General features: G+C 46.0%; 7 protein-coding genes, 1 long non-coding RNA gene and 2 pseudogenes across 15 annotated transcripts in view; 8 read left to right on the top strand and 2 right to left on the bottom strand.

The window, feature by feature from the left end:
* The first annotated feature begins 28,521 nt into the window (after positions 1 to 28,521).
* On the top strand, positions 28,522 to 31,084 carry RTH (RTE1-homolog). 2 transcript variants are annotated; one of them, XM_048695529.2, is made up of 3 exons: positions 28,522 to 28,676; positions 30,011 to 30,288; positions 30,385 to 31,084. In XM_048695529.2, exons 2-3 carry the CDS (start codon positions 30,055 to 30,057, stop codon positions 30,763 to 30,765), a joined length of 615 nt encoding a protein of 204 aa, XP_048551486.1. In that variant the 5' UTR covers positions 28,522 to 28,676; positions 30,011 to 30,054; the 3' UTR covers positions 30,766 to 31,084. The 2 variants fall into 2 exon arrangements, with proteins under 2 accessions (XP_048551486.1, XP_048551487.1); XM_048695530.2 differs by having other exon boundaries at positions 28,523 to 28,676; positions 29,954 to 30,288.
* Positions 31,085 to 33,225: 2,141 nt separating this feature from the next.
* On the top strand, positions 33,226 to 37,067 carry LOC125531122 (chromatin remodeling protein SHL). Of its 2 annotated transcripts, none has more exons than XM_048695528.1 (5): positions 33,226 to 33,461; positions 34,200 to 34,548; positions 35,265 to 35,333; positions 36,055 to 36,202; positions 36,761 to 37,067. In XM_048695528.1, the coding sequence occupies exons 1-5, from the start codon at positions 33,374 to 33,376 to the stop codon at positions 36,785 to 36,787; spliced, it is 681 nt and encodes a 226-aa protein (XP_048551485.1). In that variant the 5' UTR covers positions 33,226 to 33,373; the 3' UTR covers positions 36,788 to 37,067. The 2 variants fall into 2 exon arrangements, with proteins under 2 accessions (XP_048551485.1, XP_048551484.1); XM_048695527.1 differs by having other exon boundaries at positions 36,758 to 37,067.
* A 115-nt stretch (positions 37,068 to 37,182) lies between these two features.
* LOC125531124 (putative GTP-binding protein OBGC2) lies at positions 37,183 to 42,831 on the top strand. The gene is made up of 9 exons (XM_048695531.2): positions 37,183 to 38,023; positions 38,128 to 38,219; positions 39,079 to 39,162; positions 40,368 to 40,445; positions 40,695 to 40,895; positions 41,005 to 41,112; positions 41,570 to 41,644; positions 41,760 to 41,944; positions 42,343 to 42,831. The coding sequence occupies exons 1-9, from the start codon at positions 37,405 to 37,407 to the stop codon at positions 42,425 to 42,427; spliced, it is 1,527 nt and encodes a 508-aa protein (XP_048551488.2). The 5' UTR covers positions 37,183 to 37,404; the 3' UTR covers positions 42,428 to 42,831.
* A 139-nt stretch (positions 42,832 to 42,970) lies between these two features.
* Positions 42,971 to 92,274, top strand: LOC125526528 (uncharacterized; annotated as a pseudogene). The gene is made up of 18 exons (XR_015602868.1): positions 42,971 to 43,204; positions 67,290 to 67,357; positions 68,602 to 68,771; positions 68,921 to 69,184; positions 69,315 to 69,524; positions 70,386 to 70,634; positions 73,185 to 73,247; positions 73,758 to 73,967; positions 86,461 to 86,727; positions 86,820 to 87,029; positions 87,233 to 87,493; positions 87,620 to 87,684; positions 88,116 to 88,272; positions 88,375 to 88,645; positions 88,737 to 88,948; positions 89,046 to 89,186; positions 91,416 to 91,628; positions 91,712 to 92,274. The product of XR_015602868.1 is annotated as an uncharacterized LOC125526528 (transcript).
* A 3,299-nt stretch (positions 92,275 to 95,573) lies between these two features.
* LOC147973263 (protein neprosin-like) lies at positions 95,574 to 97,821 on the top strand. Of its 4 annotated transcripts, none has more exons than XM_087524874.1 (6): positions 95,574 to 95,731; positions 96,413 to 96,463; positions 96,549 to 96,713; positions 96,833 to 96,886; positions 96,981 to 97,094; positions 97,248 to 97,821. In XM_087524874.1, exons 1-6 carry the CDS (start codon positions 95,633 to 95,635, stop codon positions 97,269 to 97,271), a joined length of 507 nt encoding a protein of 168 aa, XP_087381000.1. In that variant the 5' UTR covers positions 95,574 to 95,632; the 3' UTR covers positions 97,272 to 97,821. The 4 variants fall into 4 exon arrangements, with proteins under 4 accessions (XP_087381000.1, XP_087380999.1, XP_087380998.1 ...); XM_087524873.1 differs by having other exon boundaries at positions 96,981 to 97,127; XM_087524872.1 differs by having other exon boundaries at positions 96,822 to 96,886.
* Positions 97,822 to 102,978: 5,157 nt separating this feature from the next.
* Positions 102,979 to 109,647, top strand: LOC125510923 (wall-associated receptor kinase-like 1). Its single transcript, XM_048676212.2, has 5 exons — positions 102,979 to 104,803; positions 104,898 to 106,333; positions 106,425 to 106,889; positions 107,560 to 107,709; positions 107,784 to 109,647. The coding sequence occupies exons 2-5, from the start codon at positions 105,430 to 105,432 to the stop codon at positions 109,019 to 109,021; spliced, it is 2,757 nt and encodes a 918-aa protein (XP_048532169.2). The 5' UTR covers positions 102,979 to 104,803; positions 104,898 to 105,429; the 3' UTR covers positions 109,022 to 109,647.
* A 282-nt stretch (positions 109,648 to 109,929) lies between these two features.
* On the bottom strand, positions 109,930 to 115,968 carry LOC125510924 (uncharacterized). Its single transcript, XR_007284806.2, has 2 exons — positions 115,672 to 115,968; positions 109,930 to 110,204 (listed from the first exon to the last, which is right to left on the bottom strand). It is a non-coding gene; the product is annotated as an uncharacterized LOC125510924 (long non-coding RNA).
* A 5,753-nt stretch (positions 115,969 to 121,721) lies between these two features.
* LOC125510922 (wall-associated receptor kinase 3-like) lies at positions 121,722 to 125,441 on the top strand. Its single transcript, XM_087522005.1, has 4 exons — positions 121,722 to 122,756; positions 122,851 to 123,333; positions 123,658 to 123,807; positions 123,880 to 125,441. The coding sequence occupies exons 1-4, from the start codon at positions 121,868 to 121,870 to the stop codon at positions 125,139 to 125,141; spliced, it is 2,784 nt and encodes a 927-aa protein (XP_087378131.1). The 5' UTR covers positions 121,722 to 121,867; the 3' UTR covers positions 125,142 to 125,441.
* A 1,880-nt stretch (positions 125,442 to 127,321) lies between these two features.
* On the top strand, positions 127,322 to 129,209 carry LOC125510921 (UDP-glycosyltransferase 73E1 pseudogene; annotated as a pseudogene).
* Positions 129,210 to 142,109: 12,900 nt separating this feature from the next.
* The window catches only part of LOC125510919 (uncharacterized), a 3,479-nt gene continuing 2,605 nt past the window's right edge, over positions 142,110 to 142,983 (bottom strand). The window contains exons 7-8 of one of the 2 annotated variants that reach the window (XM_087522003.1): positions 142,959 to 142,983; positions 142,110 to 142,354 (exon numbers count right to left, since the gene is read on the bottom strand). The exon at positions 142,959 to 142,983 is cut by the window's right edge and continues 171 nt beyond it. The gene's annotated coding sequence lies outside the window, so the exon portion shown is untranslated. The remainder of the gene's footprint in view (positions 142,355 to 142,958) is intronic. The other variant, XM_087522004.1, reaches the window with a different exon arrangement.

Here is a 142,983-nt window from a genome sequence, read left to right as displayed (position 1 = left end):
GTTTGCTCTACCAAGAATTGATCAGGTGATAGACTCCACTGCCGAATGCGAGCTGTTGAGCTTTTTGGACGCATATTCAGGATATCACCAGATCAAGCTGAACCTGGCTGACAGACTGAAGACCGCCTTCATCACGCAGTTTGGAGCCTTCTGCTACCTCATCATGACGTTCGGCTTGAGGAATGTCGGCGCCACCTTTTAGCGTTGCATGCAGAAGTGCCTCCTCAAGCAACTCGGCAGAAACGCCCACGTCTACGTGGACGATGTGGTGGTGAAGACGGAAAAGCGTGGAACACTGCTGGAAGACCTCAAGGAGACCTTTGAGAACCTGCGCCAATTCCAGATCAAGCTCAACCCTGAGAAGTGCGTCTTCGGAGTACCAGCCGGCCAACTCCTTGGCTTCCTGGTCTCCGAACGCGGCATAGAGTGCAACCCTATAAAGATCAAGGCCATTGAGAGGATGGAGGTACCCAGCCGACTGCTGGACATGCAAAAGTTCACCGGCTGCTTGGCGTCCATCAGCCGATTCATCAGTCGGCTGGGCGAGAAAGCTCTCCCCTTATACCAGCTCATGAAGAAGACCACTTTTTTCGAGTGGAACCACAAGGCGGACGAAGCTTTTCTCCAGTTCAAGAAGATGCTGACTACTCCACCCGTTCTAGTGGCTCCAACTCCTAAGGAACCTATGCTCCTGTACAGCGCCGCCACCAGCCGAGTAGTCAGCACAGTCATTGTAGTGGAACGCAAGGAGGAAGGCAAGGCACTACCTGTCCAGAGACCGGTATATTACCTGAGCGAAGTACTGTCGGCCTCCAAGCAGAACTACCCCCACTACCAGAAGATGTGCTATGGCGTGCACTTTGCCGCCAAGAAATTGAAGCCTTACTTCCAAGAGCATCCAATCACTGTGGTCTACGTGGCCCCACTTGCCGAGATCATCGGAAGCCGAGATGCTTCTGGCCGAGTGGCCAAGTAGGCCATAGAGCTGGCTCCCTACACCATCCACTACCAGCCCCGCACCGCCATCAAGTCACAAGCACTGGCCGACTTTCTCATCGACTGGGCCGAGACCCAGTACCTACCTCCAGCGCCCGACTCCACCCATTGGCAGATGCATTTCGACGGCTCCAAGATGCGCACCGGCTTGGGAGCCGGCGTTGTCCTCACTTCTCCTAAAGGCGACAAGCTCAAATATGCACTGCAAATCCATTTTGCCGCCTCCAACAACGTCGCCGAGTACGAGGCGCTCATTCACGGGCTCCGGCTTGCCAAAGAACTTGGCATTCGCCGGATCCTGTGTTATGGCGACTCGGACTTAGTAGTCCAGCAGTCGTCTGGCGACTGGGACGCCAAAGATGCAAACATGGCGAGTTACCGTTTCCTCATGCCGCAACTCAGTGGGTATTTCGAGGGGTGCGAGTTCCTCCATGTGCCAAGAAATGACAACGACCAAGCAGACGCCTTGGCATGAATCGGCTCTACCCGCCAAGCAATACCATCCGGCGTCGCCCTTCAATGCCTCCTCAAGCCGTTTGTCAAGCCTTCACCAGAATCAGACTCCATTTTTGTGCCAGCTCCTCCCGAAGAAGTCGGATCCGACTCCAGAGCCCTGGCAGACGGTACGGGGATTTTGGCAGATGGCTCCAAAGCCACCACGATCGGGGCCGGCCCAGGGACTGCAAAACCCGGCCTGGGGACTGCGGTGGCCGGCCCGAAGACTCCGGAACTCATCCCAAGAGCTGAGCCAGTTGGCCCGGGGACTTCATTAACCCAGCAAGCGGTTGTTGACTCCAACCCGCCGCCTCCCAGCCCAGCCGCCCTCGTCCAAGTCGCGGTTCTGGCAGTCAAAGAAATAGCAGCACCCTCATGGGCTCAGCCCATCCTCAAATTTCTGGTGAGCAAAGAGCTGCCGACTGATGAGACCTTAGCTCGGCAAGTACAATGTCGAGCGACAGCCTACACCATAGTCAACAGAGAGCTGGTCAGGCGCAGCTTCACTGGTGTCTATCAGCGCTGCGTAGAGCCAGAGCAAGGCCAAGCAATTCTCAGAGACATCCATCAAGGCGAGTGCGGCCACCATGCGGCTTCAAGAGCACTCGTCGCCAAAGCTTTCCGACACGGTTTCTTTTGGCCAACGGCCTTAGAAGAGGCCAAGGAATTGGTCCAAAAATGCAAAGGGTGCCAGAAGTTCCGCTCCAAGCCGCATCAGCCGGCTTCTGCACTCAAGACCATCCCCATTGCCTGGCCTTTCGCAGTTTGGGGTCTAGACATGGTGGGACCATTCAAGACGGCACGAGGCGGCTTAACTCACTTACTTGTCGCGGTGGACAAGTTCACCAAGTGGATAGAAGCGAAGCCAATCAAGAAACTGAATGGTCCGACTGCCATGACTTTCATCTCTGACATCACAATTCGGTACGGCATACCACACAGCATCATCACCGACAACAGCACGAATTTTTCCAAAGGCGCCTTGGCCCGTTTCTGTGCGACACAGGGCATCCGACTGGACCTAGCATCCGTCGCCCATCCACAGTCAAACGGCCAGGTGGAGCGAGCAAACGGCCTCATCCTGTCCGGCATCAAGCCCTGACTGATCGAGCCTCTGGAGCGCTCGGCTGGCTGCTGGCTCGACGAGTTGCCAGCCGTCCTCTGGAGTCTGCGCACGACTCCAAACAAGTCAACCGGGTTCACGCCTTTCTTCCTCGTCTATGGTGCTGAAGCCGTCATCCCAGCGGACATAGAGTTCGATTCCCCGCGAGTCACCATGTATACCGAGGAAGAAGCAGAAGAAGCACGGCAAGACAGCGTCGACCTGCTGGAAGAGGTCCGGCTGTTGGCACTCAGCCGGTCCAGCATCTACCAGCAGAGCCTGCGCAGATACTACAACAGGAAGGTCAGGCCAAGATCTTTCCAGGAGGGCGACCTCGTGCTCCGATTAATCCAGCGAACAGCCGGCCAGCACAAGCTGTCGGCACCTTGGGAAGGCCCCTTCATCATCAGCAAAGTGCTGGGCAACGACTCCTACTACCTGATCGACGCTCAAAATCCCCGAGCACGCAAGAGGGACGACTCCGGCAAAGAGACAGAACGGCCATGGAATGCAAATCTCCTCCGAAAATTTTACAGTTAAACGCAGTATGTATCACGCTACCTTTTGTATTAAAAGTACCAAGACTTCGGGCCCCCCGAGAAGAGCTCGGGGACTGCCCTCTTTTATCTATATGATAAGAAATATGCCTTCGAGTATATTACTCTTTGTTATGCCGTTTGGCACCGGGTTCGACTAGTCGGCTCGGGGACTTGCCGACCTGTGCTATCAAATGCTTCCTGCAGCCGGACAAGTAGTGTGTGGCGTCTAAACCGTCTCCTGCCAGAAGCCGCAGCTCGCAGAGCGACTGTCTGGTGGGCAGGAGTGAGGAAGAATGGGCGTCCACATGAAAAATGGCTAAGGACTCAAAGCACAAACATAGCTTAAAGCCGGCTTCCAGCCTTTTTTCGCAAACCGACTCTTGAATAGTCGGCTTGCCGCCTTCTATCCGACTTGTTAAAACAACCCTAAAAATGGCTAAGTACTTGCCTTCCCAAAGTGACCAAGAATTTGATCCAGCAGCAGTCCGCGAAGCGGCTGTCTGACTGACAAAGACGACAACTGAGGGAAGGCGACAAAGGAAAAGGCCAAAAGAACAATGAGCAAGAAGGTTAGAAGTCGGATGAATATTACATAACAAAGGCCCTTGGCCGAATCTTCGAGCAGAATTTCAAAATACACCCCGTGGGTGGAATTGTGCAAATTAACAAGTTCTTCAAAAACTATGAGAACGGGTAAAACAAAGACAAGGTGGCAGCCTAGGGGGCGGCAGACGGGTTTGGAGGATCGGAGGAGACGGCGGTGTTGGACGTTGGGGCGGCCGGCTGGGCGGTCTCGGCTTGATCACCTCCGGCAGTAGTCGGCTCGGGCGGGCACGGCTCGTTGCTGGAGGCGCGGTCGAGCTGAGGCTGGCCGTCCGCTCCGTCTTCCGGTGCCTCCGTCTCGCTCCCGTCCTCCGCCTCGTCTTCCTCCTCGACACTGGAGTCGATCACCTCTGCCGAGTCCTCGCCGTAGTCGGGGTTCAGCCCAAACCACTCCGGCGGCACCTCCTCGCCGTCTTCAGCCCGCTCGGGGACAAAGATGCTGGTGTCGGTGTACTCGGCGATCGCCGCCGCACGCTTGACAAGGGCATCTTCCGCGGCTGCCAGCTCCGGCTAGGCCTCTGACCGGAGTGTGGCCAGCCGGTCTAGGTCCAGCCCCGGGTACCATCCCTTGACGAATTCCAAGGCTCGGCGCGCTCAGGCCCGGGCCGGGGAACCGTTCCAGGCCTCAAGACGGCCAGCCGCGACCTCCAGCCAGTCGGCAGTCCGACTGGGGGTGCACGGAGCCTGCACGTCTGGCCACAGGGCGGCGATCGCTTGGGCGCCGACACGTTGAAGCCGGCGCAGCATCTGGTGGGCCGGCCGCAGGCGAGCCCCAATGCTCAGAATATGCTCGTCAAGAGTCCGAGGGGCATCCGCGGCGATCTCCGTGCACCCGCCCTCCGCTCCTCGCGGTCGGCCTCGATAGCTTGAATGGCGGCCTGCGAGTGGCCGGGGAAGAAGTCTGCCAAGACGGAAAGAACGAAGAGCAAGTCAAAAAAACCAGAAGTCGGCTCGACCTATAGTCAGCGGTTCGAAGAAGGAAAGCAAAGAAGCTCACCGTCGACAAGGTCCTCGATCTCGTGGAAGCCGGAGACCAGCATTGCCTCCTTGTCGGTCTAGGAGGAGCGCTCGCTCGCGAACTCGGCCAGGAGGGCGGCTTCCGCCTCTTCCGCCTCCTTCTGCGTCTTCGTAAGCAGCTCCTTCTGCTCCGCCAATTGTGCGGCCAGCAGATCGCGCTCGGCGGCGAGTTTGCTGCACTCCTCCCCCTTGGCGCGCAACGCGGAGTTGGCTTCGCTCAGCTGCTGTTGAAGAGCGGCGTTGGCCTCTGAAGAGAAAGAAGAAAGAAGGCGTTAAGTCATCAACGAAGAAGGTCGCCGGGGAGATCCGGCCCGACTGCTCAGCAGTTGGCCCGAATCTCGGGGACTACAGCCCGCGGGTGCGCCAGCGCGCCCCCGCAAAGAAGAAAAAGGACTCACTCCGGCTCTCCGACAAGTCGGCAGTCCGCTTCCCCAGCTCTTCAACGTTGCGGTTGAAGGCGGTGACACGGAGGTTGTGATAGTCCTGCAGCAAGTATTTCAGAACAAAGGTTAGTACCCGGAACTTACCAATTGGAGTTCCGGGCCGCCTGCTCTGCAGCCGGCCCAGAAATCGGGGACTACACCCAGTGGGTGCGCTGGCACGCCCCCACAGAGAGAAACAAGAAAACAGGGACAAAGGAGAAAGCATACCCTGATGGCTGCCCGCGACGCCAGGTGCGCCTTGGTGCAGTTCTGGATGGCGTCGCTCTCGGCTCGCAGCTTCGTGTGGACATCCAGAAGCGCCTGGTTCAGCGGGCCCGTGCCGCCTCCTCGCACCCACCCAATGGGCGCGGCACTCGTCGCCTCGGCGTCTGGAATCATCAAGCTGGCGGTATCGGTCTCCAAGGGGCGTGGCGCCGAAGTCGCCTTCCCAAAACGGCAGCGCGTTGGCGAGCCGACTGGAAGGAGTAGCCTCGCCACGGCCTCGTCTTCAGTCGGCGGCAAGGGCGGATCCGCCAGCTGTTTGCCTGGCGCGCTTCTAGACGGCGGTAGGGGCGGCTGTGGCGGCGCGACCACGTCCGGCACGGGGGCGTCACCGCCGCCTCTCTCCACGATCAGGAACTCGCCACCGGCTTCCCCCGACTGCCCCCTGAACTCCGGGGGTGGCGGCGCGGAGTTCAAAGGGGTGACGAACACTGCCGACCGCCGGGGCGCGACTTCCTTAGCCGGCTGCTTTGCTGCAACGGCGGCCTCGGCTGCCTCCACCTTCTTTAGGGCGGAGGCCTCCGCTTTCTCCCGGCGGGCGGCCTCGTCCTCCTCGCGCTTCTCCCGCGCGTTCCGCTCCTTCGCCTCCCGAAGGTCGGCGGCGGGGTCAATCCGCCGAGTGGTGGCAGACGTCTCCACCGACCCCATGACGGAGGCGGCGGCAACCCTCTCAAGAGTGAGGGGATCCCTGAGGCGAGAAAAGCATATGAAAAACTCAGACAAGATTAACAAAGAGAAAATAAAGATAAGGGACGGAGGTGTTGGGTTTCGTAGTAATTTCAAAAAATTTCCTACGCACACGCAAGATCATGTGATGCATAGCAACGAGAAGGGGGAGTGTGATCTACATACCTAGTAGATCGACAACGGAAGCGTTTGGTTGATGTAGTCGTACGTCTTCACGCCCTGACCGATCAAGCACCGAAACTACGGCACCTCCGAGTTTTAGCACACGTTAAGCTCGATGACGATCCCCGGACTCCGATCCAGCAAAGTGTCGGGGAAGAGTTCCGTCAGCACGACGGCGTGGTGACGATCTTGATGTACTACTGCAGCAGGGCTTCGCCTAAACTCCGCTACAATATTATCGAGGACTATGGTGGCTGGGGGCGCCGCACACGGCTAAGGAAAAGATCACGTGGATCAACTTGTGTGTCTCTAGGGTGCCTCTGCCTCAGTATATAAAGGACCAAAGGGGGGAGGCCGGCCGGCCACATAGGGCGCGCCAGGAGAGTCCTACTCCCTCTGGGAGTAGGATTCCCCCCCCCCCAATCCTAGTTGGAATAGGACTCGCAGAGGGGGGAAAAGAGAGAGAGGGGCCGGCCCCTCTCCTTGTCCAATTCGGACCAAGGGAGGGGAGGGGCGCGCGTCCCACTATGGGCTGCCTCTTCTCTTTTCCACCAAGGCCCATAAAGGCCCATCTAGGTCCCCGGGGGGTTCCGGTAACCTCCCGGTACTCCGGTAAAATCCCGATTTCTCCCGGAACACTTCCGATATCCAAACATAGGCTTCCAATATATCAATCTTTATGTCTCGACCATTTCGAGACTCCTCGTCATGTCCGTGATCACATCCGGGACTCCGAACAACCTTCGGTACATCAAAATGCATAAACTCATAATATAACTGTCATCGTAACCTTAAGCGTACGGACCCTACGGGTTCGAGAACAATGTAGACATGACCGAAACATGTCTCCGGTCAATAACCAACAGCGGGACCTGGATGCCCATATTGGCTCCTACATATTCTACGAAGATCTTTATCGGTCAGACCGCATAACAACATACGTTGTTCCCTTTGTCATCGGTATGTTACTTGTCCGATATTCGATCGTCGGTATTCCAAATACCTAGTTCAATCTCGTTACTGGCAAGTCTCTTTACTCGTTCTGTAATACATCATCCCGCAACTAACTCATTAGTTGCAATGCTTGCAAGGCTTAAGGGTTTGGAGGATCGGAGGAGACGCGGTGTTGGACGTTGGGGCGGCCGGCTGGGCGGTCTCGGCTTGATCACCTCCGGCAGTAGTCGGCTCGGGCGGGCACTACTCGTTGCTGGAGGCGCGGTCGAGCAGAGGCTGGCCGTCCGCTCCGTCTTCCGGTGCCTCCGTCTCGCTCCCGTCCTCCGCCTCGTCTTCCTCCTCGATGCTGGAGTCGATCACCTCTGCCGAGTCCTCGCCGTAGTCGGGGTTCAGCCCAAACCACTCCGGCGGCACCTCCTCGCCGTCTTCAGCCCGCTCAGGGACAAAGATGCTGGTGTCGGTGTACTCGGCGATCGCCGCCGCACGCTTGACAAGGGCATCTTCCGCGGCTGCCAGCTCCGGCTAGGCCTCTGACCGGAGTGTGGCCAGCCGGTCTAGGTCCAGCCCCGGGTACCATCCCTTGACGAATTCCAAGGCTCGGCGCGCTCAGGCCCGGGCCGGGGAACCGTTCCAGGCCTCAAGACGGCCAGCCGCGACCTCCAGCCAGTCGGCAGTCCGACTGGGGGTGCACGGAGCCTGCACGTCTGGCCACAGGGCGGCGCTCGCTTGGGCGCCGACACGTTGAAGCCGGCGCAGCATCTGGTGGGCCGGCCGCAGGCGAGCCCCAATGCTCAGAATATGCTCGTCAAGAGTCCGAGGGGAATCCGCGGCGATCTCCGTGCCACCCGCCCTCCGCTCCTCGCGGTCGGCCTCGATAGCTTGAATGGCGGCCTGCGAGTGGCCGGGGAAGAAGTCTGCCAAGATGGAAAGAACGAAGATCAAGTCAAAAAAAACCAAAAGTCGGCTCGACCTATAGTCAGCGGTTCGAAGAAAGCAAAGAAGCTCACCGTCGACAAGGTCCTCGATCTCGTGGAAGCCGGAGACCAGCATTGCCTCCTTGTCGGTCCAGGAGGAGCGCTCGCTCGCGAACTCGGCCAGGAGGGTGGCTTCCGCCTCTTCCGCCTCCTTCTGCGTCTTCGTAAGCAGCTCCTTCTGCTCCGCCAATTGTGCGGCCAGCAGATCGCGCTCGGCGGCGAGTTTGCTGCACTCCTCCCCCTTGGCGCGCAACGCGGAGTTGGCTTCGCTCAGCTGCTGTTGAAGAGCGGCGTTGGCCTCTGAAGAGAAAGAAGAAAGAAGGCGTTAAGTCATCAACGAAGAAGGTCGCCGGGGAGATCCGGCCCGACTACTCAGCAGTCGGCCCGAATCTCAGGGACTACAGCCCGCGGGTGCGCCAGCGCGCCCCCGCAAAGAAGAAAAAGGACTCACTCCGGCTCTCCGACAAGTCGGCAGTCCGCTTCCCCAGCTCTTCAACATTGCGGTTGAAGGCGGTGACACGGAGGTTGTGATAGTCCTGCAACAAGTATTTCAGAACAAAGGTTAGTACCCGGAACTTACCAATTGGAGTTCCGGGCCGCCTGCTCTGCAGCCGGCCCAGAACTCGGGGACTACACCCAGTGGGTGCGCTGGCACGCCCCCACAGAGAGAAACAAGAAAACAGGGGCAAAGGAGAAAGCATACCCTGATGGCTGCCCGCGACGCCAGGTGCGCCTTGGTGCAGTTCTGGATGGCGTCGCTCTCGGCTCGCAGCTTCGTCTGGACATCCAGAAGCGCCTGGTTCAGCGGGCCCGTGCCGCCTCCTCGCACCCACCCAATGGACGCGGCACTCGTCGCCTCGGCGTCTGGAATCATTGAGCTGGCGGTACCGGTCTCCAAGGGGCGTGGCGCCGAAGTCGCCTTCCCAAGACGGCGGCGCGTTGGCGAGCCGACTAGAAGGAGTAGCCTCGCCACGGCCTCGTCTTCAGTCGGCGGCAAGGGCGGATCCGCCAGCTGTTTGCCTGGCGCGCTTCTAGACGGCGGTAGGGGCAGCTGTGGCGGCGCGACCACGTCCGGCACGGGGGCGTCACCGCCGCCTCTCTCCACGATCAGGAACTCGCCACCGGCTTCCCCCGACTGCCCCCTGAACTCCGGGGGTGGCGGCGCGGAGTTCAAAGGGGTGACGAACACTGCCGACTGCCGGGGCGCGACTTCCTTAGCCGGCTGCTTTGCTGCAACGGCGGCCTCGGCTGCCTCCAGCTTCTTCATGGCGGAGGCCTCCGCCTTCTCGGCCTCCGCTTTCTCCCGGCGGGCGGCCTCGTCCTCCTCGCGCTTCTCCCGCGCGTTCCGCTCCGTCGCCTCCCGAAGGTCGGCGGCGGGGTCAATCCGCCGAGTGGTGGCAGACGTCTCCACCGACCCCATGACGGAGGCGGCGGCAACCCTCTCAAGAGTGAGGGGATCCCTGAGGCGAGAAAAGCATATGAAAAACTCAGACAAGATTAACAAAGAGAAAATAAAGATAAGGGATGGAGGTGTTGGGTTTCGTAGTAATTTCAAAAAATTTCCTACGCACACGCAAGATCATGTGATGCATAGCAACGAGAAGGGGGAGTGTGATCTACATACCTAGTAGATCGACAACGGAAGCGTTTGGTTGATGTAGTCGTACGTCTTCACGGCCCGACCGATCAAGCACCGAAACTACGGCACCTCCGAGTTTTAGCACACGTTCAGCTCGATGACGATCCCCGGACTCCGATCCAGCAAAGTGTCGGGGAAGAGTTCCGTCAGCACGACGGCGTGGTGACGATCTTGATGTACTACTGCAGCAGGGCTTCGCCTAAACTCCGCTACAATATTATCGAGGACTATGGTGGCTGGGGGCGCCACACACGGCTAAGGAAAAGATCACGTGGATCAACTTGTGTGTCTGTAGGGTGCCTCTGCCTCAGTATATAAAGGACCAAAGGGGGGAGGCCGGCCGGCCACATAGGGCGCGCCAGGAGAGTCCTACTCCCTCTGGGAGTAGGATTCCCCCCCCCCCAATCCTAGTTGGAATAGGACTCGTGGAGGGGGGAAAAGAGAGAGAGGGGCCGGCCCCCTCTCCTTGTCCAATTCGGACCAAGGGAGGGGAGGGGCGCGCGGCCCACTATGGGCTGCCTCTTCTCTTTTCCACCAAGGCCCATAAAGGCCCATCTAGCTCCCCGGGGGGTTCCGGTAACCTCCCGGTACTCCGGTAAAATCCCGATTTCACCCGGAACACTTCCGATATCCAAACATAGGCTTCCAATATATCAATCTTTATGTCTCGACCATTTCGAGACTCCTCGTCATGTCCGTGGTCACATCCGGGACTCCGAACAACCTTCGGTACATCAAAATGCATAAACTCATAATATAACTGTCATCGTAACGTTAAGCGTGCGGACCCTACGGGTTCGAGAACAATGTAGACATGACCGAAACACGTCTCCGGTCAATAACCAATAGCGGAACCTGGATGTTCATATTGGCTCCTACATATTCTACGAAGATCTTTATCGGTCAGACCGCATAACAACATACGTTGTTCCCTTTGTCATCGGTATGTTACTTGTCCGAGATTCGATCGTCGGTATTCCAAATACCTAGTTCAATCTCGTTACTGGCAAGTCTCTTTACTCGTTCTGTAATACATCATCCCGCAACTAACTCATTAGTTGCAATGCTTGCAAGGCTTAAGTGATGTGCATTACCGAGAGGGCCCAGAGATACCTCTCCGACAATCGGAGTGACAAATCCTAATCTCGAAATACGCCAACCCAACATTTACCTTTGGAGACACCTGTAGAGCTCCTTTATAATCACCTAGTTACGTTGTGACGTTTGGTAGCACACAAAGTGTTCCTCCGGCAAACGGGAGTTGCATAATCTCATAGTTATAGGAACATGTATAAGTCATGAAGAAAGCAATAGCAACATACTAAACGATCGGGTGCTAAGCTAATGGAATGGGTCATGTCAATCAGATCATTCACTTAATGATGTGATCCCGTTAATCAAATAACAACCACTTGTTCATGGTTAGGAAACATAACCATCTTTGATTAACGAGCTAGTCAAGTAGAGGCATACTAGTGACACTTTGTTTGTCTATGTATTCACACATGTATTATGTTTCCGGTTAATACAATTCTAGCATGAATAATAAACATTTATCATGATTATAAGGAAATAAATAATAACTTTATTATTGCCTCTAGGGCATATTTCCTTCAGTCTCCCACTTGCGCTAGAGTCAATAATCTAGATTACACAGTAATGATTCTAACACCCATGGAGCCTTGGTGCTGATCATGTTTTGCTCGTGGAAGAGGCTTAGTCAACGGGTCTGCAATATTCAGATCCGTATGTATCTTGCAAATCTCTATGTCTCCCACCTGGACTAGATCCCGGATGGAATTGAAGTGTCTCTTGATGTGCTTGGTTCTCTTGTGAAATCTGGATTCCTTTGCCAAGGCAATTGCACCAGTATTGTCACAAAAGATTTTCATTGGACCCGATGCACTAGGTATGACACCTAGATCGGATATGAACTCCTTCATCCAGACTCCTTCGTTTGCTGCTTCCGAAGCAGCTATGTATTCCGCCTCACATGTAGATCCCGCCACAACGCTTTGTTTAGAACTGCACCAACTTACAGCCCCACCGTTTAATGTAAACATGTATCCGGTTTGCGATTTAGAATCGTCCGGATCAGTGTCAAAGCTTGCATCAACGTAACCTTTTACGATGAGCTCTTTGTCACCTCCATATACGAGAAACATATCCTTAGTCCTTTTCAGGTATTTCAGGATGTTCTTGACCGCTGTACAGTGATCCACTCCTGGATTACTTTGGTACCTCCCTGCTAGACTTATAGCAAGGCACACATCAGGTCTGGTACACAGCATTGCATACATGATAGATCCTATGGCTGATGCATAGGGAACATCTTTCATATTCTCTCTATCTTCTGAAGTGGTCGGGCATTGAGTCTTACTCAACTTCACACCATGTAACACAGGCAAGAACCCTTTCTTTGCTTGATCCATTTTGAACTTCTTCAAAACTTTTTCAAGGTATGTGGTTTGTGAAAGTCCAATTAAGCGTCTTGATCTATCTCTATAGATCTTAATGCCTAATATGTAAGCAGCTTCACCGAGGTCTTTCATTGAAAAAATCTTATTCAAGTATCCCTTTATGCTATCCAGAAATTCTACATCATTTCCAATTAGTAATATGTCATCCACATATAATATCAGAAATGCTACAGAGCTCCCACTCACTTTCTTGTAAATACAGGCTTCTCCAAAAGTCTGTATAAAACCAAATGCTTTGATCACACTATCAAAAGGTTTATTTCAACTCCGAGAGGCTTGCACCAGTCCATAAATGGATTGCTGGAGCTTGCACACTTTGTTAGCTCCCTTTGGATCGACAAAACCTTCTGGTTGCATCATATACAACTCTTCTTCCAGAAATCCATTCAGGAATGCAGTTTTGACATCCATCTGCCAAATTTCATAATCATAAAATGCGGCAATTGCTAACATGATTCGGACAGACTTAAGCATTGCTACGGGTGAGAAGGTCTCATCGTAGTCAATCCCTTGAACTTGCGAAAAACCTTTTGCGACAAGTCGAGCTTTGTAGACAGTAATATTACCGTCGGCGTCAGTCTTCTTCTTGAAGATCCATTTATTCTTAATTGCTTGCCGATCATCAAGCAAGTCAACCAAAGTCCAGACTTTGTTCTCATACATGGATCCCATCTCAGATTTCATGGCTTCAAGCCATTTTGTGGAATCTGGGCTCACCATCGCTTCTTCATAGTTCGTAGGTTCATCATGATCTAGTAGCATGACTTCCAGAATAGGATTACCGTACCACTCTGGTGTGGATCTTACTCTGGTTGATCTACGAGGTTTAGTAGTATCTTGTTCTGAAGTTTCATGATCATTATCATTAGCTTCCTCACTAATCGGTGTAGGTGTCGCAGAAACAGGTTTCTGTGATGTACTACTTTCCAATAAGGGAGCAGGTACAGTTACCTCGTCAAGTTCTACTTTCCTCCCACTCACTTCTTTCGAGAGAAACTCCTTCTCTAGAAAGGATCCATTCTTAGCAATGAATGTCTTGCCTTCGGATCTGTGATAGAAGGTGTACCCAACAGTCTCCTTTGGGTATCCTATGAAGACACATTTCTCCGATTTGGGTTCGAGCTTATCAGGTTGAAGTTTTTTCACATAAGCATCGCAGCCCCAAACTTTAAGAAACGACAACTTTGGTTTCTTTCCAAACCATAGTTCATAAGGCGTCGTCTCAACGGATTTTGATGCTGCCCTATTTAACGTGAATGCGGCCGTCTCTAAAGCATAACCCCAAAACGATAGCGGTAAATCAGTAAGAGACATCATAGATTGCACCATATCCAGTAAAGTACAATTACGACGTTCGGACACACCATTACGCTGTGGTGTTCCGGGTGGTGTGAGTTGCAAAACTATTCCGCATTGCTTCAAATGTACACCAAACTCGTAACTCAAATATTCTCCTCCACGATCAGATCGTAGAAACTTTATTTTCTTGTTACGACGATTTTCAACTTCACTCTGAAATTCTTTGAACTTTTCAAATGTTTCAGACTTGTGTTTCATTAAGTAGATATACCCATATCTTCTTAAGTCATCCGTGAAGGTGAGAAAATAACGATATCCGCCACGAGCCTCAATATTCATCGGACCACATACATCTATATGTATGATTTCCAACAAATCTGTTGCTCTCTCCATAGTACCGGAGAACGGTGTTTTAGTCATCTTGCCCAAGAGGCACGGTTCGCAAGTACCAAGTGATTCATAATCAAGTAGTTCCAAAAGTCCATCAGTATGGAGTTTCTTCATGCGCTTTATACCGATATGACCTAAACGGCAGTGCCACAAATAAGTTGCACTATCATTATCAACTCTGCATCTTTTGGCTTCAACATTATGAATATGTGTGTTACTACTATCGAGATTCATCAAAAATAGACCGCTCTTCAAAGGTGCATGACCATAAAAGATATTACTCATATAAATAGAACAACCATTATTCTCTGATTTAAATGAATAACCGTCTCGCATCAAACAAGATCCAGATATAATGTTCATGCTCAACGCTGGCACCAAATAACAATTATTTAGGTCTAATACTAATCCCGAAGGTAGATGTAGAGGTAGCGTGCCGACCGCGATCACATCGACTTTGGAACCATTTCCCACGCGCATCATCACCTCGTCCTTTGCCAGTGTTCGCTTAATCCGTAGTCCCTGTTTCGAGTTGCAAATATTAGCAACAGAACCAGTATCAAATACCCAGGTGCTACTGCGAGCTCTAGTAAGGTATACATCAATAACATGTATATCACATATACCTTTGTTCACCTTGCCATCCTTCTTATCCGCCAAATACTTGGGGCAGTTCCGCTTCCAGTGACCAGTCTGCTTGCAGTAGAAGCACTCAGTTTCAGGCTTAGGTCCAGACTTGGGTTTCTTCTCTTGAGTAGCAACTTGCTTGCCGTTCTTTTTGAAGTTCCCCTTCTTCTTCCCTTTGCCCTTTTTCTTGAAACTAGTGGTCTTGTTGACCATCAACACTTGATGCTCCTTCTTGATTTCTACCTCCGCGGCTTTCAGCATTGCGAAGAGCTCGGGAATAGTCTTATTCATCCCTTGCATATTATAGTTCATCATGAAGCTCTTGTAGCTTGGTGGCAGTGATTGGAGAATTCTGTCAATGACGCAATCATCTGGAAGATTAACTCCCAATTGAATCAAGTGATTATTATACCCAGACATTTTGAGTATATGCTCGCTGACAGAACTGTTCTCCTCCATCTTGCAGCTATAGAACTTATTGGAGACTTCATATCTCTCAATCCGGGCATTTGCTTGAAATATTAACTTCAACTCCTGGAACATCTCATATGCTCCATGACGTTCAAAACATCGTTGAAGTCCCGATTCTGAGCCGTAAAGCATGGCACACTGAACTATCGAGTAGTCATCAGCTTTGCTCTGCCAGACGTTCATAACATCCGGTGTTGCTCCAGCAGCAGGCCTGGCACCCAGCGGTGCTTCCAGGACGTAATTCTTCTGTGCAGCAATGAGGATAATCCTCAAGTTACGGACCCAGTCCGTGTAATTGCTACCATCATCTTTCAACTTTGCTTTCTCAAGGTACGCATTAAAATTCAACGGAACAACAGCACGGGCCATCTATCTACAATCAAACATACATAAGCAAGATACTATCAGGTACTAAGTTCATGATAAATTTAAGTTCAATTAGTCAAATTACTTAAAGAACTCCCACTTAGACAGACATCCCTCTAATCCTCTAAGTGATCACGTGATCCAAATCAACTAAACCATAACCGATCATCACATGATATGGAGTAGTTTTCAATGGTGAACATTGTTATGTTGATCATATCTACTATATGATTCACGCTCGACCTTTCGGTCTCCATGTTCCGAGGCCATATCTGCATATGCTAGGCTCGTCAAGTATAACCCGAGTATTCTGCGTGTGCAAAACTGGCTTGCACCCGTTGTAGATGGACGTAGAGCTTATCACATCCGATCATCATGTGGTGTCTGGGCACGACGAACTTTGGCAACGGTGCATACTCAGGGAGAACACTTCTTGATAATTTAGTGAGAGATCATCTTATAATGCTACCGTCAATCAAAGCAAGATAAGATGCATAAAAAGATAAACATCACATGCAATCAATATAAGTGATATGATATGGCCATCATCATCTTGTGCTTGTGATCTCCATCTCCGAAGCATCGTCGTGATCACCATCGTCACCGGCGTGACACCTTGATCTCCATCGTAGCGTCGTTATCGTCTCGCCAAGCTTGTGCCTGCACGACTATCGCTACCGTTTAGTGGTAAAGTAAAGCATTACATCGCGATTGCATTGCATACAATAAAGCGACAACCATATGGCTCCTGCCAGTTGCCGATAACTCGGTTACAAAACATGATCATCTCATACAATAAAAATCAGCATCATGTCTTGACCATATCACATCACAACATGCCCTGCAAAAACAAGTTAGACGTCCTCTACTTTGTTGTTGCAAGTTTTACGTGGCTGCTACGGGCTTAAGCAAGAACCAATCTTACCTACACATCAAAACCACAACGATAGTTTGTCAAGTTGGTGCTGTTTTAACCTTCGCAAGGACCGGGCGTAGCCACACTCAGTTCAACTAAAGTTGGAGAAACTGTCACCCACAAGCCACCTCTGTGCAAAGCACGTCGGGAGAACCGGTCTCGCGTAAGCGTACGCGTAATGTCGATCTGGGCCACTTCATCCAACAATACCGCCGAACCAAAGTATGACATGCTGGTAAGCAGTATGACTTATATCGCCCACAACTCACCTGTGTTCTACTCGTGCATATAACATCAACATATAAAACCTAGGCTCGGATGCCACTGTTGGGTTTCGTAGTAATTTCAAAAAATTTCCTATGCACACGCAAGATCATGTGATGCATAGCAACGAGAAGGGGGAGTGTGATCTACATACCTAGTAGATCGACAACGGAAGCGTCTGGTTGATGTAGTCGTACGTCTTCATGGCCCGACCGATCAAGCACCGAAACTACGGCACCTCCGAGTTTTAGCACACGTTCAGCTCGATGACGATCCCTGGACTCCGATCCAGCAAAGTGTCGGGGAAGAGTTCCGTCAGCACGACGGCATGGTGACGATCTTGATGTACTACTGCAGCAGGGCTTCGCCTAAACTCCGCTACAATATTATCGAGGACTATGGTGGCTGGGGGCGCCGCACACGGCTAAGGAAAAGATCACGTGGATCAACTTGTGTGTCTCTAGGGTGCCTCTGCCTCAGTATATAAAGGACCAAAGGGGGGAGGCCGGCCGGCCACATAGGGTGCGCCAGGAGAGTCCTACTCACTCTGGGAGTAGGATTCCCCCCCCCCCCCAATCCTAGTTGGAATAGGACTCGCGGAGGGGGGAAAAGAGAGAGAGGGGCCGGCCCCCTCTCCTTGTCCAATTCGGACCAAGGGAGGGGAGGGGCGCGCGGCCCACTATGGGCTGCCTCTTCTCTTTTCCACCAAGGCCCATAAAGGCCCATCTAGCTCCCCGGGGGGTTCCGGTAACCTCCCGGTACTCCGGTAAAATCCCGATTTCACCCGGAACACTTCCGATATCCAAACATAGGCTTCCAATATATCAATCTTTATGTCTCGACCATTTCGAGACTCCTCGTCATGTCCGTGATCACATCCGGGACTCCGAACAACCTTCGGTACATCAAAATGCATAAACTCATAATATAACTGTCATCGTAACCCTAAGCGTGCGGACCCTACGGGTTCGAGAACAATGTAGACATGACCGAAACATGTCTCCGGTCAATAACCAACAGCGGGACCTGGATGCCCATATTGGCTCCTACATATTCTACGAAGATCTTTATCGGTCAGACCGCATAACAACATGTGTTGTTCCCTTTGTCATCGGTATGTTACTTGTCCGAGATTCGATCGTCGGTATTCCAAATACCTAGTTCAATCTCGTTACTGGCAAGTCTCTTTACTCGTTCTGTAATACATCATCCCGCAACTAACTCATTAGTTGCAATGCTTGCAAGGCTTAAGTGATGTGCATTACCGAGAGGGCCCAGAGATACCTCTCCGACAATCGGAGTGACAAATCCTAATCTCGAAATACGCCAACCCAACATTTACCTTTGGAGACACCTGTAGAGCTCCTTTATAATCACCCAGTTACTTGTGACATTTGGTAGCACACAAAGTGTTCCTCCGGCAAACGGGAGTTGCATAATCTCATAGTTATAGGAACATGTATAAGTCATGAAAAGCAATAGCAACATACTAAACGATCGGGTGCTAAGCTAATGGAATGGGTCATGTCAATCAGATCATTCACTTAATGATGTGATCCCGTTAATCAAATAACAACCACTTATTCATGGTTAGGAAACATAACCAACTTTGATTAACGAGCTAGTCAAGTAGAGGCATACTAGTGACACTTTGTTTGTCTATGTATTCACACATGTATTATGTTTCCGGTTAATACAATTCTAGCATGAATAATAAACATTTATCATGATTATAAGGAAATAAATAATAACTTTCTTATTGCCTCTAGGGCATATTTCCTTCAGGAGGCGCTTACGCAGAGACCAGCGGTGGCTTCTTCACCTCCTTGCGGAAGCAGTTGGCTTTCGCGGCCGCCTCTTCCCGCTTGGTCGCGGTGGCCGCTCCCTTGAACTTCTTCGACCGGCCACCAAGCGTACTCGGCCTGGCCCGGCGCTTCTTCGCACCGCCTTGAGCGTCCAAGCCGGCGGAGGAACTCGCGCTCGGCTGGCCGGCTTTTGGCTGGCGACGCGGGGCGACTTCTCCCTCGGCCTCGTCGTCAGGCCAGTCGGCGAAAGTGGCCGAAGGCCTGGAGCCGCCTGCCTCTCCTCCTCCTCCCTCGGCATCGGCTTCCATGGCTGCCGCCCCCAAGTCGGGATCGTCAACATCGCTCTCCGCCCGATTGGGGACAAACTGTCGAGCCGGCCCCGCGGTGCCGGCCGAGGGAGGGACGAGAGGATTCTGATTCAAAACAAAAACGGTCAGACTTGACAAGTCGAACTCGGCAGCAAAAGAAACAGAAGAAGAAGGAAGACGACTTACAAGAGGCGGGGGTTGGCGCGCGAATACGGCTCCTTGCCGAACCGCCAGTCCACCGAGAGACCGCAGTTCGCAATGTAGTTCACCGTGTTCGCCACCTCCGCGTGAGGCATGTCCTTGGAGCACATCCGACTCGGGTCCCGATGACCGCTCATCTGACAGATCAGGTGAGGTTGGCCTTGGAGTGGGAGGACTCGGTGCGCCACGAAGGCGGCCAGCAAGTCGGCCCCGGTCAGGCCCTCCGACTGCGTCAGCACTCGGAGTCGCGCGACAGCGGCGGCACCAACGGGAGACAGCGTCCTGGCTCGGTGTGACCAGCTGGGGAGCCTTCCAGCCAGCGCTCCGGCTTCGTAAGCCGGTAGGTTGACCCAGTCGCCTTCTGGGGCGACGTTCTTCACATAAAAATATGACCGCTACCACATCTTCATCGACTTAATCAGTGCGATGGTGGGAAACGGATTGTCGGCCACTGATCTCCGCATCGCGATGAATGCACCGCACTGGACCGGCACGCCGGCAACGTGTGTGCCAAGCTTGGATTGGAAGAACTCCCCCCAGAGCTCGATGGTGGGGAGAACGCCGAGGAAGCCTTCGCACAGGGTGGCGAAGGCAGCCAGCAGCACCACCATGTTCGGAGTAAGGTGGTGCGGCTGGAGCCCGTGGAACAACAAGAAGGAGCGGAAGAAGCTGCTCGCCGGCAGTCCCAGGCCGCGCATGAGGTGCGAGCGGAATATGACCCGCTCGCCCTCCTCCGGCGCCAGCGATATCTCTCCCTCCGGCGCAAGGCGGACCCGCACTAAGTCCCTGCCAGGCAGCCGCCATGTCTGGCGGAGGATCTCAATGTCGTCGTCGTCAACCTCGGAGCCGTCCCACACTCCGGAGCGAACAGCAGGAGGCGCGGTGGCGGAGGAGGAGCTCATCGTTGCGGGCACGGTGTGGTTCGGAGCAGCAGCGGCAAGAAGAAGAAGAAGCAAGAAGGAGCGAAAGGAAGTGGGGAGAATGGGCGCGCGCGCTTCGCCGCCCCCTCCCTCCGCCTACTTGTAGGCTCGCGGGCTGAGAAGTCGAGGGGGCGGACGTGGGATTAACTGCGCCCGGGACCCACAACCCCCACGATTTACCACACAAAGTTACCACGTGCAATAACCGTGCGGGAACCCCAACCGTCCGCGCAGCCGCAACGGATCCGTTCGCATGCCGAGGCGCGGTAGTGGCGGGCCCCGCCTATAGGCCTGTCCTGTCGCATGCATGGGCGATCAGACTAGCTCCGCCACGTGGCGCCTCGCGATAGGTCAACCGCGGGTGGCAGCCCGGAAGCTTGTCAGGCACGCCACCTGAACTCCGTCACAGCGTTCAAACTTTTTTAGGGGCGGGTCGGCCTTGAGCAAGTCCGACTCCGACTAGTCGGCTTGACAGAAGACGGCTAGCGAAGCCCAGATCCGACCGCCGGAAAGAAGAAACTGTTGAGGCTCCATGACATGTCGCCCTCGGAGCCTCACCAGCTTCGGGGACTACTGTCGAAGTAATGGGCCACGGGTAGGAAACCCAGGCCCAGAACCTTTCAAGACATCGGGGCAGACTGCGCCCCTCGAGGCCCCAGGACGAAGAGCCACCTTCTAAGAGTCGGCGGCGAGGCGGCCGGCTGCTCACTCGTGGCCGAGTCCCAGGGACGACTTCAGGATAAGCCGACTCCTGACCGGCGACTTCCAGAGAAGCCAGTCTTGGGGAGTCGGCCTGCGACGCCAACAACCCCCATGCCCTCATAAAGAGGGACGGGACGGGGAGTGGCCACAGTGAGGACCACTCCCACCCCTTTTTCCAAGGGCATGCGTGGCTACAGTACGCCGTACCCACGAAGATTTCCACGCGGCGCGACACTGTTGCCATGTCGGCCCTAACATCAGCCCCAGGGGGCGGAGCCCTGTGCCCACGACAGCCTGCTGGTACGACCCAAGGATGATGGGTCCCACCAGTCGGTGGGCGTACGAAAGATGGCGAAAGCACCACCAGTCGGCGCGGATGGGAGTCGGCCACCAGAAGTCGGCCGGCCCCTCCCACGGGCCCCACGCGCCATTAATCAGACACGACAAGTAGTGGCCACAGTGATTGCCCGCCAGACGACGGGGCTGTCGCCACGACCTCATGCCCGAGCCTGCGTCATCAGAGGCACGGCTACAGTAATCTGCAGCCGGCAAAGACCCGCCCGTGGCGGACGCGGCCTGTCGGCCCCACACCAAGCCAGTCGGCGGGCCCCAGGAGTCGGCGGATAAGACGGCGGCCAGAGGGACTGACGGCTGGGCCCGCGCCCAGCCGGATTACCATTGTACCCCTGGGGGTAGGCCTATATAAACCCCCCAGGGCATCCATGCAAAGGGTTGGAATCCATTAGCACTAGACCAGATCATATAGGAAGGAGAGAGCTAGCCTTGCCTTCTCCTACCTCCAGGAAACAGCTCAAGGAGCAACTGTGTAAACACTTTACCATAGTGATCATGCGGAGACCCTGTAGAGCAGCAGTAGGGGTATTATCTCCCAGGAGAGCCCTGAAGCTGGGTAAGATTCGTCGGCGTGCATGTCTTCGCCTTATCCCGTTTCCAGGCACCGGCAACGTTCTACTCGCCCCCACCATGATAAGCCATCCTTTGGCATATGTCGCACCCAACCCCCGACAAAAGATCATGTTCTTTTCGTGCTTATCCATTTAAACGGAGTGTCATGCCCTCTTTTCAAGTTCTTCCCATTCTGTCAAGTTTTGGCTCCTTTCTCAACCGGAGTGCCATCTGAAATCGTTCTTACCCTTTGTGCCATTCTTTCAATAGTTCCGGAGGCAGTGTGTTGTTGATTTCATCAAGTATCCTCTCATCTTGTCAAGTTCTTGTTAATTCTTTCCATTTGCAGTTGGAGTGCTGTCCAAATTATATCATTCTTTTCCCTTCTCTATCTTGTTTCAACCGGAGTGTTATGTCTATCATTCCTCTTCTAACAGGACTCTCATCCAAGTGCTTTCATTTTGCCAAGTTCATATTCTTTGCCTTCCATTTCCAACCAGAGTGTTGTCGTAATTGATCTTTATCGTTCCTTGTACATCTCGTTTCAACCGGAGTGCTTACATGTACTTCTTTTCCATTGCAATCCTTGTCTTTTGTCTTTCAACCTCCAAGGTTCTCGTAATGTGCCTTGTTCCTCTTTTACAACGGAGTGTTTTCAACTTTGTTCATCTCCATTGTATTCTTTTCTTGAAGTTGTTCAACCTCTCAAGGTTCTTTGGTTTCACTCATTTGTCAAAGAAGCAACTTAGTTTTACCTCTCCTCTTCCTCTTTTGTTTTCCCTCCGGTGCCATTCTAGATCTCGGGACGAGATCCTCTCGTAGTGGTGGAGTGTTGTAACGCCCCAAGACTGTTGCGCCAAGTGTCTTCCAGTTATTCGCCGTCGTTGCCATGTCATTTGTCTGCATGTTGCATTTCATCATGTCATCATGTGCATTGGATCATCTTGTTTTCAAAACTTGCATCTGTCCGGGTCTCCCAGTTCCTTCCGTTATCCGTTCTGAGCCCAGACACACTTGCACGCGCTCGCGGCATATCCGAAATAGTATTTTATAAGTGGCCAGAAAATGTTCTCGGAATGGGATGAAAGTTGGCGTGCAGTGTTGTTTTATTGTCAGTAAGCCGCCTGCCAAGTTTCATCGCATTCGGAGTTCGTTTGATGCCCTAACGGATAACATAGCGACAATATAGTCGGTCTATCGTCGGACGTTTTCGGTCTCCGGAAACAGTCATCGGGCCTCTCTCTTTTCTCTTCTCTCAGCCTGAGGCCTTCTGCACGGCCCACTACCACTCACCGTCAGGCCCTACCTAAACTCTCTTGTCAACCCGTGACCCTCCTTGCGCATGTCCGAAAGCTGTCCCGGACCCGACCCGGGTAGTTGTCACTGTTGGATCCGGATCATCCCCAAACGTCTACAAAACATCTCTATTTTATTTTTTTGATCTCCCTAGCCTATTTATCTGAGACCGTGCGATTAAGATCGGATGGACCTTTTACCCCTAAACCTAATCGGCTTGCTATATATACAGGGCAAACCCTAAAATCTAGGGACATTGTCCCATCCACCAAATCCCTCCTCATTCCGCCGCCGCCACCCACTCAAAATCCATCGGGATCCATCCCCCAATCCCTTTGTCCCACCGATCCACCAGTCAGCGCGCCTCTCCTGTCCCTCGCTCTCCATCACCGCAGGCCACCCAGTGCCCGAGCGCCACCTGCTCTGCTCCCGCACCCGAGTCCCCGACCTCGCTCGTCGGTGGCCAGCCCGACCAGCATCCGGCCACCTGCAGGCCGACCCTGTCTCCCCTCTCCTTCCCTTCCTTGCCTCGTTTCTCCCTCACCCTGCTGCCGTGGCTACTTCGTAGATCCCAGCCATGGCCATCGGCTTGCCTCCGCCCGGAGCAGTCCGTCCCCGCGACGCTCCTGCTCGCCAAGTCCCTCTGCCGGAGCCCCGCGCATCGCCCTGCTTCCATCTCCTCGACGTCGGCTGCATCGAGCAGCAGCAGCTACCAGCGCCACCGGGCCTCTGCCTCCCCTACCGCCTGGACAAGTCCGGCCTCCCACAGCCCCTTTCTTCCCTGACCACGGCCACGCCGCCGATCGCCAGCAAACCCAGCAGGGAGCCGCCGCCGTGGAGGTTCACTGGCGCTCGAGGATGCAAGCCGCCGCCGTTTGCCTTGTCGCCGGCCTGCCCCTTGTTCGGATCTGGTTGACCTCTCTACGCCTTGCTGCCTCCTCTGCATCGGTCGCTGCTTCTCCTGCTTCTAGGTGCGAGCCCGCGTGGACGAGGACGACCAGCGACCAGCGCCCGCGTTGACTTCCCGGTCGCTAGCCGCCAGCCCGCTAGCGCCTCCCCAAGGCCCAGCGCCAGGCCTCCTCTATATTTTTTTGAACGGGCCAAGCCCATGGTAAGCCAGATCCAGTGCCCCGCCTTGCACTAATGGGCCAACCAGTTTTGTCCCAGATCATTTTTTTCCTGCCTGCGATTTTAGCCTTTATTCCAGAGACGACTGTTTTATAGAAACCCCCCCTGTTGTTCATGCATATTTTATCTCTCAAACGGTGCATCATATTAAAACAAGTTATATATGAAAAATGCTTAGAATTATGTGTAGATTAATAATATGCCACTTTCATCTATGTTTAAAATGCTTAAAATGTTGTTTGTTTAAATTTTTCCCTTGCCATGCTAAAATGCTTTTCATAACTAAATAACCGTAACTCGGAATTTAATAAACTTTATATGTAAATGGGGTAGAAAAATGCCTAGTTTAACATGGTGGCTTTACTTTGCATGTTTAATAACTCTAAAATATGGTTTAGGGCAGAACAGTACCAAATCCATAAGTATGCTTATGAGGATTTTCCGGACTTGTTGCTTGTTGTTCCGGCCTCATTTAAACTTGCCTAGATAGGTAGTTTTACTTTGCTTCACCTCTTGCCATGCTAACCAACATTTAATATTGTTGAGTACATAAACGAGAGAGAACTAAATAAGTCACGTGGTGTTTCGTCACTATGCAACGGAGTTGCATATTGAGCTCCACTTAATTTGTAGGATTGTTTGTGCACTTTGCCATGCCATGCTTCATTAAACCGGACATGCATCATACTTGGATGTGCATCATGCCATGTTTATGTGGTGGTTGTTTACTATGTTGTTTGCTTCTTTCCGGTGTTGCCTCTTCGGGTTAGTTCCGATAATGTCGCGTTTGTGAGGATCCGTTCGGCTTCATCCGTTTGTCTTCTTCATGGACTCGTTCTTCTTCCTTGCAGGATTTCAGGCAAGATGACCATACCCTCGAAATCACTTCTATCTTTGCTTGCTAGTTGCTCGCTCTTTTTCTATGCCTATGCTGCGATACCTACCACATGCTTTATCATGCCTCCCATATTGCCATGTCAAACCTCTAACCCACCTTGTCCTAGCAAACCATTGTTTGGCTATGTTACCGCTTTGCTCAGCCCCTCTTATATTGTGGTTAGTTGCAGGTGAAGATGAAGTTTGTTCCATGTGGGAACATGATTATTGTTGGGATATCACAATATCTCTTATTTAATTAATGCATCTATATACTTGGTAAAGGGTGGAAGGCTCGGCCTTATGCCTGGTGTTTTGTTCCACTCTTGCCGCCCTAGTTTCCGTCATACCGGTGTTATATTCCTTGATTTTGTGTTCCTTACGCGGTTGGGTTATAATGGGAACCCCTTGACAGTTCGCCTTGAATAAAACTCCTCCAGCAAGGCCCAACCTTGGTTTTACATTTGCACTAACAACCTAGCCTTTTTCCCTTGGGTTTCCGGAGCCCGAGGGTCATCTTTATTTTAACCCCCCCCCCCCCCCGGGGCCAGTGCTCCTCTAAGTGTTGGTCCAAACTAGAGTCCTTTGCAGCGCCCCCTCGGGGAAACTCGAGGTTTGGTTTTAGCTGTACGGAGCGCTCATCCGGTGTGCCCTGAGAACGAGATATGTGCAGCTCCTATCGGGATTTGTCGGCCCATCCGGGTGGCTTTGCTGGTCTTATTTTACCATTGTCGAAATGTCTTGTAACCGAGATTCCGAGCCTGATTGGGTCTTCCTGGGAGAAGGAATATCCTTCGTTAACCGTGAGAGCTTGTGATGGGCTAAGTTGGGACACCCCTGCAGGGATTTGAACTTTTGAAAGTCGTGCCCGCGGTTATGGGCAGATGGGAATTTGTTAATGTCCGGTTGTAGAGAACTTGACACTTAACTTAATTAAAATGCATCAACCGCGTGTGTAGCCGTGATGGTCTCTTCTCGGCGGAGTCCGGGAGGTGAACACGGTGTTGGAGTTATGCTTGAACGTAAGTAGTTTCAGGATCACTTCTTGATCACTTCTAGTTCACGACCATGCTTTGCTTCTCTTCTCGCTCTCTTTTGCGTATGTTAGCCACCATATATGCTAGTGCTTGCTGCAGCTCCACCTCACTACCTTTTCCCTTCCCATAAGCTTAAATAGTCTTGATCTCGCGGGTGTGAGATTGTTGAGTCCCTGTGACTCACAGATTACTTTAAAAACCAGTTTGCAGGTGCCGATGATATCGTGCAGATGGCGCAACCGAGCTCAAGGAGGAGCTCGATGAAGATCGCATTCTTTGTGTTGTTTCGTTTCCAGTTGATCAGTAGTGGAGCCCAGTCGGGGCGATCGGGGATCTGTTACATTAGGGGTTGTCTTTCTTTTTGGTTCCGTAGTCGGACCTTGGTTGTATTCTGGTTGTTGTAATGCTATTTATGTATTGTGTGAAGTGGCGATTGTAAGCCAACTCTGTACCTCTTTCTTATTCAGTACATGGGATGTGTAAAGATTACCCCTCTTACGACATTGCCTACAATGTGGTTATGCCTCTAAGTCGTGCTCCGACACGTGAGAGATATAGCCGCATCGTGGGTGTTACAATGTGCCCGAGGGACATGATTGAACATCCACACAATCCACTGCCAAATATACAAAGCATACCTTATAACTTTTGGTAAATTGCCAGTTTGCAACTTTGCATTATGACATGTCAGTCTCGCATCTCTTTTTGCGCGCGGAGGGGGGTGGGCATTTCTCACTGGCATAGATGAATTTTACAAAGCTACATATCACACTAGAAAGAAACCATTCAATTGCAAAGAAAACTTGTCAGCTTTCAAGAAAAGTGAGTAGCGTAAAGAAATGATTACTTCTACTTGTAATTGTCGAGCAGCTGGTATGTGTCAAACCTTACCTCCCTATTTAAAACCCCCTCCGTTCTGAAATGGATATTTTGGAATGAAAGGTATTTCAGAATGAAAGGGGGTAACAAATATAATTACTACCTGCATGTGGTAATTAACCCATACATCATTATCTAACATGTGGTAATTAATCCATACATCATTATCCAATAATATACAATCACCTTTTGCTACCTCAAATGTCTTCCATTGGAGCTGTAAGGAACAGAAAGAAACTAACAAAGCTCCAGGCAATATTAACCTACATCATAAACAAATGTTTGCATCTGGATTGTCTATCATACATGTATGAGCAACATTGTATTGTGCACTCTTAGATGTTAGTGGGTAAATCCTCGTAGCGAGGCGGCCGGCTGCGAGTAGCGCTGGCGACTCGTTCGATTGTGGGTGATCGAACGCTCCTCCCTTTGCCCATGTTTCATGAAACCGCTCCGGCACGTGTCACACGGTTGGTGGGTCCCAGCGACCACTTTTTGTTGATTCCTCCTCTCCTTTATCTCTATTCTTGGTCTTACATTTTCTTTTTTTCTTTTTTTGCGGGGTTGGTCTTACATTTTCATCTCTTCCCTTTCTTTCATCTCTCATTTATCTGAGAACGCCATGAACGCCCTTCCGTCTGAACGCGTACCTTTTACTCCCCATCCGCCCTCTTACCCCTCTCTCCATATCTGCGACCATGGCCGCAGTGAGTTGTAACGACGGTGCGATGAGCTGGAAAAGGAAAACATACCATAGGATGCTGCAACGGCGACCACAGCTTGCTGGACCAAACCCCGGCGAGTAGCGATGGTTGCCGCGGCGAGCTGAAACCACAGTCACAGTTTACAAGTTTTTTTTAGATTGAAATAGAAAGTGAGTTGATCCTATGGTTCCCACACATCGGACGCACCACGTTGTCTAGGAGCACGGTAGCATGCCATGGGTGGTATCACAGGTTAGAGCGACTCTAATAGACCCCGCAAAAACTTGACCTGTAAAACGCGTTTGCAGTTTCACAAAGATCACGTTAGCGGGTCGAAAACTAGCGTGGCCGAACAGATACTGTAAAACAAACTGTAAAACTGAAATAAAGAGCTCCTTCTTATAGTCCGGCCGTTGCCGCTCCTTCCTCGAGCCGGCCGCGCCCAACCCCGTCGGCCGCGCCCCGTCGCCCGCAGGCCATGCCCCGCCGCCCGTCGGCCGCGTCCCATCGCTCATCGGTCGCGCCCCATCCCTGCTGGTCGCGCCCCATCACCGCGCCGGTCGCGCCCAGCCTCGCCGGCCATGCCCCGTCGCCTCCGTCGTCTGCGCCAGCCTTGCCGGCCACGCCCCGTCGCCTTCGTCGTCCGCGCCTTGCTCTATTGCCATGCGAGCCGTGCCCCTTTGCCTGCCGCGTCGGGAGGATTCCGGCGGCCAGGCTGAGATCATGGGAGGCCACGACGATGTCGAGCTCGTCCAATTCGAACCGACGGCGATCAATTGCGGTGTCTAGCGGCCTTTTTTGATGTGCGGTGATGAATTCCGACGAGTTTAGGGCGGATTCCGGCAAACTCCGCGACGGCGTGTTTGCTCCGACGAGGCTTGACCGGTATACGGGGGCCCCTAAATTCGGCCTTCGAACCTCCAAAGATAAGGGTTTTGGATGTGCATTTGCGGTGGCCTTTAAAATTTTTACGGATTAGACCACTTTTATGGTTTTTGTTCTGAATATTTTATTTGCCTAAAACTGTAAAATGCAAAAAATTTACGGGTTTGACCACTTATGCAGGGTTACTAGAGATGCTCTTATTTTCCCCACCGCAGCCATCTCCAAGCACGAGCTGCATCTCCTAGCACTAGCAGGCCCCATCGCCGTCGCCGCCGCCGCCGCCGCCGCTGGTCCTCGCCGAGGAGAAGGCGTCAGGTCGATCTCCGCGAGGACTCCCTCTCTCGGTAAGTCCAATCTGCAGAAGATAGCGGAACCGGAATCATACCTACCTTTTCTGCTCGTGTGCTTTTCCTGCCTGAACCGGACGGGCGAACCCTATCTATGACCCCCGCGTTAGGTTTCGTAAAATAATTTCCTCCAGCTTTCTTGAATCCCAGTAAGCGCCGTACGGGGAATGTTGTTGGTTGTCTCGAATGGACTGGTTCAGTTAGGGGATTTGGGATTTCCTTGGTGCTCTTGGATCGGTGAAACAGCCAATGGTCCAGGTCCTTTGTTGGTCTTGGATTTGGCGAATAGGCATTATCCTGTGTCCCGTCTCCTGTGGGACTGGATGTGCGGGAGCAGAATTGGCATTTAAATCAGATAGAAATTGTGTTGAGGTATGCTGGTTTTTTCTAGAATGTGCCTCCCAATCATGTTAAATCTCCTTAACCACAGTGGATTTCCGGCTTCGTTGATTCCAAATATGAGAGTAGATTAGATATGTGGAAGAACGCTTCCTGAGGGATCACCTAGGTGGATCCGTGTGCAAAATGACATGATTTAAGGCTTAATATCATTTCTTGAGTGGTTGACTGTTATAGTAATCTTGACAAAAACAAGTGTGTAAAAATAATAGTCTAATTAGAGAATTACACAGAATATCTGACCATATTACTGTGATAAAATTTGGTTCAATCATACAGAGGATTGTAGAAATCACTTTGGGATGACAATGCAGGGAGAAACATTATGACTGAACTCGCGCTTTCTCAGAGAACACGAGCATCCTTTTGACTTACACTGCATAGCGATAGGAAATAGTATGGTAATTTCCTTATGTGATGTAGTTGCATTTTTGGCACCAGCCTGTCAATAGCAGCAATCAAGTTAGTCCGCAACTTTTTTGCTTGGCAGTTCTCCTCAACTTAATAGATATCGAGAGTAGAATAGATTTACTGCGACTGTGCTGTATTCATGCTGTTTGTGTTATTATTTCAGCATCTTAAGTATTCCCTTCTATTTTATATTGGTACATCACACTTGCAGTAACCATTTGGTCTAAAGGTGCTATTATTCTTATGGTTCATTTGAGACAACATTTGACCATTAAAATACAAAGGTAGATTTATTTCTCAAAATAAGAACATCTGCCTGCCTAAATGCTGCTTGTGGATTTAAGTTCTTGCACTTGTTTTATGCTCCTTGTTGAATAGAACTTCTTCAATTCTGCATGTGCATGCCATTATAAATGTCAAGTACTTGGCATCCATTTCATGTGTTTTTCTTGTTTTCCTGACAGCACGAATGTGCATTCTTCTTCTGATGCTATTTTTTCTGCAACATTCCTCTGGAGCAGTTCTCCCTTGAATCTGGATCAGCAGCTTGAACTAGAGTGAGCTCATGGAAGCTGAAAGAAGCCAGCTTAGTCCAATCGACCCAAGAAGAGCTCGGTTTCCTTGTTGCATAGTGTGGACTCCCATACCCTTCATCACATGGCTGATGCCATTTATCGGTCACATTGGTATTTGCAGAGAAGATGGTGTAATCTTGGACTTTGCCGGTCCAAATTTCGTGTCAGTTGACAACTTTGCCTTTGGAGCTGTTACACGCTATATCCAATTAAATGGTGATGAGGTCTGTACTTTGTGGTTTATATACTAATATTTACGCAGCATTCAAATCTCAAATCATACTATTACTCACAAGCCGTTAATCTCTTGTCACACGCAGTGCTATAAACTTCTCGACACCGGCGCAGAGACGACATGGGATGGTGCTCTGAGGAAAGGCGTGCAGGAGTTTCAGAACAGGAACTACAACCTGTTCACCTGCAACTGTCACTCCTTCGTCGCCAACAACCTGAACCGGCTCTTCTACGCCGGCCACGACAAGTGGAACGTGGTGAGCTTGGCCGCGGTGATGTTCCTACGGGGCCGCTGGGTGAGCGCGGGGGCCGCGGTGAAGACCCTGGCGCCATTCGTTGTGGTGCTTGCCCTTGGGGTTCTCCTCGGCGGCACGACGTTCTTGCTCGGCCTCCTCGCCTTCGCCGCCGTCATGACCGGGTGGTTCCTCGTGGGCACCTACTGCATCAAGGGCCTTGTGGAGCTGTAGCTGCAGCACACCGGGCTTGAGTTTGGATTGGGGACTTGGGGGGTCTCCTTGTGATTCCTTGTGCCTTCTTGTAACCTTGTCTTTAACTTGTGCATCTTCTCATAACCTTGTACATCTAACAGTAATCGTGCTGCAATTAATGTTGATTCCAAGATTAATTGCAATTAATGTAATTGATGTTGTTTCCAAATCAGGATTAATGTAATTAATGTTGTTTCCAGATTGTCGGTGGTGTGAGGAACATATCAGGTGCGGTGTGTGCTTTTTTATAAGCAAGTACTCCCTCCGTCCCACAATGAGCGGGAATGGTCTTTTTGTCTCCTACTGTTCTTCAAGTCTGTAAAACGCCGTATGTTTATACTCCCTCCGTTTTTATTTACTTCACATATTAGCTTTGATTGAAGTCAAACTTTACAAAGTTTGACCAAGTTTGTAGAAAACAATAGGAACATTTATAGTAACAAATTTATATGATGTGAAAGTAGTTACAATGATGAATTCAATGATATATATTTGGTGGTGTACATGTTAATATATTTTTCTAAAAACTTGTTAAAAGTATATAAAGTTTGACTTTAGACAAACTTAATATACGGAGTAAATAAAAACGAAGAAAGTACTAGATAGACGAGCGATAATGGTCTTTTTGTCTGTCTTAAAAACTACTCTCTCCGTCCCATAATATAAGAGACGGAGGGAGTAGTTACCAAATCTAGACGGCCTCAGCGCGTTAATTGGGACCTGATCATATCCAAATTTATTTTAGTTATATATATTTTCTAGGTCATCCTATATAGATAAATAGTTTTTTTGCTAATAGAATATAGATAAATAGTTGATCCTTACTATCTCTGACAACGTTGCGAGTTGCATGCAAAAGGCTCCTTCATATGTTTTGGTGGTTCTCGCTCCGGTCAGTTTGCCTTCAGCACCCCACATGCAATCCATGCTTTATGGATTTTGGTGGTTCTCACTCCAGTCAGTTTGCCTTTTGCGGACAAATGTCAATCCATGGACGATGGTTTGACATAGGGGAAATGATTGTGCTGCGACGATGGTGGGATTTCTAGCCCAGCGCATGTAATTACTGGGATCATGAAAAAGTGACGGCGACAATACATGTTGACTTCAATGTGGTGCTTCTCGAGTACCCTATCTTGGGCTCCGGGGTGAAAACCCTAGGTAAGTCCTGAGTTGATTCTACATGGCAATGATGAGGTTCGTGCGTCATTACCTTGTTGAAGGCATTGTTCAGATATGCTCGGACTTGTTTTTCAGGGCGAAAATCTAGAATTTGGCCCATGATGATTGAATCCAATAATGATGGGTTGTTTACTTCCTGAAGGTGTTACTGATGAAGAACCGGCGTTGATGTTGAGGAACCTTTGTGGTTGGTGCAGATATGATCTTTGTAGTAGTTTGGTGATTGTTGTTTTGATCGCTTTATTTTTCTTCTTCTCTCGCTTAGGCATAGTTTTGGTTTTGTATGACTTTGGTCCTTGCCGACGTATTTTATCTGTGTGCATCCTAAGTAAGCAGAGGTCGGGTGTGTGCTCATTATGTTTGTATTCACTTGATGCTCATTTTGAGTAAATAAAATTCACCTTTTATCGAAAAATCTCGATTCTCTCTACATGCACACAAGCCACCTCATCAATCACACTAAATATCTCTTTCTTAACATGCATGAAAAACACAAACTCATGAAAACATCATGAAAACAAATATTCCAACCAATCCCAGGGCAATGCGCTAGTTAGATTAATAGTAAATGGTCTTTCTTTATTTTTCTTCCAGCTTTCGTCCTCAAACTGCCGCCCCCCTCCCCCCCCCCCCCACCCCCACACACATAATCAACTTAGCCAAATTGCAAATTCAGCCAACTTGCATATATTATCTCCAGCCCAAATTATCTGTCTTAGATTTTTGTAAACACGAATGTAGTATCTAACACTAAAACATGTCTAGATAGAGATGTTTCACAGCTAACTCTTCATACGCCTCTACTAAAAATGCGCCATATCCATCGCTAAAGGCCCTGTTCGGAACGCATGCAGCTTGTCCAAACCAGAGAAAACCGAATTCACGATGAAGTATATCTGTTCAAAAGTTGGATGTTTCGTTTTGTTCAAATGAAATAGACCGTTTAGTGATTTAAACGATCTTATATTAGTTTACGGCGGGAGTATTTGATTTCAAACCTTTATGTATTCTCGGCACCTGAAGAAACGACCCGTTTCTTGGTGTGCGATGTCTGCATTCCCAGCAGGCCACCATCGGTCACTGACCACCGTCCGATGGCGATAACGGTGGGCCCCACCCCCGGATCGGACGGCGGAGGGGCCGCCCGCGCGGCGCCGGTGGGCGGGCGCGACGCGTGGTGGAGCCCTGTTGGAGTCCAGGGAGACCGAAAGAGGACGAGAGCGAGAGACACACACGCGCACAGTCACACCGAGCGAGAGAGAAAATAAAGGGGGCTCGTCGGGCTCGCGCAGGGCCGAGAGAGAAAAAAAACAGAGAGAGCTCGCTCATTCCCATTCCCATCCCCATCCCCTCCCCTCCCCTCGTCGGAGCCGCGCCGCCGCCTCCCAATCCGCCGCCGCCGCCCATGTCAAAGACGCCGGGGAAGACGCCGCGGACGCCCAGGCGGATCCTGGAGTCCTACACCATCAAGGGATCCGACGGCGTCATCCGCCGTGAGCCCTCCCCTCCCCCCTCTCGCCCCCCGATTCCTCCGTTCGTGATTCCAGTCCAGTCCGGTCTAGTTTGTTTCCGATATTTTTTCGGCGGATTTTCGGGTGCCCGGGCGGGATTGTTCCGATTTCGACGGGTTTGGGGGGCCGCGGTCATGCCAGATGTAGAATCTGCACTCGCGCCCCCTAAAGAAAAATCTGGTGTTAGCAAGTCGTGCATCCTGAAATGGTCCTAGCATGCTGTAAATCCTGGAGCGTTCTTTAATTTTACTGCTTTGGTTTCTTAATCTACTTACCTTTGAACATTCGGGGGAGACACTGTCAGTCAAGAACTGGGGTTAAGCTGGATTTGGGCTTTAGCAGGGTTAGTTAGTGTCTTCTTTATATCACTCGGATTAACACTTACTCCCCAGTATGCACATGGAGCTGAGGACTTGAGAGTAGCTCTGTCGGCCGAAACCCTAAAAGCTTATCTTTGGGTACAATGTAAGTCTTTTTGCTAACCCAGCCAAAAGGATTATGATGGGAGGTTATGTGGAGGCTTATCCTAGGCTGCACAACTTGCATTTCTTGTGCTGAAATTTCCTCAGTTCAGGATGTTGGCGGCAATAGTTCGTCGTAAAGTGTGATAACCTTCTGCCATATCAGTCCTGGGGCAATTAAACATCGCTATCCTAGTCTTGTTACTACTACTATCCAGTTTTAGCTTACCATTTAAGTCCATGGTCTGTTTTGTTTCAGCTGGGGACTCTGTGCTGATGAAGGCGCCCGACACATCAAAGCCTCCGTATGTGGCCAAGATTGAGGAAATCGAGGCAGCAGGACCTCGGGGCGCAAATGTCAAGGTTAAAGTGCGCTGGTACTACCGACCGGAGGAGTCCATTGGTGGGCGCAGGCCATTCCATGGCGAGAAGGAGGTGTTCCTCTCTGACCACCAAGATGTGCAGAGTGCTGATACCATAGAGTGCAAGTGCAACGTCTACAGCTTCCGGGACTACACCAAGCTTTCTGCTGTCAATCCTGAGGACTATTTTTGCCGCTTCGAGTACAAATCAATCACAGGCAGCTTTGTGCCTGACCGCATAGCTGTGTAAGAATTTAAACGAGCCTCTGTTTTTCTACGGCACATCTTACTACTCCCTCTGTAAACAAATATAAGACGTTTTAGGTCACTACTTTAGTGATCTAAAACATCTTACATTTGTTTACAGAGGGAGTACTTCATAATTTCATTATTTTGCTAGCATCTTTAGACAACTAGTTTGATGCTGAAGGCAGTTGAGCAAAGTGTGCATTTCATTTGATGGTGTTGAGTGAGTCATTGTTTCTTACTTTCTTACAGTTTCCTCCGTGGCTCTAACCTATGATTTTTTTTCCCTCTAAAACCTCTGGCTTTGTGCCCCCATGGTTGATAATTGATAACTTGTTCTCTCGTTACCATGAGAGATGGGTTTATAAGAGATACTCTCTACTGTAACCCTATTACTACTCTCTACTGTAACCCTATTACTCCTTTTGGGACATAATTCACTTTGTTTTGGCTATGTTCTGTTGTGCCAGATTGAACTAGGTACATGGTTTACCGGTAATGTTACTGCAAAGTCTGAGTCAGGGGAGCCTTTATAAGACCTATCTTGCAGATTTTGGCGAAACTATATCTTTGCTCTCTTGTAGCGCTCTTTGATTAACATGCATATTACCTATTAGGATACATCGTATCTCTCTTTTATGAAAGACAAGACATGTTTAGTTTTTTATTTGTACTAATTAACTGCCTTTCCATCTCTTATTCTAACAACACAACAGGTTTTGTAAGTGTGAGATGCCATACAACCCTGACGATCTTATGATCCAGTGTGAGGAATGCTCTGATTGGTAAGTTTCAGTTGATGCATTCGTTTAGTTTCTCTATACCAGAATGGTTGTAACGTGGAGACTATCTTGCATTTGTGTCATTCAATGAAGTCAAGATGTTCAGCATCCTATTACCTTTGTAAAAGCATTTTTTCTCACTAGCAGCAAAGCAACTAAATTTCACAGGTGCAAACTACACAACCGATTAAGGGGCTCTAGCAGGCTAAAAAGTTAATCTACCACTGGTTACTGCAATTTGGTAGTCTGATACTGAACATCAGAGAAGATTAATTAGTAATAGTAGTTCATTTTGGGCCAAGTGTTGCATAGTCAAATTCCTGGCTTCATGCGTGATTGTTTGAGCTCATGCATGTTTATAAAAGTGTGGAGACAAGGTGATTTGGGCAAAAAGTACTTGGAATAGATAGCGATTCCGTTATGTGATATCCACCTTTGAGAGTTGCGCTTTCAAGTTCTTGACCTTTTCAAAGATTGTATGGTCTTTACATGCATTTAGTTTCTGCAATTAAAAATTGCATTACTCCTTTCAACAGAATATTTATAAATTCAAATAAGATAGCTAGTTGAGAACATTATAGTCTTTCTTCACATACATCATCCATTTTCATGTATCAGCCACTCTGTAGCACTTTCAGCTTTTCTGACCATTTTGGCAAAACTAGTATATCTTTGAATAGTAGTTCCAGAATATCTTGTTGATGTCCTGAAACATTGTCCCCAGGTTTCACCCTGCTTGTATTGGAAAGACCATCAAAGAAGCAAAGAAACTTGAGAATTTTACATGTGAAGGTTGTGTTGCTGAAAATGGAAATGGAAATGGAGTCAAGAACGAAAATTCCCATGAATCTACAGGCGAATCAGATGAGAAGGTAAGTAATTTGATGCTTTAATTGATTAAATTGTTGCTGCATTGATTCTTAATTTGTATCACTAGCAAAACCAACGATGCATAGGATCTTCTAATTTAGTGGAAGTAGGCATAGATGATCTTGTATTTTCTTTCCTTTTGATATAGCCGTCATGTATTGTTGGAGGCGCAGTGGTGAAGCACTCCCCACTTGTGCCAAGAGGTCCTGGGTTCGACGTGGCCTCTCTGCATTACACTGTGCAGGGGTAAGGCTTGCCTCGTATAATCCTTCCCCAGACCCCACCTGGCCCGTCCTTTTTAGATAGCTGCCATGTTTTATTGTAGGTACAAATAATTGCTTAAAACCAGGGGCCCATCGGCCATTGGGACGCAAATGAATGGAAATGCATGAATGAATAGAAGAAACACCAAATGGAAATGCATGAATAGAAGAAACACATGAAGAACAGCAACGAAACCTAGCATAATTTATAACGAAACTTGACATAATAATTTTATAACGACTGGTGGCATGCTTTTATGAGTTGCGACTAATTCATCTCTGCCCTACATTCAGCAGGTGCAGTCGAAGCGGCGACGGCGGTGAAGGCGAAGGCGATCTGGACGGGAGTCCTCCATCTCTTCACGCATGTGATGCGGTGGATGTACATTGCTGTTTCCAGTTTGATGTAGAACGAACCTGTATTGAGAGTCTCTTCTAGAGTCTGGCAATCGGCCAGTTTGCGACTTTGCATATCCATGTGGACCTACCTGTTAGATGGAGTCATTTTTCTCTCTTCTTTTTTCCATCCCCCTTGTGTTGACATGGACAATGGTGTGCTTGAACGTCCTTTCTTCATTGACTAGAAAAGAGGATTTCAACTTTTTTTCTTCTTCTTTTTTGATTTGAGGGGCGAAAACAGGTATATCAACGACGCTGCGGGTAGGAAAAAGTTTTTACTTTTTTGAGGGAACAAAAAGCTCAAACTATGTTTTGTAGACAAAAAAAGTTCAAACTATCTCTCGCTTGAGTGAGGAAAAGGCACAAACTAAAGCCCCGGACGTCGAGCTTGAGGCGTGGCAAATTGGCCCAGTACGAGCGCACCATTATGGTCCGAGCCCACGGGCCGCGCCTCATCAACGGCCCATAACTAAACCCCGCGGCGGCTTATCCCCAACCCCGGCGCTGCACTGACTGACACCACCACCAGTGGCAGCACCCCAATGGCGACGCTCCTCCTCCCCTCCCACACGGCCAGCCACCACCGCGCCGTCTTCTCCCGGGGCGCGCACCACCACCTGCTTCTCCAGCGGGAACTTCTCAGGGACGCCCTGCTCGCGCCGAGGCGCAGGCCGATCGCGGTCGCGTGCCGGGCGGCGTCAGCGGCGGCCAGGGCCAAGGCTCCCCCGAGCGCATCCCCGCCGCCGCAGGCGCTAGCCAAGGAGGCGCACAAGTACTTCGACCACGCGGTCGTCAGCGTGCGCGCGGGGGACGGCGGCCACGGCGCCGTTCTCAACATGCCGCCGGGCTCCTCCGCGGACGCGGCCACCTCGAAGCCCCGCGGCGGCGGCAGGGCCGCGGACAAGGGAAAGGCCAAGAAGGGCAGCGGGAAGAAGGTGTCGTTCAAGCGGAACTACGACGGGTCCGTGTCGCTGCCCGTGGGCGGGCACGGCGGCGACGTGGTGCTGTACGCCGACGAGGCGGAGGAGTCGCTGCTGGGGTTCCACGCCAAGGCCCGGCACTGCGCCAAGAGGGGCGGCAACGTCGGGGCCACCGGCACCCTCAGCTCCCGGATGCACAACGGCTCCGCCGGGGAGACGCTCAGGATACCCGTGCCTGTAGGTTTGTAGGCCTGCTGCTGTGAACGCGGAGCAATTTTTGCTCTGTGGCTCTGTGAGGTTAGGCGTCTGACTCTGATGATGCCTTGCCTGCTCACTGAATTGCAGGTACCGTTGTGAGGCGCAAGAAAGGGTCTGTTCTTGCCGATTTGGCTCATCCTGGTGATGAGGTGCTCGTCGCTAGGGGTGGACAGGGCGGGGTGAGTTGGTAGATGTTAATCTGTATCGTCGTGTTAGAATGTTAAAACAGAGTGACTGAATTTCTGTCTGCAAATGCGTACGACACTTGGCAAACATTTCCACAACTATGCTAGGAGCCATGGGTTTTGCTTCAGCAATAGCAGACCCAAGTTATTCCTTATGGACAGCACAAATTCTATAGAGCTTAGTAACCATTTCACGATGATGCTCTGGTTTATGGCACTTGCAGGAAAACTGTGTAAACTGCTTGCGAAGTATCGGAGTTAACCAATTTTAACATGTCAAGACGCATTTGTGTACTTTCAACACACTTAAGTTGAATCGTTCTACCCCTGAAAACCTGTATCTGATAATATACCCAAAGTGCATTCTGAGGGCTGTATCAGTGTCTATAACTAGATTGTTACCGGGTACGATTGCGTTACCAGCGGATGGCATTTAGGACAGTAAAATTGAGCCTAATCCCAGCCCTCGCACGCCTCCTTCATTTTTGGCCATCCGTTTTAGTGACTGAGGCGTTTCTGACCGTCGGATCTGCTGTTTCTTACGACCTCCACTGCACGTTAAAATTCCTGGCCCAGTTGTCCTAAAGGGCTGCTGCTCCGGGAGAAAATCTGAGTTTGTCTATAACCAGGTGGGTATGGAGACAATTGCAAATCTCACTGTGACTAGTTGAGATGGCGATAACCATGCCTATTCCTCTGAATACAGATTCCAGTGTAGCTGAGTATGTGAGTACCTCATGTAAAACAGTGTAGTGGACACTTTTCATTGTTTTCTGATATTCTTTTTCATTTGGTATGATACATATGCTTGCTATCATTATTATGGTTTTACATATTTACTTCACTTTTGCAGATCAGCTTGATCGATGCGCCCGATTACAAAAGAGGGAAAGCCATGGCTTTATCGCCTAATGTCATGCGTGATGTTACTGATAAGGTAAGTTGTTACCTATGAAATAATCCTGGATTTGATGGTATATATTCGATGCCATTTTTACCAATAGGTTGTCTTATTAGGGTCATTAAATCAGGGAAGGATTGATCAGAACAAAATGCTCTGTGTTTCTTATAATGCACTGCTTGTTTAGTACTCCCTCCGTAAACTAATATAAGAGCATTTAGATCACTACTTTAGTAATCTAAACGCTCTTACATTAGTTTACGGAGGGAGTATTTATTTTTATTTTTGAAGAAAACGCAAAAGCTCTGCATCTCATTATATTGAAAAGGCAGGAACAAAGTTAATTACATGCCCAAGCAGGGCAGGTAGGAAACATTAAACACAACAAAGGCAAAGGCGCTGCCAGGATGAATCAGTGGACATCCCAGCCTTCAGGTTGACAGGCTGCCAACCCAGCTGCTCCCACGCGCAACCCTCATCAGCGATGTCCCTAAGAAGGACGTTGGAGTCCAGGCGCATGTTGTCAAAGGTGCACTTGTTCCTGTGCTTCCAGAGCATCCAGGACGTGGGGAGTATGGTGCTTGCAAGTTGCAAGGGCTTTGCGCCGTTCCTTCAGAGTCCTCTGCTTTGCAACGTCCCACCAGTCGATGAGGGCTTCGGGCCACAGGAGGGGGCATGGATCCAGGAGAGGTCTTTGTGCCAGACGATCCTGTAGAACAGTCAGTCCACAAGGAGGTGGTGCATTGTCTCCAGAGTTTGGCCGCAGAACATGCATGATGGGCTGTGCGGCATGTTCTGGTGAGCGAGGCGCTGAGCGGTCCTGCAGAGAGGTTCATGGTGCTGCATTGTTTAGTGTTTATGGTTACTCTAGTTCTACATAGATAATAATACCACTGGTCCATCAGAGAGCATAGTACAATCTAGTTCTCTGCCTCCACTCGAAGTTCTCGCACGTCTAGCAATACTGTTTACATGTCTCCAACTGATGCGATGCCCATCGCAAATTGGTAATGAGTGATAAACAAACAGATGCTCCGCCGCTAATGCCAATGAGTACATAAGAATTCTTTAACAGTACTGTACACCAAATGCGTGGTATTCGGTGTTATCTGATCCTATCAGTATAGTTTAGGATTATCCAAATATTTCAAATAACAACATCTTTATTTGCTGACTAGTTTTCTCCATTTTCACCTCTACTTTTTTTGGGTGTGATTTTGTCTCATCTCCTTTTTCTGTAGGTATTAACGCATGGCCAGCCTGGTGAGGAAATAAGCTTGGAGTTAATCTTAAGGGTGGTTGCAGATGTTGGCCTTGTGGTAAGAGTGTTGCACTGCTACATAATGGATTTTCTCTCTCTTTTTTATTAGGAAAAAGGTGTTCAGATCATTTTCTATATACAAGAGTCAAGAGATGACTCTGGGTTAGAAGGGTTGCAGTTGCTAAGAGTCCCTTCTGTTTCACTTTTAGGGTTCAGTGTTGGATTATCAGGTCTTCAAGGCTTGCTTCAGATCTATTTCTTTGGCATATCGCAATGTTGGCCTAATCGTCTTCATTTGCATTTTCAGGGACTTCCAAATGCTGGAAAATCAACACTTCTATCAGCTATAACGCTTGCACGACCAGACATTGCTGATTATCCATTCACTACATTAATGCCAAATCTTGGCCGGCTTGGTGGAGATCCCACTTTAGGGGCGTTGCAGTTTTCCTCTGGAGCAACATTGGCAGATTTGCCGGGTCTTATTGAGGGCGCTCATCTGGGCAAGGTGCCGTTTACCTTTGTGTTATTTGCACAATGTTTGTTTGAAGGTGTCGTCTTGTTGCTTCCCGTGGTTAGCCTCTGTGGATTTATCATGTGCTTTAATTGCACCGCAGGGTCTTGGTCGCAATTTCTTGAGACATTTGAGGAGAACGAGGGTAATCGTCCACGTCGTTGATGCTGCTGCTGATGACCCTGTGAACAATTATAAGATTGTCAGAGAAGTAACTAATTGCTTTCATCATTCCCAAGTCCTATTTTGTTTTGAGAATTGCAATGACATTCACTATATAATTTGTCCATAGCTATAACCCTGAACCTGGAAGCTACACTAGCATCAGTAGTGGGACAGTTTGTTATTTATTGTTTTCATTTGTTGTTAGCATAATCTTATTGCCCTTTGTATATAGGAAGTCTAATCAATAGAACTAAAGGGAAGGGACTGATCAGAGTAGCGGCACTTGCACCAACAATTCTGTTATCTGTTAAGTATTAACTATTAAGATCTAGTTAGTTGGAACTTGGTAGTAGGATCTGTAGGATAATAGTTGCTTTGCTAAGGGATTGCAAAATCTTATTTCAAATGTAAGCCTTGTGAGAAAACTGAATCATATGTCTATGTTTAGTTTCTCAAGTATAGTCTCAATGTTGAATGATCATCTGACAATCATCTCTGTACAGGAATTAAGGATGTATAACCCCAAATACCTGGAGCGGCCTTATGTTGTGGTCCTGAACAAGATTGATCTTCCTAAGGTGCAATTTCCTACTTAATTTGGATCAAACTATGGTTTCCCTGGTTTTTAGCATTTAGTTTTCTAGATCTTTCTTGGCATGATTGGTGCCCTAACAATGTTTTTCTCCGTTGTAGGCCCAAGATAGGTTATCTTCATTGGCACTTGAAATATCTTCAGTAGGCTGTGGAGAATGCCATGACAAAAATGCCAGCAAAGGAAAACTAAATGAAAACTTCAACAGACACCATACCTCAGAAGATGATGATAAGGAACTTGGAGACTACCCAAGGCCTCAAGCTGTAATTGGCGCAAGCGTACTGTAAGTCTTCTCACCAGACCAACTTAACACATTCTTTTACCATGTTCACTTAAACAGCTCGTAAATCTGTTGGTCTGCTGATCAATACAAAACCGCGCTTTGCTTTTCCACCTCATCTCTTCTGGGGTCTGGGGTGCTTGATATATTGTATGATCCGATCCCTAGTGCATGGGGAGACTAATATCTGCTGTTTTCATTTGATATTTGATTAATTTGTAAGCCTCCTCATGTGACACTTGCATTATTATCACACCATGAGTTTTCTCGTACACTGCTTCAAATGTCCTCAAGTTGTACAAATTCAACACATTTTCCCCTTTAATTCACTCGGTGTCGCAAGAAACTGTTCTCTTCTTCTGTTATAAAATGTCATTTCCGTTGTTTTCCTGCCCTTGCAGGAGGCACATCGGGATCGACGAGATGCTGAAGGAGATAAGGACAGCCCTGGAAAAATGCTCTGATCACATGTTACCAGGACCATGAATCTAAAAGCCTGCACGCTTGGAGCCCTTAGCATCAGTCCAAAACCCAGAAACTATCGAGCTTTTGATCGAGTTGTTCTTCAACAGCAGCGGTTTGCGACACTGTTGGCAGTTCCTGGAGTACAAGACCACCACCAATCTGATTGTCCGAGTTGTTGACGCGGAGAGCTTGAGCGTCCGAGCACGAGCAGCTGCAACCATCCACGCTGGCTGTGCCTATTTGGCTCGTCACACTGCCATATAAAGGGGGAGAAAGAAACTAGCTGTATGAAATTCTGAAGAACTGATGGGGACTCGTACTACCTACTGCTAGTAGCTACTAGTGGAACTCATCATTTGTAATTATTTCCGTCTGCTTTATTATTAGTATTAGTATAATATGACAAAGCTTTGGCCATTCTGTTCCAGTTTTGATTCACAATCACATAATGCCACTTTTGACACACGGCGAAACCTGACACAAGGACCGGTTCCCACCAACCCCGCACGTTTAAAAGGCGTATATAAATGTATGTATGTGTCACTAAAGGAAGGGAAGGAGAATCTTTAAAGTGGTAAAGATGAAGATTTTGGGGTGGCGACCGGTATGACATGCCCATCAATCAATATTTCTGAGTCGTCTTTCATACTACTACTACTACTACTATACCACACTTGACACTTGGTGGGTAACCTAGGTCATATCCGGATTCATCTCTAGTCGGGTGCTCAGCTCAGCTATGCGGAGGTCGAGGGTTTCTCAGCAAGATTGGACTCCGTCCTCCTCCGCCCTCCCCAGGTCAGTTCCTTCTTGTAGATCTGCTCTGCTCCCTGGGTTTGCGATCCGCTGTGTATGAATCTGCTTGAGTGCATCCACTGCGCTGTGAGGACAGCTTTTTGTTTGCTGCCATGATCATAGGGGCACTCATGATTATTTTGTGATCCTCCGTGTTGAAATCCATCTAAGCTTGCGACGAGGGTCGCGCGCTGCCGGTTGGGTTTCGGTCTTTCGGAGCTGCTCCGCCGACCGAGTAGCCCCCGCACCACACTACGTGCCGCCGTTGGCTCGTTTGTTGATTGCTCGTCCATATGAAGCCGGGTACGTAGTAGGATAGATCCAGTGTGCACTAGATTAACTAGGAAGACGCCCAGATGTTCCGAGGATCCAGAAATCTGTTGTTAAGGGAAGAAAAGGCTCGTACGTATTTCTTCTTTTACGGAGCAATTTTAACATGGTCACCCTTACCGAACGGACATATTCCAACGGACTTTACGGAAAGCATGAATTACTCTCCCTCTTACCCCCTCTTTTCACATGGAAGATAAGAAGGTAAGATTAATCAAACCCACTATTTAATGAAATCAACGGTTCAGATTTATTATATATTCTTACCTCTTATCTGAAAAGAAGATGTAAGAGCGACCATGTTAAAAAACCCTCTTTTTCATGAGATTTTTTAATACCTTTTAAAATGATTTATCACCTAAACTGATCGTCCAAATTACAAACTGTTTTCATCGCGTCAAAATCCTTAAAATTAGATTCCATATTAATAAGTTTCGAGAACTTCTTTTCTAGCGCAACTTGTATTCCCCATACAAACTAACTAGGACCTGTACCCACTGTTGTAACATACTTGTACCCCCCACCCCCCCCCCCCCCCTCTCAAAAGAAGGCCGAAATCATTGTTCAAACCTTGTCAGAAAACCTTAGCACGAAATGACCTCCCTTGATTTTTAGTACGATTTTACCCTTTTTAGCAACGCCAAGACTTGTGGCGTTACTGCCCCAAATAGAAACGCCAAACCCCCGGCATTTTTGGCTTGGCCCACATAGATCCATCCAATTTAATGAAATCATTATATCTTCCACAACCTCCTCATAACCAGGACTTGTAATCCTAAAAAACGTAGGACTTGTAAAAAAATGTCAACACTTCCTCACCGTTGTGAACAATCTCACCATTCACAAATGTCGTCTTGTCAGCATAATGAACATTCATGATCCTCTCCATCTAAAAAACAATGGCATCGTAAGTACTTACAAGTATCAATGACAAATCTACCACATGACATACAAAACAAGTTAGAACAATTTCTAATACTAACCCTAACCCTAAATTTTAACAGTAACCCTAACCCAAAACCCTAAGCTTTGTTCATTCTCATTACTAGCACTAACCCTAAACCACTATTGGACCAACCATACTCATTACTAAACATCACAAACATCATACTAGTCACAGTATCAACAATTCAAGGATTATTTTTGGGAGAAATCTTCACAACTAGGGTTAGGAGTCACATGAACAAACCATCCAAATATAACACTCCATCCAATCAGAACTTGGGAGGTGAAGGAGGTTACCTCTAGGAATGGAAAAGACACACAATCCATGGACAAATGCCACCGATTTAGAAGGATTTAAAGGAGGACCGAGTGGAGAAGAGATAGGGGAGATGGTTGCAACTTGGGTGGGGAATGAGGAGGAAGATTGTGGGGTGAGTGGTGGGTGAGAGCCCCACCCGCGGCCCTGGGACCACTTACCTATTCAGATCAAAAACACCAGGGGATCAAGCCTTTCTAGCAACACGGTATGGTCTAGCGTTTCTTTCTGCCACGTTGGCGGCCAACACCATTTCGGCAAGGCCAGCAACTGTTGGGAAACGTTGCATGGAAAACAAAAAAAATTCTACGCACACGCAATGATCTATCCATGGGGATGCATAGCAACGAGGGAGAGAGTATGTCTACGTACCCTCGTAGACCATAAGTGGAAGCGTTTAACAACGCAATTGATGTAGTCGAACTTCTTCGCGCTCCAACCGATTAAGTATCGAACGTACGACACCTCCGCGTTCTGCACACATTCAGCTCGGTGACGTCCTCTGCCTTCTTGATCCAGCAAAACGGCGAGGTAGTAGATGAGTTCCGGCAGCACGATGGCGTCGTGACGATGATGGTGAAGTGATCTCCGTAGGGCTTCGCCTAAGCACTACAAAAATATGACCGGGGGTGTAAACAGTGGAGGGGGGGGGGTACCGCACATGGCTAGGCAATTGTCTGTTGTGTGGTAGGCGCCCCCTCCCGCATATATATAGGTGGGAGGGAGGGATGAGCAGCCAAAGGAGACACCCAAGTAGGAGGAATCCTACTTGGGGTCCCTCCCAAGCCGCGCCTCCCTTTTCATTATTTGGAGTGCGGAGAAAGGTAGAGGAGGGTGGCGCCCCCCTTTCCTTTCTCCCATGAGAGGGAAAGGCATGAGGGGCTAGCTCTCCCCCATTTCCTTCCCTAGGGCTGGCCAAACAAGGGAGGGGGCACACCAGCCCCCTTGTGGGCTGGTCTGTCCCCTCCTTTGGCCCACAAGGCCCACAACTTGCCGGAGGGTGCCCGGAACCCCTTCTGGTGACCCGATTCCTTCCCGGTACATCCCGAAACACTTCTGGTGTCCAAATACCATCATCCTATATATCAATATTTACCTCTCGACCATTTTGAGACTCCTCTTCATTTCTGTGATCTCATCCGGGACTCCGAACAACATTCGGTCACCAAAACATATAACTCATATAACACTATATCGTCAACGAACGTTAATCGTGCGGACCCCTACGGGTTCGAGAACTATGTAGACATGACCGAGACACCTCTCCGGTCAATAACCAATAGCGGAACCTGGATTTCCATATTGGCTCCTACATATTCTATGAAGATCTTTATTAGTCGAACCATTATGACAACATACGCAATTCCCTTTGTCAATCGGTATGTTACTTGCCCGAGATTCGATCGTCGGTATCTTCATACCTAGTTCAATCTCGTTCCTGGCAAGTCTCTTTACTCGTTCCGTAATACATCACCTCGTGATTAACTCCTTAGTCATTTGCTTGCTAGCTTATGATGTGTATGGCCAAGAGGGCCCAGAGATACCTCTCCGATACTCGGAGTGACAAATCCTAATCTTGATCTATGCCAACTCAACAAACACCTTCGGAGATACCTGTAGAGCATATTTATGATCACCCAGTTACATTGTGATGTTTAATAGAACACAAGGTATTCCTCCGGTATCCGGGAGTTGCATAATCTCATAGTCGAAGGAATATGTATTTGATATGAAGAAAGCAATAGCAATAAAAATGAATGATCATTATGCTAAGCTAACGGATGGGTCTTGTCCATCACATCATTCTCCTAATGATGTGATACCGTTATTGAATGACAACACATGTCCATGGTTAGGAAACCTTAACCATCTTTGATCAACGAGCTACTCTAGTAGAGGCATACTAGGGACACAATATTTGTTTATGTATTCACACATGTATTTAAGTTTCCGATCAATATGATTCTAGCATGAATAATAAACCTTTATCATGAATAAGGAAATATAAAATAACAACTTTATTATTGCCTCTAGGGCATATTTCCTTCAGCTACACCTCCTGGTTCGACGTTTCTATGTGGGGCTGTAATGCCACGAGCCTTGGCATTTCAAAAAGGGTCAAATCATGCTAATTTTTTGGGAGAGGTCATTTTCTGCTAAAGTTCTCTGACAAGGTCAGAATAGTGATTTCGGCCACAAAAAACAAAAAACATACATGTACTTCACTCTCTCATTAAAAACATCATGTACATCACTGGGTGAATTAACTATATTCCCCACGGGAGGTGTACTCCCATGTAGTGTAACTTGTATTCCACATACAGTGTAATATGTATTTGCGCCAAGCAACATGTTCTCCTCCCCCAATGCAACTTGGACTCCTGGCATGACTTATACTCCACATACTGTGCAGCTTATACTCCCTCAAGCAACATGTACTCGCTGTATAATGCTTCTCTTATAACGCAACATGTACTCTCCTACAGCTGTCCTCCCCGTATAGTGCAACACGTACTACTCTGCCGCAACATGTCCTCCTCATTCAATGCAACTTGCACTCCCTGACACAACTTGTACTCCCCGTACAGTGCAACATGTACAACTCATGCGCAACATGTTCTCCTCGTTCAATGCAACTTGCACTCCCTAGCGTGACTTGTACTCCATGTACAGTGCAAACGTACTACTCCAACACAACATGCTCTCCCCGTTCAGTGTAACTTGTACTCCTTGGCGCGACTTGTACTCCATGCACAGTGCAACACGTACTACTCCGACAACATGTACTCCTCATTTAATGCAACTTGTACTCCCTCCGTAAAGAAGTATAAGAGTAGTGATCTAAACGCTCTTATATTTCTTTACAGAGGGAGTACTCCCTAACGTAGCATGTACTCACTGTATAATGCAACATGTACTCCCATACAATGGAACTCACACTCTCCATATATGCAGTGCAACTTGGACTTCACGATGCAATATGTGCTCCATTTACACTGCAAACAACGCTTCCTCCACGATGTAACCTGTACTCCCCGCTCTGTGTAATCTACACCAATGATTAGTCTGTACGCCCAAACCATTGTACGTTAGAAAAAAAGACAAAACTCTAGATAAAAGTCAAGAAAAAAGTAGAAGAAAAAACCAAAGGAAAACACCAGAAATAAGAAAATCACACATAAACTCGTCCAAACAACCATGTGTCGTGTGTTGGGGAACGTAGTAATTTCAAAAATTTCCTACGCACACGCAAGATCATGGTGATGCATAGCAACGAGAGGGGAGAGTGTTGTCTACGTACCCTCATAGACCGACAGCAGAAGCGTTATGACAACGCGGTTGATGTAGTATTACGTCTTCACGGCCCGACCGATCAAGCACCGAAACTACGGCACCTCCGAGTTCTAGCACACGTTCAGCTCGATGACGATCCCCGGACTCCGATCCAGCAAAGTGTCGGGGAAGAGTTTCGTCAGCACGACGGCGTGGTGACGATCTTGATGTTCTACCGTCGCAGGGCTTCGCCTAAGCACCGCTACAATATTATCGAGGAGTATGGTGGAGGGGGGCACCGCACACGGCTAAGAGAACGATCACGAAGATCAATTTGTGTGTCTAGGGGTGCCCCCCTGCCCCCGTATATAAAGGAGCAAGGGGGAGGAGGCCGGCCCTAGGAGGGGCGCGCCAGGGAGTAGGATTCCTACTCCTAGTTGGAGTAGGTTTCCTCCTTTCCTAGTCCAACTAGGAGAAGGGGGGAAAGGGGGGAAGAGGGGAAGGAAGGGAGAGAGGGGCCGCGCCCCAAACCCCTTGTCCAATTCGGACTGGGCTTGGGAGGGGCGCGCGCCACCTCCTGGTCCTTTCCACTAAGGCCCATTAAGGCCCATTGCTTCTTCCTCGTATTCCCGTAACTCCCCGGTACCTCCGAAAATACCCGAATCACTCGGAACCTCTCCGATGTCCGAATATAGTCGTCCAATATATCGATCTTTACGTCTCAACCATTTCGAGACTCCTCGTCATGTCCCTGATCTCATCCAGGACTCCGAACTCCTTCGGTACATCAAAACATATAAACTCATAATGAAACTGTCATCGAAACCTTAAGCGTGCGGACCCTACGGGTTCGAGAACAATGTAGACATTACCGAGACACGTCTCCGGTCAATAACCAATAGCGGAACCTGGATGCTCATATTGGCTCCCACATATTCTACGAAGATCTTTATCGGTCAGACCGCATAACAACATACGTTGTTCCCTTTGTCATCGGTATGTTACTTGCCCGAGATTCGATCGTCGGTATCTCAATACCTAGTTCAATCTCGTTACCGGCAAGTCTCTTTACTCGTTCCGTAATACATCATCTCGCAACTAACTCATTAGTTGCAATGCTTGCAAGGCTTATGTGATGTGCATTACCGAGAGGGCCCAGAGATACCTCTCCGACAATCGGAGTGACAAATCCTAATCTCGAAATACGCCAACCCAACATGTACCTTTGGAGACACCTGTAGAGCTCCTTTATAATCACCCAGTTACGTTGTGACGTTTGGTAGCACACAAAGTGTTCCTCCGGTAAATGGGAGTTGCATAATCTCATAGTCATAGGAACATGTATAAGTCATGAAGAAAGCAATAGCAACATACTAAACGATCGGGTGCTAAGCTAATGGAATGGGTCATGTCAATCACATCATTCTTCTAATGATGTGATCCCGTTAATCAAATAACAACTCTTTTGTTCATGGTTAGGAAACATAACCATCTTCGATTAACGAGCTAGTCAAGTAGAGGCATACTAGTGACACTCTGTTTGTCTATGTATTCACACATGTATTATGTTTCCGGTTAATACAATTCTAGCATGAATAATAAACATTTATCATGATATAAGGAAATAAATAATAACTTTATTATTGCCTCTAGGGCATATTTCCTTCAGTCTTCCACTTGCACTAGAGTCAATAATCTAGTTCACATCGCCATGTGATTCAACACTAATAGTTCACATCACCATGTGATTAACACCCATAGTTCACATCGTCATGTGACCTATACCCAAAGGGTTTACTAGAGTCAGTAATCTAGTTCACATCGTTTATGTGATTAACACCCAAAGAGTACTAAGGTGTGATCATGTTTTGCTTGTGAGATAATTTTAGTCAACGGGTCTGTCACATACATATCCGTAAGTATTTTGCGAATTCTATGTCTACAATGCTCTGCACGGAGCTACTCTAGCTAATTGCTCCCACTTTCAATATGTATCTAGATCGAGACTTAGAGTCATCCAGATCTGTGTCAAAACTTGCATCGACGTAACTTTTTATGACGAACCTTTTTTCACCTCCATAATTGAGAAACACATCGTTATTCCAGTAAGGATAATTTCGACCACTGTCCATTGATCTACTCCTAGATCACTATTGTACTCCCTTGCCAAAATCAGTGGTAGGGTATACAATAGATCTGGTACGCAGCATGGCATACTTTACAGAACCTATGGTTGAGGCACAGGGAATGACTTTAATTCTCTTTCTATTTTCTGCTGTGGTCGGTTTTTGAGTCTTACTCAATTTCACACCTTGTAACACAGGCAAGAACTTTTCCTTTGACCGTTCCATTTTGAACTACTTCAAAATCTTGTCAAGGTATGTACTCATTGAAAAAAAACTTATTAAGCGTCTTGATCTATCTCTATAGATCTTGATGCTCAATATGTAAGCAGCTTCACCGAGGTCTTTCTTTGAAAAAATCCTTTCAAACACTCCTTTATGCTTTGCAGAATAATTCTACATTATTTCCGATCAACAATATGTCATTCACATATACTTTTCAGAAATGTTGTAGTGCTCCCACTCACTTTCTTGTAAATACAGACTTCACCACAAGTCTGTATAAAATTATATGCTTTGATCAACTTATCAAAGCGTATATTCCAACTCCGAGATGCTTGCACCAGTCCACAGATGGATCGCTGGAGCTTGCATATTTTGTTAACACTTTCAGGATTGACAAAACCTTCTGGTTGCATCATATACAACTCTTTTTTAAGAAATCCATTAAGGAATACAACTTTGTTTATCCATTTGCCAGATTTCATAAAATGCGGCAATTTCTAACATGATTCGGACAGACTTAAGCATAGATACGAGTGAGAAACTCTCATCGTAGTCAACATCTTGAACTTTGTTGAAAACCTTTTTGCAACAATTCTAGCTTTGTAGATAGTAACACTACTATCAGCGTCCGTCTTCCTCTTGAAGATCCATTTATTTTCAATTGCTTGGCGATCATCAGGCAAGTCAACCAAAGTTCATACTTTGTTTTTCATACATGGATCCCATCTCAGATTTCATGGCTTCAAGCCATTTTGCGGAATCTGGGCTCACCATCGCTTCTTCATAGTTCGTAGGTTCATCATGATCTAGTAGCATGATTTCCAGAACAGGATTACCGTACCACTCTGGTGCGGATCTTACTCTGATTGATCTATGAGGTTCAGTAATAACTTGATCTGAAGTTTCATGATCATCATCATTAACTTCCTCACTAATTGGTGTAGGTGTCACAGAAACCGTTTTCTGTGATGAATTACTTTCCAATAAGGGAGCAGGTACAGTTACCTCATCAAGTTCTACTTTCCTCCCACTCACTTCTTTCAAGAGAAACTCCTTCTCTAGAAAGGATCCATTCAAAGCAACGAATGTCTTGCCTTCGGATCTGTGATAGAAGGTGTACCCAACATTTTCTTTTGGGTATCCTATGAAGACGCACTTCTCCGATTTGGGTTTGAGCTTATTAGGTTGAAACTTTTTCACATAAGCATTGCAACCTCAAACTTTAAGAAACGATAGCTTAGGTTTCTTGCCAAACCATAGTTCATACGGTGCCGTCTCAACGGATTTAGATGGTGCCCTATTTAACGTGAATGCAGCTGTCTCTAATGCATAACCCCAAAACGATAGTGGTAGATCGGTAAGAGACATCATAGATCGCACCATATCTAATAAAGTACGGTTATGACGTTCGGACACACCATTACATTGTGGTGTTCTAGGTGGCGTGAGTAGTGAAACTATTTCACATTGTTTTTAACTGAAGGCCAAACTCGTAACTCAAATACTCTTCTCTACGATCAGATCGTAGAAACTTTATTTTCTTGTTACGATGATTTTCCACTTCACTCTGAAATTCTTTGAACTTTTCAAATGTTTCAGACTTATGTTTCATCAAGTAGATATACTCATATCTGCTCAAATCATCTGTGAAGATCAGAAAATAATGATACCTGTCGCGAGCCTCAATATTCATCGGACCACATACATCAGTATATATGATTTCCAACAACTCTGTTGCTCGCTCCATTGTTCCGAAGAACGGAGTCTTAGTCATCTTGCCCATGAGGCATGGTTCGCAAGCATCAACTGATTCATAATCAAGTGATTCCAAAAGCCCATCAGCATGGAGTTTCTTCATGCGCTTTACACCAATATGACCTAAACGGCAGTGCCACAAATAAGTTGCACTATCATTATTAACTTTGCATCTTTTGGTTTCAATATTATGATCATGTGTATCACTACGATCGAGATCCAATGAACCATTTTCATTGGGTGTGCAACCATATAAGGTTTTATTCATGTAAACAGAACAACAATTTATTCTCTTACTTTAATGAATAACTGTATTACAATAAACATGATCAAATCATATTCATGCTCAACGCAAACACCAAATAACACTTATTTAGGTTCAACACTAATCCCGAAAGTATAGGGAGTGTGCGATGATGATCATATCAATCTTGGAACCACTTCCAACACACATCGTCGCTTCACCCTTAACTAGTCTCTGTTTATTCTGCAACTCCCGTTTCGAGTTACTAATCTTAGCAACTGAACTAGTATCTAATACTGAGGGGTTGCTTTGAACACTAGTAAAGTACACATCAATAACATGTATATCAAATATACTTATGTTCACTTTGCTATCCTTCTTATCCGCCAATCACTTGGGGTAGTTCCGCTTCCAGTGACCAGTCCCTTTGCAGTAGAAGCACTTAGTCTCAGGCTTAGGATCAGACTTGGGCTTCTTCACTTGAACAGCAACTTGCTTGCTATTTTTCTTAAAGTTCCCCCTTTTCCCTTTGCCCTTTTCTTGAAACTAGTGATCTTGTCAACCATCAACACTTGATGCTCTTTCTTGATTTCTACCTTCATCGATTTCATCATCATGAAAAGCTCGGGAGTCGTTTTCGTCATCCCTTGCATACTATAGTTCATCACGAAGTTCTACTAACTTGGTGATGGTGACTAGAGAATTCTGTCAATTACTATCTTATCTGGAAGATTAACTCCCATTTGATTCAAGCGATTGTAGTACCCAGACAATCTGAGAACATGCTCACTAGTTGAGCGATTCTCCTCCATCTTTTTAGCTATAGAACTTGTTGGAAACTTCATATCTCTCAACTCGGGTATTTTCTTGAAATATTAACTTCAACTCCTGGAACATCTCATATGGTCCATGACGTTCAAAACGTCTTTGAAGTCTCGATTCTAAGCCGTTTAAGCATGGTGCACTAAACTATCAAGTAGTCATCATATTGAGCTAGCCAAACATTCATAACGTCTGCATCTGCTCCTGCAATAGGTCTGTCACCTAGCGGTGCATCAAGGACATAATTCTTCTGTGCAGCAATGAGGATAAACCTTAGATCACGGATCCAATCCGCATCATTGCTACTAACATCTTTCAACACAATTTTCTCTAGGAACATATCAAAATAAACACAGGGAAGCAACAACGTGAGCTATTGATCTACAACATAATTTGCAAAATACTACCAGGACTAAGTTCATGATAAATTTAAGTTCAATTAATCATATTACTTAAGAACTCCCACTTAGATAGACATCCCTCTAATCCTCTAAGTGATCACATGATCCAAATCAACTAAACCATGTCCGATCATCACGTGAGATGGAGTAGTTTCATTGGTGAACATCACTATGTTGATCATATCTACTATATGATTCACGCTCGACCTTTCGGTCTCCGTGTTCCGAGGCCATATCTGTATATGCTTGGCTCGTCAAGTATAACCTGAGTATTCCGCGTGTGCAACTGTTTTGCACCCGTTGTATTTGAACGTAGAGCCTATCACACCCGATCATCACGTGGTGTCTCAGCACGAAGAACTTTCGCAACGGTGCATACTCAGGGAGAACACTTCTTGATAATTAGTGAGAGATCATCTTAAAATGCTACCGACAATCAAAGCAAGATAAGATGCATAAAAGATAAACATCACATGCAATCAATATAAGTGATATGATATGGCCATCATCATCTTGTGCTTGTGATCTCCATCTTCGAAGCACCGTCGTGATCACCATCATCACCGGCGCGACACCTTGATCACCATCGTAGCATCGTTGTCGTCTCGCCAATCTTATGCTTCCACGACTATCGCTACCGCTTAGTGATAAAGTAAAGCATTACAGCGCAATTGCATTGCATACAATAAAGCGACAACCATATGGCTCCTGCCAGTTGCCGATAACTTGGTTACAAAACATGATCATCTCATACAGTAAAATTTAGCATCATGTCTTGACCATATCACATCACAACATGCCCTGCAAAAACAAGTTAGACGTCCTCTACTTTGTTGTTGCAAGTTTTACGTGGCTGCTATGGGCTTAAGCAAGAACCAATCTTACCTACGCATCAAAACCACAACGATAGTTTGTCAAGTTGGTGCTGTTTTAACCTTCGCAAGGACCGGGCGTAGCCACACTTGGTTCAACTAAAGTTGGAGAAACTGTCACCCGCTAGCCACCTTTGTGCAAAGCACGTCGGGAGAACCGGTCTCGCGTAAGCGTACGCGTAATGTCGGTCCGGGCCGCTTCGTCCAACAATACCGCCGAACCAAAGTATGACATGCTGGTAAGCAGTATGACTTATATCGCCCACAACTCACTTGTGTTCTACTCGTGCATATAACATCAACACATAAAACCTAGGCTCGGATGCCACTGTTGGGGAACGTAGTAATTTCAAAAATTTCCTACGCACACGCAAGATCATGGTGATGCATAGCAACGAGAGGGGAGAGTGTTGTCTACGTACCCTCGTAGACCGACAGCAGAAGCGTTATGACAACGCGGTTGATGTAGTATTACGTCTTCACGGCCCGACCGATCAAGCACCGAAACTACGGCACCTCCGAGTTCTAGCACACGTTCAGCTCGATGACGATCCCCGGACTCCGATCCAGCAAAGTGTCGGGGAAGAGTTTCGTCAGCACGACGGCGTGGTGACGATCTTGATGTTCTACCGTCGCAGGGCTTCGCCTAAGCACCGCTACAATATTATCGAGGAGTATGGTGGAGGGGGGCACCGCACACGGCTAAGAGAACGATCACGAAGATCAACTTGTGTGTCTAGGGGTGCCCCCCTGCCCCCGTATATAAAGGAGCAAGGGGGAGGAGGCCGGCCCTAGGAGGGGCGTGCCAGGGAGTAGGATTCCTACTCCTAGTTGGAGTAGGTTTCCTCCTTTCCTAGTCCAACTAGGAGAAGGGGGGAAAGGGGGGAAGAGGGGAAGGAAGGGAGAGAGGGGCCGCGCCCCAAACCCCTTGTCCAATTCGGACTGGGCTTGGGAGGGGCGCGCGCCACCTCCTGGTCCTTTCCACTAAGGCCCATTAAGGCCCATTGCTTCTTCCTCGTATTCCCGTAACTCCCCGGTACCTCCGAAAATACCCGAATCACTCGGAACCTCTCCGATGTCCGAATATAGTCGTCCAATATATCGATCTTTACGTCTCAACCATTTCGAGACTCCTCGTCATGTCCCTGATCTCATCCAGGACTCCGAACTCCTTCGGTACATCAAAACATATAAACTCATAATGAAACTGTCATCGAAACCTTAAGCGTGCGGACCCTACGGGTTCGAGAACAATGTAGACATTACCGAGACACGTCTCCGGTCAATAACCAATAGCGGAACCTGGATGCTCATATTGGCTCCCACATATTCTACGAAGATCTTTATCGGTCAGACCGCATAACAACATACGTTGTTCCCTTTGTCATCGGTATGTTACTTGCCCGAGATTCGATCGTCGGTATCTCAATACCTAGTTCAATCTCGTTACCGGCAAGTCTCTTTACTCGTTCCGTAATACATCATCTCGCAACTAACTCATTAGTTGCAATGCTTGCAAGGCTTATGTGATGTGCATTACCGAGAGGGCCCAGAGATACCTCTCCGACAATCGGAGTGACAAATCCTAATCTCGAAATACGCCAACCCAACATGTACCTTTGGAGACACCTGTAGAGCTTCTTTATAATCACCTAGTTACGTTGTGACGTTTGGTAGCACACAAAGTGTTCCTCCGGTAAACGGGAGTTGCATAATCTCATAGTCATAGGAACATGTATAAGTCATGAAGAAAGCAATAGCAACATACTAAACGATCGGGTGCTAAGCTAATGGAATGGGTCATGTCAATCACATCATTCTTCTAATGATGTGATCCCGTTAATCAAATAACAACTCTTTTGTTCATGGTTAGGAAACATAACCATCTTCGATTAACGAGCTAGTCAAGTAGAGGCATACTAGTGACACTCTGTTTGTCTATGTATTCACACATGTATTATGTTTCCGGTTAATACAATTCTAGCATGAATAATAAACATTTATCATGATATAAGGAAATAAATAATAACTTTATTATTGCCTCTAGGGCATATTTCCTTCATCGTGTTCAACGTCCATCTCTTATACTGCCACATGACAGTATCACGCTTGCCTAGGAGTGCCCCCCGCGGGGGTTACCCCTCAGTTAGGTGCTCCAAGGAAGAAGCACACCCCGTACCACTCACATGTGTTTATTCAGATCAAAAGGCCAAGAGCATCTCAAATAGGTCGCCAATAAAACTCACCCAATAATCACTTATTGGGGTTTCCCAATTACACTTTTTCGGTTATTGGGTATGAAAGCTTTCACAGATTCTCAATAACCAATGTGACATACATGACCCACTTATCAATCAACCGGCGATGGCACGATGGTGCTATGGAGCTTATTTTTTGGTCAAATCCCCCAATTTAGTAAAATAATGGGGAAAGGGGAGCCGTTGGAGATACTCCCACGATGGTTCCATTTTTCATTGAAAAAGCAAGCTTTAAAGCCCATTACAATGGCAGTCCAGACACTGCAGTAGCCTGACATGAAAAGAAGTGCATAATCCCAAAACAAAGAGACCATATTAATCACAACATTTTTCTTGTCACTAACCCATAAGCAGGCAACATATTCAATTTTTTCCGAGGGGCTATGTGTTACCAAATATCTCTCTCTCCAAACATGTTTAAGCACACGACAAAAGAACAATTGTTCAATGTTCTTAGGTTCATAATATAATAAACATGTTTTATCAGCTATATCATGTATTTTCTCCAAATTATCTCTTGTTAGCAGTTTATTATGTGACATCAACCATAAGAATACATGTTCTCAAGGTGGTATTAATAAACTCCATAAGGAAGATGTAAACCAGGTTTCACACCCCTGAAAGTCAAGGCAACATATAAGGACCAGGGAAGTATACAACGCAAAATTATGTAACCGCCACACTAGGTTATCCCCTTCTTCAATTGGGTTCATAGAAGAACAAATTTGTTCAATCTGGTGCCATCAGTCCATTAGTGTGTTTTTAAAGCCTTTGCCAAAGGAAAGTCTCATTTGATGACCATCCCACACTTCTTGTATGGTGGCACATTTTTCATTGCAAATTTAATAGACATCCCAAATATTAATGTAAAATGTCATCCGTTGATATTCCCCAAACCTAAATATCTCACTATTACCCACTAACCGTTGGTAATCAAACTTGGCAGCATTAGCTGCCCACATCACACTGTTCCAAAAAGGGGAAACATAAGAGGTTTGGCAGTTAAAGATATGTCATATGTCAATAGGGCATTTAAGTCAATGTTCAATTTCCACAACTTATGATAATCCAGTTGCTATCTTCTAATCCAAGAGGCCAATAAACTAAAGTTTAAGTCCCTTATATTAGGAATTTCCATACCAACATACTTGTGTTCATGGTCAATAAATCTCAATTGGCTAAGTGGTATTTTCTGTATCCTTGGCAATTGTCTCAGAGGCAATAGGACATATAACAATTGATATCTTTAATGGAATAGGAAGGGAATTTAGTAGATGATAATAGGTAAAGGGGAATGCTGGCTCGTCAGGATCTAATGGACGTTATATAGCTGCATCAGAGAGTAGCATCACCCTCTAGCCAACAACTATCTTAATGGGCATATCAACATGTTGTATTAATTCTTCCTTCCTGAGCTTACTGTGATGTAGGGGCACCCATTTCAGTGGAATGGAGCTAATTTTAGAGCCAACACGTGGGCTAACATATTGCTTTGATCTTCAAGAACTTTGATGGAGCAAGGTCACATTTGTTAAAATTAATTCCCATGTCAAAGAGTTGTTCAAAAACATAAAAGATCCATTTTAAATTCATAGATGTTTGTGTATCATTCTTTGGAGAAAGAAGTGTCTCATCCACACATTGCCCACGGATAACCCCACCAGGTCTAAAGTTATGAAGAAAACAAGAAATTAATGTTGGCTCACAATTCTAACGAGCATTCTAGAAAACGCATTAGCTACCAGACTAAAGAGCCGAGGGGAGAGTGGGCCCCCTTTCTCTCAGGCCTTTTACCACTTTCATTTTTACTATTATCGTTGATTTGGATCCCCACCAACCTCTTATGCAACATCACTCTCATCTTATCCATCCATTTTGGCTAAAGCCTCTTTGGAGTATCATTTCCTCTAAAAAAATTCAAATCCGTCCTATCATAAGCTTTTTCATAGCCAAGCTTCAATTTCTATGATGGACATCATGGATAATTTTATGGATTGTAACCACGCTCTCCAAGATGTACCTGCCCATAATGAAGGTAGTTTGATTTCTAGCAAGAAGCATATCAACAAATTTCCCAAGCTTGTTAGTACAAGTTTTAGAGAAGACCTTGAAACTATAATTAGTCACAAAAATGGTTCAGAATCTCTTCAAATTCTTGGCATTAGCTTCTTTAGGTATTAGAGATACAAGGCTTAAAATTTAGTATGAAAAGGAAGCATAATTTTTTTCTAAGTCTCTCAATAGGTTGTTCAAGTCTCCTTTAATGGTGGCCTAGAATCTTTTGGTAGAAGAGGAATGGGATACCATCATGGCCAGGTGCTCCTTCAACATAGAATATCATCTCTAATACCTTATTCATTAAAGGAGAGTATAAAACAAAATTTTCTTCAGGTTTAGCCAAACTGTCAACATTCCAGAAGGAATCCATTAAAGAGATATCAATTCAGTTCTCCTAGCAAAAACCTTTTGTAACACTCTACAACTAACTACATCATATGAGTTGTCTTAGTGAAAACAACATGATCACTTCCTAAAATGGCAATCTTTTTGTTCCTTCTTCTCTGGTTAGTCACTTCATCAAAGTATGTAGTATTTCTATTGCTCACTACATATCTCTCTCCCTAGCCCTCGCGTTGGCTTAATCACTTCATTCCTCCAAATGATGTTTAGTTCCTGATAATCCTGAAGTGCAAAGAGTTCTTTTAGCACTTTTCAAAGTGGAGGTTGAAATATACATATGAGTGTCGATACCCCATAGGACTAAAATTTTCCTATTCTCTCAAGTTATGTATGTCACTTACACAACTAGCTTTTAGTGTTTACTTAACCTAGACTCTTTATAACTAAGATAGGTTGCAAGTGTAGAAACTAAGGTACTTACCAAGATAAGTTGCAATGAGGTAAATAAAGTATATAGCAAGATAACAAATAAAAGTTAGGCGCTGATAGTAAAACATTGCAATAAATAAAAGAGAGCTTGAGTGTGTGGCGGTTGTGATGGATGTAGTATCCAATGGGCGCGAGATTTCCGAGAAATTGACTATTTGTAACAACTGGTTGTTTTTCTTATCTTGGGAACAAGTTCAATGGCAACATAAAAGATGTGTATCAATGATCTAAGTAGGTGATTCCCTCAATTGTCACTTAAAGGGTATATCACCACGTGGACAGACATGGTAATACATTGTAAGATGAACTTTGTGCTTCCTTAATAAGTGGAGTTTTAGGAGACATGCTACAAAACCATGCACTTATAATAGAATCCATATAAATTAAGCATACACAACTACTAAGAATAATTAAGTTAAAAGTCAACTATAGATTTATCCTTTAGGGTCCCCTAACCCCCGTATATATGTTATAATTCACTAGCAAAAGAGCCCATGCATTGCAATAGGAAAAAACACAAGTTCGTAAAAATTTGGAAAATAATTTATGTCGGACACAATAGGGACTTCCAAATTTTGATTTTGATGCCGATCGAGTCCTCCTCGTGCGTTGGTGACGGGCTATAACTGGTCGAGCAAGGCGGGCATTTGCGAGGCGACACCTAGGATTGGAGCATGTTAGTGAAGGGTGCCGACTGCTCGACATGATTGTTATTGAAGATGTAAGGCCACGCCGAGCTCCCCCTCCCCACTACTTCGCACACGTCCTCCATGGGACGATGACCCAATAATAAATGGGCAGACGTTACCGCACGAATCGAAGCATTATTTGATTGAATACCCCACACGTCGTCACTGCTCACGTTCTCTTCTGTAAAGGTCAACTTGGCCCAGCCTATTCCTGGAATATTTTTTACCCACAATCCTGCTTAAGTTAGCGCCAATCAGCCATGCATGTTCTCTTCTTTAAATATTTTGGCCGCAACTTATACCACCCCACCAATATTTCTCCCCACGGCCCCATTAAATTAGAGCCGATCAACCATATATGTTTCACACCTCACTATGTTTATCATAATTCTATTCTTTCCTTCATAGGGGCTCGTTGATTATCTACCAGCAGACGTATATAAATTGGTGAGATCCGATGTAAAAGAGCGAGGTTGGACTATTGATTAATAAGTGATTCATTTCTTCTATCACAATCAAAAGAGTGATGTTAAACTGGTTGAACCCTCGTGAATTGGAGGGAGGCCGTAAGAGTTCGATCCTCCACAGTAGCATTTTTTTGTTTTGGCCAAGCATGGCCCAGTTCGATGATGCCCAAAAGGCACAACAGAGTTGCTGCGTAGTGTAGGCAAAGGCCGAGGAGTACGTTTGGCCCAGCATGGCCCAGTTTGATAAGACCCAAAAAGGCCTAGTGGTGTTGTTGCGCAGCGTAGGCAAACACTGAGGAGTGCGTGTGCAACACGGATGGGAGTGCCATCATCAGCGATGGACTTACATCATCGATCTGTGGCTTCTATATTTTTTGACAAAACTCGCTTAACCTATAAAAGGGCACCTTCCTTTATTTCTCTAGCAATGTTGGCTAGTTGACTTGGTTCATGCATGCGGGCTCTTTCAATGCGACCATGGTTCAAGTTCTTGTTCCAAAAAATTGGAGAAACACACCGCCTTTAATATTAGATATAGATAGACCTCCAAAATGGTATTGTCACTGCTGCCTCCTTTCATATATTTATGATAACACATCATTGCACCTTAAGTGACCCCTAAGTGCGTGTGCTACCATAAATAAGACACAAAAATTCTCATGGAAACCAACATATAAAACTTCAATCAATCTTAATACTGCTTCACCAATGTCATAGAACAAATTACTACTCAAACATCAATAAAAAAGTTAAATAATGGGGAAATAATTCATAGCACAAGAAATCAATATTTGCCAATGAATTACCATATTTATGGATGGAGAAGCCTCTACTCACATGAATAAGACGATGGTGGAGGTCGTGAAGTTGTTGGAGGTGATGGCGGTAATGATGGCTCTCCCAGCGATGTTCCAGCATCGTTGGCATAGAGGAGCAGAGAGAGCCTCCTCCATATCATTCTTACTCCCACCTAGGTGGGAAAAGGGTTTTCCTACAGATTATTGGTGGCCAGGTTGTGGAGGACGAGAGCATCCCCCATGATTGGATTAGACTTTCAGGGGAGCTATTTGTGGACACCGGAACCTGAGTCATGTCACGGTTTATTAATTCCCAGTGATCCGTATCTCCAAAAAATGTGATTTTTTTAGGGTTGTTCATAAACTCCGGGGACACGATTTTGACAACAGAAGAGGTCCAGAAGCCTCATGGAACGCACAGACGCACTACCAGGGTGCCCTGAGACATTGGGCCCGTATAGTGGGTGTCTAGGGCCCTTGTGGGCCCTCTTAGCCCAAGTGTTGGTCATGTGTCGTCTCCTTGATGCATATATCATCCTCATGACACCAATATGATACTTGTAATTTTGCCACTCGATCAATAAAGCTTATCAGGTTTCCCTAAAAAACCATCCTCATATTTCTCTGGATTTTCCATAAATCCCAAATACATGTTTTTCTTGAGGAGATAAACACTAAAAAGACATAAACTGATACTGGACACTGAATTAATAGGTTAGTTCTAAATAAACTTCAAAAAATTGTATAAATGACGAAAATATGGCGTGGATAATACAAAAATTATAGATACATTGAGATGTATCAATTCTTTAGATATTGTTTCAATCTCTCCTTTCCCTAAAGGAAAAATTTCTTGGTTTCAGACGTAATATCAAGACAATCATTGTTAGCTACAAGCGGTTTATGTTTCTATGAGAAGCTTCAAGTTAATACTCGAGCCTATCAATCCTTCCCTAAGACATCTAACCTTGTCTATCAGATACTTGTTTAATATGTGGTAATACACACAACAATCCATGATTCCTAGACCGCTCGGGTACATCCTCCATCTTCGAGCCACTACTTTTCAAAGAGAATTTTTTTGTGGTGGGATATGGGTGTTCCAAACTCCAGAAGGAGAAGTATATGATCACTTCTCACTCTAGCTAAGGTTTGAGCAGAAGCAATACGAAAGTGAGCACCGCAACAGGGAGAAACAAATACACAATGGCAGCCATGAGAGTGAATCCCGATTGTTGGCCTAGGTGTATCCTATTAGACGTCTTGATTTTCATCATGCATGTTTACCAACCTGATTGTTGAATTTGTCAGCCCAACCTTGGTGTATGTTATCATTGTTCTTGTCAGAAATAACTCTAATGAGATTAAAGTCACTGACTATAAAGAGGGCGAACTACTACTTGTGCATATCAGATCTAGTTCAACAATAGTAAGTGTCCATTCACTTAATTTCCACTTGTGCTAGTTGAACGGATGTATATCCACTGATAGTAGTTATGCACCTACGACCGTATGGTCCAAATAATCATGCATGCACTCAAGTTTAGCATTGCAGGTTCTTTCCACACATCACAACATCTTTGTGGTAAGAGTGTGTGTTTGTGGGGGGGAGGGCTAGTTTATATAACGGGTAAGGGCTTGTTTGGTTGTCTACATTGATTTCAGACCTCCTGGTCTATGGCCCGACTCAGCCCAGCTCAGAAGAAACAAGCTTTGGGTCATGTTGTATGCCTCGTTTGGTAGTCTGCATCACTATGGTTGTTTTTGTGCATGTTGTTTGGATGCCTGCATTTGTGGTTTTAGGGTGATCAGATGCAAAGCATGTCTGTTTGCCTGTGTGCGATGGAGTATTCTGCTCACCCCTTTAATAAGTGGTGACCTTACCACTATGCACCACACTTACGAAATACATCACAACATATTACACACAACACATTAACACCAAACATGCACACAATTAACACAAACATTTAATAGTACTAACATTAACATGGTGGAGTTCTAGGACAACAAGGGCATCACAACATCATCAAGGCCCATGCCCCTGCACAACATCATAAGGGTGATGTTCCGAGATCAAAATATGCATATATAGTTTACAATAAAAGGCAATATTAATACTACTACTAAGTCCTTTTATGCACTTGCGAGTTACAACCTAGCCATGCTTAGAGCAATGGTAGTGAAAGATAATGGAGGTGCTCCTATCAAATATGTTCACTTTGATGCCAAAAGTGCCAAGTTTTAGAACGACTATGTTGTTGGGAAGCACGAGGTGCTTGCGACATAAGGTACTCCAGCCTCACCCCAACACGGCCTTTCCGCCAAACTCTTGGACCCATACCCGGTAGTTTCACCACTTTTTGGCGGCAAGCGGCACAACACAAGGAAGGCATATGTAGAACCACCTCCTCAGCACCTGTTGGAAATCCTTCGGGACAACCGGGAAGGCAAGTGTTGTCTTCATTCTTGATCTACATGTAGAAACGACGTGTCATCGGTTCCATTGGCTTGTGCCCAAGCTTTGGCATGCAGCTAGGGAGAGGCATTGCTATCTCCTCCCTCGTCCCTAGTACGCTAATCCTATGTAGCCACCAATTTTCAGGGATAACATCCTCCAGGTCTTCCGGTGGAGGGACATGATGATCCACAAGTATAGGGGATCACAACGGTCTTCGAGGGTAGTATCTCACCCAAATTTATTGACTCGACACAATGGGAGCCAAAGAATATTTATAAGCCTTAGCAGTTGAGTTGTCAACTCAACCACACCTAAGTTGTTTCTTTGCATCACAATATTAGTAGCACAGTAATATTATGATAGTTTTGATAGTAGTGGTAACAATAGCAATAATAACAGTAAGAGTAACAGTAGAGTTTTATAGCAATTAGATCAACATCAGCAGTAATGATTCAAGTAATGCAATATTATGAGAAAGCATAGGCATGAAGTAGCGGTGGATATTTGGATGCCATTCATCATGTAACAATCACAACCTAGAGTGATGCACAATAGTTCAAATTCATCAATCATATGTAGCCATGCATTCCATATATAATCATACATGCTTATAATAAGAACTTGCATAACATTTTTTGTCCTACCCTCCCGTGGCAGCGGGGTCCTAATGGAAATCTAAGGGTAATTAATGCACTCCTTTTAATAGAAAAATGAAACAAAGCATTAACACATAGTGAATAATGAACTCCTCAAATTACAGTCATCCCGGAGAGTATCCCAATTATTGTCACGTTGGGGTCTACGGTTCAGAACAATAACATGTGCATATAACTTGCAGATAGGATCAATAACTCAAATATATTCATGAAAATGTAATAGGTTAAAATATGAAATCATGGCACTCAGGCCCTAGTGACAAGCATTAAGCATAGCAAAGTCATAGCAACATCAATCTCAGAACATAGTGGATACTAGGGATCAAGCCCTAATAAATTGACTCGATTACATGACAAATCTCATCTATCTCCATCTACCTCCAGTATGCCTATGATGAAATTACTCATTCCTGGTAGTGAGCATCATGAGGTTGTTGATGATGGCAACAACGAATTCCCCTCTCCGGAGCCCAGAACAGACTCCAGATTAGGCCTCCCGATGAAGAACAGGAGGTGGTGGTGGCTCCATATCATAAAACACGATGAAAATTTCTCTATTTTTTTCTTAGGATGACGGTACTTATGGACTTGGAGGTACATAGCAATCCTAGCAATCAATCTACATATGCACACTGATAGCAATCAATCTACCAGGGTCGGTGCGAAGTGTACCAAATCTACACGAATCAATCTAGTCATGCACACATACTATGGTCTAGACATGAAATGGCACCAATGCGCATCAGTTTAGACATGAACATTGCCACGAATGCATAATTGATGTTAATCTAGGCATTCATTGCAATCATCGTGACATGAACATTGCTACCAATGCACAGTCGGTGGTACTCTAGGAAATCCTAGCAATTATCGTGACATGAACATTTCTACCAATGCACAATCGATGCTAATCTGATCGAACCGAAGCAACAACCACTCTAAAAAACCCTAACAGCTGAAAAACAGATATGCACAATCAAATGTACTTACAACATTCGCCGGAGGTGGAGCGGGAGCAAATCCTGGTGGGAAGAGCGACAACATCCTCGTCATTCCTGCGGCTGATGGCCTGGCAGGCACTACCGAAGTCCCCACCCCTATCATGGTCAATGTGTCGGCATCCGCAACCCCCATCCTTGCCACATCAGCAGACAAAGTAGCTACCGCTGCAGGCGTGGTGAGGAACACCGGCGGGCTGTTGATTGTCGTGGACCGTAGCTTGCTGCAGATGGGGGAAGGTCCCACAATATCCTCCATACCTATGCTGGGTCATAGGACCCCTCCCTCATGTGTCAGCGGTGAGCTAGTTCTCATGGCAGCGTCGGCGGGTCAAGGATTGAGACGGCGTGGTTGTGGGGCGGCCATCAGTGAGACCGAAGCGACAGTGTGTGTGAGAGAGAAGGTGTGGATGGGGTTTGGTCGATGAAGGGAGAGAGGGGTGTGAGTTACGGTGGATTCGAGACGTCATGTCCGTCTCCCGCACTTACTAAAGCATGCGGGGAAGAGGCATGCATAACTCGCCTTAGCCTGGCTCCAGAAAATGACCAATTTAGGGATTCCTTCTCAGGAAGGCCAAGGGTTGCTTTGAGGCATGCATAACTTGTTATGTCCGTCTCCCGCACTTACTAAAGCATGCAGGGAAGGCAAAGGCATAGCTCGATGCCACCCCTAGGCCTCCGCTTCGATGGGGCAAACTTTTTGAAACCCAGAAGCTTGTAGAAGCACCATCCGGGAAGTCGTCAATGCATACCAGGTGACACTAGTGGCCGTGATCTATGAAGAAAATCACTGTCCCAGAGAAAAGATGCAATAAGGACATGTAGAAACTCTAAAGACCATGAAAGCCGACCGAATCCATATGGATCCACCAAAAACCTAAACGGATTGGATCCCGGAAGATCTGCTGGAGACACAGCTCCACACAACATTTGCTGATGAAAATAAACAAGGATAGGGCTGGGAGAACATAATTCCTACCATGGGGAAACATCGCCGCTTCGCCACTCCAAACCAAACACAAAGACTATTTAAAGAAAATCTGATCTTTTACCCATTTTATGACATGTCCGGGTCTAATGTCGTGATTGCCGCCATCCAGAACCATGCACTGACACCCTCTTCTCCGATGATCCAGCCAGGACGGACCAGCTATGCAGAATACCATGCTGGATCCCTTCAATCGTCATGGTTTCATCAATGCCGCCATCACTCACCACTCAATGAAGACTGTTGCTCGAGAGCACTCTCCTTCCCCGTCCCACAAAACCCTCGAACACTTCCACATGAGCCCCCCCCCCAAATCTTACCTCCACGCTACCGCGGCGCCGCACGGGCTTTGCCCGGCGATGCTTCCTGGCAGCGGCGAGATGGGTAGATGACAGTGACGGCAAGAGTTACTTGGACGCCCGCCTCGTCACCTCTGCAACGAGCCCTCCTTGAGGGATGTGTATATTTTTAGCTTTACTTTAGCTTACACCCCACAAAAATCCGTCTACGGTCACTTTTTTTTTGTGTGTGTGTGCATAAATTCATTATGATATCGTTGTTCATGGTTTGCTTTTGTAGAACGATGGTTGAGGCTGCACTTGTTGACCAAAAGATTGAAGGTGATATCATTGACCAAAAGATCGAAGGTGATACCAGGGGCATAAACTTGGTAAGAATTAATTAAAGTCATTAGTAATATCAGGGCCAAACATCCTCTACCATTACAATTGTTTAGCGAATTAGTATGATGTATTTGTTTTTGTTACTTAACTTTTCAAAACTAGTTTATCACTAAAACTTGTATTTCTTTTGCGGGTGAATCACTAAAACTTGTATGCACACTAGTTACACGTTTTGATCATCCAGGAAAATGCTTGATCTTCAGAAGCCTCCCATCGCTCCCATGCCAGGGGCATGTAAACCGTAACCCAAACCTTAATTTTCCTTGCTTTCGCTTCTCTGCCACCACCACCAGGCAATGTGACTTTTATTTTCTCTGCACACCCATGTTAGTTAACTATTAGCTGCAAAGACAAAAGAATGTAGTAACAACATAATGGAGAAGAAACATTGAGACGACGCTAGAAATTCTCACAAAAGCAGAACATCCGGTCATTTCGCCTAGCAGATCAATTTAGCACAACCATTAGACCTTCATAACTCCATCTAGATTTTTTGTGGAATCATATTTTTAAAACTGGTGGGGCATTCCTCCTTTTAATGTAGTTAGATGTTCATGGACCGGCCTTGGGTTGTTCTATTATCCGGGAGAACAGATACTCAAAAACTTATAAACTATTTTGGACACAATGAAATATCATTTTAATATTAAGAGGCTGCTTAGTCTGGTGTAAAAAAATATATGCAGGCAATCCAAAACAATTGGCCACCGATTGGTCAGCAGCCAACTTATCTTTTGAACCTCTCAAAATTGCCACAATGAGTTGCCAAATGTTGGTATGCCAGAACATTGAAAAGCCAATATTTGGCATGCAACCAAGCACACTCGAAAAGCGTGCCAATTTTTGTGCAAAATATGACTATATGCTTGCTTCGACAAAAATACAAATTTGTACAACCCGAGTCCTGTATGTTATACTATTCAAATGTAATTCTGGTGCAAAATATGACCATATACTTTTTTTGTACAAAGTCTTTGCGACTATATGTTTGCATTTTTTTAAATGTACATACTATACCATGATTAATGTCCATCAAATGTTTCATAAATACACATATTTCAAGGGGGCAATGGAGAAAATATAAGTTCTGCACACAACCATTTCACTGGTGATATATTCACTCGCTGAACTAAGCATATTTATCTATCATGTTTTTTCCAATTAATAAAAACCAACTATGCCTCACAGTTTTTTGAAACACCATGCAGGCAGTAACAGGGATGTCGAGGTGGAGCCCATATGTCTTAACAGCATAACAATTCGAGGTGGACGGTACATATATTCGCTTGAATTTTCGTACAATGACGAACACGGATTGGAACACCATGCAGGCCCATGGGGAGTTTGCGATTACTTAACTGATGGCATCCTTAGTACGGTGAGTATCAATATCTCTTTCAAGCTATATATTTTAACCATGCAAGAGAGCTGCATGTTATTCATTGAGAAAGAAGAGGATACACCACCAAATTTCAAACTATATATGCTTTCAATACAAAATTAAGAGCATACATTTTTTTCTTTTAGATTGATCTTGGAGAAGCAGAGTTTCTGACGGGGATTTCCGGAACAATTAATTCTTCTAACCAATATGCAAGCAAAATTATAGATTCACTTACGCTTATCACCAATGTCCGTAATTATGGACCTTTTGGAGGAGTAGGAGGAACTCATTTTTGTAGTCCGCTCATGGGCAACGCTAGTATTGTTGGCTTCTTTGGCCGTTCTGGACATGTTGTTGATGCAATCGGCCTCTATGTGAACCTTGCGAGAGGACCAATGGAGAAACAGGTACCAATTTACTTGCAATGAGTCCTATTTGATTTAACCACTTTAAAAAAATACATAGGCTGGGTGTATACCCTTATTCCAAAAAATAATAATATTTTCTCGGTTTTCTCATCCATTGGTTCGCAATCAGGATTTGATTACCAAGGTTGATCTATGGGGAGGTAATTCAGGGCAGGCGCATGACTTGGACGTGGTACCACGACGTTTGATAAGCGTGGTAGTTCTTAGTGGCGAGGTAATTGATTCACTCAAGTTTACGTACAGCGACTGCGATGGACATCAGCACACTGCTGGTCCGTGGGGAGGATCGGATGCATCTCAGAGTATGAACAATCATATGGTCAGTGTCAGTGGTCCTAACATTACTTTGTCGCCATAAGGAAGCGAAAATTTATTTGTCTATAGCTTATGTTAATCAATGTATAACATCATCTATATTCATAAGTATGCATTCCCAAGCTTTATATACCCCATGTGTGTATGCATTATACCTTTTTAAAATTTCAAATGTGTGAATATACCTATAATTTTTGATGATTTTTGTACATGGGTACATAGAAAAGATAATATATCGACCTGAAATAGCAAATATTAGATGCACTATTACAAATCCAGCAAAATATTCACCACATAGCATATGTGGCATATCTAAAAAATCCACAAAAAAATATTGTTCTGATGTATCTCACACGTTAAAGTACTATTTATTACTGAAATAATAGAAATATGTAGAATACGTCAATATGTACATGTAATTATTTCCATATTTTTTAGAGTTTTAAAATATAACTTTCAAAAAAATCCAAGCTCACTGGAGCATGAACTCCAGATGTGGGCGCTCATGGTGGTAGTACATACTCACACGAGTATACAAAATGTACTCCCTCTGTTTTTATTTACTTCGCATATTAGAGTTGACTGAAGTCAAACTTCGTAAAGTTTGACCAAGTTTATAGAAAATAATATAAACATTTACCATAACAAATTTATACTATGTGAAAGTGCATTCAATAATAAATCTAATGATGTTGATTTGTTATCATATATGTTAATATTTTTGTTTATAAAATTGGTCAAAGTTTACAAAGCTTGACTTTGACCAAAACTAATACGCGAACTAAATAAAAACGGAGGGAGTATATTGTATGCATTCACACCTTACATTTGCTTTGTTTACAACTGTTTTTTTCGTCTTCTGTAGATTCTGCTTGGCCGTTCAGAGGTAGTGAAGGAAGTTTCTGGAACAATTGGTCCGAATTCCTCTGTTCCAGATTTTGTATCGTCACTTTTGCTCGCCACCAATACTTCGAGCCATGGACCTTTTGGAGAAGGGAGGGGGATTCCTTTCCGCATTCCGTTGCAGGATAATGATAGCATCGTTGGCTTTTTTGCCCAGGCTGAGAAGCATATTAACGCAATTGGTTTCTATCTCGAATCAATGGAAATCAAGGTACTCCTCCTATTCATATTGCTTGCCGCAGCTATGATGCTTTTAGTTCATTTCTTTATGTTTGATTTCTTTTGTAGAAACTTTTTTTTATTTGAGCCTTCGTTGATCCATGTGCACTTAAGCTTCTTCTGGATGTCTGTCGCTAGGCTTTGGTTACAAAAATTATTACTTCCTCTGTTCCATAATTCTTATTATGGTTGGTCGGAAACCAACTACGACAAGATTTATGGAACAATCAACTCTGACAAAATGTATGGAACAGAGGGAGTAGTATGCAGTGGAAGCAAATAGGTTGGAGTGTCACTCTCCGTACTAACACCTCTCCTAATCATATTACAAATTAGACTATAACAGCGTGCATCACCAGTGCCACACTCGTCTATTTTGACAATAGAATGGTATACATTTCTGTAAATATACTGTCACCACTGCCTAAAACCATTTGATCATAACTTTATATTCGCAATCTCATAAATTAAACAAATTATCTTTAAATAGGCCTGAACCAGTCCATAACTGTAAACAAAACTTCGGGACATGGACCCGGCTAGCAGTTTGAGATCTATCACTCTATAAGCCAAGAGCCCAGGAGTACTGAAACAAACTCCAAACTTGTCTAGCAATATACCCTTATTCCTTTAGCAAATAAAGTGCAAAATCAGTTCCATGGGAAAAAAGAGATTAAAACACAACACTGGTAAAGACCAAAGAACAATCCCCGAAAAAAAAACCCAAAGAACAAGGTGTTGTACTGCATCCCGTGCGTTGTTTTGCTGGCTGGTGGCCACACCTTCTCGGCAGGTCGTGTAATCCACCTGGGTTATACATCATGAATCAACGTAGCAGTTTATGCTAGCTCCACCATATCAGCTGATTTATGACACCGTCAAGCCATTGTGATTGAGCATTAGTTAGTATGAAGATCCTGGCGAAATAAATTTATAATCTCTATCTACTAATAAAAGAAATAGGTATTCCTAATCCGTCATGCTGTTTTGTAGAAACCCCCCTGATTATTTTTTCTAATAAAAGAAATAGGTATTCTTAGTCCGTCATGCTATTTTATAGAAAACCCCCTGATATTTTTGACATTAAACCTGCAGTACATATCAACTGTTTTTTTAATACTCATATCTTCTAAACCGTAACTTTAAATCTAACATGTTATATATGGAATTTGATTAGAAAAATATGTAGAATCTAAATATGATGTTATTTTACCTGTTAAAAATTAAAAAAACTATCTAGGCTGCAATGTTAATAAACAATGCATTATTCATCTTTTTTCATACCAGTACTGATTTAGATTCGGGATGAACACCTCAGCAAAATCAGGATTGGACATGAAATAGAAGATAAATTTGCTAGAGACACCCAATAAATAAGGATATGCATGACAAGAAATAAAAGAAGGACCCAATAAAGATGTGATGTCCACTATAAAAAAAAATAAAAGAGACAATGCAGAGAAGATCTGATACAGATGAGATGTTGCGCTATTCTCCTATATATAAGAAAAAAAGAGGACATGCATGAAAAAGGTAAAAAGGAGACATGCATATCCTGTTGCAACGCACGGGCCTTTTTGCTAGTCTATTAAATATATTGTTAAACATAAAAAAAATGCATCAAAATACCTATATAAACATTAAGGACCCCCTTAGCTGGCGAACATTCGCCAGGAGGAGTGCATTTGTGAACGTTTTGATGGCATTTTTAGTTATGTGTGGGGTGACAGTTTCTCTAGAACAACATGACATTTTCCGGAATGAAGGTTGAAAACTGCCATCCTCCCAAGAAAATGTCATGTCGCTCTGAAAAAATGCCACCCCCGACACAACTAAAATTACCAGAAAAAATGTTTGAAATGTCACCATGTCCCAACGAACGTCAGTTAGATAAGATTCCCGAACATTAATTGTTACATCCATGGTCTTGACCGATGTGGATTTTGTGTCGTCCTATTGGGCTACAACAGTGATCAACACCAATGTGTACTTCAGCTTATGGGCCTTCATATCATGATCCACTCTTGTAGTATTGCACGGTTTGGTTTTTAACTTTTTTCGAATATATTGAGTCTTGACCATACCCCCCCCCCCCCCCCCCCCCTAGATGAAACTTTTTGAATTGGTTCAAACTGTATTATAGTTAAAGGGTCATGGCCTATTAGACAACATGTATGGTAGTGCATCGGTACAGCCAACCCGGTACTCTTGAGGTTGTGTAGTCTGGCTGCCTAAATGGTAAGGTGGTTAAACAAAAAATGGTCATATATGAAGATTTGAACCCTAGACTCCACATCAAAGCAGTGATCGCTCGAACCATTCGATGAGGTACCACATGTATGGTTCTAAACACTCTTCTTAGCCAAAGGCGATTCAAATAAAAAGTCTTTGGAAATTTCATCTTCTAAATGGACGGTATTTTCCGGTAACTATGGTATTAGAAAATTACGATCCGCCCCCTTACTCCTAACCACCCTAAGTTTTTGGATGACAACCAAACCCTTAAATGTGATACATTGACACTGGTGAATGAACTTTGTAGGACAATGATGGACCTCCATGTGCCAACACAAAGTTAGAAGGTGATATAAAGGAGCCATATATGGTGAGATACCTCATATTGGGGATGCAAATCAACCACTGGTCTCTCATCCAATTTTTTTTTAGCCCTCGTGGTCCATTTTCACTAAGATTTAATGAACTGATATTTACATATTTGTTGAACATGATTTTCAATCAGATATCAAACCAAACAAATTTAATAGTGGAATATACTTAGTACTAGATAATTGCCCGCACATTGCAACGGGTGTAAATATTCTATAGTGTGTTAGCCAATTATTACCTTCCATATTAGTGTGATTGTCTAAATAATTGTTTATCAAATCATGCCCATGATTTACCTATCTAAGTAAATTTTAGGATTTTTTTATTTGGTAATCACTTATTGTCTTGCCAAAAAACATTATTTTATTTGGTAAATAAATAGAAGACGAGAGGGAAGGGGGAATGTTGGACGAAGGGCGAGGTGGGCGACAGAACCTTACGTATTTTTAAGTAGGAGAGATTCATAATTAGTCATGTTTAATTTTATGCTTCATTGATTTTCCCTTAGACATGTATTACGAAGATTGGGCCGTGGGGAGCTAATAATCACAACTATAAGGACATCGAGGTGGCACCTCTATGTTTGAACAGCATCACAATCCGTAGTGGAGACGTTGTATTTTCACTTGCCTTTTCGTACAGTGACAACAACGGCAAGCAGCACCATGCAGGTCCATGGGGAGCTTCGGCAGGCTTTTCTTATGGGAGCTTTGATACAGTAAGTGTGTAAATATACTCATCAAGTTTAAATATGCAACTACACACTTATGCAAATATTGTGCCGAGGTTTATTCCAATAGGTTCGAGAAGCATTGTGTCCTCTATTCCCTTTTGCTATCACTAGCTAGCAATTTCCTCGTCCGGATTAATTCAAGAAAGATGAATAGTGCTGGACCAAAAACGAGGTAAGGAGATAAGAGAGGGGCCTAGTTGTAGAGACTACCGGAAAAGGCTTTCGCCCCGCTTTATATATAAAGCAAATGCCCAAGCCAACATCCAACAAGGTTCCAGAACACACACGCACACACACGAAAGTACCAGACAACAAGAAACGAAAGGGTTAGTGCTGAGGGCACAGCTCAACAAGCCCTAAAAGAAAAACAAAAAAGGCACACACGCCGGGAGAGACAAAGAGTCTAGTCTGGCTCCGGAGGTGGCGGGGGGAGCGGGGGCGCCAGGCGGAAGGCCATCGAACGCAGGTCGGCGAGGAGGGTGCTGATGACGTCCCGGTCCTGTGGGCGGCTAAGCGGCCGCCAGAGCTGCAGGTAACCACACAATTTAAAGATGGAGTCAGTAGCACGCCGAAGAGGCACCTTCTGGATGACTAGCTTATTGCGGACAGTCCATAGCGTCCAGGCAATGATCCCCACGCAAAGCCATCTAATATGCCTGTAGCGAGGGGGGGATGCCTGAATTTCCGCGAGCAGGTCAGGAACGTTGGTATTGCGCCACTGGCCCCCAACCGTTTCGCGGAAACAGGACCAAAGGAACTGTGCCATGTAGCACGAGAAGAAGATGTGGTTGGTATCCTCTACCGTGCCGCACATGGGGCACATCCCATCCCCAGGTCCGTGGCGTTTAAGGACCTCCACGCCGGACGGGAGGCGGCCGCGGATCCATTGCCACAGGAAAATCCTGATTTTCAGGGGCAGGCAGATGTCCCAAATCAAACTGAAGGGCTCGGAGGCCGTCGATGGAGCGATAGCCGCGTATAGGGATCTTGTGGAGAAGCGGACGGAGGGTTCCAGTCGCCAGGATATGGCATCCGGAGAGTCGGTAACGTCTATCGGCAGGAGGGCGATGTCCTGGAGTAGGGCATCCCAAGCCGCAATCTCAAGGGGGCCGAAGGGGCGGCGGAAAGCGAGGCGCCCTAAGTCAATAAGGGCCGTCTCGACAGAGACCCGAGGGTCTACCACAATGTCGAAGAGGACTGGAAATCGGGCAGCTAGTGGGGTGTCTCCCAGCCATCTATCAAGCCAGAACAGGGTCGAGGACCCAGTACCCACCGAGATGGAAGTGCCAATGCGCAAAACAGGCAGCAGCTGGACGACGGCTTGCCAAAACTGGGAGCCGCCAGAGCGCTGACAAAATGCGAGAGGTTGTCCACGCAGGTACTTGTTCTGGATTATCGTAAGCCAGAGACCTCCATCTCCATTGGCAATGCGCCAGAGCCAACGTGTCAGGAGGGCAATGTTCATGCGCCGGGCGGACAAAATCCCAAGACCGCCCTGGTCCTCGGGTTTGCATATATCTGGCCAGCTGACCATGTGGTACTTCTGCTTATCCCCATCGCCGGCCCAGTAGAATCTGGATTGGTATTTGGCAATCTCCTGGTGCAGGGTTTCATGGAGGCTATAGAAGCTCATGAGGAACCAAAGGAGGCTAGTAAGCGAAGAGTTGATAAGTATCACACATGCCGCCTTAGATAGCCAGCGCCCTTTCCAAGGCTCAACGCGGTGTTGCAGACGGGTCACCGTGGGGCGAAGATCAGCCATGGTGAGGCACGAATCACTAATGGGGATCCCCAGATAGGTCGTGGGGAAAGAACCCAGCCGACAGTTTAGTCGGTTAGCGATGTGCTGTGCTTCCTCCACGGGGAGCCCGAGGACCATCACTTCGCTCTTGTCGAAGTTAATGGTTAGGCCTGACATTTGTTGGAAGCACAGGAGGAGGAACTTCAGGTTAGTAATATCTAGTGCGGATCCCTCAACCATTATAATGGTATCATCCGCATATTGTAGGAGGGAGACCCCTCCCCCTCCTACTAGGTGGGGGACTAAGCCGTGAATATGGCCAGCAGCCTTAGCCCTATCCAAGATGGATGCCAGGGCATCGACCACCATGTTGAACAAGAACGGTGAGAAGGGGTCACCCTGACGTACCCCACAGAGGGTGGGAAAGTAGGGTCCAATGTCCCCGTTGATGTTAACCGCGGTCCGGCCACAGGAGACAAGCTGCATGACGCGGGTCACCCAACGATCGTCGAAGCCCTTGCGAAGCAGTACATCCCGCAGGAATGGCTAGTGGACCGTGTCATAGGCCTTATGAAAGTCTAGCTTTAGAAAGACCGCGCGATGGCGTTTTACTCGGACCTCGTGTAGGACCTCGTGGAAGACTAACACGCCATCGAGAATGAATCGGCCTTGTATGAAGGCGGATTGATTCGGATGGGTGATCGTGTCAGCTAGAAGGGTCGCCCTATTGGCGTACCCTTTGGACAGGATCCGAAAGATCACGTTGATCACAGTGATTGGGCGGAACTGGCGAATATCCTAGGCGCCCGGGACCTTGGGGATGAGGGTCACGATCCCATAGTTGAGACGTCCAAGGTCCATAGAGCCCGTATAGAATTCTTCGAGCAGAGCCATGACCTCCGGCTTGATGGTATCCCAGAACATTTTAAAGAACGACACGGGCAAACCATCCGGACCCGGGGACGAGGAGGGGTTCATCCCCTTAATGGCGGCGAGGACCTCGGCCTCATCGAAGGGGGCCACTAATGCCGCGTTGGCCTCAGCCGAGACCAATTGTGCACCCGACCAAATGTCGAGGGCCAGACTAGCCCCACCCCGCGGGGTGGGGGTAAATAAGGCTTTATAGAAGCCGTCTACATGGGTACGAATGGCCGAGGGGAGAACGATAGGGGTGTCGCCATCCCATAGGCAGTGGATGGAGTTATGATGACGCCGGCCGTTCGCCACCGCCTGAAAGTAGGCGGTGTTGGCATCGCCCCGAAGGACCCACCGCTGGGTGCCCCGAAGGCGCCAGTAGGCTTCCTCGTCGGTGTAAATGATGGATAGCTAGTCCTCCAGGTCGTAACGCAGCATCCACTCATCCGGGGAGATCCCTGTTGAATCGGCGCGGGCGTCCAAGGCTTGGATAGCCAACAGGAGGGCCTTTTGCGCTCTCTAAGATCCCGGCCAAGGTTTGCCCCCCAGCCCTTCATGAATTGGCGGGCAAGCTTGGCACAGAAATGCCACGAATCAATGGCGGACATGGATCGGTGAGGAGCAGAGCGGGCAAAAATCCAGCGGGCGATAACAGCCTCCCGGAAGCCGGTCTGATTGAGCCAGAAGGGTTCGAACCGGAAACGCGGCGCGGTGGGGGGCCGCTCGTCAGCGGTGGAGAGGAGGAGGGGGACATGGTCGGACCCGATCCGGGTGACCGCCCGGAGCGAAGCAAGGGGGCAGCGTAATTCCCATTCCGGGGAAACTAGGACACGATCCAGCACGGATTGTGTCGGGACAATCTGACGGTTCGTCCAGGTGAACCTGGCACCCGTCCGATCAAGTTCGCGGAGCCCCAGCTCCGCGATCCAATCGTTGAATAGTTGCATCCGAGGGAGGTTGATCCGGTCATTATTCTTCTCATCCGGGGATCGGATGAGATTAAAGTCTCCGCCCACTAGGACTGGGAGGAGGGAGTTAGAGATCTTCAGCCGCAGCTCTGTTAGGAAGGCCGGGGAGCGGCGATGGTCTGCCGGACCATAGACAATAATGACCTCCCATTTGAAATTTAGGGCTCGCTCGTAGATCTCCATACTAACGAAGAATTCGCCCCGGTCCATGCCACCCACCTCAAAGGTGGCATCCTTTACCCCTAAGAGGATGCCGCCAGAGTGGCCTGAGGTCCCGCTAGAAGGGAGCCAGTGCCAAGCGAAGAGGTGGAAGCTAAGGCGCTGAAGCTCCGGAAGGGCGAACTCAGTGCGCAAGGTTTCCTGTATGGCGATGATGTCAATGCGTTCGTCACGGATGTACTCTATGAGTTGGCGGCGACGACCATCATGGCCGAAGCCGCGGATGTTCCAGAACAAGGCCCGCATCTAAGCCCCCATCGGGGGGCTGCTTGACCCCAGAACACGGGAAGCGCTTTGCGCGCGGAGGGCTGCAGTGCGCGAACGGGTGCGACCACGGACTATTCCGTCGGCCACCGGAGGGGCCAGGCCCGCGTGGGGGATGGGCGTCCCTTCGGGGGGCCGAAGCAGGCGGGCGCGGGTCTCGGCAAGCTTGCCGTCCAGGATCTCCCTGGCCCTAATGGCCGCGATCTGTTCTAAGGGGGGACCAACTTCCCCCCTGAAAACTATGGTCGAGTCATTGGCCACCTTAGCGAGGTGGCCAAGTGGAGCGGCCTCAAGAGCGGAAAATGAGCAACTGGAGGAACTGGGGAGGTCTGAGTCTGCACCTGACATGAGGTTCCGGACCGCCGCGCGGAGCGCCGCGCGATCGGCGATGGACGGCGCCGGAGAGTCGGCCAGCCTTGCCGCCTCGAGGCGGGCGCTGCGGCGGGAGGACGTCACCGGCGTCGAGGTGGAGCGGGTCCGCCTGGTGTACGCCACCGTCAGAGGGGGGTGCGCGGAGGCCGGCGAGGAGACGTCCACACCTGCCGAGGCGGACGGGGAGGTCGGCGAGGGGAGGAGGCCGACGGAGGCTGCCGGCAGAGTGGGCGGGTCGGCGAGCTCCCGGTTGGCACCGACCGCGACCACCGCGGGAGGTGGGGGCGAGGTAGGTGCCATGGGGACCTCGCATCCGCCTCCACCAGAGGGGGCCGGGGAGGTCGGGCCGGCGGGGAAAGGAGGGTCCGGCCCGGTGGCGTGGAGCGACGAGCGGAGACGATGCAGGGGGAGCGAGGCGACGATGGAGGGGCGACAAGGAGCCCCACACTGGAGATGTCACTGGCCGACTCCGACGGAGACAGAGAGGGCCGGACCATTGGGGTGGCCAAGCGGAGGGCCACCGCGAGGTCCGCGGCCGACACTCGAGTGCGCCCCACCCCGGAGCCACCCTGCCCTGCTGGTGGGTTGGATGGCTCGCGGGAGGGGGAGCGGGAGTGCTCCGAGCCGTCCTCATCATCTCCGGGGTCGTCGAGGCGTGAGTGGCGTGAGCGTCGGCGGTGTGAGTCGTCGGCATCAGCAGGGCCACCCCCCAGGTGGCTATCATCCGAGAAGCAGGGGCGGCCGACGTGGTTCGGGGGCTCGGGGCAGATCTTGAGGTCGTAGCCGTCGTCGTTGAAGAAGACTCGGATCGTGACGTGGAGCTTGGAGGAGTCCAGGCATTTCACCTTGACCCAGACCTCCTCCTCCTTGCGTAATGAGAGCTCGTCGACCACCACCACCTTGCCAAGGATCTTCGACATGCTGCGGATGACTCGCTCAGACTGGGCCACATCTGGCAGGACGGAGATGAGGAGCCACGCAGTGTCTAGGACAGCGACGGCCTTGGGATCCCAATGCGGCTCAGAGATGTTCACCACAATGTCGTTGAGGGCCAGGGTGATGTTGTTGCTGCCGGTACAGAATCCCATACTCATGGCGTCGGGGAAGATCACCGAGAAGGCGTTGGAGACGGTGGGGGTCACCTGCCAGTCCCACGTGCATATGCACAAGTGGTTGAGCTCGGCCTCCAGCAGCTCCAGGGTGGCGACGGCCTTGCCCACGACCGTCACAATCGCCATCAGCGAGGGGGAGGGAGGGGGAATCTCAGGCACCTCGATGTGGAAGAAGGCCATGTCTTCGATGCCGTGGCCATACATCATGATCTCCTCCGTCACCGGGCGATCTGGAAAGAGAATCGCTGGATGTCCGGAATCCTTGCACAGGTAGCACATCGGGGGATTGGGGCAAGCCACCTGAAAGTGACCAGTCAGGCCACAGTTGAAGCACGGCGGGCCGTCGGTGGGGGCATTGGAGCCCGGAGGGGGAGCTGCGGCGGCGGTGGATGCGGCAGCCTGAGGGCGCGGGGGGCCCTTCTTCTTCTTCTTCTTCTTGGGCCCCTGGCGTCCCCGGTTGCCATTACCGCCATTAGACGGCGGGAACGCAGCCTGGGTGTGGGGCGGTTGGTAGCGCCGTGTGGTCTGCGAGTTGTTGGAGTTGGCGACGGGCATGGAACGGGGCGGGGAGCGGGACCGGTCCCGGCGACGGGGACCGCCGACGCGAGGACGGCCGCGTCTCCCCGGCCGGCGACCGCCCACGATCCCGGGACTCCGCCCTAGGGGAGGAGCGGCGGGTCGGGGACCGCGAGCGACGGTCGTCGCGGACCGACGAGCGGCGCGAGGGGCGGGGGGAGGGGCGGTGAGAGTTGCGCGTCGGGGAGCGCCGAGCCGGCCGAGAGGCGAGCTGCTGCCTCAGATCGTCTTCGCGGCGTTGGCCATCGGGGGAGGGACAGGGAGGGTCGCGGCGGTCGTCCGTCCGGCGCTTGGGGCGCCCCGCGCTATCCCCCCCACTCCCGGGTCATGGGTGGTGAGGGGGGGGGAAGCGGGCGGGAGGAGGGCGGCGGCGCCGGCGAGAAGGGGTCGGGGCGGGGCGGTAGAAACCGGGGCGATGCAGTGGGCTGGCGGCGCGGGAGGGGGAGGAGAGGGGGGCGTGGGAACCCTACGGGCGGCCAGATGGAACACCTAACCGGGCCCTCGGACGCCAGGGGGCGAGATTGGGCTAGGTGGGGCAGATCCGGCCTGCCTAGCCGGCCCACCCCAGCCGTCGAGGCCGGTTTCCCATGGGCCGCACCCGCTCCCATCAGCCTGAGGGAGGGGCCTGCAACCATGTCCGTGGGCCGGCCCAGGATCACAGCGGCCCGGTACGACCGTCCCGGGGTGACCAAGCGGGGCGCTAGGGTTTCCCCGAGCACCGCCGCGGTGGCCGCCGGCGGGGGCGAACGGGGGCGGCGAGGGGAAGGCGGGGCGGTGGAGAGGCCATGAGGATGTCGTCCGGCGGACCTACGGGAGGGGAAGAAGGGCCGGAAGGGGGTCCGACGGGAGAGGACCGGCGCGAGCTCGGGCGGGATCGCCGGAGTCGGACCGGCCGTCGCAGAGGAGGACGGAGCAGAGGAGGGGGCGACCGTGGTCGCGGGTTTCCAGGAGGCGAGAGCCGGGCCCCGGTCAGCGCGGCCGGCAACACCCCAGCTGCCAGCGCGACGCCGCCGGGGGGGCAGCCCCGACCCAAAGCCGGCGCCTTGCATCCCCTGTGCCGGGGAGGCGGCAAGAGGAAGATTACGGCGCCGTCCCGACCCACGGGCGGCCGAACTCCCACCCCTGGGAATAAGGCCACCGGCGGGGTCAGGTGGCGGCTGTCACGACCAGGTTTTCCAGACATAAATTTCCAGAAAAGACCGTCGTGCTCATCAGCCCCAGGATTACTGTTAGCTGATGAGGCTCCAAACTTGATACAGAAATCTCAAGCAAAATACAAAATATGTAGTACAAGACCCTTCTGGCCTGTGAGTACAACAATTGGGTTTCTTGTGGTTGATGGCGGAAGCGGTTTGTGAGACATCAGTGTCTATGGGACTCCATTTCCCACAGGAACAGCTGACCAGGTTAACTCCTATCTTCGCGAGGCTGCTATCACCGTTGCTTAGGTCTCGAGGCTGTCACCGCAATGCTCCTCTCCGTGCAGAAATCTGGCCAAGACAATAGCCAGGGACAAGCCAGTGAGTACTTTGAATGTACTCGCAAACATTAAGAACACAGGTATAATATAATTGATAATCATGCACTGAAATATTCTATGATCACATCGTCAGTCACAAATAAAATATCTTTTATGCATGCAAGCAGGTTATTTATATGCAACATGAGTAAGCAATAAAAGAGAGGGAATAAAATGCCACAGTCGGGCGTCTTAGCGACACCACATAAAGGGCTTTAAAAGAAATGCCACAGTCGGGCGTCTGAGCGACACCACATAAAGGGCTTTAAAAGGAATGCCACAGTCGGGCGTCTGAGCGACACCACATAAAGGGCTTTAAAAGAAATGCCACAGTCGGGCGTCTGAGCGACACCACATAAAGGGCTTTAAAAGAAATGCCACAGTCGGGCGTCTGAGCGACACCACATAAAGGGCTTTAAAAGAAATGCCACAGTCGGGCGTCTGAGCGACACCACATAAAGGGCTTTAAAAGAAATGCCACAGTCGGGCGTCTGAGCGACACCACATAAAGGGCTTTAAAAGAAATGCCACAGTCGAGCGTCTGAGCGACACCACATAAAGGGATTTAAAAGAAATGCCACAGTCGGGCATCTGAGCGACACCACAAAAAGGGCTTTAAAAGAAATGCCACAGTCGGGCGTCTGAGCGACACCACATAAAGGGCTTTAAAAGAAATGCCACAGTCGGGCGTCTGAGCGACACCACATAAAGGGCTTACAAGATAAATAATCACAATGAATATCCAGGAGGTAGAACCATCCCAGGGATACTCAATAATATAATTAATGCAACGGGTTAGTCCATTACAAGATAATAATCATAATCTTCACAAGTCACAAGTCACGGTCCAAGTTCTGGTTTAACAATTTCTCCTCCGAAGACCGACACTAAGACCAACACTTGACCCATCCCAGACTGTAATCCTTAACCATGGACACGGCTATTCGAATAGGTTTTAATCTCTGCAGAGGGTGTACTCTTTACCCACGAGTAACGGATTCCTTTAGTCCATCGGGACTAATTCCGTCTACGGCTTTTTAGTTGAAAACACGCCTAACTTGCACACACCAGCTTAACTCACCGGTGTCTGGAATCACCCACGACACTTGTTAAGCAAAACTCTAAGTGGGGAGGCTACAACCTCGCGTAGCATGGGATCAAATTTATATCGCGCGCTCTAAGGGGTGGCCTCCCCTCTCGGTCCCAACCGGAAACACCCATGCCCCCGGACCAGGTGGCATGCCTACCGGCTACAACCGATATCTTCCACCATGGCCTCTCTGTACGGTGTGTGCTTGAAAGGGGTTGACGACTTACTGAACCATACCCTACCTGCGGCAGGGACAAGTGGTAGTACATAGCAAGTATGGGGGTTACTGGAAACAAGACTCGGTCTACGGTCGACTCAGGAGGTTTATAAGTTCCCTGCATGACATGTAAACAAATATATTTCAATCAACAAAATCACCACTCAATATACCTTACCATGCCATACCGGACATAACCGTCCCGACGGGGACCGGCGACAAGCTCACGCCTACCCAAGGCCGAGGCTTTCCCGGATTCCTTTCCGGCATGCATGCAAGGCACATGAGGATGATTACCATCACAATTATATTCATTTCCAACAGCAAGGAAATCACTAATATGCTTCCATGCAAATGATCATGTCACATGAAATAACAAGACCTCTGAAATAAGGTGGTGTTATAAACGTGTCAAATAACACACCAAAAACATTATGCCAGGGTTCAGAATGCTTGCCTTTAAGTTGTGGAGGGGTGAGGTGCTCTCCAAAACTTTTGAAAGTTTCTTCTCTCTCCCCAAAATCCTATTTAAAAATATATTTGAATTAACACACATTTCAAAAACAGTACAAAAAAGTTGTTTGAAATTTTTTCAAATAAATCTTAAAATAAACTAGACCAAATTTGAGGAAGGTAGGAAAAAGAATCAACTCATTTGGAGTTATATTTAAAAAGTTATAGCCAGTCAAAGATTTGGTCAAATCTGTTTTAAAAAAAAATAGAAAAAGAAAACGTTTCAAACGAGATTACGCTTTCGATGCAGAGGAGGCGTACTTGAGGCTTTACGCCTCCACTTAACCACGTGGACCGGCGCTGGGTCTCTGACGGTGGGCCCGCCTGGCCCACTAGTCAGGTTTGACCAGTCGCCCGCGTCGTCTCCCTCCTCTGCCCGAGTGGAGCGGGGCTCCGGCGATCATTGCCGGCGAACGGTGGCTCCGTTCGGAAAGCTGAGGTCACCAGTGGATTCAGGGGGCCGAGGTGGTTACTCCGGTAGTCGTAGGGTCGTCGGAGGTGGAGGATATCGCCGGCGGCGAGCTCCACGGCGGAGGGAAGCTTCGGGAGCAAGATGGATTTGGGGCTACGGTGGTTCCCGATCAAAATTGAGTAGGGGGATGGGTTCACGGGAGGATGAGGAAGCTCTTGGTGGAGAGAACGGAGAGTGGGAGGTCCTGGTGGTGCCGAATTGGCCGGGGCAGTGGCAGCGGCTGCAGTTGCCGGAGATGAGGAAGGAGGCCTCCCCGGGTCGATTGGCTGCCACGGGAGAACTAGGGGAGCATTCTAAGATTGCCTGTGTGCTTGAATGGGTTCGGGGACCTCTTTTTATAGCTCGTCGAGGTCGGTTCCGCGGCGGCCATGGATAAGCTTCCGGCGAACCGACGTTCTGTAGCAGCAGGGCATCGTGGCGGCGACGAGCGCGAGAGGACATGGCTGCGGATGAGCACGCGCTGTTCCAGGGGCCAGGTGGCGAGCGGGAGGGGTTTGGGCGGCGCTGCCCGTGGCTGGAGCCACTGCGGACGCCGGAGTGCCGCCAAGAATGCCCTGGCGGCGGCGCTGTAGCGTGCCAGGGTGGTTTGGCGCGATGCTGCGAGGCGGGGAGTGCGTGGCGAGGTGCTACCGTGTGGGCCAAAGCCAGGGGGCCAGCGTGTCGGCTCGGGCGCGGCATCGTGCAATACGCGCGCTCTGGGCGCGTCCAGTGCACGCACGGGAGATGTTCGACACAATGCCGCGGCATGCTACAGGTCGTAGGTGAGGTTGGGGTTTACCAGATCGAGGTTAGGAGCAACTGGGAGTCTAGTGGACATGCTAGTTTGATCAGAGGTGCAAGCTCACAGTGAAATGCCAAAACTCATGTCAAAACTGGTCATGCCTACAGGGTGCTCGATAGAATGCCACATGCACCTAGGCAACTCTTGGGGTGGCCAAAACTTCCAGATTGGGGTCTCTTCAGATGTACAAGAGGGTGGTGAGGTTAGTTTGCCAAAAGCAGAAACTTGCTAGTGCAAGTTTTGCAAAACTACAATTCTGGACAGGAAATAAATGACATTATTTCATGAACCAAAATTAATCCAATGGGTGCATGCTCCTGGACTTAGGGGTTTGGTAGGGCTTTCTACAAGTAGGAGAAAGCACAAGATCATTGGAGCAAAATTAAATATGGTTGTAGTAGAAATCACAAGGCTGGACCAGAATGAAGATGAGGTTGATTCACTCAAAATTTTCAAATAACATCATTGGGTTTTTGCATAAAGTTGAATCATATGCTACTACCAACATCCCATAATTTTGGTGGAGGCCAGAAAGAAATATTTAAATGGGTTGTAGTGCAAATTGCACTCTGGACCAGAGAAGAAAAATTGAGTGTAGAGCTCAAAATATTTCATGAATAAAATATATTTTTGCATAAAAGTGATTTAAAAACATCACATGACATCTCCAAATTTTGTTTAGAATTTTAGGTGAATTTATCAAATGGTTGTAGTTCAAATATGGCCATATAACTTTGAAGAACCATTTTTCAAGAAAATAAATATTAAGCAAATTAATTATGTAATTAGTTATACTGATAAAAGGGAAGTTTTTCTTGAGAGGTTAAACAAGCCCAATAACATATTTGAAAGGTTTTCACTTTGGGAAAAACTCATCATACCAGGGAAGGAAATGATTTAAAAAAATCAAAATGGAGCTCAGAAATTCAAAGTTTTAATTCCTGGCAAAAAATTTAATTCATTAAAACAAGGCCAAATTTTTGGGGTGTCACAGCGGCCACGGCGGGGCCTTGGGGGGAACACGATCCCGGCACACGACGGGGCGGCCAGCGGCAACGTCGTCGGCCTCGGCGATGTCGGCCCACAGCAGCCGCGGAGAGCCGGAGGAAGGGCCCGGCGAGGGGACGAGGGAGGCGGACGCCGGCGGGGGGGGGGGGGGGGGGGGGCTCGAGGGCCGGGACGGGGAGGGCGGCGGCCGGGCTCCCGCAGCGCCCGCATCGCCAGGGGCTTCGCCGGTCGCCATCCCCACACTTAGGTCCTTGACCAGTATGCCTAGACACCTTTTAAGTTGTAGAGACTACATGTCGCCGGGCTAGTTCCTCCGTGTCATGTGTGCCATGTGTGACTCCTTTGCCAACATGGCAGTCCATGTGGTCACGCCGAGCCCTGCCAGATACAATTTGGACCAAATCTATCCGCATGACAAGTTTGTGGACTAGTTCATTACGTTTGGCAACTTAGTGAACCAAAGCAAACCTTTAGGATAAATTGGTGTACCACCAGTGCAGTTATCTCTAAAATATACTGTAGTAACAACTCCCTCCATTCCATAATGTAAGACTTTTTTTTTGACACTACACATTAGTGTGAAAAAACGTCTTACATTAGTATGTAGCCAAGCTTCCTTTCCATTTCAGGACTTGCATGCTTCCATTTCAAGGCGTGCGTTCAACTTACCCCCTTGTACCTTGGCTTATTACCATTTTTCTCCACTTGTAGATTCTGTTAGGACCCTCCGAGTTTCTGGCCGAAGTTTCTGGAACAACTGGTTCCTCTACGCAATATTCTTCTGACGTTGTAACATCCGTTATGTTTATTACCAATGCTCGTCGGTATGGACCTTTTGGAGGAGGAGGAGGAATTCCTTTTCACAGTCCAGTGCTAAGCAATGGCAGCATCGTTAGCTTCTTCGCTAATACTGGGAGGGTGGTCGACGCAATTGGTGTATATGTGAAGCCAAATGACAGGGGATCAACGAAAGAACAGGTGACAATAGACTTGCAATTAAATTGTTTTGTTCATTTATTTTCAGACTATTTAATATTTTCTGAAGTTTCGTGAACCGGATTTGCACTCAGGACCCGGTTACAAAAATTGGGCCATGGGGTGGTGGTTCAGGGAGGCCTAGTGACGTGGATGTGTTGCCACGACGTCTGATAAGCGTGGTCATTCATAGCGGTAGGGTAATCAATTCACTTATGTTTACATATAGTGATTGCGATGGTCAACAACACTCCGGTGGTCCATGGGGAGGGACGGCTAATCCTCTAGAAGGGAGCTCTCACACGGTGAGTACAAGTCTTATTAATAATAACTTCTATCAACCGTGCGTTGCTGATGGTTTAATATGCATATAGGGAGTAGTATAATTTTAATGGCGATCAATAGTTCACTACCAACAGATAAGAAACATTATTGCATCCTTATAATCTCAAATAATTATACCTCTCTACATATGGCCGTGATGATAATTAATATGCTTCACTTGTAGATTCTCCTTGGCCAGTCAGATTTCTTGATGGAAGTTTCTGGAACAGTAGGCTGGAACTCGGAAAACTCAGATGTTGTAACATCACTTTACTTTGTCACCAATACCGGTAGCTACGGACCATATGGAAATGGAGGCGGGACTCGTTTTCGAAGTCCGCTACAGAGCAATGGTAGTATTGTCGGCTTCTTTGCCAATGCTGGAGACGTGATTGACGCAATCGGTATCTATTTTAGCCCAGAGAGGGATACAATCAAACAGAAGGTACCAATTAACTTCCTGGGACTGTCCAGTGGTAGGAAGTTAAAGATAAGATTGATATGGTAGGCTATTGCATGCTACGTTGATTTAAGCAAGAAACAATTACCGAACATATTATTTTCTGTGAAGGTCGAAGGAGGTTCTGGGATTTTACATGGTATGGCCAACATAATGTTTGATGCTTCGAGAGAAAGGTAGGATGAGCTCCCACCAGTGCTCAACTGCATGTACTACGTGATAACTATGGTTGATGCAAGTGCACTCTAATACCAAGACAATTGATAGGGTACATGTCACATTGCTTCTGGGATTTCTTCAGTGATCTCCTGACTGTCCAGTCTTGAATCATGATTCGACAATGCATTTTGTTTGAAACATTATGCAAGTGCCATGCATTTGTTGCGCATTTTTTTTCGGAATCTCAGTGAGCATCACCATGAGAGCTTCCTTGAGCTTCATCTTAGGATTCTATAACGCCGTCATTGTTGCATATATACTTGTCATGCTAAGTTGAATAAAATAATCTCAACTAAGAATACTTACCCTGCATCAATGAACATCACAGTGCTCAGGAAGCAAATTAATTTCTTTGTGGTCTGATGATGGAAGTGCATGCTGTAATCAGGGTGGACATAAAATCTGAATCTAATGTCCTGGAGCATACACTACTTGATGAAAGCGTGGAGCCAACGAATCTGCCGCTAGGACTTTTACAACACATCACTGAGGATTTTGCTGATGCGTGACAAATTGGTCGTGGTGGATTCGGAATCGTTTACAAGGTAATCTTAGGTTCTAAAATCCTCAATCGTAAAAGTTTTATCACAGCAGAGCAGAACTTGGTTTAAATGCTCTTGGTTGTGCTAACAAGACAAGTTAAATAGGGTGATCTTCAAAACGGGAGCGTTGCTGTTAAAAGACTTCTGAACAGCCATACAATCGAAGAGGAGTCATTTTATCGCGAGGCTACTTTCCTGATCAGTGTTAAACACAAAAATATAGTACGGTTACTAGGTTACTGTGCCAATACAGAGAGTAAAGCGATGATAAATCCAGAACCAGGGGAAACACCAAAGTTTATTTTTGCAGAGATAAGAGAAAGATTACTTTGCTTCGAGTATATCAACAAAGGAAGCCTCGACAAATATCTTACCGGTAGGAAAATGCATGTGACATGTTACGAAGTTTAGTGTAATTTCCTTATTATTCTTATTTTCCTGGCTTTTACTCTGTTTTGCTTATATAGATGAATTAAGGGGACTTAAATGGCATACCCGTTACCAAATTATTAAAGGAATTTGCAGAGGCTTGGAGTATCTTCATAAGGAAAAGGGTATTATTCACAGGGATCTTAAACCTGCCAATATACTGCTTGATGATCTTATGGTACCAAAAATAACAGATTTTGGTATATCAAAACTACTCGATGGAGTAACACACATTGTCACTAGTAACTCCGCAATTTCACTATAAGCTTGCACATATAGAGCCCACTTTTCTTTCTCACCTTTTACAAAGTTTTCTTCATGCAGTTTCATAGATAATATAACTATAGATCATACTTTCATGCAGTGGGTATTGCGCTCTGGAATTCATAAAGCATGGTCAGGTGTCAATCAAGTCAGATATATTCAGTTTGGGAGTTATAATTACAGAACTCGTAACTGGATGTAAGGGCAACCTTGACATTCAAAATGTAAGGATTATTCAACTCATAGTTCAAGCTTGTCTACCTTACTCTTTTTCAAGTACTTCAGGTAGAATTACAATGGAAGCCACATCTTGCTCTATTCCTGCATATACTGGATCAAATTTCAAACTATATTATACGTCTATACCGAAATCAAGTATTAGTAGCTCTGAAACAAGACATGTTGTCAATAAATCAGGCTATGTCCAACAGTTGGAATGAATATTACATGATGTATATTTTCATGAAGTTTGAATAAAATTATACTTCTACGCTTTTCTGCAAGATAACGGTAATTCAAAGAATATGGCTAAAATACTATTCCACCCTCTTATCAATTTAGAGGAATAATAGCTACATTAGCATTAAGCCCGGCAAAGAAATCAATCAATCTATATTATATTATTGTAGAGTATTTTCTATTGTTGCAAGTCTAAATTATAACAATATAGTACGCCATATTCATCCACAAAGCTAAATACTTCTTTTCTATCGTGACAGGTCAAGATTATGAAAATGTATCTCACAAAAAAAGATTATGAAGATGTAGACGAATGTGATTATTTATACAAAAAAACGTAAACAAATGTGTTTATTTGAAGAAATCAGTAATGCATATAACCTGTAATAGGTGGCTAAATAGTACGCGCTGTTTTTTAGTAAATAGTACGACTCTGATGAGTTGGAGAAACAATGCAACTCTACTTTACATACTAACTTTAACGATTTGTTTTAACAATAATTTGGTTTTAATACAAATTATACATGAAGTCCTAATTGAGCTAAAATTCAAAATAACTATGTGAGATAAATTACTTTTTGAATATATAAATGATAATAACCCAAACCTGAATGTGCATGCAAAATTATAGTTTCTTATAGATATATAACATCAATGTAGTTTCAGACAATCAACTTCAACATAAAACGACTCAGATGTATTAACATACAAGAGGTCGACATGAGTAGAACATAGACGAGCGGAGGCATGCATCAGCCATCGGTCACCTAGTGGAGTTAGCGGCGCTAGAAGTAACAGAGAAGCGAATGATTCCCCCGAATCAGCTAGGTGCATAGCGGGCTGATGCAAATGTGCTATGTTTGCAGCCAATTATATTTCACAAGGAAGCAAAACGATGTCTGCTAGAGGCAACAAATCATGCTGGGTATAATATGTCGTTTCTCTGTTGTGCAGAATAATATGTGGACGATAAAATATAACAAATTATGACGTGAGTGAGTCAAACAGAATGTTGTACCCCCTCTGATTTGTGCTAAAGCTACGTCTATTAATTTGGATGGAGGGAGCAGCATTTTTTATGAATACACAGTGGCATGTACACCGCCTTAGTTGTGCCAGTCGACAGGGTTAATCAGAACAAGATGCATGCATGTGAGCATCTCGAGGCATGTGATTGCGCAAAACTACGAAAACAAATGCAGCATGGCCAATGGTGAGGCAGGCAGGAACGAAGCACATGGTTTATGTATAATTTATGAATGATTATATTTATTTTTTCATGTGACATTTGTTGAAAGAATTTGATGAAAAATTAGACACAAATACATGCACGAGAAGTGGAGAAGTGAAAACTAAAACTAGTATTGGACTGTAGTTTTGCATGCCGAGCCACAGATTGCAATGCCTAAAGTCTTGTTTTATAACTAACACAATACCTACCAACAACATAATGTACTTATGAAAAGATTTTCACCAAGTATGGTAATGTTTTCTCAAGATGCGCGTATTGGTTGTAATAATTCCTAGTATTCTGAATGGTATATGCTAATGAAACGTGAGATAAATCAAGTTTGTTGGGAGGCAAATAACTATAGCCAAGAAAAAAACAATGCCAAATAAATGTGTGCATGATGGTGTGTTTTTACTACAAGTTCTTATATAATCTTGAATGTGCACATTCATAATGGTGTATCACCATCTCTAAGTTAAAGTAACAAAAATGCACAACTACAGATTGATGTAACAACAAGTCACAAATCTAGCTAATGGCGCAAATATTTGGATCACATTGCTAATTATTTGGTTGATAAGAACAATCCAAGCATGAACCCATGGTGCAAACAATAAGCTAAGGCAGGGTGAAAAAGGTAGCAATTTACTCGAGGACAGTCTCGATATCTGAGATCCTGTTGATGTTATTTGGTGGTTTTGTGTAAGTCATCATTATAAATCATTTTTATGGGTCATTATAAATAACCTTTTTGAAATGATAGGTACTTAGAAGGTGGAGGTACAGGTGGAATAAATCAGTGAATTATCCACTATTTGGATACCAGCAGGTAACTAAATGCATTGAAATAGCGCTAAAGTGCTTGTTAGACTCTCCAAAGAAGAGGCCTAAAATATCAGATATAGTCAGTATGCTTAATGCATTGGAAAATACGAATGAGCACATTAACAATGTTGGTGACTCGCTAGTTGGCCCGGTAAGCTCATAGGCTCCAAAATTTTGATTACTCCACTATTAGCTTAAAACGTACTTATGGAAGTGCCAATTTTTTCCATGCAGATAAGCCCTTACCCGTGGGAGCTGCTTGAGTTTGATAGGCTTGAGCTGAATTTTCCCTTCGAGATAAACAAGTTGATACCGTGTTCACTTCAGCTAACCAACATAACCAATGATTATGTTGCCTTTGATGTCGAAATGACAGGCTCACTGCAATACTGCATAGAGCCGGAGAAATGTGTTGTGCCGCCACGATCCAAGTGCAATATCATGGTAACACTGCAAGCGCAAAAGAGGGTGCCACATGCGATGGTGTGCAAGGACGAGTTCTTCATTATGCGGTGCGTCTCCGTGAATGAGGGCCTCGGTGCTGAGGATATCAACATAGACATGTTCAATGAGGAGTCGGGTAAAGAGGTCGATGAGGTGACCTTGAAGGTTGTTGTTATTACAGAATTATTGGTGAACTAAATTGTGATTGACAATTACAATCTCCATGCCAAAACAGACTCCATCCAAATGTGACATAAATCCTCTTTTACATGTGTGTGTAACAGTTTATCCAATTAATAAAAGATCCTTTTATGGGGGTTTTTTTGTTTAAAGAAGATTGCCTAGCTAAATATCCGTGTGTTGCTACAGAGTAACTACGAGAAATTACAATAAAGTGATGTATGTGGGCTGTAAGAGTGCCAAATCAGATGTGTATCTAGTTGAAGGAGAGAGAAGAGGAGATATATTAGAAGCAGGCTACACACTTACAGCCGGCTGTACACGAACTCTAACACCCTTTGTGGGAGAAAGTGGTGGACCATATATTAATGGTATAGTATACTAGTATGACTAACTATTGTATGAATGGATATTAGGTTGGCTATAAATGACTGTGACAACTCCATATAGCCAAGTATTGGCTATACAGCCCCGCAAAAAAAAAGTATTGGCTATACTATTAATCATGCTCTAACGTCACATGTCTGGAGCAGTTTCAAGCTGTATTGCGATAAATATTGGCGCCTTTGTTCTACTTTATTTCTGGCTTTATACCCAGGTGCGTACACACACCAGCACACGCACGCACCCACACATGATCCGGCCACTAACCCATGCATGCACACATCACACCCAACCACTAATAACTCAGAGGGTGTTTGAATCCAAGGGACTTATTTTAGTCTGACTAAAAATAGTCATTTTAAGAGGCTAAAGTTTCAAGCACCCCTGACTAAAGAAGGGCTAAAACTAGTCTTAAGACTAATTTTTTTAGTTAGGGGTACCTCTACTAAAATGTGGATTAGTCCCCTCTCTCCTCATTTAACTTTTCTCCTTTAACACAGGCGAGTTCTGGATTGGAGGGTTTGGAGGATAATAAATGCTCATTAGCTTGATTTTAATCTCTTTAGTATTTGAAACCAAGCATGGGTAAGGCTAGCAAGTTTTAGTCTCACTATATTTAGTCATGAGACTAAAATGTATCCAAACACTCTCTCAACTAAACCAAGCTGCGGCCAGTTTTGTAGTTAACGGGACGTAGCTCCCCACGCGATCAGCCTCCGCTGCGCGCGCACGCACGCCTGGCGACTCGCTTGCCCAGGCCGCACACACAACGCGCTCGTCACGGCGAGGCCGCAACAGAACCGCCACGACCGCCCGCTACCTACGCGAATTCATACGCACGCGACGACAAGAATGCCAGCAAAGAAAAGCTAAATGTAAACTTCAGCAGACACCATATGTCAGAAGACGATGATAAGGAACTTGGGGACTATTCAAGACCTCAAGCTGCAATCGGTGCAAGCGTACTATAAGACTAGTCACAATAGATAGTAACATACATTAGTAACATACGCATATCCCTAGACTATGTTACTATCTTCATAATGGGTAGTAACTTAAGGGTGATAACATGCAAAGATTCATTTATTAAGTTACAGACTCATATTGCATTGGGACATGTGATGTTACAGTAACTAGCTAAGTTACTACAAGTACCTCTCTCCTCATTAACTCATTGCCACATAAGCAAATTTGCTGAGTTGGATTCAAAGTTACTGCTGAAGTTACTCCCACTATGACTAGTCTAAGTCTCCTCACCTGACCAACTAAACACATGTTTTACTGTGTTCTTAAACAGCTCATAATATTGGATATTTGCTTAACCTGTGCACAGTGACACAAGCGTACTGCGCCATGCATTCAGCACGCTGCCCGTTCTCCCCACCCATATGGTGTAAATTAGCCAGGAGAGAGAGTGCAAGCACAAACCAGGATAGAGAGCCCGCGGAACATGCAGAGACAGTACTGATCTACTTGCATGTGATGTGACATTGTGGTTGGGGCAATGCGTTTTGGTAAAGGAAAAAAGCTGATCTGCATGCATGACGACATTTCCTTGAAGAAGAAAAACAACCACATGTCGACAATCCTCGGAGCTTTACGTGCATCCGCAAGAACCGAAGCAGTGTACTTAATCTGTTGTTCCTGTTTGATATCTGCTTAAGTTTGTGCTTGCATTGCTGTTCATACCACGAGTTTTCTCGGGCAGTGCTTCAACTGTCCTCATGTTGTACAAATTGAACATTTTTCACTTTAATTTCCTCGGTGTTGCAAGAAGCTGTTCTTTTCTGCCGTTGCAAGATCTCATTTCCCTTGTTTTCCCACCCTTTGCAGGAGGCACATCGGGATCGACGAGATGCTGAAGGAAATCAGGACAGCCTTGGGAAAATGCTCCGATCACATGTTACCAGGACCATGAATCTGAAAGCCTGCACGCTGGAGCCCTTAACATCAGTCCAACACCTGGAAAGGATCGAGCCGGATCAACTGGCTCTTCAACAACACTGTCAGTCGAGTCTGTCCTTGGCTCACGACGCCGTTGGCAATTCCTGGATTGTCCAAAATCCTGATGCCGCTTCAGCTTGAGCACGAGCAGTTGCAGATATCCAGGCTACACCTCCATCTGTATTCAGTGCTAGAGATAGAAATAAATCAGTTGTGTGAAATATTGAAAAACTAATGGGGACTCGTATATATTCGTCTGCAAGTATTAGTGAAGATTTGAGAATCATATCTTCTGTACTAAATGACTAGTAGAAATTGACTATATGGACTCATTAACTGTTCTCTCTGCTTTACTTATATAACTGAGTAACTGACAAAGCTTTGGCCTTATAAATAGTTTACTTAATGCTCATATTTGTTGATTATCATTTACACATTGTCCATATCCATATGTATGTTGTGCTATATATTGAAAACTAGTGTCAACAAAAATGTGCACATTTGTGAAGATTTGATTGATATCCACATTTCTTTTAATGAATTGCTAATAGAAAATGATCAACATAAACAACTCGTCCCTTGTAAATATCCGCTCTTGGCTAATTTAGTAAAAATATCACAATTTTTTTAAAAAATTAATGCTCATATTTATTATCTTTCATTTGCATCTTGTCATATGTATTCAGTGCTAGAGATACAGTGAGATATTGAAAAAACTAGTGCGTACACATATACATTTATGTGTACATATTTGTGAAGATTTGTGTTGCACATCTTCCATGGAACCAGAACGTAAACGTGTTCTGCAGATATACATGCATGGAGATTTTCAAAATTGTACTAAGACAGCAACAATTAATTTGGATGGGAGAGGATACGTTCTTTTATATCTTCCGAAATGAATGGCTTGCAGAAGACCAGACTCGTCTTTTTCATTTACATTAGACCGGACTTGTCCTTTGTTGTTATTTGATCTCCGGTTAATATAACAAGACAAAGTTTTTGCCTTCCTAAATATTTTGTTTTAATGCTCGCATTTATTAACTTTCATTTACATCTCGTCCATATGTATTCAATAATAGAGATGTGAAGATATAAGTTGTACCACTTTATTTGCAAGATTTGGAACTCACTCTTCCCTAATAAAACTGGAAATTCATCTATATAAAGGACTCATCCCATGTAATTATCTTGCATCTCATCATGTCTAAACTTAATCTAGGATTACATATTCTTGTCATATATGTTGTTTTCATTGCTCACCAAATCCATGGAGGTGGATTGCATCCAACCAACCGAAAGGTAAACGTGTTGTTCCTACAAATTTGAGTAATTAGTAGTTCGAACCAAGGGGTGATATAGTAGTTTTTTTTTTCGAAACGGATGGGGTGATATAGTAGTGAAAATAGAAAGGATTGTTCATTCTATAGAAAAAAAATTAATCCGTACCAAAAGAAGGTGAAAATAGAGAAATGCAACTATGTGATGAACTACAACCATTTCTCTCATAGCGAAGGTGTAGGAGTTTGGAGTATAGGAGTTGCTGGGGTTATTCGAACTGGATTTTCTTATAGTTTCCTAATTTTCATCTTTGTACTATGTATGAGTGGTTTTTTTATATGAATGGCAAATCTGCACGGGTTGATTGCCACAAAGGCATGGGCATAGGGCTGGTGCCTCTCAGATTCGATGCATGGTACATGATTGGCTGATTTTACACATTATAGTTTATTTTCTAGTCTTTAAAATGTATATTTTGTACTCTACATGTTTCATTTTAAGCTATGCGTATTTAGTTTTACCTTTAAAATGTATATTTTGTGCACGGAAGGTTTTTCAGTCACCCGCTATAACTATTTAAGCTATGCATATTTAGTTTTCCCTTAAAATGTATATTTTGTTCTCCACATGTTTTATTTTTTTTAAGCAACAAAAGCCGAACAAGCAATATCTGGATTGCATACTCACTCTGAAGCCTTACAGGCATGGTATGCACATGCTTCTCCATCAAAAAATTCCAATGACATCGTTTATGTGAGTCACTCTATCCTGGAACTTTTAACAAGCCAATGTTTTCTTACCATCACTTTCAAAGTTTTTAACTTTCTGCCTTCTACAGTTTGCGACACATAGGACACATCCCAGTAGCTATTATGGACTTGCTGCTACAATGGATGTGTACGGACACAATATCAGTGCTGGTCATATCATAACATCTATTTGGATTGCTAACATGGAGGGTGATCCAAAGACAGATGAGAATGCAATTTGGGTCGGGTGGCAAGTAAGTCGTAATTTACATATATTATGATTTTTACAGATTGTAGCCATCTTACCATCATTAATTTGGACGTACTCGATGCCATTTATAATGCTCTTAATGACTCTTCAGTTTCTTCCCAGGTTGACCCAAAAAAATATGGGGACTCACATACTCACTTCTTCACGAGTTGGACGGTATGTTTCTGCCTTTTCACTCAAAAACTATGTTCCTCAACTGTAGCACACAAAGCTAGAATATCTAGTGACCATATAACTTTGTGTGAAACAGAGAGACACATATCATACAGGGTGCTATGACATGGACTGCCCTGGTTTCCAACTTGTTAAGGGGTCAAAAATCGCTCCAGGTGGCACAATACAACCAGTCTCTCATGTTCATGGTGTACGTCAAAAGATTACAATTAAAGTGTTTAGGGTAATTAATTATATCTTGCTTGTATACTTTCCAATTGTAAGCATATTGATCATAATGATCTAATCACATGTTGCTGAATTTGTGGCATACATTACTCAAATTGCTTCTATTTCATGGCAGGAAAAATCCACGGGAAATTGGTGAATACACTACAGCTTCAACAAGGCCCCAACACCAGTGGGCTATCACCCAGCAAAATTGTTTGACAAGTTATGGAAGAAGGCGACCCAAATTTCAATTGGTAGCGTTGTTGGGGGGAGTCCGTCTATCCCATCCCCTCCAATGGGTAGTGGATTCTTGCCGTCTGATAAAGCTGCATTAATCACAGATATTTCACTCATTAGGGAAGATGGCAGGATGACACCTTTTACTGTGAATACAGACAGGTTACAGAGTAAGAGTAGTTGTTACTCTATCTCACCTATCCAAGGTGCAAAATGTTCCTATGGAGGTCCAGGAGGTTGCTCCCGCTAGCTTAAGTAGATTTTACTCATATAAGTACATTGAATTTGGCCATGTCATGCGCCCATCTTCCTAATCTCCTTTAATTCTCTTTTATTAGGGATGAATCCATTTAATTTATCCACATCGTGAGTCAATCTTCCTATTTTTTTTCAAATATGGATGAATCCGCTTAATTCAAGGACGCCATGCGCCGGAGGCCCGGAGCCTTGCCTTCCTAACTCCTTTAATAACGTCCGTGTGCTAGAACCTTCATCGTCCTCCTTTAATTCCGTTTAGTTTACCCTTCCCTCATTATCTCACATGGCCGTGTACATTAGTACATTGGAGATCGCTAGTACGATTCTGGAGAGCATTTTTTTCCTTCTATTTTCCTGGACTGCAGTCAGCCCGTCGGGGTGTGTGTTTTAAACGGGCTACAACTAAGATATAAGATGGGCCACAACGACACAATACGGGCTGTGCTCGACGGATCGTGCGTGCGTGTGTCATATGTCCCCAAATTAGTACCACCTCACATATATATCTTAAATAGAAAATAAAATCACCGCGGGACGAAACCAAGAATATCACCTTGCTTTATTAGTAGGTATAGATATAGATATAGACTAGCACACAAGCCCGTGCGTTGCAACGGAAAAAATTGATGTTTTGTGCAAGCATAATGTTCCATAGCACCAGATTCACTATGAAGAACATGCTGCAACGCAGCATCCTTCTACAAAATGAACATAAAAAAATACGATGCATTTTACCCTTTACATATTTTCTCTGTCGAGCATAATCTCGCACTAATTTCATTTAAGTATCATGCTTCCTTTAATTACCATGACGTCCTCACCCTTTTTAGTCAGAAATCAAATCTTTCTTTTTCTAATTTAATAGCCCAACACATTGAAACCGACATATCCTTCTTTCTAATTATCCTACCTTTTTATCTCAAATCCTTCATTTAATCAGCCTCATCTATTTGAATGTTCTATTTATTATGACCACAATCTTTCTTCGATTATTTCACCGGTTTACCCATAATCCTTTCTTTAATTAGCCACATCTATTTAAATATTTTATTTAAGCCCACAATCCTTTCGTTAATTAGCTCATTCGCTTAATTAGCTTGCCCTAAACATGAGGGCCGCCACTCGTATATTTAGAGCGAGTTGGGATTTGTAAATGTAAATAGCGCATAGGTCGTTGGTTGTTACATTAAAGATCCTAACAGCTGTGTTCAATTCCCATAATGTTTATTTATTTTGACCCAATTTTTTTCACAATCTCTCTGAAAGCCCATAAAAGGCTCATCCACATACAAGTACCTGGCCCAGATCGCTTAGCCTGTGTACGACCTGACAGTACCAAACTTTAGCGTGCACTCAAACCAAATGAAAAGGACTAAACTAAACCAAGAATACATATTCCCTTTAATAGTAGGTATAGATATAGACTTTATATTCTTTTTGGGAGTGTCTACTTTTTCCCTTTCCTTTTTTCTTTCCTATTTTCTTTTCTACCACATTCTTGTGACAGGCTCGACGCATGATGGTAAGATCCCCCCTTATCTAATTTATTTTAGCTATAATGTTCTCTTCTTTCTTTTATTGCATGTTTTTTTTTATTTTCTTATTTTTTTCGTTTTTATCTACTTGTTTTGCTTGTTTGGTTTCCTTATTTTTGTATTTATTTTTTATTACCTTTATACTTTTTTGTTAGATACGCAAATATGTTTTGTAAATCATGAATATTTGTTTTTTCATACCCGGGAACGTTTGATAGCCATGGGCAATTTTCTAGATATATGAACATTTTTTACATTTAGGAATAGTGTTCAATAATTTGCTACACGCTTCAATCATAAATGTTCAATACTTAAAGTAGAAATATGCTCATGCTTTCACATGGTAAATTTCATGAATGTATAACCTAAAAATAGAAATACTATCCACATAACAAAACACCTACTGGTAAAAATACACCTCATAAATGTTTTAAAATACATGCTGCAATAAAAAATTAAGTAAAAATATTTTTTGGAATAAATAAACAAACCAAAAATAAAAGGCAAAAATTAAAAAACAATATTGCTTTTTTAGGCAAAACCACACACTTTATTACTCAATAACAAGGTTTACAGGTATTTTGTTGGGATCAAAAGGTTGACCCAACCAAGTATGTCTTCCAATACCTAGAGTAGCAGCATGTTTTGCGAGGCAATGAGCCTCAAAATTGAAATTTCTATGCTCATGAACTAAAATACATTTGTCAAGCATATTCTTCCGATCTATGAATTCTTTGATGATTGCACCATATGGACCAGCTGCTTCTTGTTCTATGTCTTTGATCACCTCTTGACTATCCGCAACTAAAACAACATTTCTCAGTGTTAGGTCTTCAGCTAGTGCTATACCCTCTCGGCAAGCTAGAGCTTCCATTATATATAGCTGGGTTTGATATATTCTCCACCACAATCGCTGAGGCTCCAATGTATGTTCCTTGCTCCGTCCTGCAGATCGCAGCAGCAGCTGCTGCCCTTCTTTCGAATCTACTGAAAGCTTCATCCACGTTTATTTTTGAACATCCCCCAGAAGGCGGGATCCATCTCTGAGTCCTGTCATGAGGCGGTACTGGGCCTGGGAGCCTTGGAGTCTTGATTGACTCAAGCTCTGTTATAAAGGATAACACAAACTGTTGGATGGAGCGTGGGCTCCGAAAAATGCTTTCGTGGATAGCTTTCCGTCTCCCATATCAGATTGCCCGAAGTGTAACTATCATCCTTATGAACTCTTCATGCGGTAGTAGATCATTCATCGCAAAAAGCCAGTTTTTTGCTGAAGGTTCGGTGCATGTCGCCATGCTCTCTGTGATGCTCTCATCGCACAGTGCCCAAATGCATCTTGATGTAGTACAATCCAGTAAAGAGTGCCGCCAAGAGTCCTCGCATCCACAAAGAGCACAGCAGCTTGAATTTGATATGTGCCGGTGTTGAAGGAGATCTGCGGATGGCAAAGATTGTTGTGCCAGCCTCCAAACAAAAATTTTGAGTTTCGATGGTATTAATAGGTTTCAAAGCTTTGTCCATGACCGAGCAATTTCATGATTATCAGAAGATCCCTGGATCCCATCTAACCAGTTCTCTCTTCTGGTTTTTGTGTCAACGAGCATCCGATATTACTTTTTTTAGACAAAAAAATATTCGAGAAAAAGGCTTTCACCCTGTTATATTGATATAGCAACCACCTGATATAACAAAGAGAAAAAGGGCACAGGGAACAGGGCACACCAAGAAGGGAAGGAGAAAGACTAATTTAAAGGGATATGATCTTTACACAGCCGAGAACATTTTGATTTGGATTGGTTTGGGATTTTTGGGTTGATGGTGGCTGGGATTATTGGTGCCGCCCGAAGGAGTTGTGGATCTTCTATACTACTATTAAACAAGCAAGCATTATCTTTTCTAAGTGCACTCCGGTTAACGTACACGCAACTAACCAAAACAATTAGAACCTCACGATCGTCTCAATTCATTTGGATCTAACCGTTAAGATAACAACCAAATCTCAGCAAAAGTACGTTTGGCAATTTTGAGGAACGGACGAAAACTCTGCCTGCCATCCAAGGGACGAAAGATTCATTTGGCAACCACGTGATTCTATCCCCAATTAGCGCTAACCTCTCACATAATCTCATCATAAAATTAGCGCTAACCAAAATTTAACCACGCGTCCCGGTTCTCGCCTTCCGTGTCTGCTGTTGCAGGCCGATCTGCTTGGCCCTGATGCGACCCACGCGCCCGGCCGCCGCCAGCGCCCGGCCGCCGCCAGCGCCCCGTCGCCCCCATTCCTTCGCCACTGTCGGCCGCCGGCTCGGCTCCTCCGCTAACGGCCCATGTCCTCACGGATCCTTGCATTGCCGCCACCCACGCTGGCACGCAAGCAATGGTCCGAGCGCCGCAGCGCCAACCGGGGCCTCGCCTGCCTGCTCCCCGCTGCGCCACGGGCACACGTGCCAGTCCGAGCGCCGCTGCACTACACGGATGCAGACCTCCCCGCTCCACCTCCTCTTCGGTTGATTCTTGGGGTCAATCACGACGGACAACTGATATGCATGTTGCTGAATTTATTGCGTGTTGCTGTGTTGAGAACTCTGCAGGATGGCATCACCTGCGGGGTCACTTGCATCCACTTCTTGCCGATCACCGTCCCGAGGATGTGAGAGTGACTGGCAAAGCCACTCGCCGTTCCCTAAATCTGGACACGTGATGCTTCCCGTGATTGTTCTACTTGGCTCAAGGTATGTATGTAATTAACTTATTGTTTCTATTGAGGTGGAAGCTGTAAATGATTGTCACAACTCAGTCCTAAATTATTCATCGCTCGAGCAGTTGCACGGCCATCTTCCTCCATGGGACTTCAATGCTTCCTTGCGTTCATCTCTATGAACATGTGCAACTTGTCCAATAAATTGCCCCAACTGGTTGTATTTAAAACTCCAGCACACTGTTGTAAATTAGACATTACCATTTCTTTGAAAGAGATTTTTGTAAATTCTTATATAGGACTATGCTCATTGATTCAGAGATATATATTTCCGAGAGTTTCTTTTGCAGAGATGGAAATAAGTATTTGTGATATTGTTAGGTTCCATTTTTGGGAATCCTTAACACACATGTGGATTTTTTGCAATTAGAAACATTGTACACTGTATTATAAAGATAGGTTCTATGACAACAATCCAGAAGCTGAAATGATTTAATATATAGACCAAGTCCAGGACATAGTTCAGTGGATGCGATAAAGCACTACAAAGTTACATATAGAAATGATTATTTCCAAGATTTCTATCAGCATGAACTTGAGTTAATATGGAAAGTGCTCGGCTATGTTACTATGCTCTTTTCCTCATCTCCTTTTTTAACATGTTACAATAGTAAATTTGAAAGGAAATTTATCTTTTTAAGTCTTGTTTAAAAACAGGTGGCTTGAATGACGCAGCCACTTACATGAAACTGGATATGGTAAAACTTGCATGCTTGTCCCGATTTATTTTGAATTTGGGCAATCTCTATATGGTTTTCTGACTGATAATAGAAGGCAAGGTGCACACGTATTTAAAGTTTGCTTCTTGCCTCCTTTTGATTTAAGTGGAAAAAAAAGCACGGGCCAATTTGTAATACATGTATTTCACAGAACTCATATGTGTATATCCTACCAGTTTTACGTTGCTCTGTCACTTCCTTTCATAGTCAATTACTCTGAAACCATAGAGCATCCAACAATGTTATAAAATTAGATTTTCCAATTAAATAAATGTAGAATTTGAAGTTCAGGGGATCTGTTTTGAACAAGCACACAATGATTGTACAAGAAATTCAGAGATACAGAGATAATGACTAGCTATTGGAAATACTCATTTTCTGTTTTTTTAGCTGAATAACAGAATAATGGATAGTGGTGCTTCCTCTCAAACAAGGTCGACTGAAACATTATCTAGCTAATAAATTTATGTCTCATTAAAATTTAGTTCACATTTAGGACTATGCCTTTTATTACTCCCTGCCAAAGGATGAAAAACAGTGTATACATTTATGATGTAAAGAACTGAATTACAAACTACAAACTTCATACTTGTAACATATATATTTGCTATTTTTTTTATAAAAGCATGCTCATTTTAGTTTACTTTCAGGTTTTCAGTTAAGGCTGCACTTATAAAAAGACGTGCGAAGACTTGGACTTGTGATTCTGTTTCTTTTTCATTTTTTGTGCCCTGTTGGTAATGAAATACTATATGAATCACATTTCTTATATGTTCCTTTTTAGTTTTGTGCTTTCATTTGTAAGATCATATGGCCGTTTGAGGCAACTGCATGTATATATTGTCGATGTTACACGTGAAAATCCCTATGCTTCATTTTTCTATGTAATATCATGTTACAGAATATCTAAAGCGTGTGCTAGAAACCCTTTCATGCATATGACCATGGACAAGAAATAATATGCAAGCAACAATATCTAATATATTTGCTGTTGCTTCTAGATTGCAAGTAGTTACATTCTTTCCTGAAATTGTCATGTAAGTTCTTAGTGGCTGAGCCTTATGTAATCCCAAGAGTGGCAGAGGCACTTATTGGGTCACATAATTATTATTTATTAGCACCTAGGACATGTCAATAAGCTAACATGGCAGATTTATTACTCTAATATGTCTTGGCCATGTATAATTCCGTGCACGATGATGGTCATGATGCTTGCTTACTCCTTTGATGAAAACTATGTTAGTATGTATAGTGCCAAATACAGGGCATGAATGTTGATTCTCATAACACAATTTTTGGTGCACTTCCATGACTACATCAAGAATGAAGCTGAAGACAACATCCATGAGAACCACATAAGCTTATCAGGAATACTGAGATAATTACTTGTGTTGTTGCTCGATGCATATAATTGTAAGTTATTGTGTTTCTTAAAGCTCATTTATATTATATGTTGATTTGTAGTATTCTTACTGCTATCAAATTGTTTTTCTATGCACGTGATTCTCATGTCTGATTGTAATATCCATCAAGACGTGTGTTGCACGTGCAAGCTTACTAGTCTTGATGAAATTCTCCGACCGCTTGCTCAGCTCCGCCGCGCCGACGGACGGCTCGCGGGCAGGCTTTCGCCCCGCTATATTGATATAGCAACCATTCGATATGCAGAGTATTACTGTAATAGCACACTCCACACCACGGGAGGAAAGGCTTGGTCATCGCTCGGCCCAAGGATAGACGAAATTACGAGGGCCCAACGCAATGTGGAGGACCCGTCTTCCTCCAGCACCTTCCCCAGTTCTCCTCCCCTACCGCCGTTCTGCTCCCCCACCGTCCGCGCCATCTCCACCGCGCGCCGTCCTACCCCATCTCCAGCGCCCCCTTCCTCCAGTTTGTGCGCTTGGTTTCTCCTCCTTCCGCTAAGCTCCCTCCATTTCGTACCTTGGTACCTGCACCGCACCGTGCACACCAGCTCGCCGCCCCCGGCGACTTCGCCGAAGTGGACACGCCGCCGCCGCTGCAGCTGCAGCTGCTCCATGGAGGTCGCCCACGCGGCCGCTTCTCGCCCTCTCCATCATCATCTGTATTCATATATAAGCATCCTGAGATTGAGGCATTGGGTTCTTTCAGTTCTTCCGATGGATCCACTTCCCCACCGAAAACCCAAGCAATCCGTGTACAGGTGCTCATTTCCTATTTTTTTTAAACTTGATTCCGTGTCTGTAATTTATCTCCAGCGGTCAGAATTTCTTACTTTGTGATACCCCCGTTTGCAGCTTAGGCGAACAGCAGCTGAAATTGGGGATGGAGTTCAGTTACTGTTACTTATCTCAGTTAGCTTATCTTCCACTAAGTGGGAGGACAATGAAGGTTGCCATCCGGGTATGGTGGATGATGAGCAGGATGGCACCCGCAAAATGATTATGGTGGGCTTGAATTATTTGCAGACAGAAGGTATTGGCCGACTTGCTGAGGTCTTTGTGTACGAGGTCAAGGTCATGGTCATCTCCTTAACATCGCATCAAATACACCAGTGCTCCATTCAAGTCCAAATCCACAGGACCATTTACTAGGTCATGGACTCATGGTCATGCATGCCCATCTCCTTTCACATGGCCATCTCCTAGGAAGTTCCACACGAATCCTCTTGCAGTCTTCCTTGGGTCAACTCTAAGTTTTTGTAACCATATCCTAGATATATTTGCAGTAGGAAGGCAGTCATGAAAGTGGTACTAGCTATAAGAGAGGCGCTGCTGCCTGACCTGAATTTCTCTAGTGCAAGGTGTAGTGTAGAACTGTCGATCCACCATGGGCATCTTGCCGATGATGTTCTCTCTGCTGGTACTCGGGTCACTAGGAAAGCTAACAGCTCTGGCATCCGGAGTTGTGACAAACCAGCAGAGCCCTGAAGGGACCTGGGCACGACCATCCCGTGCCGGTTTCACGCTCGATGACTGCCCGACGAGCTGCGGCAGTGTGAGCTTCAGCTATCCCTTCGGCATCGGATCCAGGTGCTCCCGTGGGCCTGACTTCAACCTCAGTTGCAACGATGCCACTCACCCCCCCATACTTTTCTTGTGTGACGGCATCACCGAAGTGGTCAACTTTGGCGGTGATTCTCATTATGATTTAAACTCGATCTGGGCCTCCTTCTCGCATACCATCCCCTTGAAATCTGGTGTTAGTGCTTACAACTTGTCTTTCAAACCACCTGGGAGGTCCTTCCATCTTTATCCCTTTGTTCTAAACATCATTGGCTGCGACCTGGCAGTGTACTCTGTCAAAGAGAATGCCATCCAGCCGATCTGCGCAACTGTGTGCCCAGATCCAGAAATTTCAGAGACGGTGGCTATGCACAACTGTAATGGCTTTGGCTGTTGTCGTGTAGACGTGCACAACTATTGTGACATTTATCAGTTCAAATTTGTCTATGACCATGACACAATAAACACCAGAGCACACTCTAACCAGACCTCTAAGTTGTGGGATAAAATCAGCATAACCGCTGATGGTGGTTTAATGCTCTCATGGGATATAGGGAATCAACCCACCGACTGTGTTGCCTGTGTCAGCGACCATTCTGAGTGCCGCGGTTACAACTACGATACAACTGGCATGACATCAAGAAATGGCTACAGCTGGAACTGCATGTGCAACGAGGGCTATACAGACAACCCCTACATTCCACATGGCTGCTCCAGTAACAGCAAAGGTAACTTTTTTTCTAGCTAATCAAGTGACCTACAGCTTCTGCGAGCCATTTTTGGCATTTGTACATGCTAACATTATACTGATCAATTTAGTGTATAATCCAATTCCGAGCAGGGCTGACTGTACCCGTTGGTGTGGTAACATTAGTGTGCAATTCCCATTCGGCTTCGAAGAGGGTTGCTTTGCTAGGGAAGAGTTTCACCTCAACTGCACAGATCTGACGTCATCAGATGCCCTGGTCATGTTGGAGGAGAAACAAGTCATCGACATGAATGTTGATGAAGGGACCTTTAATATCACTTTTGCTGACCAACAACGTTGGGACCCCATATCAGAACGTCACGGTCTTGTATATGAATATGGGTTATTTCTCTCTGTCAAATGGGTTGCTGCTCATCTAAGTTGCGCAGAGGCCCAACAGAATAGATCTGCATATGCTTGTGTGAGTACCAACAGCAAGTGTGTGGAAGTAACTGCTGAAAGAATCTATGCTGGTTACCGCTGCAAATGCTCAGATGGCTTCCAAGGAAATCCATATATCCAAAGTGGCTGTCGAGGTACTCCCTCCCTCCCTCTAGTGTTACAAATGATACAGCCCCTACCGCTTGAAAAAATGTACTATTAGCTACTCCCTCCGTTCCAAATTACTCGTTGTGGTTTTAGTTCAAATTTGAACTAAAACCACGACGAGTAATTTGGAATTGAACTAAAACCACGACGAGTAATTTGGAACGGAGGGAGTATTTCTTAACTCTCTATAATAAAATTGTAGGAGTACATTTGTATTTAAATGCACGTGTTACTACAATAACTGCATGTTACTTTTAGCCAGTAATTTTTCTACTATTTCTAGTTTTTTTCCATGTAGATCTCATTTAGTTGGCTGATGTACTGTTTCATGCTAATTCAATGCTGTGCTGTGTTCCATGTTACACCCTCTGATTCATAATATAATCAGCTTTAGAATTCTTGCCATTTAAACATTTTAGATTTCACCATCAGTATAGAAAAAACTACCAACATGGGAAGTGTCAATTGATATGACTAGATTAGCCGTGAAATAGTTTCTTATAATATATAGTTATTTTTGTTTGAAGCAATATTATTTTTCTAAAATGTGTTTGTCCAAAGTTGCTATCATAGCGCCCATGTCCTGAACTACTTATGGTGAATCAGAGGGAGTATATATTTTGTCAACACATCTTATCAAGATTTTGTTAATTTCAGATATTAATGAATGCCTTCAAGCGAACAGTTGTAAAGGGATCTGCCATAATACCAATGGAAGCTTCCATTGTACTGAATGTCCTCTCGAGACTGAATATGATCCATTAAAAATGCAGTGCACTAAGATAAAACAACAGCCTCTACTCTTAGGTAAGACTATATTTGTTGTTACATTTATGATAGACAAGATAGAACAGAAACTTAAAAGAGATTAATGCCTGCAGGTATGATTATTGGGCTGTCCTGTGGTTTGGGCATTCTTCTTCTGAGCTTCAGTGTAGTGTGTTTCACTCGCAGATGGAAAATAAATGTTCAAAAGCAACTACGGAAGAACTATTTCCGGAAGAACCAAGGTCTTCTCTTAGAAACGTTGATATCATCTGATGAAACTGCAAATGAGAATACGAAGATTTTCTCATTAGAAGAGCTAGAGAAGGCAACAGACAACTTTGATCCTACACGTATCATCGGCCGTGGGGGCCATGGCATGGTCTACAAAGGCATGTTATCTGATCAGCGAGTTGTTGCAATAAAAATGTCTAAGGTCATTGAGGAGCGTGAGATCAGTCAATTCATCAATGAGGTCGCAGTTCTCTCTCAGATAAATCATAGAAATATTATAAAGCTCTTCGGATGTTGTCTCGAAACTGAGGTTCCGCTGCTGGTGTACGACTATGTATCCAATGGCTCACTGTCTCAAGTTCTTCATGCTGATTCAAGTGATGGTTTTTCTCTGTCTTGGATTGATTACGTAAGGATTGCCCTGGAAACAGCAGGAGCTCTATCTTATCTCCACTCTTCAGCTTCAATATCAATCTTCCATCGTGATGTAAAGTCCTCGAATATACTCTTGGATGTGAACTACACAGCTAAAGTTTCAGATTTTGGCGCGTCTAGATTGGTTCCAACTGATCAAACACACATTGTCACGAATGTACAGGGTACATTTGGGTACTTAGATCCAGAGTATTTCCATACCAGACAGTTAAATGAGAAGAGTGACGTGTACAGTTTCGGTGTGGTACTAGTGGAGTTGCTTCTCAGAATGAAACCTGTTTTTACAAGTGAATCAGGCACGGTCAAGAGCTTGTCAAACTATTTTCTCCAGGAATTCAAAGATGGAAATATCACAAGTATTGTTGACTCTCAGGTTCTTGAGGAGGCAACCAAAGAAGAGATCAACAGTGTGGCCTCTCTTGCAGAGGTGTGCTTAAGGCTACACGGTGAAGAAAGACCCACAATGAAACAAGTAGAGACGGAACTGCAGACTTTGCGAACAAAACGGGTGAACGCAAGTCAAGCAGATCCGAGAAATGAAGAACGAATGCTACCAGAGTCACAAACTCAAAGAAGAGTAACAGCTTCTCGCCAATCGTCCACGATGGAACTGGGCAAGAGAGAAAGCCGACGATGCTATAGCTTAGAGTGTGAGTTCATGGCGTCTGCTAGTCTACCACGCTAGATGCGTCTGTTAAGTTCATAATAATGGATGCTGATTATGCTCGTTTTGTAAACTGATACATGGGTTTATGTTTTAGACAGACAAAACTATAGAGATCGTACGAGTTTTTGGATTGGAACTATTCTTGTTTATGTAAACTGATTATTATTACCTTGAGATGTAGAGTGAACTAGCTATACCCGCGCGGCGCCACGCCGCGCCCAGTTGATACTTAGTGTTTGTAGGTGGCATCTTTGTTGTACACATTGAATTTTAAATTAAAATAACGAAATTATGAGAATAATGTTGTATTCTCAACAAATAAGTAATATATAGAAGCAAACTGAAAAGGATAAATTTATTGTCACCATTCGTGATGCATTCTAGATCGATAACAGACGCTATGTAAAGTTTGCATGGTCAAACAATATAAATTGATGAAACTGTACTCTCTCTCTCTCTCTCTCTCTCTCTCTCTCTCTACTCACAAAAACACATGTTTTACATACTGGGTCTCTAATTCATCAACACTAAATATACAAGTGCACAGATAAGTGCTCTACAGGTTTGTACAAACTGAAGAAATTCATTGCCACTGAACAGAAGTACTACAAAACATACAAAGTCCTTGGCACCGAACATCTAATTCCCTGTTGTACTACTTCCTTGTTCACCAAGGGCTGATTAATCTGCATCACATGACTGATAGAATGACAGCCTATAATTATATTCATTTTTTATAAAGAATGTGCTATTTTTTTGTTAAAATTGTGCTAGTGTCATGGTGAAACAGATTGCATAGATGGTTCGTTTTTCATTGTGAAAAATATTGTGTAAAAACATTTCACTATATTTGTCCATTATTCTCCTCAAACATGGATCACTGATATGTTTTTATTTGGTTAGATTGACGGTTTGGCAAAAAAATATTAAAATAGAAGATGATAACTCGGCCAGCTTACACCAAGTCGGACACTGAAGCGGTTTTCGATTCCACCACAAACCTAGGAACTAACCATTACTCTCTCCAAATCTGTGGAGCATCTCATCCTTTATAGCGATCTGGTATCAACACATGGGACTGGCATCATATAAGAAAGCCAACATGATAAGATCACACCCGTCAGGAAAAAGGCAGAGATTTTTTTGTTACTCTTCCTGCTTTTTTTCAACTTCCTCGTTTACCAGATCAAAGTAAGGCGATCTGCAGTTACCAAAAGGATAGGTAAAGATCATGATTGTTTAGTTAATCAAGCAATGGTGGTGCAATACTAAATAAAGATAACAAACGGCAACCACGGTGATCATTCTATGAAATAGTATATGCTAACATCATACATTTTCGCAGTACAATAAAAAATAAAATGATTACTTATAGGAAAATGCATTATTTTCTGTTTTTTAGTACTTCGGGGAGGACAAATAGTGTAACGTGACACCAGATCAGCAACTTCCTTGAATCTGACATGCTTATATCATTTCATAATATGGCCTTGCACTTGAGATTCCAAATAGAAGAATGGTTGGCCGTTTCTTCTAGTTAATTATAATATAGACAGATAGTATACAATATAGGCTTGCACACAAGACTCAAATGGGAACATGGTAAGCCGTTTCTTCTAGCTAGTTGTTCCATTGACAAAAATATAATGGAAAATATCATCATGATCTATACCAAGTGCAAGGTACATGTGCAGAACAAACTATAGAAGGGATACCATAGAACAGTAGAGAAAAATCAGTTCTACACCTCACCAAAGTATTTCTTAGCCTGTTCTGTCTTCCCTTCCTCCTGAAGTCTCGTATGTATTTCCTTCTAAAACCTCATACAGTGCGCTTGAGATATATTCTTTTCAAGCTCCTCACTCAAAGAGCAAAAGAAATGTAATAAAAAATCACGAAAAATAACAGTACTGCATCGGTAATGTATTCATATGGGGCCTTGCAAATAGGTGTAAATTTCAAAAAGAAAAGTTCTGTTTATCTTTTCATCGTCTTTTCTGGCAAGAACTTGGTGGATTATAAATTATCTATATAATGTGATCGTTATAAAAAAAATAAACACGATATATTTGACATAAAAGCACGACAAAGGGGGAAATTTCCTTCTCCAACAAGGCATATAGAACTGTTATTAAAAAAGAATGGCAATTGCCCAGCAAACCTATGGAGTAGTCGATAATCCTATTGTCAGCTCATTTCACACACGAATTTCACATACAGTAGTAGGATATAGAGTTCTCTTTGTTAATAAATTAGGCCATGTTTGCAGGCATTAAACATCTTATAGTCCAGTCTAATGCCAATTCAAAATTGACACGGCTGCGCAATACTGCAGAGGAGGAGACCCGCATGATATGCACGTCTACCATCTTGTACATCTGAAAATGCTTGTACAGTGTGCTGCCTAAATACAATCTGATCTAGGTACAAAGCTGAAGCAACTTAGACTATCAGGGAGTTAAATCACAAAATCTATTGACCCATATATCTAACAAAAGTATAAGAATTATCAACATCGATCCAATCTGGAGTAAGTTTATAAACTGGACTATCATCAGATCTTCTCAAAAATGAAAATGATGCTTTGCTAACTGGATGAAAAAAAGATACGGCAGCTCACTGTTACATATCACTAACCATAACTGCCATAGAGCAGGAATCTTGTTCATATAAATTGAATTTATATGTGCTAATTTATGGCCACTATAAGAGATGACTACACACCAAAGGAAAACTCCAATGAGATTGACCGCTGACATATTGTCACTAAAAATATGTAACCGCTGAAAGGAACATGATATAGAGTATTTGAGGAGATGGACAAAGGAACATAGTTGAAGGCAGCATCTAGTTTTTTGAGCCTTGTCATTTTGATTCTCATCGTAACTCCAAACCTGTTACAACATAAGATTTGTCTATGCTCTCAGCTGTAACAATTATCTTTTTTGTCACAAACTCTTCAGCAAAACAACAACAATCAATTGTGAGTAAAAACTAACTGGCAATCTGATTCATTCATATAAAATGAAGTAGGTGTTCATGGAACCAAATATCTAGTATGATGTAGCACACTGTGAGTCAAGTCAATTTCTTTATGCAACTACATAATCAGCAAGATCTATTCTGTGACCTTCACCGGCAAATTTTCTGATCTGCTACCTTATCTTCATCTACAGCTCCAAAACAACATAAAAGGGGAAAGAGAAAACAAATTATGTGCAGCCAAGAAGGAACTTGAGGCTTGAGATATTTCTGACCTGTAGATTTTTAATGAGCAGGCTACTGTACAGGGGAGATGCTACGGCAAATGTAAAAGAGGAACCATCAGAAAAGGGAGAGGCAGAGAGAGATGCCCTATGAGAAGGTTGGAGAGAGGCGCCCGTGGGAGGATGTGGGCAGCAGACATAGGAGGGGCAGGGGGGAGCTGCACGGGAGAGGCAGAGAAGCGCTATTGAAGGTAGAGAAGAAGCATGATGGAAGAGGTGGGGAGCAACCATGGGAGCGGCCGTGGGAGAGGAAGGAGGAACAACGGGAGAAGGGGAATGAGGAAGAAAACTTGAGGGGCCGAGAAAAATCACCTGATTCGGCATAGGCGATTGCTTGGCGCGCGGGGCTGCACATCCTCATCTTCTGCTTTAAAGCATTAAGCGAGCAGACGCTGCGCCTGAGCTACTTTGAAACATGGACAAAGGGAGGAGGCGCGGCCGATCAAAACATGAAATCGGGGCAAGCAGGAAGAAATCGCACGAACGCTCAACACCGACTGGATTTGTTCGCCGCTCGACATGGATCAGAATTAATAAATTACTACTACAGTCGTGTGTGCTTGCAGGTGAACTACAGCTCGCTGGGCTGGATCTAGACGACGCCCTGTCCCATGGCCATCAGATGCCCGCGATGCTCCAATCCAAGGCTAATTCACTCTGGAAGTTCCCTCTCAGGCTCCAGCCGCCGCCGGTGGAAGAACTTGATCGAGATCTCAGGGCCGCCATGGGAAGAGTTGCCGTAGACGTGCCAATCTTCCTCGATGATCGGGGCGTGGAAGAGGACGCCGGCGGACGGGACAACGCTGTCGCCGCCGCTCCAGCACTCGATGGTGCTTCCGTGAGCTCGAGGTAACCATCCCCACCGCGTCGGTTGCGCTTCCTGTACGCCATCCCCGATGGCTCCCCTGCCACCAGCTCGGCCATGGGGAGAGGAGATGCGGAGAGGGGCTGCGCCGAGAGGGGAGACAGGAGCTCGGCGGTGAGGTGAGGAGGGCCGGGAGGAGGCGAGATAGGGACCGTCAGCTAGGAGAAGAGTCAGGGCTCCTTTGATTCATAGGATAGGAAAAGTGGAGGAATAGGAAAAATGGAGGATTGGCATGCCCTGTCCACATGAATCCTATGGGAATGGAAAACACAGGATTTGGCACAAGTGCGTGTTTGATGGGAGCATAGGAAAAACATAGGAACTCAAGGCATTATAATATTACTATTTTGAAGGCTGTGCATTCAAACAAGTAGCCGTTGGTCACTAAACTAGCCGTTAGGTTGCAGCAGTACATATACAAGCTCTGCACTTCATATAGCTCTAAGAACAAGTTTCGATTCATATGCACCAGAACGTTACAAGCAAGTCTTTGCTATAGCTGAAGTTTTGCTGAAGTTTTCCTCGTACTTGCTTGACCGTCTCTGAAATCTAAGGTTAGTTCTTCTAATGTACATATTCCCTTTGCTGCACTTGCTTGGTTGTCTCTCAAATCTCAACTTAGTTCACCTACTGTACATGTTTCCTTTGCTGTCGCTGGCCATCCGAAATCTAGAAAATCGACAGCGCCATGTCTATTTTAGTTTCATGGTTACAATTTTCAACCCACCCGGCCACCCCATAGCATCATGTCAGCAACAACCATCACCATCAGAAGCTATATTATTTTTTGGTTTCTGCATGCTGTAACTTATTCAAACATATATGTAGAGGTAAAATGCAAGAAAGAATCAAATCAGGTGTCCTAATATCATCACCCAGTTCAATGATCTGCACTAAGCTGTATCAGTTATCTGCCAAAAAAATCCAGAGTAACACTAAGTGACTAGCATGCCAGAATTAGTCCTTGTTGATCGACCAATAAATTACTAGTACAAGTTTTGACTAGACAAATTAAGTAGTTTACATTTAAACTTGTGAAGTCATGATAACTCAGTAATTTTCCACAGGCTTGTTTTCATAGCGTCCAATGGATCCTAGCTACTGTCGCAGATCAAAGAGTGAGGATGAGTTTGCTCTTTTTGTTCTTCCTCCTTTAGGAGAACACTCATATTCCTCAAGGAGACCTATGCACACTTCAATACTCACAAGCGCACGGCGTGTAAATGAAATTTTAAATGGACATGAAGACCTATGCAAAAGGCACTTCAGAATGGAGACTGATATATTTCAAGCTTTGGTTCAGAAATTGCGCGAGAATGATCGCCTTGTTGATGGAAGAGATGTCTCAGTAGAAGAACAAGTGGCTATATTTTTGTATGCATTATCTAAGAATGCAACAAATGATACTTTGGCAGATTGGTTTCAGCATAGTGGACAAACAATCAGTTACTATTTTGGTGAAGTGCTCAGTGCAATTACTGAACTCTATTCTGTATACATACGTCCACCTTCCCTACACCCGCATCCAATCTTGAGTAAAGAAAAGTTCTACCCTTTCTTTATGGTATGTATAAATGCTTATGATCAAGTTAGAGTAACATAATTTCAAAATTTTACAGAGAAGATTATATGGCTTATGTACTTGTATTTATGCAGGATTGCATCGGCGCTATAGATGGTACACATATTCCATTGAAACTACCTGCTGATGAGCAAGAACCATATCGCAATAGGAAGCAAACATTGTCGCAAAATGTTATGGTAGCATGTGATTTTGATCTGAAGTTTGTGCATGTGCATGCTGGTTGGGAGGGATCGGCTTCGGATGCAAGAGTCCTACAGGATGCACTTAACCATGGTTTTCAAGTACCCCCCGGAAAATTTTACCTTGTAGATGCTGGTTATGCAAACACACCACAATTTTTGGCTCCATATCGTGGTACTAGGTACCACTTACAAGAACAAGGAAGAGCTCGCCAAAGGCCAAGAAATTACAAGGAATTATTCAACCTACGACATGCACAACTCCGAAATCATATCGAGAGGATTATTGGTATATTAAAAATGAGATTTCCGATATTGAGAGTGGCTTCACATTACTCGGTGACCAAACAAATTTTTAGTGCCTTGTGCAGACAAAAAAATTACCACGTGATGATCCAATAGCTATGAAGAAAATAAGCTCATGCTGCTCATACAGTGCCAAAGAACCAGAGGAAAAGTAAAAATATGGGTACCATCAGGACACAGTCGTGCAACTCAATTGCTAAATAAACGAGCTACACATTAGCAAATACATAGTGAATTGAGAATTTAGTCAAATCTGAGACCTCTTATTTTTTTACCTAATAGCTGCAAAGAAAATCCCCAAATCCTGAAATAACAAGCTCGATCTAAAAAGTCAGAGAGAATCTACAGCAGGTTGCAAACTAATACTAAGCAAATCAATCTAATCTATGTGTATAATACCTACAAATTCATGGGAAATCATCGGAAGCAAAGGAGGACCGGATCTGGCTTTTGGAGTTGCCTCGTACCTTGTTGCTGGACTTCCTATACGGAGGAATAGAAGCAAGGAGGCCGGCCGAGGAGCTGACCAGCTGAGCAGAAGGCCAGGCAGCAGGCCGAGGACCTGGGCAGAAGGCCGGGCGGCCGGCCGGCCGTGGCGGCGCAGCACGACTAGGTCGATGCTGAAGGAACTGGGGGGGCGGTGCTTCTGTTTGCGATGTGTCTTGTGAGAAGTTACGCGAGCGTTTATTTACCGCGAAAACTGAGCGCGCGGTGAGCGAGCGCGCGCGCTTTTTTTCCCGCCAGGATTCTTTCCGAGAGCTTCGACCTCTTGGAAACTTTCCTGTGAAATAGAGAAGGGGAAAATTCATAGGATTGATTCCCAAGGTTTCTATTCCTGTAAATCAAATGATTACCAGAAGAAAAAATCCATAGGATTAGAATCCTATGAAAATCCTACAAAAATCCCATGAATCAAAGGAGCTCTCACCTTTTATAGTCATCTACGGTGGTGCGACGGTCGCGCTGGAGTGGACGGGATCCTTCTAGCGAGCTCGCTAATCCTGACAGATCTCGAGAAGAGCTGGGACAGCGACAGCACAAACGGACCGACTGTTGGGGAACGTAGCATAAATTCAAAATTTTCCTACGTGTCACCAAGATCTATCTATGGAGTCATCTAGCAACGAGGGAGGAGTGGATCTACATACCCTTGTAGATCGCTCAGCGGAAGCGTTCAAGAGAACGGGGTTGACGGAGTCGTACTCGTCGTGATCCAAATCACCGATGATCCTAATGCCGAACGGACGGCACCTCCGCGTTCAACACACGTACAGCCCGGTGACGTCTCCCATGCCTTGATCCAGCAAGGAGAGAGGGAGAGGTTGAGGAAGACTCCATCCAGCAGCAGCACAACGGCGTGGTGGTGATAGAGGAGCGTGGCAATCCTGCAGGGCTTCGCCAAGCACCGCGAGATATGAGGAGAAAGAGAGGGAGGGCTGCACCAACAGGGAGAGATCAAATCATGTGTTGGGCAGCCCCTAGGCCTCACTATTTATAGGAGGAGGGGAGGAGGGTGCGCCCCCTCTAGGGTTCCCACCCCTAGGGGGGCGGCAGCCCTAGATGGGAAAAGGGGTGGCGGCCAAGAGGGGAGTCCCTCCCCCCCAAGGCACCTAGGGGTGCCTTTCCCTCTTAGGACTCTTCCCCTAGGGTTTCCCCACCCTTAGGCGCATGGGCCCTAGGGGAAAGTGGCGCCCCAGCCCACTTTGGACTGGATCCCTTCCCACTTCAGCCCATGGGGCCCTTCGGGATAGGTGGCCCCACCCGGTGGACCCCGGGACCCTTCCGGTGGTCCCGGTACAATACCGGTGACCCCAAAACTTGTCCCGATGGCCGAAATAGCACTTCCTATATATAATACTTTACCTCCGGACCATTCCGGAACTCCTCGTGACATCCGGGATCTCATCCGGGACTCCGAACAACATTCGGTAACCACATACAAACTTACTTTATAACCCTAGCGTCATCGAACCTTAAGTGTGTAGACCCTACGGGTTCGGGAGACATGCAGACATGACTGAGACGTTCTCCGGTCAATAACCAACAGCGGGATCTGGATACCCATGTTGGCTCCCACATGTTCCACGATGATCTCATCGGATGAACCACGATGTCAAAGACTTAATCAATCCCGTATACAATTCCCTTTGTCTAGCGGTACGATACTTGCCCGAGATTCGATCGTCGGTATCCCGATACCTTGTTCAATCTCGTTACCGGCAAGTCTCTTTACTCGTTCCGTAACACATCATCCCGTGATCAACTCCTTGATCACATTGTGCACATTATGATGATGTCCTACCGAGTGGGCCCAGAGATACCTCTCCGTCACACGGAGTGACAAATCCCAGTCTCGATTCGTGCCAACCCAACAGACACTTTCGGAGATACCCGTAGTGTACCTTTATAGCCACCCAGTTACGTTGTGACGTTTGGCACACCCAAAGCACTCCTACGGTATCCGGGAGTTGCACAATCTCATGGTCTAAGAAAATGATACTTGACATTAGAAAAGCTTTAGCATACGAACTACACGATCTTGTGCTATGCTTAGGATTGGGTCTTGTCCATCACATCATTCTCCTAATGATGTGATCTCGTTATCAATGACATCCAATGTCCATGGTCAGGAAACCGTAACCATCTATTGATCAACGAGCCAGTCAACTAGAGGCTTACTAGGGACATGGTGTTGTCTATGTATCCACACATGTATCTGAGTTTCCTATCAATACAATTCTAGCATGGATAATAAACGATTATCATGAACAAGGAAATATAATAATAACCAATTTATTATTGCCTCTAGGGCATATTTCCAACACCGACAACGGCCGAACAGTAGAAAGCGATGCAACAAATGGACCAACAGCGGCTAGCGCAAACAGCGGACCCGACAGCGACACAGAAGAAATCCAACGGCCAATAGAAACGAAAGGAACAACCACGCCAGCCTACCCCACATGCAATAAAAAATGCTAAACCCACCAAAGGAATCGTCACACCAGTTCAAAAAATTTGAAACAAAAAACTGAAGCCACAACGCGTTTCTACACCGCCGTGTACCAAAATAATAGCATGTGGCACATCCACAAATCACCATGGGTCTTTTTCACCCAAGTGGCTCAATCTTGGAGCGAAAACCTTGCCTGGAATAGAGGCTTGGGTATGACTGGTATATGCATTGTATTGAATAGGTGTTGATAAGGCATATAATGGATTATATTAGCAATGATTTTGAGCACTCCATTACTATGGTATCATGCATGTGAGCACACTCACCAGCCCCACCTACAGTGGGTTCCTTGATTTTGTAATAGTGTAACTTAAAGTTTATTACATAGCTTGTTTTCTTTTGTCATTTTATTAAGATTTATCTTAATGATATGTAGATTACCGTGCTTTCACTTGTACGGTACCGTGATCCCTTGGTGCTCCTTTCTATACCCATGGTAAAAACGTGAGTTACTTTTTGACCGTTTCAATCTTGGACGTCCGAACATGACCTTCTAAGGATCATCTCGCCATCATGTTGGTATTTGATATTTTTTGAAGTATTTTTTTTACAAAATTTCGAAATTATAAAGCTGATTTAGTAAATTTTAAATCTATGCCACCGTCGTCCTTTGCTGGGCTGAAGAGTGACTCTTCGTCTTTGCGTGGGCCGAAGAGACCCTTTTCATCCTTGTTTGGGTTGAGTGGGTCTTCCTCCTTCCTATGAAGGCTGAAGAGTGAGTCTTTGTTCTGTTTAACGCAAAAAGAGTGGACATCCACCCCGTCCTATACACCACAACTTCTCCCAGTCAAACCTTCACGTCACCAGGAGCACATTGAAAAATCCATGATGATGAAGAACAACTTGAACCGTGCATTGTGGAGGACGAATTTCACCTTTCAATCTACACTAACCACCACATAAGCATGAATTATAAAAATATAATAATATTAAAAAAACTCAATTTTCCTCGCATTAGCGTGAATTTAAAAAGAAGGCAGATATGTCTTCCCTTTGGCCCTTATCCCCCCGATTGACGCCACCCGCACGATAGTTCTCCTCACATTATCCGATTATTAAAGCACAAAAAGAATAAGAAAGGAGCGAGACAAATCACAAACCATGATACCACTGTCACACCAAGGGATTACACACAACTACCACTAGGGTTTATAAAGTCATCATAGGCCAATCTCCCCATCCATGTGCGCCTGTTGTGATCATGGAGAGATTTCGGGGATTCACACTTCTAGGAATCCCGCCCCAGTAATGCATGTATTCTCGGCTTGGGACTTCACCTTTTCCTTGTTTGGTGTCAGATTTGATCTTACAATCTTGGTTTATACATTTTAGTTAAGTTTACAGCAACACATTAGAACAAATTGTGGGACCTCCTATCTCGCGCCTAACACATGGACTAGGCGGGAAAACACACACCTGAGCACTTTTGCGGCGTTGTTGGGCTTCATTCGTCGGCCACTGTTATGCACTGTTTCCACAAGCTACTTCTACTATTGTATTTCTTTTAGTTGTTTGACTCTTTCTTTCATTGTCCGTCTATTTCTATCCAGAACTTTTCCGTTTACATGGTATTTCAACAAATTTTGTTTCTTGTAACTGCAGATGGAACAACACATTCCAATGTATTGAACGATTGAGAAATAAGAAGCCAGACAAACTTTTGAAAAAATTGCGTAGGAAATCAGTAGGTTAAAAATCTGAGGTCAAGCTGAGTACTGTAGAATTGGAAAAATGTACGCAAATTAAAAAAAATGCTCATGAACTAGAAAAATGTTTGTCACTGTGAATTGTTCACACATTTTAAAAGTGTTTGCCGATTAGAAATATTCAGCAATTCAAAAAAGTTCATGAATTTGGAAAAATGTCACAAATTTGAAAAATGTTCGTGGATTTGAAAAATGTTATGAATTCAATAAGTGTTTCCAAATTTCAAGACAATGTTCATGAATTTGAAAAAGAACTCATGAACTGGAAAGATGTTTGCGAATTTATAAAAATCACGAATTGGAAAAAATGACCATGAATCAGAAAAATGATTGAGAATTCAACAAATGTTCACGAATTCGAAAAATATCCATGAATTGAAAAAAAATCCTAATAGAAAAATGTTTGTAAATTTATAAAATGTTCGCAAATTAAAAAACGCATGTGATTTTCAAAAATCTCATGAATTCAAAAAAGTAATCCCAAATTCTACAAAAAATTCGCGAATTTGAAAATGTTCTTGAATTACAAAAGATGTTCACCATTTTTTTGGACAATTTTTATTTGAGAATTCTCGCAAGCTTTATTAATTCAAAGTGATATCCATGGGTACACGAATTTTGTCATAAGGAAGACCCAACCAGACATGTTCACAATTTTTTTTTGACAAAAATGGACTGATTGTATGGGATTTGTTCATCTCTCAGCCCAAAGATGGGCTATGTGATGAGGGCCCAGCCCAAATGCGGGTTTATGGGCACGAAGGCGAGCGATGGCCTCCCCCCCACGCCTTTGCTCGCCACCTCCACCGCCGTCCAGCCCCACCCAGCATAGAGTTCCCTCGCCGCCCGATACCGCCGGGCCCCGCGCGGCGACGCCGTCGAAGAGGACGGGCGCGCCATGGCGGATTCGGCCACGCCGCTGCTCTCCTCTCTCCACACACACACACACACCCTCCGATTCATGTCCTTGGAGCTCGCATCGGAAAGATTGAGCGGTGGCCGAGTAATCTCAGGCATTGGGTTCTTTTCACTTTCTTTCCTTCTGAAGAATCCACTTGTTCCGTAGAAAAAACAAACCTAAGCTATTCATGTGCTCATTTCCTGTTATTGTGTTACTTGATTCTTCTCTGTATTTTATCTACAGTGTTCAGAAATTTTACTCTGTACTCTTGGTTGCAGCTTAAGCGAGCAGCAGATAATGTTGCTGATGGCTCAGTTAGGCTGTCTCCACCAGATGGTGACTGAAGATTGCTAGCCGGCTTCAGCCGTTGATGAGCAGGATGGTATTTCCCAGCCGATTGTACGGTATGGTTCCGCATTCTTGTGTGGTTCGCCATTTTCATGATGTAATTTTGCGTGCTCATTTGTTTCATCAATATGTTTGGTGTATCAACTTAGGTTTGCTCTCTATGTTGTTAATGTCTTTCTTGTGTAGAGGCAAACCCTTGGGAACCCAGAATTTCTTAGGCGAAATGTGTAGTAACATGGTTTATTAGGAACAGGGCATATGATGGGCTTGAAGTATCTGCAAACGGAGGTATTGGCCGACTTGCTGAGGTCTTTGTCTACAAGGTCATGGTCATGGTCTTCTCCTTCCACATCACATCAAATACGCCATTGTCAAAGTCATGGTCATCTCCTTAACATCGCATCAAATACACCACTGCCGCACCCAGGTCCACATCCACAGGAACATTTACTAGGTCATGGTCGTCTCATTTAACACGGCATCAAGTGCACAGCAAATCCACAGCCACACCCACAACCACACGAATCCTCTTCCGGTCTTCCTTGGGTCAACTGTAAGTTTTTGCAACCATGGATATATATGCAGTAGGAAGGCAGTCATGAAAGTGGCACCTACAACACTACAAGAGAAGGTACTGCTGCCTGACCTGAATTTCTCTAGTGCAAGGTATAGTGTAGAACTGCAGATTGATCATGGGCTTCTTGCCAATGATCTTCCCTCTGCTGGTACTCGGTTCAGTAGGAAAGCTAACAGCTCTAGCATCCGGAGTTGCAACAAGCCAACTGAGCCCCGAGGGGAACTGGGTACAACCATCGCGTGCCATGGCCACGCTCGATGGCTGCCCAACGAGCTGCGGCAGCGTGAGGTTCGGCTATCCCTTTGGCATCGGATCCAGGTGCTCCCGTGGGCCTGACTTCAACCTCATCTGCAACGACACCACTCAGCCCCCCAAGCTCTTCTTGCATGACGGCATCACAGAGGTGATCGACTTCGATCCTTTTTGGAATTCAAACCTGATCTCGGCCTCCTTCTCACATACCATCCCCATGAAATCTGGGGCCAGTCTCTACAATTTGTCTTTCAAACCACTTGGGAGGCACTTCCATGTATCCACTGATTACGTTGCTCTAAACATCACCGGCTGTGACCTGGAGGTGTACTCTGTCAAAGAGAATGCCACCCAGCCGATATGTGCAACTGTGTGCCCAGATCCAGGGATCACTGAGATGGTGGCTATGCACAACTGTAATGGCTTTGGATGTTGTCATGTAGACGTGGAAAACGATGCCGACACTTATCAGTTCAAATTTGTCTACGGCCACAACCCGAAAAACACCAAAGCACACTCTAACCAGACCTCTCAGTTGTGGGATAAAATCAGCATAACCACTGATCGCTTTCAGCTCTCATGGGATATTGGGAATCAATCCGCCTGTGTTGCCTGTAAGAGTGAGCATGCTGGGTGTGGCTACAACTACAATACGGGATTCATATCATCACCAAGTGGCTACCGGTGCTTCTGCCACGACGGCTATACAGGCAACCCCTACATTTCACATGGCTGCTCCAGCAATAACAAAGGTAACATGTTTTCCTAATTAAGCGGCCAAACGCACAGCTGCTGTCAGGCATTTTGGACCTTTGATACATTCTAACCTTTTACCGATCAATTTAGGATACAATCCAACCCCAAGCAGGGCTGATTGCACCCGTCAGTGTGGTAGCATTGATGTGGAATTCCCATTCGGACTCGAAGAGGGTTGCTTTGCCAGGGAAGAGTTTCACTTCAATTGCACAAATACAACGTCATCGCCTATTTTGCTGCTGAGGGATTTGGAGGTAATTGCCTTGGAGGTAATTGGCGTGAATGTTGATGAAGGGACTATTAATGCCACCATTCCTGACCAACAATTGGCGAACCCTACGTCTGATTCAGGACAAAACAGTCTTTTTTCTGCATATGGGTTATTTCTCTCTATCAAATGGGTTGCTGCTAAGCTAAGTTGCGCAGAGGCCCAACATAATAGGTCTGGATATGCTTGTGTGAGTATGAACAGCAAGTGTGTGGAAGTAAGTGCTGAAAGGGTCTATGCTGGTTATCGCTGCAAGTGCTCAGATGGCTTCCAAGGAAATCCATACATCCAAAGTGGTTGTCGAGGTACTCCTTTGTTCTCTCTAGGATTACAGATGATACAGTCCCTAAAACTGGAAAAATGTACTAGTACTGGATATTTTTCAACTCTGTAAAAGAAAGTTGCACATATTAAAATATATTTTCTTAACATATAAATTGGTATTAAGAGATTAGTGATGAAATATATTTTCTTAACATATAAAATTTCTCGTTGAAACAACATATTTTCCTTGAAATATAGTCAAAATGTTACTATTAAGACCATGACGATGTTCTAAACTACTTACTGTATATCAGAGGGAGTATGTATTTTGTCAAAGCATCTTATCAAGATTTTGTTAATTTCAGATATTAATGAATGCCTTCAACCCAACAAATGTAAAGAGATCTGCCATAATACCGAAGGAAGCTTCAATTGTATCGAATGTCCTCGCAAGACAGAGTATGATCCATTAAATATGCAGTGTACTAGGATAAAACAACAGACTCTACTTGTAGGTATGACTACATTTTTGTTACATTTATTTATGATAGACAAGATGTAGAATGAAAAGAGTTTAATAACCGCAGGTATAATTATTGGGCTGTCCTGTGGTTTCGGCATTCTACTTCTGAGCTTCAGTGTAGTACTTCTCACACGTAAATGGAAAAGAAATGTCCAAAGGCAACTAAGAAAGTACTATTTCCAAAAGAACCAAGGTCGTCTCCTAGAAACTTTGATATCATCTGATGAAAGTGCAAATGACAAAACAAAGATTTTCTTGTTGGAAGAATTAGAGAAGGCAACAAATAATTTTGATCCTGCACGTATCATTGGCCGTGGGGGTCATGGCATGGTTTACAAAGGCATACTATCTGATCAGCGTGTTGTTGCAATAAAAAAGTCTAAGGTCATTGAGGAGTGTGAGATCAGTCAATTCATCAATGAGGTTGCAGTCCTCTCTCAGATAAGGCACAGAAATATTGTAAAGCTCTTTGGATGTTGTCTCGAAACCGAGGTTCCACTGCTAGTGTATGACTATGTATCCAATGGCTCACTGTCTCAAGTTCTTCATGCTGATCCAAGTGATGGTTGTTCTTTGTCTTGGAGTGATTACTTAAGGATTGCCCTGGAAACAGCAGGAGCTCTATCTTATCTCCACTCTTCAGCTTCAATATTAATCTTCCATCGTGACGTGAAGTCCTCGAATATACTCTTGGATGTGAACTACACAGCTAAAGTTTCAGATTTCGGCGCGTCTAGATTGGTTCCGATTGATCAAACACACATTGTCACGAATGTGCAGGGTACATTCGGGTACTTAGACCCAGAGTATTTCCACACCAGACAGCTGAACGAGAAGAGCGACGTGTACAGTTTTGGCGTGGTGCTCGTGGAGCTGCTGCTCAGACTGAAGCCTGTTTTTACAAGTGAGTCGGGCACGGTCAACAGCTTGTCAAGCTATTTTCTCCAGGAGTTCAAGGAGGGGAGAATCACAGGCATTGTCAATCACCAGGTCCTCGAGGAGGCGACCGAGGAAGAGATCAACGGTGTCGCCTCTCTTGCAGAACTGTGCTTAAGGCTACGTGGCGCCGAAAGACCCACCATGAAACAAGTGGAGACCGAACTGCGGACTCTGCGAGCAAAGCGCATGAACTCATCCCAAGCAGATCTAGGGAGTGATGAGAAGATGCCACCAAGGCCATTAGCTCGAGGGACTCGATCTTCTCGCCGATCGTCTGCGACGGAATCAGGCAAGAGAGTCGTCAGGTCAGGACGCAGCGAACGGTCCTATCGGTTGGAAGGAGACTGGGAGAGTTCATGTCATCTGCTAGCCGACCACCACACTTAGATTAGTCTGTTTAGTTGGTAATAATGGTTAATTTGTTTCCCTCTTCTGTGAACTGATGCTATGGCTTGTATTACAGGTTGGTTAAATTGGCACTGTGAGTCGATTTATGTGCAGATCATTTCAGGCGCCATGATTATGTCGTTTTTTCGGTCAGAATCGTGCTTGTTATATGTAAACTGATCTTATTGATGTGGAGTGAATCACTGGCATATGCATTGTGTTGCGAATGGAACACAAGCGTTAAGTTTCACCGGCCCAAATTAATACCATCCTGTCTCAAGTCTTGAGAATGATAGAGCGTCCCAGAGGACACAATTATCAAGCGTCAGAACAGCAAGGTGCACTTACAGTTATTATTATGAAGTTTCTTTTTAAGCTTCTTCCTTGGCATTTGAGAGGCACCCTTCCTGGAAAAAAAATCACCCCACTACATGGGCTAGGGCCAAAGAAAAGAGAAAATTCCTTATTTGATACTATCTTAAAATCTGCTTCCTTATTTGACACTGCAAAAGTTTTTCTTCCTTATTTGACACAAATTCTAAATTTTATTCCCTATATGACATTTCCATCCATTTTGAGTCTAAATGACACCTGAAAAGACTCTTCTGCCCCTCATGTGATATGTGTGTGAGGGGCAATAGCGCACACACAGCATCAGTGCGAGGGCAGGAGCACACACGCAGCAACACATACACATGCACCAACACACACGCACGCGCGCACACACGCAACAACACGCACGCGCGTGTGCACACACACACAGCAACACACATGCACGCGCACACACACGCAGGCAGCACATAGGCATGCAACAGCACGCGCGCGCGCACACACACACACGCAGCAGGGCGCAGGCAGCACATAGGCACGCAACAGCACGCACACACACGCGCGCGCATATACACACGCAGTAGCAAACACACACGCAGTAGCACACATGCACACACATGCAGCAGCAGCACACATGTGCACGTGCACCCACACACGCAACAGCACACACGTGCGCGCACACACATACCGCATGAGGGGTAAAATCGTCTTTTCAGATGTCATTTAGGCTCAAAATGGGCGAAAGTGTCGTATAGGGAATAAAATTTAGGACTAGTGTCAAATAGGGAAGAAAAAATTTTCCAGTGTCAATAAGGAACCAGATTTTAAGACAGTGTCAAATAAGGAATTTTCTCCAAAGAAAAACAAACCCCCCCCCCCCCCCCCCACGCACACACACCAAAAAAAAAGCAGAGTAGTTGCCGCTCAAAAAAGGGGTATGTCGGTGGACGGTGCAGTGCATGGCGGAGCAGCAGAAGTTGGGGCGGCGGCCTCGATAGTTTGGCAACATCGATTGTGTTGACCTCGCGTCACGTGGCGGCGAGGTTGCTCTCGACGTTGGTCGGCGGAGTATCATGAGTTGCATTTGGTATCTTCACCTTGCGGGAGAGCCTCGAGTCTGCTCCTTTCATAGCAGTCTCTGACTTCTTATCTCCAGCAGCGGTGGGAGGCCGACTTGCTTGGTAGAGCGGGTCACCGTTTTCCTGTGTACATGTGGTTAGTGTCCTTCTGGGTCGTTTGCCGCGTTGGTGGTGAGAGTAGATGTTGTCATGTGGTGTTTGAGTTGGTTTGGCCATGTGATGAGTGTGGTGGGCTTGGTCTTTTTGTATTGGTTTTCGCCCAAGTTTTCATAATTAACTTGGAAACAATCTAGTTTCAAAAAAAAACTTGGAAACAATCTTCTTACTAATTAATGAAAATAGTAAAGCTTTTTCCTCGTGTTTATAAAAATAATAATGTAGTATTTGTTTCAAAGTTGTCACTGTGTGAATACCAAAGTTGTCGCTCGATTTTGACTGTGAAGGTCGAACGATGATGGGTGGTAGGCATAAGCACTGGACGAGTGAGGAGCACTGAGCAGCGAGTGGTGCCGGCCATCTTGCGTCCTGCACGTTCACCATCCACGGTCGTGGCTTATCAGATCGCTACCGCTACACCCCGGCCTGCGTTACCACTCACCAGAGAAGAAGGCTAGCTTCTGGCATCCATCGAAGCCGTACGCGGACAACTGGTACATGTTGTTGCACTAGTGGGTGGCCATCGCCGTCCGCCGTCCGTCGTCTGTGAACCAATTCTCTCTCTTGCTGTGGCCGAGGTAGATATCATTAATGGGGCCAGCATTGTCCACTGTCCACCAGTGCTGTGCTTTTCGGCGTCCAGGGAAGCCGTGCCAAACTTGTGCTGCGCGACGGCGTTTTCTTGTCTCGATCGATCGTACTCCTACGCCTTCTCGAACGCTATGGCTGTGGCCGTCTTCCAGATGCTTTATAGCTTCTCCTTCCACGCTTCCAGCGTACAGCAAGTAAGCCTGCCTGATCTACTCGCAGTGTCTTGTTGTACGTACGGGCACGGGCACGGCCATGGCACGCCCGCTACACTTCGTCCTGGTGCCGCTCCTGGCGCAGGGCCACGTGATCCCCGTGCTCGACCTGGCGCGCCTCATCGCCGGCCGCGCCGGCGCGCGCGCCACCGTCGTCCTCACGCCTGTCACCGCCGCGCGCAGCAGGGCCGTCCTGGACCACGCGCTCCGCGAGGGGCTCGCGGTCGACCACGTCGAGCTCCCCTTCCCGGGGCCGGCGCTGGGGCTGCCCGAGCGGTGCGAGAGCCACGACATGGTCAGGGAGATGTCCCATTTCACGCTCTTCTACGAGGCCGTGTGGCTGCTCGCCGGCCCGCTGGAGGCGTACCTCCGGGCGCTGCCGCGCCGGCCGGACTGCCTCGTCGCCGACACCTGCAACCCGTGGACGGCCGACGTCGCGCGCCGGCTTGACATCCCACGGTTCGTCTTCCACGGCCCGTCCGCGTTCTTCCTCCTGGCGCAGCGTAGCCTGGCCACGCACGGCGTCCACGACGATAGCGCCGCCGGCGACTTCGAGCCGTTCGAGGTGCCGGAGTTTCCCGTGCGCGTCGTCACCAACAAGGCGACGTCGCTTGGGTTCTTCCATTTTCCTGGGCTGGAGAAGCAAAGGCGTGAGACGCTGGACGCCGAGGCGACCGCCGACGGCTTCGTCTTCAACACGTGCGCGGCCTTCGAGAGCGCCTACATCAAGGGATACGGGGAGGCGCTCGGCCGGAAGGTGTGGGCGGTCGGACCGCTCTGCCTTCTCGACACCGACGCGGAAACGACAGCCGGAAGAGGCAACTGCGCGGCCGTCGACGCCGGCTTGGTCGTCTCCTGGCTTGACGGGCGGCCGCACCAGTCCGTGCTCTACGTCAGCTTCGGCAGCATGGCCCGCCTCTTCCCGCCGCAGGTCGCCGAGCTCGCCGCCGGCCTAGAGTCGTCGAATCGGCCATTCATCTGGGTGACCAAGGAGACCGACGACCTCGACGCCGGGTTCGACGGGCGCGTGGAGGGCCGCGGCCTGGTCATCCGCGGGTGGGCGCCGCAGATGACCATCCTGTCGCACCCGGCGGTGGGCGGCTTCCTGACGCACTGCGGGTGGAACTCCACGCTGGAGTCCATCTCCCACGGCGTGCCGCTCCTGACATGGCCGCACTTCGCCGACCAGTTCCTGAACGAGACGCTGGTCGTGGACGTGCTCGGCGCCGGCGTCCGTGTGGGCGTTAAGGTGCCGGCCATGCACGTGTTCCTGAACCCCGAGGCGCATGCGAAACAGGTCGGGAGAGACGACGTCAAGAGGGCACTGACGGAGCTAATGGACGAGGGGTCGGGAATACGGGCGAGGGCAAAGGAGCTCGCGACGATGGCAAGGGAGGCCATGGCGGAGGGCGGGTCGGCGGACCGCGATCTGGCGGGTATGGCTCGCCACGTCGGGGAGCTCGCGCAGAGGAAGGAGCAGGGCGTGCCCGAGCTTGGAAGCGAGAAGCAAATTAACGGATGGCCAAGGCAAACTTCCCGTGGGAGTATAGCATCTTAAATGGCGTGATGATCTTTAGACACTAATCGGCATCCGACCTTCGCATATTTAATGAATTATTAGTAAATCATCGTATAGATTCATCGTTGTAAGACACGTTAAATCAAACCTGGCAGAAAACCAAACAAAAGCCTGAGGAACATGTTTGAGTTTTCTTTTCTTCCTTTTTAGCGAAAATGACCTGAAGTTGGATGAGAAATTCTACGGTAGTACAGAACACCCCATAAGTAATTAAAATTACAACAAGATCCTTAGATCACACGATGACCACAACTCTCGCCGGAGCAAGTTGAAGGTGCATCGCCGCTCCGTAGTCGGAGCCAGTATCCTTGTCAAGACGACCATGGCAACCGATAAGTCTTCGAAACTCGGTCGCAAAAGACCAGCACCCGAGAAAACCGTTGTCGTCGAGGAATCTTCGTCGAAAACCAGAGATCCATCACTCTGAAACACAAGCCCAGCGCTGCCGATTGAGGACTCGTCGACGCAATGATGAAGGGGGAGGGGACGATGACACTCACATCGGCTGGTCAGAGACACCGCTTTGCCTACCAGCCAAAGGATCCAACAACTCGCACGATCCAGATATCCACGAGGAGCAAAATCTCCACAAGACAGACGATGCCACCAACGGAGGAGGGAGCCGATTGACCGTCTGATCCATAGATCGGCGGGAGAAGAACATCGTCCTCAAGCCGGCAACAACAACACCGGCGAGGGGAAGAAAAGTTCATCGACACCTATTAGCATGGGATCTAGTTTTCAAAGATCACGATGCGAGAAATCCAGCGGTGAAACATTTTGAATAAACGAATCTACGGGAAAAAAATTCGGGTTATGAGAAGTGGCGCACATGCAATGCGTCTCTTGTTAGCGCCAGAGAAGGTGGAGAGTGAACTTTGCAAGGAATAACTAGTGATTTCACCAGAACCGGAAGCCAGATTTGGGAGTCGAGGATTTCGTAGACGAGGAGAACATCCTAACAGGATGTCAAACATACTCCCTCCGTTCTTTGTTTAAAGCCAAACTTCCTAAAGTTTGATCAATTTTATAGGAAAAAATATTAACATTCACAATCCAAATTTATATCATTAGATGCATCATAAAATTATTTTTCATGCTATATAACTCTAGTATTATAGATGTTGACATTTTCTAATATGAACTTGGTTAAATAATGTATGTCTTGACTTCAAACAAACCTCATATACAGAGCGAAAATAAAGGGATAGAGTATATAGTAGATCATAACTCTAGTTCCAAAGGTGGACCGCTAATATTAACCAGATTCAATTACTGTGACGCCCCCGATTCAATCGTACACTAATCAAACACGCAAACATGTACGATCAAGATCAGGGACGCACGGAAAGATATCACAACACAACTCTACAAATAAAATAAGTCATACAAGCATCATATTACAAGCCATGGGCCTCGAAGGCTCGAATACAAGAGCTCGATCTTAGACGAGTCAGTGAAAGCAACAATATCTGAGTACAGACATAAGTTAAACAAGTTTGCCTTAAGAAGGCTAGCACAAAAGTAGGAATGATCGAAAAGGCGAGGCCTCCTGCCTGGGACCTCCTAACTACTCCTCGAAGTCAAACTCCACGTAGAATCATCCTCGGGATTCTCTGGCTCCTGGACTCCATCATCTGGTCGCAACAACCGGGTACAGAAAGGGGAAAAGGGGGAGCAAAGCAACCGTGAGTACTCATCCAAAGTACTCACAATCAAGAAGCTACACTACATATGTATGCATTGGTATCAAATGAAAAAAGGGTATCATGTGTGGACTGAACTGCAGAATGCCGGAATAAGAGGGGGATAGCTAGTCCTTTTGAAGACTACGCTTCTGGCAACCTCCATCTTGCAGCAGAAGAATAGAGTAGATGGTAAGTTCACCAAGTAATATCGCATAGCATAATCCTAATCGATGATCCTCCCCTCGTTGCCCTGTGAGAGAGCGATCACCGGTTGTATCTGGCACTTGGAAGGGTGTGTTTTATTAAGTATCCGGTTCTAGTTGTCATAAGGTCAAGGTACAACTCCAAGTTGTCCTGTTACCGAAGATCACGGCTATTCGAATAGATTAACTTCACTGCAGGGGTGCACCACATAACCCAACACGCTCGATCCCATTTGGCCGGACACACTTTCCTGGGTCATGCCTGGCCTCGGAAGATCAACACGTCGCAGTCCTACCTAGGCACAACAGAGAGGTCAGCACGCCGGTCTAAATCCTATGGCGCAGGGGTCTGGGCCCATCGCCCTTTGCACACCTGCACGTTGCGAACGCGGCCGGTGAGCAGACCTAGCAACCTCCATTACAAAGGAAGTTGCGTTACGCGGTCCAACCCGACGCGCGCCGCTCAGTCGCTGACGTCACGAAGGCTTCGGCTGATACCACGACGTCGAGTGCCCATAACTGTCCCCGCGTAGATGGTTAGTGCGTATAGGCCAGTAGCCAGACTCAGATCAAATAGATCTCGTTAAGCGTGTTAAGTATCCGTGAACGCCGACCAGGGCCAGGCCCACCTCTCTCCTAGGTGGTCTCAACCTGCCCTGTCGCTCCGCCTCAAAGTAACTGTCGGGGGCCGTCAGGAACTCAGGCCCATCACTACCTGGATGGAGCCACCTGCCCCTTCAGCCCCCATCTCCGAACAGTATCATAAGTAATGTAACAGTATAAGTATATATTATATGCTCGTGATCACCTCCCGAAGTGATCACGGCCCAGTAATATAGCATGGCAGACGGACAAGAGTGTAGGGCCACTGATGGAACACTAGCATCCTATACTAAGCATTTAGGATTGCAGGTAAAGGTAACAACAGTAGTAGCAAGGACAGGCTATGCATCAGGATAGGATAACGAAAAGCAGTAACATGCTACACTACTCTAATGCAAGCAGTAGAGAGAAGAATAGGCGATATCTGATGATCAAAGGGGGGGCTTGCCTGGTTGCTCTGGCAAGAGAGAGGGGTCGTCAACACCGTAGTCGAACTGGGGTCGCCGGCAGTCTCGGGGTCTACCGGAAAGAAGTAACGGAGGGGGAATACAATAAATAATAGAGCAATCAAGGTATCACAAAGTATAACAAGACAATACGCGGTGCTAGAGGTGACCTAACGCGGTACTAAGTGACACCGACAAAGGGGGGAAACATTCGGGAAAAGATCCTCAGTGTTTCGCGTTTTCGGACAGATGAATCGGAGGAGGAAAGTTGCGTGTTTGCTATGCTAGGGATGCGTGGCGGACGAACGAGCTGCGTATCCGGATTCGTCTCGTCATTCTAAGCAACTTTCATGTACAAAGTTTTTTCATCCGAGTTACGGTTTATTTTATATTAATTTCTAAAGTTTAAAAGATTTTCTGGAATTGTTTTAAATTTGATATTAAACTCTAAAGTGCGGTCAACCCAGTCAACCTAGTCCACTTTTGACTAGTCAACAGGACAATGTAGACCACATGTCATAGGCTTAGACATTTTTAATCTAATTTATATTTTATCTAACAGTAGGGTCCATATGTCATATACACTACACCTAACCACTAATTAGCCTAACTACTGATTAGCTACTAACCTAAATAGGGTGGTCTCATCCAGAGACGCAGCCAGCCACACACATATGGCCGCACACACACAATCAGCCACGGTCTTGGCCATGACCAGCCGCAAGCAGCAACGCAGCAGCAATGTAGAGTAGTAGCAAGTAGCACTAGTTGGCATCGGAACAGCAGCTAAGCCAGCAAGCAGCACAACATGGCTCGGCACCAGCAGTAGTCAGCAGCATCGCAGCTAAACAGCAGAGCAGAGTAGCGGCAGGACGAGCAGCGGCAGCGACGTGGGCGGAGCACGCACGGGCGGCAGCAGGCGTGGCCAGGAGCGGGCGGGCGCAGGCGCGAGCGGCCAGAGGCGAGCATGGGCGGAGCGAGCTCCCGTCACGATGGTCGAGCGCAGATGCTAACTATACGGCGACGGATCGAGGCCGGGAGGAGGGGGAACCGGACGAGATGCTCACCACGAGCTCGATGGAGAGGTCGGGGAGGCCGGAGATGGACCAGAGCGATGGCATCGACCGCGAGGTGGTGGCGGCCCAGTGGAGAAGACGGCGACGGCGTCGGCTACGCGGCGTCCCGGCTTAATCTATAGCCCGGGGCGGACGAAGATGGCCGTGGTGGACCTCCTAGACGTGCTCCCATGCGACGGCGGTGACAATGGCCGTGGTAACGACGGGGAGGCAGCGGTGACCGCACCAAATCCGAGTTTGAAATCGAGTCGAAGTGGAGAGGGGCGAAGGGGGATCGAGGGGGCACTGGTCGAGGGAGAGCTAGGGTTTTTGACGGACATGTTTTATAGGCCGGGGGGCTACGTGTTGGCCATCCATGGCCAGTGTGCCATGGATGTGCGCCACGTCTGGCTCTGCCTCCTCTGGCGAGAGGAAAGGGAAAGGCCGGCTAGATGGGCTGGGCCTGGAACAGGGATAAAGATGGGCCACATGCACAAGGGGCTTTCCCCATTTATTCATTTTTGTGCAAACTTATTCAGCTTCGGTTTTGCTATTGATTTAGATGTCAAATGATGTTTGTTCTAGTCCAAAATTTGTACATAAATACTGAGTAACATACCAGAGATGCACAAAAAGTTTCAAGCTAAATGGAATTGTTTGTCTATTTTTAGAAATTGAAAAGGGGCAATTATTTTGCTGCTCGTACAGTTTTAATCAGGCTAGGGGCCTTTTAATAACCCAAAAGTTGTTGGCTGTTACATGAAAAATACTTAGTGAAAATTTTCCACCCATCGAACATTTTTATTTCATAGTTTGAAGAAATAATTTTTTTACTTGTTATTTGAATTTGAATTTGATCTTAGTTTGAAACAAGTGAGGTTTAGCAAAAGTTTAATTATGATGACCTGGCATGATTAGCAAGGGTTTACTGTAGCTTAACTATCAGAGTGTCACAATTACAAACCAAGCAGCTTCAATATGGTCCATCACATGAATCAAACATTACTAGGTACTCCAGGAAACAGAGTATTGCGATCGGTAAGAACAATCTCACAGCTCTCAAGACCAGCAACTAAGTTCCAGCACAACTCTTGCCTCCCCTGTCCTTTTCAATTTTGTGGTCGATGCCTTTTCTTGTATTCTCACGAGGGCGACCCAATGTGGTCACATTAGTCCGGTGGTCTCTCATCTCCTTCCGGAAGGGGTTTCGCATCTTCAGTATGCCGACGATACGATCATTATGGTTGAGTTGGATGATGCGTGTATTGCTAATTTGAAATTCATCCTTCTTTGCTTTGAAGCGGTCTCTGGCTTGAAGATTAACTTTTCCAAGAGTGAGGTTCTAGTTACTGGTGTCAATGATGCGGAAGCCCTGCGTGTGGCCAGGCTTCTTAACTGTTCTTTAGGTTCCTTTCCTTTCAAATATCTGGGCCTCCCAATTTCTCCTTGTAAACTTCTTGCTAAGGACTTTGCCCCGGCTGTTGCTAAAGTGGGGAACAGGGTCCTTCCATGGCGAGGGAGATACAATACTAACGCTGGCAAGGTGGCCTTAATCAACTCCTGTCTCTCTTCCCTTCCTATGTTCCTTATGGGTTTCTATCTCCTTTCGGCTGGTATTCACGCTGGCTTTGACAAACACAGGGGTGCCTTTTATTGGAATGCGGCTGATAATAAGCGGAAATATAGACTAGTCAAGTGGCAGCTTATGTGTCGGCCTAAGAACCTTGGGGGGTTAGGCATTATTAATACATTGGTGATGAACAAATGCTTATTAATTAAATGGTGGTGGAAAATTATAACTACTGGGGCCGACTCACTTTGGTATTCTATCCTCAAGGCCAAGTATTTCCCTCAATCTAGCCCCCTGTTTGCTTCTGTTGGACGAGGGTCTCAATTCTGGAAGAACCTTGTCAAAGTCAGACCAATCTTTTTGGAGCATGTTAAGTTTATCGTGGGCAATGGTAGTTCTGTTCGTTTTTGGCGGGATTGGTGGTGTGGAGATGCTCCCCTGGCTACTCAATTCCCGGTTTTGTTTTCTTACTGTCCTAAGCCGGACATCTCCATCGCGGAGGTGGCGGATAATAATTGGGACCTGGCTTTTCGCCGCTCCCTGTCTCCTGAAGAGTTGGAGGATTGGCAAAGTCTTTCTGCCCTCTTCCCTGTGCTCTCGGAGGCTCCGGATTCTGTAGTTTGGCCTCATTCGTCTTCTTGCGGGTTTTCGGTCAAGTCTCTTTACTCTAGGCTTATCGGAGGTACCCCCTCGAATATATTCTCTAACATCTGGAAGTCCAAAGTGCCTCCTAAGATTAAGATATTTCTTTGGCAAGCCTTCAGAGGCCGCCTCCCTGCGGCTGATCAGATTCGCAAGCGCAATGGTCCGGGTTCAGAGTTCTGTCACCTTTGTGGTGCTTTGGAAAATACGGACCACATCTTTTTTCATTGTGTCTTGGCTAAATTCGTTTGAAGTTGCGTCAGATCTTGGCTTCAAGTCTCTTGGAATCCCTCGTCCTTCTCTGAGCTTAGAACCCTAGCCAAGGTTCTGGTTGGGGTTACTAAGAGGGTGTTCTGGGTTAGCTTGGGTGCCTTATGTTGGTCTCTTTGGACTACTAGGAACAAATTCACTATCGAGCATATCTTTCCATCTAAACCTGCTGACGTTCTTTTCAAATCTTGTATCATTTTGCAGCAGTGGAGATTATTGACTAAAGAAGACGATCGGGATGCCCTGGACGTGCTCATCGCCAAAATTCGGGCTTCGACATCCTTCTTCTCCGGGCTGGGTCCTAACGTCTGATCTCTGTTGCGGTGGTTTTATCGGTTGGTCGTAGTCGTCTCTCCCCTCCGGCCTGCGCGCTGTGTATGGCAGGGTGCCATGTATCGCTCTGGACTTCTTTCGCGTGCTCTAGGCTTTTGGTCGCTGGATTCGCGGTTCTTGTTATCTGTTTGGGTGTTCGGGTCTGTGACGCTGCCGTGTGGCTTTATTTATAAAGTCGGGCCAAGGCCTTTTATCTAAAAAAAGTTCCAGCACAACTGTCAGCCCAAGTCAAGTTAGCCATCCTCTTCCACTTCTCCTTTTCTAGTTTGGCCTGCTGCTAGCATGCGATCACATCACAACGAAGAAATACATTAACAACAATGCATATGACATTAATAAAGTTTGAGAGAAATATTATCTTTTGGCCATATGTGAAAGTCTACCGACCAGTGACGCTCAGTTCAAGGATGTCAAAGTTACTATAAGCACTCGAACAAATGTCGATATGATTAGGAGCATGCTTAAGCTTCAAAAGCAAATAGCATTTCACAAGTTGTCCTTCCTCTATTTCCATTCAAACAAGGGAATGTTGTTAATGCATCCAATAAGACCTTTTCGACTCCCGACAAGATTCTTTTTTTTTGAGGAATCACCGGGGGGGAGAGGATCCCCACCTGAATTATGTTGCTCAAAACCCCAGCCAAAGCCGAGGTGAATGTTTTACAGGGTTACGGCAAGCCGTGAGGAGAGGTACGCCAGCCAAGACCTAGCTGACCCCTTATCTACCGGTACATGGAACCGGTGAGTCCAAAGTTCAAAGTCAGTACAAATGTTTGTGATGGTAAGAAGAGCAGAGTGATCTTCATTCCTGAAAACCGCCGCGTTCCTAGGGTCCCAAATTTTCCACAATATTGCAAGGAGCACTTCCGGCCAAATGGAAGAGTCGAGGCCAGGGGGAAGCGTAGCAAGCCAAATGTCCTGCAGTCTGTCAGTCGGAGCGATTCCTAACTGCAACCAGACGAGGTTTGCTTTCGGGCATCGGAGGAAGAGATGGTTTGTATCTTCAGAGCTAGCAGGGCACCTGGGGCACTTTGCATCTGGTCCAATGTGCTTATGAAACAGGTTTGCTTTGGTGTTTAGACGGCCATGAAAAAGCAGCCATGCAAAGAGCTTCAGCTTTGGGTGAGCCTTGGAGCGCCAAATTAAAGGAGCATGAGCGATCTCCTGATCCTCCTGAGTGAGTAGCTTGTAGGCAGCTTTGGAGGAGAAGGCCGTGCCGTGGATGAGGTGCCTCTCGTCGGGGCTCGTGGATAAAGAGAAATCCTGCAACAACAACAGTACCTGTTCCAGCTCGCGCGAGGCGGCCGACGTTAGCCGGTCCGTTAGGTTCGTAAGTAGCCCATACTGCATGGCATGAAAGACGAGGATGTGCTTATCTGAGGAGTGAGAGTAAAGACTAGGAAAAAGCGAAGCTAGAGGTGCATGAGCAAGCCAAGTGTCGTGCCAAAAAAAGATTCTCAGCCCGTTGTTAGTGAGGACGAAGGTGATAGAGGATAGGGTAGCTAGTTGGGCTTGCACCGCTTTGGTTAGGTAGGAGGGATTTTTGCAGGAGGCTATGTGGGGGATGCTGTGTAGGTGGACTCTGTTTAACCAGGCTATCCAAGGTAACTCTTGGTGGGAGGTGGCGGATAGAAATTTATAGACAAACTTCATAAGCAAGCAGTCATTTTGTAAAGCTAAATTTTTGATGCCTAGACCACCGAACTCTTTTGGTTTATAGATGTTAGACCAAGCAATAAGACACTGAGCACCCGAACAAGACTCATCAGTAGCCCAAAAAAACGCATGTCTAATAGCGTCGAGCTTTTTGATTATTTCTTTTGGCAGTTTGAACACGGACATGAAGTAGGTGGCCAGCGAGTCAAGCACAGAGAAGATGAGGACCAGGCGGCCTGGGCGAGAGAGTAGCTTAGCACACCAGCCAGGAAGGTAACTAACACAGTTCGTGATGATTGGCTGGAAGGCTGCGGCAGCAAGTTTAACGGGGGAGAGAGGTAGACCTAAGTAGGTTTGAGAAAAGCAGGAAACCGTGCAGTCCAAGGCTTGTGCGATGTCAAGAGAGGTCGCCTCATCCAGGTTCATAGGGACGAAAGTTGTTTTGGAGAAGTTAATTCGCAGTCCTGTGGCTATTCCCGACAAGATTCTTATGTACTGATTTAAAAAAAAATCTCATCTACTATTCCACTAACCTGTACTATTTTTGACATCTTTAGGCAGAGCATAAGTTAAGTCCTTTTGGACCCCGGCAAGATCCTCATCCACTACTCCGCTAGCCTACATCTGCTCAGATGAATGAAGAATGTATACAAGCTAGCCTTTACCAAAATCTGTTTCACCTAATATAACAAACTATGCACGTTAGTGAGCTCAGAACGAAAAACATGAGACAGTCAGGTGGAGGGCTCTTGCCCTCCCCCGGTGACCTTCAAAAAAAAAAACATGAGACAGTTAACTTCAGTGAGTCATTCCATACATTCTACTGTCTTCAGAATCTGTGTCACCATACATGAGACAGTTAACTTCAGTTAATATGGTTCACCTAATATAACAAAAGCTGTGTCACCTAACATAACAAAATCTCATCGTCTTCAGAGTTCAGACTGACAGAGCGTTCCAGAGGACAAAATTATCAAGCATCCGAACAGCAAAAGGCTGGCAGAAAGCCAGACAGGTTATCATGCAGTTTCCTTCTAAGCTTCTTCATCGGTCTTTATTTTTTGCGTATATTCTTCCTCAGTCTTCTGATTCACATTCTCCGTCCATGTTTCCCTCATCATCATCATTCCTTTGTGTGCACCCTTCACTTCCTAGCTTCATCTTATTATCCTGCTTGCCATGAGATGCAGTACAAGTCAAATTCGCAACAGTGTTGATCCTGCTTATAGTAACACAACATGATGCATTACTATTACATATGCTTTCAAAGACCCTAAACAAGAACAAATAATATATACTCTTTTATGCACATACCTTGTACTAGATTTCTCTGCTCCATCAGCAGCAGCAACAATGCTGTTCTTCCCATTAGCGCCAAGAGCTTCAGTGCGCATGTCCTGCAGAATGCAACAGGCTTCCTCCCGAATGGAAACAGACGCCGCTTCGTCACAACCTAGATTGCTCAGATTCTCACGCAACAGCTTGGCTTCCTTTACAGCACCCTGCTTGAAATATCGTTTTGTGACAAAATTTCAAGAAATGTGTACAGATCTGCCTATGAAAAGCCAGTGAAGGCAGAAAGGTCTGCATTTATGCACTTACCACCATGGCAGCTGCGGCGACGGATCCAGACCCTTTGTACAACATAAGACTGATGGCATGCTCTCTGATCTGGTTGCAGCGCATGCAAGTCATGTTACCGGAGTTGTACCTCCCGCACATGGCCCTCTCGCACATCAACTCAGCCTCTTTGCAGATACACTAGTTGAAACCAACAGGTTTAATTTGTACTGTACTTAGTAAATGGAACAAGGACTGATACAGACTAAGTGGACATGAAAATACCACCAAAGCAGCGGCTGCGGCATATGCGCCAGAGTATTCGCACGCTCCGTCGATTATGTCCTGCGCACGCTGGTGTCAGTTAATTTCATGAGAGAATTCCTTATTTAACACTATTTTAAATTTTGTTTTCTTATTTAACATTCAAAAACTACTTCTTCCTTATCTAACAATGAGTTAAAATTTTATGCCCTTTATGACACTTTCATCCATTTTGAGACTAAATGACACCTAAAAAGACCCCTTTGCCCCTCATGTGATATATGTGTGTGTAAGGTGCAGTAGTATACACACAATATCAATGGGGCAGTAGCGCACACGCACGCATCGGGAGGAGCACGCACACAGCAGCACACTGCACATAGGCACGCGCGCACACAACAGCGCACACGCACACAGCACACACGCAGCAGCACAAACACGCACGTACACACGCACACACATACATGGCTATATGTATTCTGTACGTGCAGCATAGACGTGTGGGTATTCAGAATTGTATGCATACAACATACATCTGCTAGAGCCATAAGCCACGTACGGAGTACATGCTACTGCCGTGTATGGCCTTCGATGCATGCATGCAATTGTACGCGTGGGCAATTTTGCCATGCACTACGTACAAAGGCAATGATAGACCATCTAATGTATGCATCCACTATATAATGTATCTAGACATACATATATTCTCCCTTGGAGATCCTGCACTAAAAGAAAACTCAGATATTTAAAATAGATTATGTGAGCTCCATAAGAAAATCCAACAATTAATAGTATAACAATTATTAATAAAAATGATAAAGAAATCATTGAACAGCACGTGCGCCCAAACATACCACTTGAGGGGCAAAAGGGTCTTTTCAAGTGTCATTTAGGCTAAAAATGGACATAAGTGTTATAAAAGGCATAAAATTTAGACTCGTTGCTATATAAGAAAGAAACTATTTGTCGATGTCAAATAGGGCATAAAATTTAGACACAGTGTTAAATAAGGAATTCTCTCTAATTTCATCTTTGTCCCTCTCACACAGACCGATGAACTTGGCCTCCGTCTCCAGACACTTAAAAGCATCGGTTTGCAATTGATACAAGGAAATTGTTCGAAACTTTAGTTCATGTTTTCAGTTTTTGTTCACGAATTGAAGATATTCATAATTCCTTGGTGTTTCCAAAAAAGATTTAGAGTTCAAAAAATTGTTTGAAATTTTCAAAAATTGTTTTCCTTTTGCAAAAATTGTTCAATGTTTCCAAAAGGATTTTCGGCTTACAAATTTTGTTCACTTATTCAAAAAATGTCGTGCTTCCAAATTTGTTCGGGATTTCCTAAATTGTTCAACGTTTAAATTTTTTTAATTAAACTTTTTGTGCTTTCAAAAGTTGTATCTGTGAAAAAAAAATGTTCCTACTTTTAAATATTATTCCCAAATGAAAAAAATGTTTACGTTTGCAAACAGTTTAGGAATTTCCGAAAATGTTCACGATTTCAGAAAATTTCAAAAATTGTTCGCGACTCTAAAAAATTGCTTAATTTTTGGAAGGAAAAATCATGACTTTCCCAAAAGTGTTAAGTTTGATACTTTTGTTAGTTCTTGATGTTTTGCACTGCATATCAGTCAGATAGCTGTTTCGGTCGTAGTGGCTTTCCCCAACTACCCCGTACGCCGTCTCTGGTTCGATTCCTTAGCGAACGCTTGCTACAAGTTTTTTGCGATTTTCCTACCCTTTCTTTGCGTCGCACCACACTAGGCTGGCTTAAGTGGACTGCCCCCTGTGCGATTAGCCGACTACCTGCCATAAAGAGCGGCATATAGGGCACCCACGACCTTGCTCACGCGCGAGCCAACTTGGCCTGGCCCAACAGAAAGGAGAAGGGCTTGGGGCGTCCTTGGGTCGCACGATCGCTCCACCACCTGAGCCATTACCTTCTGCAAAAGTTCACGCATTTTTAAAAAAAAGAAAGAAAAAATGAACAAGGAAAAAGAAAACCAAATAAAAGTTCATCAATTTTGAAAAAAGTTCACAAATTTGAAAAAAGTTCGTCAATTCTAAAAAATGTTCATCAATTTTGAAAAAAAAAGTTCATCGATTTGTGAAAAGTCCACGGATTTTAAAAAGAGCTCAGGAATTTAAGAATAGGAAAAAGGAAAAGAAAGGAAAAATAAAAGAAAAGAAAAATGATAAGAAAAAGGAAAAGGAAACAGAAAGTGGAAAGAAAGAGAGAACAAAAAGAAAAAAAATTCAACATAGAAATCACATGACGTGCGCTGTCTCAGCTAGTGCAGGTAACTCGCATTATTCCTGGATTTATTTCAGGATTTCCGGCGATATGCTTTCACTGGGAGAAGACGTTCCCATCGACAACGAGGCGCGTAAATCTCAAGATGATATGCCGGCTCAGTCTCTCGAAGGTGCTCATAGGGGTAGGGTGTGCGTGTGTGCGTTCATAGGGGTGAGTGTATGCGCGTGTATATGAGCGCTTGTGTCTGTACTGATGCTCAAAAAAAAAAAGGTAGTGCAGGTAACTGAGAACACAGAGGTTTGCGCTTCAAATCCCCCCCGAGCATGCTCTATCTGTGCAGGCCCGCAGAGTTGTGGAATTCTGGAGAGTCGCCTGAGTACAGTCTGAAATCTCAAGGGTGTGGATGTAAAATTGGCATTCTGTAGAAAATGTTGTCTCCTACTCCTACCAACAACAATTTCAGAACGGAGGGAGTAAATCATAACTTCAGTTCCAAAGGTGGACCGCTAATATTACCCAGATTTGATTACAAACCAAGCAGGTTCAAAATATGGTCCATCGCATCAATCCAATAGGTACTGAAGGAAACAGAGTAGTACGGTCCGTAAGAACAATCTCACAACTATAAAAGACCATCTCAACTAAGTTCCACCACAACCATCAGCCCACGTCAAGTTAGCCATCCTCTTCCACTTCTCTCCCTTTTCTAGTTTGGCCTGCTGCAGAAGTTGATACCATTAGCATGTCAACAAGTTGTGGAAAAGCAGAGAAAAACTACAACGTTTTGATAGTTGTGCTGAGGGAGAAAATTTGCATATGGCATTACTAAAATCTTATCAATTGTTACTGTGGGAGAAAATACAATCTTCTGGCCAAGTCATCAATATATTATTATTAAACAAAGTCCACCGAACAGCAACACTCATTTAAAGGATGTCAAATTGGCACAAAAAACAAATTGTATCTACTATTCCACTAACCTACTATTTTTGACATCTTTAGGCAGAGCAATTACTAAGTCCTTCTGAACCCCGACAAGATGAATGAAGAATATATACAGGCCTTTATCAAAATGTGCTAACGGGCAACAATGTTAGCAAGCCTTTATCAATGAAGAATATATACAGTCTTAATCAAAATCTGTTTCACCTAATATAACAATCTTTTGAACCCCGATCTCAGAACGAGAAACACGAGGCAGTAAATTTGAGTGGGTCATTCAATACATTCTACTGTCTTCAGGATGACAGCATCCCAGAGGAGAAAATTATCAACCATCAGAACAGCAACAGGCTGGCATAAAGCCAAACAAGTTATACTTACAGTTATTATGCAGTTTCCATGTACG

This window comes from Triticum urartu, chromosome 5A, assembly GCF_056163025.1.
Source record: "Triticum urartu cultivar PI428250 chromosome 5A, HENAU_Tu73, whole genome shotgun sequence".
Lineage (NCBI taxonomy): Eukaryota > Viridiplantae > Streptophyta > Magnoliopsida > Poales > Poaceae > Triticum > Triticum urartu.
Note: the sequence above shows the minus strand (reverse complement) of the source record. Positions and strands in the feature narration are given on the sequence as shown.

Bases quoted from the DNA above. Each gene is read 5' to 3' on its own strand.
- RTH (XM_048695529.2), top strand. From the start codon at position 30,055: ATGGAAGCTGAAAGAAGCCAGCTTAGTCCAATCGACCCAAGAAGAGCT. The intron at 30,289-30,384 runs GTCTGTACTTTG...TGTCACACGCAG, and splicing joins TCCAATTAAATGGTGATGAG to TGCTATAAACTTCTCGACAC.
- LOC125510922 (XM_087522005.1), top strand. From the start codon at position 121,868: ATGGGCTTCTTGCCAATGATCTTCCCTCTGCTGGTACTCGGTTCAGTA. The intron at 122,757-122,850 runs GTAACATGTTTT...CGATCAATTTAG, and splicing joins CTGCTCCAGCAATAACAAAG to GATACAATCCAACCCCAAGC. The intron at 123,808-123,879 runs GTATGACTACAT...TAATAACCGCAG, and splicing joins ACAACAGACTCTACTTGTAG to GTATAATTATTGGGCTGTCC.
- LOC125510923 (XM_048676212.2), top strand. From the start codon at position 105,430: ATGGGCATCTTGCCGATGATGTTCTCTCTGCTGGTACTCGGGTCACTA. The intron at 106,334-106,424 runs GTAACTTTTTTT...TGATCAATTTAG, and splicing joins CTGCTCCAGTAACAGCAAAG to TGTATAATCCAATTCCGAGC. The intron at 106,890-107,559 runs GTACTCCCTCCC...TGTTAATTTCAG, and splicing joins TATCCAAAGTGGCTGTCGAG to ATATTAATGAATGCCTTCAA.
- LOC125531124 (XM_048695531.2), top strand. From the start codon at position 37,405: ATGGCGACGCTCCTCCTCCCCTCCCACACGGCCAGCCACCACCGCGCC. The intron at 39,163-40,367 runs GTAAGTTGTTAC...CTTTTTCTGTAG, and splicing joins TGCGTGATGTTACTGATAAG to GTATTAACGCATGGCCAGCC. The intron at 41,945-42,342 runs GTAAGTCTTCTC...CTGCCCTTGCAG, and splicing joins GTAATTGGCGCAAGCGTACT to GAGGCACATCGGGATCGACG.
- LOC147973263 (XM_087524871.1), top strand. From the start codon at position 95,633: ATGTCTAAACTTAATCTAGGATTACATATTCTTGTCATATATGTTGTT. The intron at 95,732-96,412 runs GTAAACGTGTTG...GAAGCCTTACAG, and splicing joins TGCATCCAACCAACCGAAAG to GCATGGTATGCACATGCTTC. The intron at 96,887-96,980 runs GTATGTTTCTGC...TGTGTGAAACAG, and splicing joins ACTTCTTCACGAGTTGGACG to AGAGACACATATCATACAGG.
- LOC125531122 (XM_048695527.1), top strand. From the start codon at position 33,374: ATGTCAAAGACGCCGGGGAAGACGCCGCGGACGCCCAGGCGGATCCTG. The intron at 34,549-35,264 runs GTAAGAATTTAA...ACAACACAACAG, and splicing joins GTGCCTGACCGCATAGCTGT to GTTTTGTAAGTGTGAGATGC. The intron at 35,334-36,054 runs GTAAGTTTCAGT...CATTGTCCCCAG, and splicing joins TGTGAGGAATGCTCTGATTG to GTTTCACCCTGCTTGTATTG.